Source organism: Diplotaxodon limnothrissa, linkage group LG14, assembly GCF_057381915.1.
Source record: "Diplotaxodon limnothrissa isolate DT_005_m linkage group LG14, D_limnothrissa_male_GT1.1, whole genome shotgun sequence".
NCBI classification, from domain to species: Eukaryota; Metazoa; Chordata; class Actinopteri; order Cichliformes; family Cichlidae; genus Diplotaxodon; species Diplotaxodon limnothrissa.
Window position 1 is genome coordinate 16,460,815 of NC_140609.1, and position 143,144 is coordinate 16,603,958.

At 42.5% G+C, this 143,144-nt stretch overlaps 5 protein-coding genes and 2 pseudogenes across 8 annotated transcripts; 4 read left to right on the plus strand and 3 right to left on the minus strand.

Moving 5' to 3' along the window:
* Nucleotides 1-12,615: 12,615 nt before the first annotated feature.
* Nucleotides 12,616-15,250, plus strand: tubd1 (tubulin, delta 1). Its single transcript, XM_085371367.1, has 8 exons — nucleotides 12,616-12,766; nucleotides 12,848-12,995; nucleotides 13,086-13,302; nucleotides 13,374-13,605; nucleotides 14,261-14,425; nucleotides 14,519-14,647; nucleotides 14,849-15,032; nucleotides 15,145-15,250. The coding sequence occupies exons 1-8, from the start codon at nucleotides 12,616-12,618 to the stop codon at nucleotides 15,248-15,250; spliced, it is 1,332 nt and encodes a 443-aa protein (XP_085227493.1).
* Nucleotides 15,251-16,921: 1,671 nt separating this feature from the next.
* On the minus strand, nucleotides 16,922-37,502 carry vmp1 (vacuole membrane protein 1). 4 transcript variants are annotated; one of them, XM_085370521.1, is made up of 12 exons: nucleotides 37,471-37,502; nucleotides 36,812-36,919; nucleotides 36,425-36,557; nucleotides 36,122-36,212; nucleotides 34,732-34,842; nucleotides 27,268-27,435; nucleotides 26,955-27,086; nucleotides 23,330-23,410; nucleotides 23,078-23,194; nucleotides 21,651-21,712; nucleotides 18,795-18,894; nucleotides 16,922-18,337 (listed from the first exon to the last, which is right to left on the minus strand). In XM_085370521.1, the coding sequence occupies exons 2-12, from the start codon at nucleotides 36,888-36,890 to the stop codon at nucleotides 18,194-18,196; spliced, it is 1,218 nt and encodes a 405-aa protein (XP_085226647.1). In that variant the 5' UTR covers nucleotides 36,891-36,919; nucleotides 37,471-37,502; the 3' UTR covers nucleotides 16,922-18,193. The 4 variants fall into 4 exon arrangements, with proteins under 4 accessions (XP_085226647.1, XP_085226646.1, XP_085226648.1 ...); XM_085370520.1 differs by having other exon boundaries at nucleotides 36,812-37,034; nucleotides 37,471-37,498; XM_085370522.1 differs by lacking the exon at nucleotides 37,471-37,502 and adding an exon at nucleotides 37,356-37,452.
* Nucleotides 37,503-38,673: 1,171 nt separating this feature from the next.
* npat (nuclear protein, ataxia-telangiectasia locus) lies at nucleotides 38,674-47,666 on the minus strand. Its single transcript, XM_085370716.1, has 17 exons — nucleotides 47,607-47,666; nucleotides 47,323-47,441; nucleotides 47,171-47,231; nucleotides 47,005-47,077; nucleotides 46,767-46,807; nucleotides 46,176-46,418; nucleotides 46,001-46,076; nucleotides 45,037-45,160; nucleotides 44,523-44,614; nucleotides 44,334-44,415; nucleotides 44,157-44,253; nucleotides 43,924-44,040; nucleotides 42,036-43,436; nucleotides 41,616-41,716; nucleotides 41,043-41,136; nucleotides 39,575-40,911; nucleotides 38,674-38,973 (listed from the first exon to the last, which is right to left on the minus strand). Exons 1-17 carry the CDS (start codon nucleotides 47,641-47,643, stop codon nucleotides 38,893-38,895), a joined length of 4,176 nt encoding a protein of 1,391 aa, XP_085226842.1. The 5' UTR covers nucleotides 47,644-47,666; the 3' UTR covers nucleotides 38,674-38,892.
* Nucleotides 47,667-48,161: 495 nt separating this feature from the next.
* On the plus strand, nucleotides 48,162-72,036 carry LOC146618641 (serine-protein kinase ATM-like). Its single transcript, XM_085370401.1, has 63 exons — nucleotides 48,162-48,261; nucleotides 48,473-48,566; nucleotides 49,368-49,486; nucleotides 49,733-49,878; nucleotides 50,061-50,225; nucleotides 50,317-50,482; nucleotides 50,583-50,821; nucleotides 51,730-51,899; nucleotides 52,039-52,217; nucleotides 52,411-52,782; nucleotides 52,870-53,073; nucleotides 53,322-53,423; nucleotides 53,590-53,824; nucleotides 53,910-54,041; nucleotides 54,168-54,293; nucleotides 54,391-54,480; nucleotides 54,586-54,772; nucleotides 54,871-55,064; nucleotides 55,143-55,222; nucleotides 55,331-55,486; nucleotides 55,680-55,755; nucleotides 55,892-56,034; nucleotides 56,126-56,243; nucleotides 56,360-56,530; nucleotides 56,840-57,015; nucleotides 57,140-57,383; nucleotides 57,536-57,651; nucleotides 57,769-57,895; nucleotides 58,003-58,202; nucleotides 58,732-58,906; nucleotides 59,454-59,612; nucleotides 59,728-59,860; nucleotides 59,943-60,038; nucleotides 60,132-60,303; nucleotides 60,394-60,535; nucleotides 60,632-60,808; nucleotides 60,961-61,138; nucleotides 61,257-61,362; nucleotides 61,456-61,614; nucleotides 61,703-61,811; nucleotides 62,043-62,131; nucleotides 62,233-62,335; nucleotides 62,438-62,586; nucleotides 62,675-62,779; nucleotides 62,861-62,980; nucleotides 63,087-63,321; nucleotides 63,420-63,593; nucleotides 63,706-63,825; nucleotides 64,465-64,682; nucleotides 64,792-64,999; nucleotides 65,080-65,205; nucleotides 65,310-65,450; nucleotides 65,698-65,836; nucleotides 66,305-66,387; nucleotides 66,555-66,695; nucleotides 69,622-69,738; nucleotides 69,839-69,988; nucleotides 70,089-70,254; nucleotides 70,606-70,692; nucleotides 70,804-70,918; nucleotides 71,399-71,462; nucleotides 71,556-71,698; nucleotides 71,784-72,036. The coding sequence occupies exons 2-63, from the start codon at nucleotides 48,495-48,497 to the stop codon at nucleotides 71,965-71,967; spliced, it is 9,288 nt and encodes a 3,095-aa protein (XP_085226527.1). The 5' UTR covers nucleotides 48,162-48,261; nucleotides 48,473-48,494; the 3' UTR covers nucleotides 71,968-72,036.
* Nucleotides 72,037-72,905: 869 nt separating this feature from the next.
* LOC146618642 (transmembrane protease serine 2-like) lies at nucleotides 72,906-79,040 on the plus strand (annotated as a pseudogene).
* Nucleotides 79,041-82,076: 3,036 nt separating this feature from the next.
* Nucleotides 82,077-95,110, minus strand: LOC146618643 (beta-secretase 2-like). The gene is made up of 9 exons (XM_085370053.1): nucleotides 94,566-95,110; nucleotides 90,371-90,459; nucleotides 90,023-90,239; nucleotides 88,187-88,318; nucleotides 86,931-87,065; nucleotides 86,517-86,618; nucleotides 84,787-84,936; nucleotides 84,520-84,688; nucleotides 82,077-83,230 (listed from the first exon to the last, which is right to left on the minus strand). The coding sequence occupies exons 1-9, from the start codon at nucleotides 94,857-94,859 to the stop codon at nucleotides 82,989-82,991; spliced, it is 1,530 nt and encodes a 509-aa protein (XP_085226179.1). The 5' UTR covers nucleotides 94,860-95,110; the 3' UTR covers nucleotides 82,077-82,988.
* Nucleotides 95,111-109,399: 14,289 nt separating this feature from the next.
* LOC146618644 (TOG array regulator of axonemal microtubules protein 1-like) lies at nucleotides 109,400-115,661 on the plus strand (annotated as a pseudogene).
* The last annotated feature ends 27,483 nt before the right edge of the window (nucleotides 115,662-143,144 follow it).

Sequence of the window (143,144 nt, forward strand, 5' to 3'; positions counted from 1 at the left end):
GTGATTGTGGCCTATATCTTGTCACTGAAACAATATTTCTGCTTCAAACTTGCTGCATGTCATTCTGAAGGGTCCTATGTGACACATTATATCTCAAACAGTCCCTTAGAACTGCTGGATAACCTGTAAAGGAACATTAACTTTGATAATATGCCATTTTCAGCCTGCCAAAAAGTGATTGTGGCCTATATCTTGTTAATGAAATACTATTTCTGCTTCAAACTTGCTGCATGTCATTCTGAAGGGTCCTATGTGACACATTATATCCCAAACAGTCCCTTAGAACTGCTGAATAACCATTAAGGGAACGATAAAACTGATAATATGCAATTTCCAACCTGTCAAAAAGTGATTGCCGCCTATATCTTGTCACTGAAACAATATTTCTGCTTCAAAATTGTTGGATATCCTCCAGAAGTGTTACATGTGATATATTATATCCCAAACAGTCTCCAAGAGCTGCTGAATAACTTTTAAAAGAACATTAATACCGATAATATGTCATTTTCAACCTGTGCATAAAACGTCAAATTTCAAAAATGTTGTAATTCAAAAATAATACAAAAAAAGGATAATGGCCAAATGGAAACAGGTGGGAGGAGATCTGCTTAAACACATTAGGAACACCAAGTAATAGGAAAGACAAAACAAACGGTAATAAAAATGTCATTCCAATACAGCACTTATTAATTGAAATGAAAACCAAAAACAAATAACAATTACATCCAATTAAAGAAGAAACCACCAGTTAAAATAAACTAACAAATAGACCAGAAACAGGGGGTATAGCGGAAGCTCAACACCAGTAAACCATGGAACAACATATATATTAATTCTTTGCATACAGTAACTATGCTAACATGTTAGGAAACACAAAATAATTGAATCATCCTACAAAAAAATTGCAATCAAAGCTGAACTTGTGAACAACACAGAAACACACACAGCAACACGAACATAAATTAATGAATTAATAAACAAATAAACAACCAATAAATATTATAGGAGAAAACGATACAAAACAAGAAACATTTCAAAAACATTGAAAAATTGACAGCGACCCTCTGACCAGCATGCTTCACAAACAAATGGGGGTTTTTTTGGTCTTGCGGGGCTGAGATATAATATATCACATGTAACCCTTCTGGAATATATCCAACCAGTTTGAAGCAGAAATATTGTTTCAGTGACAAGTTATAGTCCACAATCACTTTTTGGCAGCTTGAAAATCGCATATTATCAGTGTTATTGTTCTTGTACAAGTTATTCAGCAGTTCTAAGGGACTCTTTGAGATATAATATTTGACATATGACCCATCTGAATGACATGCAGCAAGTTTGAAGCAGAAATAGTATTTCAGTGACAAGATATAGGCGGCAATCACTTTTTGGCAGGCTGAAAATGGCATATTATCAATGTTAATGTTCCTTTAAAAGTTATTCAGCAGTTCTTGGAGAGTGTTTGGGATATAATATGTCACATGTAACCCTTCTGGATAATATCCAAAAATTTTGAAGCAGAAACATTGTTTCAGTGACAAGATATAGGTGGCAATCACTTTTTGGCAGGTTGAAAATTGCATATTGTCAGTTTTATTGTTCCCTTAATGGTAATTTAGCAGTTCTGAGGGACTGTTTGAGATGTAATATTTGACATATGACCCTTCTGAATGACATCCACCAAGTTTGAAGCAGAAATAGTATCTCAGTGACAAGTTATAGTCCACAATCACTTTTTGGCAGGTCGAAAATGACATATTATCGGTATTAATGTTATTTGAAAAGTTATTCAGCAGTTCTTGGAGACTGTTTGGGATATAATATATCACATGTAACACTTCTGGAGGATATCCAACAATTTTGAAGCAGAAATATTGTTTCAGTGACAAGATATAGGCGGCAATCACTTTTTGACAGGTTGGAAATTGCATATTATCAGTTTTATCGTTCCCTTAATGGTTATTCTGTCACGGCGGGGTGCGCCGGTGTGTAATGGAAACAGGACCCAAAAGCAGATGAGGATGAGGAGTTGAAGTTTGAACAGAAAAAGTGATCCTTTATTAGATGACGGCAGAAGTAAACCAGGAAACCAAAGTAAACTGACAAGACACTAAGAAACAAAATACTAAACGGTACTGAGACCAAAAACTGTAACTATGACTGAGGTGGAAATAAACAGGCTAAAACTATGACTAACGTGGAAATAACAGACAAAAACTAGACCTATGACTGAGGTGCGGTAACCAGACGACCCGACAATGGCATGCAGAAAACAAAGGGCTTAAATACATACATGAGGTGATCAGGGGAAGTGGAGACACATGGGGGAACAGCTGACTGACATAAACCTAATGACAGGACCAGGAGAGGAAAGCTAAATACAATGAACAAAGAACACATGACACTGTCAGAATAAAACAGGAAACACTAAAACTAGACATGACAATACAAACTTAACAAACCTAATGCGTGGTGAATAATACAAGAACCCAAAACATAGAAAACCAGAGGAACAATAAACAATAACAGCCCAAACTAAAGACAGATAGGAAAAGACACAAAACTAATCACACAAAAAAACGAGACAAATACAAACATAAACTCAGAGCGCTGGGTCAGAGACCCAGCCTGTGACATATTCAGCAGTTCTAAGGGACTGTTTGGGATATAATGTGTCACATAGGACCCTTCAGAATGACATGCAGCAAGTTTGAAGCAGAAATAGTATTTCATTAACAAGATATAGGCCACAATCACTTTTTGGCAGGCTGAAAATGGCATATTATCAAAGTTAATGTTCCTTTACAGGTTATCCAGCAGTTCTAAGGGACTGTTTGAGATATAATGTGTCACATAGGACCCTTCAGAATGACATGCAGCAAGTTTGAAGCAGAAATATTGTTTCAGTGACAAGATATAGGCCACAATCACTTTTTGGCAGCTTGAAAATGGCATATTATCAGTGTTATTGTTCCTGTACAAGTTATTCAGCAGTTCTTGGAGAGGTTTTGGGATACAATATATCACATGTAACCCTTCTGGAATATATCCAACAAGTTTGAAGCAGAAATATTGTTTCAGTGACAAGTTATAGGCCACAATCACTTTTTGGTAGCGCTAAAATGCCATGTTCTCAGTCGTTATTCTGCACAAACAAGAAAGAGTCATGGTGATACTGGCACAATAGGTCTTTATTGTTTTAACTACTATTCGACAGTCTTATAACAAACATGAACAACGAGAGTAGACATACTAAACCTGTAGGCATTAATTATTCCATCGTGATGCGTGTAGTCATTCGTGACTGCGCTACACACTGAAAGCAACCTTCTGATAGCGTCATAATTCGGTTACAAGAAACGTTAAAGCTCCATAAATGCATACCTTTGCCTAATAACAAAGGCATAAATGTGTTTGGGTTTTCCCCCCCACATTATATCAGTTGCACGGAAGTAGCTGGCAACGCAAGTAATCCGGGCGCTGCAGCTTTAAGCAGCAGAGAAGTTTAATTAATTCTAGTTTTATTCCAGACCCCAATATACTGAGGCTATGTATTTGCATAATGATCTTAACTGCTTTCATAGAGAAACATCTTATAAAAAGCCTTATAATTTGACTTATAACTTTCTTACAAGTGTGATGTGTATTGTCAACATAAGAATGTACCGCATTAGGATTTAACGCCACATTTGACCTCCGACCTTTTGTTCTGACTTGTCATACAGACTATAGTGAGGGTCAAAAAGATGATAATGTTATTTAGAGCTATGTTCCTTACGGCCATTGGCAACATTTAGGAGATTATATACCAATATATGTGGATTCTAATATCACATATCCTGTCATCCTGTATCTCTGTGAGGTCAGAGGTCAAATTTACAAATAAATACCTCTTATCTGTGACCTACTCCTACATAAAGTTTGTGTAATCAGAGTAAAACATCTGCCATATTTTAATAAAGTAGTTGCTACTAAAATGTTTGATTTTGAATAGAAGACAAACACACATGTTCAGTCTAGGCTGAAAATGTACACATTTGTGTGACAATGAAAACATGCAATATTCACAATATACTCTTTTTAGGACTTTATTAATGAATTAAAAAAAATCAATTTGGAATGCCCAATAAGATCGCAGGGCTCGCAAAATTGCCCGTCGGGCTATATGATAACCCGACGGGCGGGGCTGAGATAGATTTTGGTCGCCCGACCGGAGATATCGCTAGCTCCGAGACGTCGGGCTAGAGATTTTGCGAGCCCCGAGTTGTGTATTAGTTGATAAAAAATAAATAAAACCCCAATAATCTGACAATTCCCTCTGAGCAAGCACTCGGTGACAGTGGGGAGGAAAAACTTTCTTTTAAAAGCAAGAAACCTCCAGCAGAACCAGGCTCAGTGAGGGACGGCCATCTGCCTCGACCGGTCGTGGGATTTTTAAAGTGACTCATTGGATGTGAAATAAATTAGCTTGTTTGAATCGTTTGTTGTTAGCTGAGGTGGTTCGGGCATCTGACAAGGATGCCCCCTGGGCGCCTCCTGGGTGAGGTGTTCCAGGCATGTCCCACCGGGAGGAGGCCCCGGGGCAGACCCAGGACACGCTGGAGAGATTATATCTCTCGGCTGGCCTGGGAACGCCTTGGTATTCCCCCGGATAAGCTGGAGGAGGTGGCTGGTGAGAGGGAGGTCTGGGCCTCTTTGCTTAGGCTGCTGCCCCCGCGACCCGGCCCCGGATAAAGCGGATGAAGATGGATGGATGGATGGATGGATATTTAGAGCAATCCTGATGGATTGCTCTAAATATTCATTTTGTTTTCTTGGAAATATAATATCTTTAAATTCGTTCAAAAGTGTCTGGGAGATATTGTCAGTTTCTGGTAGCTGGTCTTCATCGTCCTATGTTTTTCCACACCATGCGAAAAACCTTGCAAGTCGGTTTTGCTTTTTTCGGAACAGGTGGTCTTTGAATATCGAAATCACCACTTGTTGGTACGGCGAAGCAACAGTCAACGTAATGGTAACAAGGTTAGGTGTAATACCCAGTTCCTTTGTAATGTCTTTGAAAATTGCCTTTTCAAGACTTTTGATCCTCTTTTTTTTTATATTTAGAGTTTCTTCTTTAAGTTGCGCCCACAGAGCTATGAAGAGACCCTGCTGAATCTCATCGGATGGCGACACATTTGCCTCTCTTGAGGCATGTGTGATTACTGCCTTTATGAGCTCTTTAACAAGCAACTGTTCCTCTGACAGTGGAGCTTCCACTGTCACATCATTACAAGGTGCAGAGGGCTCAGCCTCGCACACGTCACACTCCTTTGTGGAGTCCTTGGTGGGCTCAGGCACTGGTGCATCTTTTGGCCCCTCATGATTCAGTTGCTGGGTGCATGAATTGGGGCAACATGCACAGTGCTCCGATTTCTCCCCCAAGTTGACACTAGGCCCTTGGCCGAAACCACCCAGTACGTGCTGTTCCTTGAGCATTTTCTTGTTTTTGGATTTTAAGTTGTTATGAAGTTCCTCAAGCTTAGTGCTCTTTTTTAGGACTTCACTGTATTTGTAGTTTAAGTTCTTATTCTGTCCCTCGAGCTCTGAGTTCTTTCTCAGGATTTCATCATTTTTGGATTTTAAGTTGTTATTAAGTTCCTCAAGCTCAGTGTTCTTTTTTAGGACTTCACTGTATTTGTAGTTTAAGTTCTTATTCTGTCCCTCGAGCTCTGAGTTCTTTTTTAGGACTTCACTGTATTTGTAGTTTAAGTTCTTATTCTGTCCCTCGAGCTCTGAGTTCTTTCTCAGGATTTCATCATTTTTGGATTTTAAGTTGTTATTAAGTTCCTCAAGCTCAGTGCTCTTTTTTAGGACTTCACTGTATTTGTAGCTTAAGTTCTTATTCTGTCCGCTAAGCTTTGTGTTCTTTTTTAGGACTTCACTGTATTTGTAGTTTAAGTTCTTATTCTGTCCCTCGAGCTCTGTGTTCTTTTTTAGGATTTCACTGTATTTGTAGTTTACGTTCTTATTCTGTCCCCAGAGCTCTGTGTTCTTTTTTAAGATTTCACTGTATTTGTATTTTAATTTATTAAGTTCCTCAGTCTCCAGGTTCTTAAGCTCGAGTTTCCCATAGAGCTCCTGGTTAATAGCTTCTTTTTCTTTAAGCAGGTGGGACATTTGTCTTAATTCAGCACATTTGCTTTTGTTTTGTGTCATCAGGTTTAAAATCTTCTCCTGTGCTTGATTAAACATTATTTTCCAGCCCTCATTTATAATATCCACATTGGGCTGCCTTTTTTTGCTGTGTTTTCTCTGAGACATGTTGGAATCTTAATAAAACAACTGTGTAAATGATCCAACTGTTTCAAAATGTTTCTCAGGTTTAGGTTTGAATGCTGCGAACACGAGTGCTGTGAATAAACTGACTAAGTTTGCAATTCTCACCCCTATTTATGCCTTTCGAATGGATCAGACGCCTTTGATCTGCATGCACGATATATGATGTCATAGGGCTTTGGAGCGTGATGTCACGGGGGTGGGCGTGGAAAGGATTTTGGCCCGATTCGCCATTTTGGGGGTCTAAACAAAGCGTAGTGACGTATACTGAACACAGTAAATTATATAATGTAAACGACTACCTGAAAAACAGGTAGAACGATACTTTTGTATCGTTTATTGCATTTATGGAGGGAGTGATGTATGCTGGGTAATGGCACAGCTAGCGACTGGGTGACTTTATTCACCCGCTTCGGCTGTTATCAGTCCATACAATGGGCGTTATTAGCACAAATCAGTCCCACAGATATGGGCTATCTCCTGCTAGATTGTTCAGAAGGTTGTTCTCATCCATCCAGATGGAGGATCACTAACAGGAGCGTGGAAGACTCCAGAATCCACTCTGGCTGCAATCCGGTGGATATGCAGTGTGTACAGGTAAGACCATTTAAACGGACAGCATTTATAGAATGACTATTAAAAGTCAGCGTGTGTCAGTAATGTTAATGTGGTTATGTTAGTAATACACCGAGTGCTAATATAACAGCTTTAAGATGCATTTGTAGATATTATTACGTGTTTTACCATCTTTATGGTGCTAGCTTAAAGTTACGGTGTAAACGTTAGCTTATATTGTAGTAAGGCTGTTACTGTTTAAACGATGTTAGCACAGAAATATTAGCTTCTGTCATGACTGATGAAGTTACTAGTTAATAAAGTTTTCAGTAAAGTGTTTAATCGCAGCCACAGACTGACAGCAAATATCTCGATTAGCTTCAGTGCATCTGTAATAAATATGTGCAAGTTTCAGTGCTTCGTTTAAACTGTATGATACTTATACTGACCCAGGGTCAGTTTAAAATACAATCCTAGCCGTGTGAACAAAGCCTGGCTCCTTTAAGCCTGCATGACAAACCTCAGAATGCAGGTTATTATTACGCTTTCCTGCTGGCACACCTGTCACACCTGAGAGTCAGCTAGAAACTTACAGTGACGTGGACGTCATGCAAGGACTGCCAGACTCTGTAATACTGCAAATGATCAGTGACTCATGTTAACACTAAACTTTAAACGGTACCTCTGTGTCTCTGTGTGCTGAACATCTAGGATTGAGTCAGGCTGCATTGACTGTGGGACTTTAATGTGTTAAAAGCAGGTTGAAGACGGCTCAGAAACATTTGAAGATTACAATTTAGCATTATGGCTGCTGGTGGTTTGTAAAGCCTCTACTCAGCTGTATTTTTGTTACTAATTTATGTTCGTTGTTGTTTAACACAGATTTCAGAAGAGCAAATATGCTTAATAGTTTAACTAGATTTCATTTGTCAGTGTGGGACTGCTGAGTCACCTGAAGAACTCGTTTCATTCATTCTCCACATGATGTTCATTTACAGAAATGTTTCACAGGAACTGATTTCTCCCAAAGGGTGAACTAGTGTGTTTCCATAGATTACCTCTGTATGAATGTACTTCTTAAATGAAGGCAAGTGTTTGTCCTTTTTTGTTCCTCAGGTACAGTACGTGATATCAAGGGCAGGCGGTCAACACTGGGGGTAGACAAGAAGCAGACGTACTTCCAAGAGGGAGCTGCAGTGAGGTCAGAGGTCAGAATCTGAAACAGCTCAGGTTTATATTTTAGGTGTTATAAAAAATCAAAATGTATTTATAAAGAAACCTTTAAATAATAGTCATAATTATGATTATTATAAGAAATATCAAACATTTAAGTGGATTTTCTGTTACACATATTGTGTTAGCCCTGCAATAAACTGGCAGCCTGTCTTTGTCCTGTATCAGCTGGGATAGGCTTCATCCTCCCGCAACCCTGAATTGGATACATTGTATTCCAATTATGTAATCTGATCATTTACAAACTCAAGGTATCTAATCAAAATGTAAGTAATAATTATAAAATGGGAAAGCAGAAATAAGTGTGACGTAAATGTGTGAGCTGACATAGAGGACAGCTACATGTAGTCTGAAAAACCTTTGTTGTCAAGTTTGCAGGTCTATCAGCACGAGACATTCTTACATAGAAGAGACTGTTAAAGTCTCTAACTCAGCGAAGCATTATTGGTCCCGTCTGTTTGGATAAATATAGTAAGTTGATGTATGTCCATTTATTGACACATTTTCTTAAGTGCTTATCCAGTTCAGGATCACAGTGGAGCTGCAGCTGGATATGTTCACTAAATAAACCTTACAAAAGTTAACAATACAGGGAGTGCAGAATTATTAGGCAAATGAGTATTTTGTCCACATCATCCTCTTCATGCATGTTGTCTTACTCCAAGCTGTATAGGCTCCAAAGCCTACTACCAATTAAGCATATTAGGTGATGTGCATCTCTGTAATGAGAAGGGGTGTGGTCTAATGACATCAACACCCTATATCAGGTGTGCATAATTATTAGGCAACGTCCTTTCCTTTGGCAAAATGGGTCAAAAGAAGGACTTGACAGGCTCAGAAAAGTCATAAATAGTGAGATATCTTGCAGAGGGATGCAGCAGTCTCAAAATTGCAAAGCTTCTGAAGCGTGATCATCGACCAATCAAGCGTTTCATTCAAAATAGTCAACAGGGTCGCAAGAAGCGTGTGGAAAAACCAAGGCGCAAAATAACTGCCCATGAACTGAGAAAAGTCAAGCGTGCAGCTGCCAAGATGCCACTTGCCACCAGTTTGGCCATATTTCAGAGCTGCAACATCACTGGAGTGCCCAAAAGCACAAGGTGTGCAATACTCAGAGACATGGCCAAGGTAAGAAAGGCTGAAAGACGACCACCACTGAACAAGACACACAAGCTGAAACGTCAAGACTGGGCCAAGAAATATCGCAAGACTGATTTTTCTAAGGTTTTATGGACTGATGAAATGAGAGTGAGTCTTGATGGGCCAGATGGATGGGCCCGTGGCTGGATTGGTAAAGGGCAGAGAGCTCCAGTCCGACTCAGACGCCAGCAAGGTGGAGGTGGAGTACTGGTTTGGGCTGGTATCATCAAAGATGAGCTTGTGGGGCCTTTTCGGGTTGAGGATGGAGTCAAGCTCAACTCCCAGTCCTACTGCCAGTTTCTGGAAGACACCTTCTTCAAGCAGTGGTACAGGAAGAAGTCTGCATCCTTCAAGAAAAACATGATTTTCATGCAGGACAATGCTCCATCACACGCGTCCACGTACTCCACAGCGTGGCTGGCAAGAAAGGGTATAAAAGAAGAATTGAGATTGAGAACCTGTGGTCCATCATCAAATGTGAGATTTACAAGGAGGGAAAACAGTACACCTCTCTGAACAGTGTCTGGGAGGCCGTGGTTGCTGCTGCACGCAATGTTGATGGTGAACAGATCAAAACACTGACAGAATCCATGGATGGCAGGATGTGGAGATGTTATATTGGTTTCACTGGTAAAAATAAATAATTGAAATGGGTATATATTTGTTTTTTGTTAAGTTGCCTAATAATTATGCACAGTAATAGTCACCTGCACACACAGATATCCCCCTAAAATAGCTAAAACTAAAAACTACTTCCAAAAACATTGAGCTTTGATATTAATGGGTTTTTTGGGTTCATTGAAAACATGGTTGTTGTTCAATAATAAAATTATTCCTCAAAAATACAACTTGCCTAATAATTCTGCACTCCCTGTAAACTTGCATCCATGTACGTTGTTGTCCACAGGATGAGAAAATCAAACTGGAAGACTGTGGAACATGTTAATAAATGTTTGTGTGTTTATGCCTGTGTCTTTCACAGGAGGCGCTGGAAGGTTTCCCTAATAGTTCCTGGTGAATCAAAGCAGAACCATAAAGGTTGCTGGACTGCATGATGGCCTTACCCCTGAGCCGTCATCCTGTTAAAGGAGGAACCACTTAGAAACTGTTTTCAAAGTAGCTGAGCAGATTTCATCTCAAGTAAGCAATTAACTGTTTGTTCGTTTGTTCTGCCACTTAAAGAGCATTTAAGGACATCTTTTGATTGTCCAGTTGAATTAATTCTACTGGCTCTCATGGTCATTTGTTATTATAGACATATTTTTCATGTTCATCCAGCTATTTAGTAAATTCTATCTATTTAGTAATATCCGTCAGCTATAAAATGTAATATAAATATAAAAATATCTAAATATCTCCTGTCCTTTATATTTTAATGATGTAAGTCTGTTATCGTGTTACATTCGCATTCCTCACATATCAATGAGATGCTGTACAGTACAATCCTACTGACACAGCAGAGGGATAACGACGGCTATTCAACATCGTTACACGACACATTCGAGCTGCATGACGCAGACAAAGTGACTAAATCATCTTTTTGTGGTTTATGTCTTCAAACCAGCAGACAAAGCCGATTGCAGAAGATGTCAGAGAAGAACTTCAGGCCGTGTACTGAAAAGGTATTTTTTTCTTGTTATCAAAAGACATTTGGAGTGGCAGCTTCTACAACTGTTTGTGCTAAAGTAAAGCTTACAGTCTAAGAAATCACAGTGTTGATATTCAGCACAAAGAGAAAAGCACGCCAGAGACAGTGGTAATGTGGATGACTGTACAGTGTGTGATGTGCAGTATTTCTCCAATCCAGACAAACACACTGCTTTATTGTGTTTTTGAAGTGTGTCTAACACTGGTGACAACTCCTCAAACGTAGCAGAAGGAATCTTTCTTTTTGAAGGACGGCTTCTTCTGCCTTTCACCACAGACGGTCCGTTTATATTTTCATCAAGAGTCTTTTTTTGTGCTGCTGAAGATGTAAAGTCAATGTTATGGCCAACCACTGGCTGTATCTTGGTTGTGTTCCCCGGCAAAACCCAGTAGGCTGGTTCATCTGTGACTGTCTTTGTGCCACGGATCGTCACTGTTGCCTCCACTTTAAACAGAAGTGCAGCGACATGGGTGCAGATCTCAGCAACTCCGGCCATACAGGTGCAGTGTGCAGCTTCGACCTTCTTCGTGGTGCTTACAATTACCCATGGTCGTAATGCAGGTTCATTCAGTCTTTCGGAGTGCAGTACCTGAAACATACAAGGACAAGGTTGATGTAAAGACAATAAATGAAATGAGACAGGGAGGACACAAATTGGCGTTAATAATTTGCCCGATTATCAATGTGTTAATTTGCATCTACTTTACAATTATGGGCATATAATATGATAACGATATTTTAGCAGTTCAATGATAAATGTATAACATTAATTATGGTGGGGGTGGAAAATGGCTATTTCACTCGATGCAGTCCAGCTGACTTACCTTGGTATGAATGGCGACGTACTCAGAGTTTGGCTTCTTGAAAATAGCCAAATCTTGCACCCAGCCATTTGTAAATTGGATGTGCGCCTCCAGTGACTTGTAATTACGAAACTGGTTCGCTGTGTAAGCGCTTACTCCACAAACAAGATACGTGAAGATATCGGGGTAGGACAGTGGCGGTCTGGGTCGTTACTCCACTGCCGTATTTCATATGGGTCCAGATTTGCGATTTTTTTCAAGTACCGAAACAAAAGGGATGTTTTAGCTGACTTTGTTTATAGCATTTTTTTTTTTTTTTTACATGTAATGTGTTTATTTGAATGTGTGTAATAAGTGTTTAATAACGTTCAAAAACAATCTTTTTGGCAAAAAATTAAAATGTATGTGGATATACATGGTAGATGCTGACAAAGTAAATGGCAATTAGAGGTGGGTGAATCATCCAAATGTCAGTAGTGTCGGTACTGAATCTATACTAGTGCGTTAGAATCGATAGAATAGAATCGTTAGAATCGATACTTGGTATTGTTTCTATTCTCTTACGTTCAGTATGTACCCCACTGACTTGTGTTAAATAAATTATTTCTTTGGAAATAAAAATACACATGCACAAACCTTACACATGCACTATGAGAAAGGTCTGAACCTTTTTGTGTTGACTTTACAGAACAAGCTTTAGTTTGATTAAGTTTTATTTTGAAACTTTTGCCGGTTTCGACCGGAAATGCCCGTTCAACTTTTTGTGGCGGCTTCGCGAGCGCTGTAACACCAACGTACCAGAGAAGGTATAGATAGCCCCGAAGTTATGAAGCGTTGCTCCATCAGCTCGAGGTCGCGGGTGTGTCACAGCGTGGGTGCCATCGCTCTGTGACCGGTACTGAGTCATCTGGGTGGAACATGTCTGTAGTAACAGTTCAGCTCGGTCAGTGCGGTAACCAGGTGGGTCAGGAGCTGTTTGACATCATTTGTAGCGATGCTCAGGAGGGACAGAGGAAGACGTACAGCGCTGCCAGCTGCGAGCGGTTCTTTCACCAGACCGCACAGGGAGGTACGACGCCTCTCTAATAGTACTAAACAAAGTCCGAGTCCCGTCAACTCATGTTTCCTGCCGTGTTTTTTCCTACACCAGACCTCGTTGCCAGGGCGCTGTTGGTAGATATGGAGCCTAAAGTAATCAACCGGAGTATGAGCATGGCTGCAAAGTCTGGCAGGTGGAGCTATGGAGCGAGTTCTCACTTCAGCCAGAAGCAGGGCTCCGGAAACAACTGGGCTAATGGGTAAGGATGGGACAGTATGAGCCCACCTATTCTGGAATGCTGTCATTTGATAGCATTCACGCTGATCACCTGTTTCTTTTACTGATCTAGGTATTGTGTCCATGGTCCTTGTCACAGAGACGCAGTGGAGGAGCTGGTGAGGCGGGAGGTGGAGCGCTGTGACAGACTGGCTGGGCTTATAGCAATGATGAGTGTGGCAGGGGGGACGGGGTCAGGTGTCGGCACCTACGTTACTCAGTGTCTCCGTGATATTTATCCATCATCCTTTATCCTCAACCACCTTACCTGGCCGTACGGGACTGGAGAGGTGTGGACGCTGAACTATCTTTAACATGGTGTAAGAGAGAATCGTGCTACCTTCTGACTGTTTACTTTCAGGTGATCGTCCAGAACTATAACTCTGTGCTGACGCTGGCTCATCTCTACCAATTGTCAGACGCCATACTGGTGCACGAGAACGACACGGTGCACAGGATCTGCAGTCGGCTTCTTAATATCAAACACATCTCTTTCAGTGACGTCAACAGGGTCATCGCCCACCAGCTGGGCAGTATCCTGCAGCCCGCGCTCACCGCTGACTCCCATGGAGCATACAGTAGAAATCCTCTGGGTGAGAAAGGACAAACACTACTCACACCTGCAGTCGTGGACAGAAGTTTACACACTCATGGTGGGCTTGAATGTCATGGTAATTTTTTGAGCTGCTGTTTTTCCAGATGGAACCTTTGTACAGCATACATCTTTAATGATATTAAAAGACAAGAGTTTGGTGCACAAGTTTGAATTTATTTTGGATTTTCCGTATTCCACACAGGGTCAGAAGTATACATACAGGTTCAAATGTATACATACATTCATTTAAATATTTTAATAAGTGTTGCAGAAGGATCTGCAATGTCTTTTAACTTGCCGAGACCAATTCACTTCTTGTTAGTGGTCATGATTGAGTACATCTGGTAGTTTCTCTTTGGCAGCATGACAAGGATGTGTTTCATAGCCCTCAGTGGATTGACCAATACTCAGAACACTGGGAAAGTCCAATGAACTCAGCGAAGATCTAAGAACATCTGTAGATTTGCACAAGTTGGGAAAGTCTCTGAGAGCCATTTCTAAACAACTGCAAGTTCCAGGATCATCAGTTCAAACAATTGTTGGGTCATTAAAAATGTATGATCATATTCTCTGGGGAAAAAAAGCAGTTGAAACAAATGACTAAAGGTTCCCACAGAGTTTGCCTTTCTCACAATACAGCCTTTTTTTGTCAGGTGAATTGGTGAGTGCTCTTGCCTGTCATCCAGAGTACAAGCTACTGAGCTTGTGCACCATCCCACAGATGGCCAGTTCCTCCATAGCCTACAGTACGTTTAGCTGGCCGGGGCTGCTCAAACACCTGCGACAGATGCTCATCTCCAACACAAAGATGGAAGAAGGCAAGTGCACACTAACATAACCGTGTAGCCTGTTATGTCAATGAGATATTGTTGGAAGTGATAGTGAGAGGATCTTTGTTTGTCGTGTGACAGGTATAGACTGGCAGGTGCGTCCTCCTGCTGACCCTGGGCGGAGCAGGAGTCTCACAGGGGGCAGCTTTAACACCTCTCTGGCCAACCTTCTCATCCTGAGAGGGAAAGATGTCTACAGTGCAGAGACAGGTCAGATGGGTGGATGAAACATTGATTTAATTTAATTAAAAGGGGAAAAAGGCAGGTGATTGTGTGAGTTTACCAGATAAATTTATGAGTCATGTAGGGGATGATGTTTCCAAAAGATTGATTAGAGCAATTCTTTTGTAATAATGTAAGTCTGCAGATTGTACAGAGCAGGGGATGTGAATCATGTGCTTATGTGCTTAGGTGGCATTGATGATCCAGCCCTGTACACCTCCTGGCTCTCATCCAAAGAAGCTTTCAGCTTGTGGAAATCCCCTGTACCCTTTAATAAGTATGAGAAATCTGCCACGCTGGTCAGTAACAGCCAGGCTCTGCTCAGACCTTTGGATGACATGGTGGGAAAAGCCTGGAATATGTTTGCCTCCAGGTGGGTCAGTCCCTGTACATGCACAGTAAGGAAAAGCTGGTCCCAGAAGTATAACTGAGCAGACAGTTTCTCTTTTTAAAAATTATTTTCTTTCACTTTTCCTGTGTTACAGGGCGTACATCCATCAGTACATTAAATTTGGCATCTCAGAGGAGGACTTCCTAGACAGCTTCACATCTCTTGAACAGGTGATCTCCAGCTACAGTCAGCTGTGCTAGCACTGGGGACTACTGTGGCTTTCATGTAGATAAGAAAATAACACCTTATGTGTTTTGTATACATTTTTTATATTGCTGCTTTGATTTCACATAATTCTTTGAATTCCTGGACTCTGACATCTGCACTGGCGAGAACTGAGACACTGGATGTCTCTATTCAAGATATAATGCTGGAGCTACTTTATAATACTTGCATCTCAAGTAGTATAGTGTCAAGTTATAAGATGGGTAATAAAATGCTACATTAGTAAAAACTGTGTAGATCTATGCCAGACACTTGTTACCCCAAATTTGCAATCGCACCACCAGACCTACCTATCAGCTTCCTAGTAGATGCACCAATGGTATCAATTTGAAAATCCCAGTTTTGAGAAAATTTGACCTGTGACCTTAAGGTCAAGGTCACTGCGATTCAAACTGGTTTGACATTTTTAATAGATACACCAATGGTATTGATGTTTGTCACCTTGTTCTTGAGTTATTGCATTCACAAACCTGGGCGTCCACGCCACCTGTCTGACTGGGTGGCTACAAAGGCTGACGGGTAAAAAGTATATCAAAAGATCACCTTGTGAAATCCTCGCTGAGGGATTTGCACAGATCCTGGAGATCTGCCAGTCATTCAGTCAGCAGCAATGTAAATGGCACGTTGCTGGTGTTTGGTCGGGTCAGGAATCCACAAGGGTGGAAACCTCAATGGCTAGAATCTGGAAGCATTTGAGTCAGTGAGGGGCAGGTCACTGAACAAACTGCTCTCCATCAGGGACAATCCATGTTACCTGCTCCACTCCACACTACTGAGCTCATTCTGCTGCAGCCTCATTCAACCACGCTGCCATAAAGAACGCCTCAGGAACCAATTTCTCTTGTTCTCTAAGAAACTCTACCGTAGCTCTTCTTTTTATGACCGCTGAACACACCTGTCAGTTTCTTACATTTAATCTACATACTTTTTTTTTTTTTAAATTAATGCTATTCCCACTATTCTTTTGCAGAATGTCTTATGTTTCTTTAACTCCAATTTTTTCCATTTAATCAGTTGTACATTAACTTTTTGCACTACCTCACCTTATTAGGCTTTCACCTGGGCCTGCAGTACTTGTGCAGTTTTTATTGTAGATTTTACTCTTTTTATTCATAATCCTGCTGCTGTAACAAAGACATTTCCCTTGCAACAAAATAAAGTCATGTGTTACTTAATCAACCATAGCTACTGAAAACATAAGCGAGTGTGTATATTTCTTCTTCCCTTTTTAAGAATGCATCATGTTAAGTTTTTCTATGTTAATAAACTGTATTGGCTACAGCAGCTTAAATATGCAATAAGCAGTAAAATGTCCCAAGCTGAGATCAGCTTAAACGTTTACAGTTGAAATGCAATCGGTGATCATTTTGAAAGGCAGCACCGCACAAAGAAAAGTAGCAAAAGAATCACTTTTCATCTCTTTATTGTTTATGAGTTTTACACAGTAGAAGTGGAGTGACATAAAAGCAAAGAGTCTCTTTAGATAACAGCGTTGTCCGCACGCAGACCCACTAACGTGTAGCTGCAGTGCTCGAGACGAACCCAGAAATGCTGAAGACCAACAACTTCAGCCAGCTTACAGACCGCTGTTGCCAAGCACATCCAACAGCCAACACCAGTCTGATAAGCTAGCTGATGGTGTGGAAGAGTGGTGTGAAGGAATGCCAAACCACATGGTTGGAGAGTCTCAACCATGAGCTGAAGTCGGCCAGTATCTACAGAGTATGTTTAAGAGTCGGGAAGGCAGGCAAGCTGAGAAATAATCATCAAAAACCAAATTCTGGTCCTACCATGAAGGATGTCATGCGTCTGGTACTAAAAGCAGTCAAAATAAGTGTGTTAGGGCTGACGTGACACTTACCTTAAAGATGATCGTTTCAAAGAGACAATTACAAATCAAATCTTTTGTGTTGGGTCTTAAACCTAACAGTATTACACGGGGGGAGCCTCCATGGATGAACATTTCAGGAGAATCCAAACAAATGAGAGACTCAGTCTGGAGAAGAAGTGCCACGATTTCCATGTTTTATGTATGATCTGATCCCAGGTTCAAGTCAAATGTACAGAATAGAAATGGTACTAGTTAGCTGAGGGTACATCGTCACTTTACAAATGATATCGCCTTTTCTTGTGGGTTTTGGTTCAAATTGACTCATGTTCACACAGACCATAGAATAGAAATACATCTGAACATACCGTCAAAAAGATAGTAAGATATTTACACAATGTGCAAAACATCAATACCACATCATCTGACGTTGATATTGCTTTTTTCTCCCTCCTCCTCCTGCCATTTTTAAATGGACAATTCCAGAAACAAAAGACAAAATTGGTCTTACAGGACAAAAACCATGAAGTCAATGAAACCCTGAAAAGAAACACCATCCACAGCAGTTATCTTGGCAGCACACTGTACAGACAAATCAAGATCCATCCATACACAAAGGTTACAAAATTAAATAAAAATCAAGTCTATAAGTCAAGAGCTATATTCAAGGGAGGTCACGCCTTCCCGTCTTGCATAAGGCATAGCATCTGATGGGCACTGCCCTTACACAGCAGCAACCACCAAAGCGCTGCTTTACTTCTGAGGTCAATGAATGGGTTAATTTAAAGTAACTTGTTAAGATCAGCAGTAGAACCAATCGCGCTAGACACACCTAAAGAGTGAGATGAAGAAGAACTACAAAAACCTGAACGAGGAGACAGTAAACGGCACATACATCCTCAAAAAAAAAAAAAAGAAAAAAGCGCGCGTACGCACACACCGACAAATTATGCCTGGTTTCTTGATCGTTCAGCCTCTTTGAGAATGGATGAGGGTGAGGTTAAGTTGTGAGTGGCTGTGGCCGAAAGTGGAGCTCTCAGCGGCAGCACAAACACAGTCACTTGGATGTTTGTACCGCTTTATTTCGCCATCACTTGGTTTTCTCCTCCGAGTGCCTCAGCTGCTGCAGCCTCTTGGCGTAGCTCTGAGCCATGGAGTTCACGATGGAAATGACAAAGTAGCAGACCATGACCAGCACCACCTTCTCAAACACCCACGACAGCCAGTTCTCATCCTGAAAAACCCCAAATTAGGGTGGATATGCTTTATTTATTTTTTACCCTCGTACAAGCAAACAGTGAATATCAGCTAGACTGATAAAACCAGCCATTTACAACTGAAGGATATGCTAATAATTAAGAGACTGCTATGCACAGTTTGTCCACCAGAGGGCACTGACACATTTTATACAGTTATTAATTAATTACACTTATTGAGATCTATATATATCTATATCTCAATATCTGAATTTGCATCAACACTGCTTCCGAGTCTCTAGTGCATTGATTTAAAGGTAGTTAGGTAGATACTACAGCTTTTAATTTTACAGATTATATTAAACCTTGCCAAAAAAAAAAAAAAAAAAAAAACCATAAAAAAAATCTCATTCACTTAGTGGCTGCCCTTTAATAAATATACATATAAAGCTAATAGACCAAAAATAATGCATGGTAAAGTCTAAATCTTCTTACCGCTGGTGCACTTCCTCCAGCATGGTGCAGCTTGTTCCTTTGTGCTTCCAGGTACTGCCTGAAGGGCTTCTGGAGAGATGGCCCTAGTTTGGGCACCGACCTGACATGGCATACCCACAAAGCAGCAACAGATAAAAAGAACAAAGGAGGGAGAGAGAGAGAGAGAGAGAGAGAGAGAGAGAGAGAGAGAGAGAGAGAGAGAGAGAGAGAGAGAGGAGGAGGTGAAACATTTAGTTACTTACCCTTTAAGCAGCCTTCTTAGACATGGAAACCAAAACTTCAGATCCTGCACACTAAGCTATTCAAGTCTTCCCTTTCCCTGAACAATACTTTAGAGAAAAAAGAAAAAGAAAGAAGGTGGTCCTCGCTGATCCAGTCAAACAGCATTCAGGCCAGGCAACAACTGCTGAAGGCCCCATCCTACATGTGGGCCCTATCTTGGAGCTGCCACCTCCTCTAATTGTTACTGTGAGCAGGAGCAGGCAGCAGAGAGGAATGAAGCAGAAACTCCTCAACCCTCCTTTTATACCCTTTAGCTCTCTATAGGAGTCTGTGTCAGCCCCTTCACTGAGGAAGTGAGTCGACATGATGTCATCACCTTTACCAACATTGCTGCCTTCTGGATGGAAAGACATCTAATGAGGGCGTGCTAATGCCCTTATTAGGTAGTGAATTAGCTCACTGGGGGGGTGGGGGTGGTAGTCATTATTAATACAATTTTAACAATTCATGTCATAGACAGGTACTGGTACTGTAGTTTTACCACTGGGTCAGCAGCAGTACAGTTTGAAGAAGAATCGCTACATGACCTCAAACTTATCATTACCCTGAAAAGAAAAATATACTGCAGGCTGTACTCACAGCCTTCCCACCGCATGAATTCAATTCTGGCCCTGGACAGGACATAAACATGTTGTCTAGACCTGACTAGACTAAGCAAAAACATGAGCGATAACACACACACACACACACACACACACACACACACACACACACACACACACACACACACACACACACAAATGGGGACTGGGTAATTGCTGATGTCACTTAAACCTAACTAGTTTTGTGTGATTCATTCTTGTTATCGCTTTGACTTTACATGTAAGCACACATGAATTCACACAAACTGGAAAAGAAACATCCTGTATCAGCAAGGAAAAACTATCTGCACACATCATAGCGAGTCACTGAGAGTCATCTGTACAGCAGCAGCAACGTGGGAAAGAACCTTGAATTTCATTTTAAATCAGATAGTGTTTTTGGTAAAGTCAAAAAGAAGTTCCTATGAAGGAGGATACCGATTTTAAAACTAGCTAAAGGTGTGGGCCGCCTGCAGCCAACTTTGACCTTAGGTGGGCTGGAGCAGCGGGAAATCTTCTCTGTCAGTGTGAAGAAGTTAAATCACACATTTAATCGCTGAGATATCGTAATATAAGAAAAAAAAAAAAAAGTGCAATTTCAGCAGTATGTCTCAGTTTTTGTCTTTTTTTTTAATTGAATGGGTCTGGCCACGAAGCATACACCCGACCCATCTTTCAAATCTGGGGAAAAGGAGGACGCATTTGTTGGCTGCACTTGTCGGAGTCTTGTAATTTGGACAGCCTTCATCGCATCACTGTGACATAATCGACCTACAAATGCGGCCCCTGAATCTGGACACAGCTACGATACCGGAGACTGCTTCTTCTTCTTTGGCGTTTTACGGCAGCTGGCATCTTCCATTTCAGTCTGTTATTACATTCTTAAATCCTACAACTTATTCCTGCATCTTTCAGGATCTTACAAAGCTTCAAACAACAAATTTTAATTAGTTGTCGATGATTTTGATAGTCGACATAATCGTGACTAGTTGACTAATCATAGCAGCCCTATAATACATATGTACACACACGTATATAAATGTACTTCAATAGAACAAGCATTGGGGGCTTTCATAGGTACTTTCAGCAGCTCCCCTATTTCCCGAGGGGATCGACACAGTTGGATCCACATGTTGATTTAGTGCAGGTTTTATGCTTGATGCCGTTTCCTGACTGAGCTCTCCTCATTTTTAGGGACCAGCACTTTGAATGTGACCCATGAGACTGAATTCCTGTTTCCTCCTTATCTCAAACCAGATGCATTTTATTTGCAAGTGTTAACCACTACACCACAGACAGACTATTAGGGGGATTTTTTTTCTTTATTTCTTTGAATTTGTTTAAGATTTGAGACGTTTACATGACTGTGAGTCAATTTCCTTAAAAAAAAAAAAAAAGTGCTGAGTTTGTCTCTTCTGACATCCCGTGCCTGACAAATTCCCTCCACATTATTAAAAAACAAAACGAAATTAAATTTAAAACTCAGCATCTTCAAAGAAAACTGAAACAGATGAATCCAGAGCCATGACCTACCTACCTACATACATACATTTATTAAAGTCTTATTACTTTCAAAAAAGCTTCTTCTACAACCTCTAACCGCCTCTTCTCTCAGTCACAGCTCAACTCAGTGAGTCAGATGAGCATGTTTGGATGGGACCTCACACGCCTGACCACCAATGCTCTAGCAGAGATGGATTGCACGTGTGGGGGGGAAGAAATACCTTGGTGTGTGTGTGTGGTGGTGGGGGTGAATCAAAAAGAAAAGAAGGAAAATGCGTGCACATACGATACGCCCCCGCAGTGAGAGCATTTATTCATACAGGATCCCCAATCAGTGTTCATAACGCATCTGAAAAAGTTTACAAATGTGCTGCCAACCACAAAACCAACGAAAGACAATGACTCCACCAAGTTTCTAATTAAAGCAGGCTTTCTCACACACACGCACATCAGTACAGGACAAAAAAAAAACAATTGAAAAAAAACTTACCCGATGAGTGACACCATTTGCTCCACTATGTGCTTGCTAAAGGTGATGATAACGAAAAGTTTCTGAGGAACAAAAAACAGAAATAAAAACATTGATGACTTTGCTTTGAAATTCAGGACAGCTGATAAAACAGAATTATTTTTTTTTTATTCTCAACTTTATTCATAAAGTCTCCTAAAATGTGTAGCATTTTCAAAAAACATTTGTTCCTTAAAATGCACCTTTTTTTTTTATAAAAAAAAAAAAAAAAAAAAAAAAAAATTTGGCAGAAAGATGCGTTTAGATTCTTAATTTTAGTGACACAACTCTGAGAAATTGAGGCCACATCTGACATTGTTCACAGACACCCTAATTATGAAACTCAAACCTGGCGGTAACCTAAATTTTGGTCTGTGTGAGGGGTTTTGTGTGGTTTTCAAAGCACCCAAGTGGAGGGGTTCCAAAAAAAACAACAAAAAACCCACTTTTTTTCCCTTCTCCCCCTGGTCCTGAAACTGATCAGCTCTAAAACGGCATGACACATGGCCCCCTGGACAAAATCAGACAGGATATGGCATCCAACGTCCATGAGGTTCAAGGTACAGAATTGGGGGGGAGGGAAAAAAAAAGGACAAAAGACTCTCCCCCCTGTAGCCTCTTACAGTCTGCTCAATTTCCTTCTCTTCCCTCACATCCACTCTACATCCTTCATTACCCCCACTGCCTCAAGTCCTCTTTGTCTGAAAGGTCTCATAGTGAGATCATTGGCTGGTACCACCAAGAGATTGATAGGCTTTAGTTTGTTGAAACACTCAACAGTGTGCCTCAGACGCAGACAGCCCCTTGCAGTCTGAGCTTACATTAGTCACTAGTATGGTAGACTCAACAATACCCTCCGTAATTAAGTTGTGTTTTTTTTTTTTTTTTGATCTAGTGCATTTTTAAAAATCCAAACTCTTGTTAAATGCTTCTTAAAAGCTTCCCTCCTTTCATCTGGAGTAAGTTTATGTGGCGTGGCATGCATCTGAAAGCTCAAACCAGAATAAGGAATCCCCGAAGGAAAAAAAAAAAGAGCGCCATCAGAAACAGTTAACCAGAAGTGTCCAATTAGGACTTTCTCATAGTCGCCACCTCATGATTTAAACACTGAGGCTTGATCTTTCCCACACGTTTTAGGCTTGTGGGGATTGTTCAAAGGGTATCACTCAGCAGTGGATAACCGTTTTTTTCCTATGAGAGGATTTCTGAGATGCATTATTACACTGCGGACAGAGAAGCGCGACGACATGAAACAAAAGATGAATCATATTTGAAGGCAAGATGCTGCAAGTACGTGGGCCTGTGGGGCTTATGTTAAAAAAAGGAAAAAACATGCTGCTGTTTGAGGTAAACCGTCTCTCTGCAAGGTTTAAACCACCTCTGATCAATGCTTCCACTGTGCTGCTGACCTGTATGTGCATCTTGATGATGGCTTTCCCAATCAGAGTTGCTCCAAAGAAGGTCCAGAAAGGAACCAGGAAATGGCCGCAGGTTATTCCAGCCAGGTCGAAGAGAGGATTAGGAATCTGAAAATGGGCACATTAGATCGTAGTGATTCGTCGTCTGGGCACGAACATTAATTTGTTCGTAACAAACTCAGTTTAAAAGTTAAAAAAAGATAATAAAATAATTTTAAAAAGGCCTGAAAACTTCCTACTCACTGAGGCACAAGCCAAGATGCCAAAGAATCCCACTTTCTGCACCATGTGCTGCACTCCCAGTTTTGCTCTTGTAACAAAATCCTGCAAAACAACAACAACAACAACAACAACAACAACAACAAGTGAATAAAGTGATTGTAAGTGCATCAATGGCTGCCAGGCAGGGATTGTTATTTTAAGCTGCCGGGTTTTTAATTCTTGTTACACTTCCCTGCATCAAAGATTTCACATGTACACATACACATCTCTGAACACACAACCACTCTTGTTTTCTTAAAATAACCACTCTGTACTTTTTGCAAATGTGTGTACTTTTTTTTTTTTTTTAAACCAAACCAAATGTTTTAACAGTGCCGCCGTCTCCAGTGTTATTACAAGGAGCAATAGAGTACTGATACCTGCTATTTTAGAGCAATTTAAGACTTTCTCTGAGGTTTGGTGAATTTGGTACAAAAGTGCAGAGGACCTTTTGGTTTTTTTCTGAGAGGCTGAAACATCTGTGGCTATATTGTGAAGATCTGAGATAGAGGAAAAACATCAAAGGCACAGGAAGCCAGTGTAAAAAAACAAAACAAAACAAAAAAAAACTGGCACCATGTGTGTTTATTTTCAACAAAAAGTCAAATTTAAGTTTAGTTTTTAATCTTCTATAACTAAGAAAGCACCAAAGTACCGAGGTTGATAAAAACTAAGTCCTTTTTTCATGTTCGTTTCAGTGCAACCGTTCATAAAAACTGCATCCTGAGTCTTCAATGCTGTTACCCTTTATAAGGCTTATAATGCACCCACCGAAACAATTACCGTATTTTTCACACTTAAACTCGTAACTTTTCTGAAAAAAATCGACAGTGCATGCATTATGTATGAATTCTGGTTGTGCTTACTGACCTCAAACCGGTTTTACTTGGTACACGGCGCTCAAAAATCTGTCATAAAATGTTTTAGTATGATTTTGGTAAGCTATGAAGCCGCACTGCTTGATGGATTGTTGGAGCATTAGGGCTACCGTAGTCAGGAGCCTCACGGAGTAATCTGGGTCCAAAACTCCATCCGCTTCAGGTCCCAAAGTCACTACGACATCACTGAGAGTTAAAAACTGTCTAAATTCTTTCATCTTTAATAAAATGATCAGTGTTGCTGCTTTACCAGGTGTAACAATTAAGTTTAACATGCAGGCATCCATGAAAACAGGATTTATTAAATTTAATTGAGTTAGAAGTTAGCAGGAAGTTAGCTCGCTAGTTTCCACCTAAACATGATATAGCATGTTCTGACTGAGAGATTTCTGAAAAAATTAAAACGTACAGCTCTGCTATCACTTCCAACATAAATGAAGACAGAAACCTAACAGCAGTGACTTTTGTAGGGTTACTGAAATTGGACTAGTTAGTATATAATGATGTGCTATGTGATCGCTAGCGACACAGCTATGTTAGCATAATATAAACACAGTAAAGCTGGAGGATGAACGCCAACTTTTTCCCACTCGATAAAAGTTAACGTGAGGGTTCCCGATGGTTAGGGACAAATGCAATCGCATGGCAGGATGCTGTAAACGGACCAAACTTCAGTCAGGAGAACAACTGAGATAATCCATCCACAATACGAGGTTAGTCATTAATATACTGCTGCAACATGGGAATAGAGCAGCTGCGTGAGAATTCAACATTAATGAATTAATGGTACAGAAGTGGAGGAAGCAAGAAGAATGAGTTGAGTAAAGTTTAATGCGCCTTATAATCCGGTGCACCTTATGGTCAAAAATACGGTACTGGTGATATAATAAGACTTTTGGTAAAAACTTTTGTGTTCAGAACATCAGAAAAAAGGAAGCACCATGTTTCTCTAAAGGCTTAAACAGGTGCTCATCAGTAGGGTGAACACAAGCCTTATATAAATAAATAACGATGTAGATTTCCTGCTAATTCAGGCATAACGTGTATTGACTCCAAGTCTTCCTCATTGTTTTGGTCATTTTTATGTAAATCAATTCATCATATATGGTTCTTCTCCTGATATTGGATGAGCAACTCTAAAGCACTGCCTCCTGCGGTATGCACAGATCTGTAAACAAGCAAATTCTTCTCATCTTCAACCAACCTTTCACCACTTGCCTGGATGCAGCTCGAACATGTCTGCTCAGATTCAATTTGCTCACTGCAATACTACAACACTGCACACAAAGGCAGGTTTTACCACATTTAGGGACATGCGTTTCCATTTTTGTCACACTCAGTCTTTTTTCTTCTTCTTTGGTATCCATTCCAATTACTGTTTTATGTTAATGGGTCTTTGCAGTGCTTCTCAGAATGCCCCTGACACACACCTAAGTGTATATGTCCTGAACAAAACAACACCCTGTGAAGATGACCTTGTCAGCTGAGAGCCACTGAAGTGGGACTAGGTGATGGAGACAATGGACACCATTTCTCTAATTTCTGTTCTGCTTACTCAGCCTCTGATCTCAGCAGTCTCCAGTCATGTGAACTCAGTTCCTGACAGCGCTGCCTGTCATTCAAATTAGAGGCCGGTGAAAAGAGAGACGGAGGGAGGCAGCGAGAGAGCAAAGCCCGAGGGATGATTAAAGAGGGAGCTGTGCTCAGGGTGACTCACCCACGAACACACAGATTTACTGGAAGTGCAAGAAGGGCGGGGCTTCACTGAAGTCACGTGCCACTTTGAGACCAATCACTGGACAGTGGCTTTGTGGTCAGTTGCACATTATGAAATTAAACCATATTAAATAAGATCATATCGTATTGAGTCTGTGGACACCGTGTAAGCAGCTACATTAAAATAAATCCGAACAGATGTATAGATAGATAGTCCAATATTGAGTGTAACTGCTTTGCTCTTGCAGTACAAGGCAGGCTGGATGACTTTGGGCCCCTGTTCAAACCAAATATAACTTATTTGGAAAGAATTATAACTTTATTTGTACAGTGCTTTTTAAAACACACTGTTACAAAGTGCTTCACAGTTTGAATAAAACCGCACATTAAAAATAAGAATACATGTTCCAGCACGCAGACCTTCATGCCAACATGCACACTTCCATAAACACATTAGAAGTGAACAAAAGCCAAAAATAATGGGAGAAAGATTAAGAAAAAGCTAACCTACAAAACGGCAGTCATTTAAAACAAACCGCAGATTTAGCCGGCCTTAAGAGCTGCAACCTTAAAAGCGTGATCGCCTCTGGTTTTAAAAAAAGGAACATGGAACAGCTAAGCGAGCCCGATCAGATGATCTGAGAGGCCAGCTGCTGTTGTAAGGTCTCAGATGCCAGAGCCCGGCCATGTAGGGCTTGACCTGTCAATTTTTAAATGGATTCTGATTTTACTGGAAGCCCGTGAAATGAAGCAAGAATAGGGGTGATAAGGGAGCGCTGGCTAATTTTTGTGAGCGGGAAAGAAGCATTAAAAAAACAAAAACAAAAATGGAAGCCATACTCAATTAAATAATAAGTGATATAACTTAAATGTCGCCTTTTTAGGTTTCTCGAAATCACATTTATCGAAATGCATATCTGAGCATAATCCTTCTTTAATCTTTAAATATTCTTGATGTTCACACCAGTGCACATCCTAGGACCTAACACTTTACGAAAACAAGTGCTTCTGACCTGAGCACCCTCGGCCTGCTCCAACATCTCCTCAAATTCCTCGTAGTCCTCATCGTCTGGATCAGCTCCCGACTGACGAGCCGCTCTGGCCATGAAATAAGGAGGCAGCTCTCCGATGGCGGTGCCGGCACCCTAAACATAAACAGAACATTTTATGTTTGCGATAACTCAGTTATGCATCAAACTACTTGGTGAAAGATTAGATATACTTTGGATTTATGCACAAACGAGACCAACACAGCCCTGAAAAAGCATCTTTGGTGTGCGTCAGGGTGGATAACTCTAGTGTATCTTTATTCAAGCTAACACTCACCCACATACAGGCCTCCAGTCGGACCTTTGACATGATTGAGAAGAGGGAGATTGTGTCCTCCACTCCTCCATCTTCGGGACAAACAATCTGGTCTGGGTAGGGAGGCTCTGGGAAGTCTGTGGACCCACACTCGTATGCTGCCAGGGTTACTGAAGCTATATGAGGGCCCTGAGAGGAGCGAGACAGATGGAAAATAAGCCAAGTTACATCAACCCTTTACATCTTTGAAACCCTTGAAGCTCCTTTCTGAACTGAGTGGTTTCTGTCATATTGCAGCCATGCTTACAGAACAAAATGACTGAGTGTGTATCAGACGTTAGTGAGGGTGGTCTCTGTCCATGTGGCAACCCTTGGAAAAATCCATGATAGAGATCTTCACTGACTCATAACTCATTAAAAAGGACAGGGGAGGTCATCAACTGTCTTTATGATGAAAAATGCTCAAAAGAACATGAACGTAAGGTCATAGTGTGAGCAAAAGGCTACTCAAAAGACTCTCGAACAGCAAAGTTAAGGGCTAAAGATTGATTTTCTTTATATTTTAATTATTAGTCTGTGTCAACTTCAGCCTTTCAAACAGGAGCAGATATTTCATATTGCAGTCGTGCAATATATCTCTCTTCAACTAAAGTTGTCGTTGTTGTTCAAAGTCCTTCCAAAAGGTGTTGATTGTGATCTTTTTGTGGCCTGCAGTTTGCAGTAATGTTTGCAGTAATTTAAGCTGCTGTTGTATTGTTAAACACAGCTTGCGAGTGCTACATTGTAAGCAACAAACACAAAGCACCAGCAGCTGAGTCATGCCGCCACTCTGGCAGGTAGCTATGTCATCACTTATCACTGTCGAGGCGGTTAGGTTGAGCCACCTGGCCTCAGTAACAGTTGGGCAACCTGCAACCACAACATAGCTACTTCATTATGCTTCTTTGAGGTGAAACAGGCAACAGTGACAGTAGATGGACAGCGCACAATTAGTCTGTGCTGACTGCAAATGCTTCATCATGGTAACTCTCCACCCACTCAGAGTATGAGCACACAGGAGGCTTCTTTAGTTTACACAAGACACTCCCTTTTCATCCAAGCAGGACTTCATTTAACATTAGCCCTTTGTGAGACAACAAGACACTGTTACCAAGGAGGAAAACACACCTAAGCTCTTAACATTCAGACACGCTTGTTTGATAGGAGCTGTAGCAGCACCGGCACTGCTCTCTTTGTTCATTCGCATCAACAGAAGTCATTCAGGATCTATCAAACAGTTCTTTGCTTCATCACTGGTCTGCAGTGATGAAGGTCTCTGTTCCATGCACAGAGACCCTCTGTGCATGGAACAAACATACATGACATTATTTTCTGTTTAAACCACTAGTGGTATTCAGTGTGTAAAAGGTGGTTAGGAATATGATGCAGCAGGAAGGGCCATAGGTTACTTTTAACTCTGGCCTAGTAAACGAGTTCAACAAATTTCATTAAAAAGCAAAAAGTCCTACAGTGAAATGTTGACCTGATGGTAGCGGGTGTGGTCATGTTTAATCCTGAGGGATGATGAGCAACCACAATAACTTAAGGGGAAAGCCAAACATTCAAATATCCCTGTGTTTGGGTTCAATTATGTGAGATTCTGGTTGAAAGTGGAATGAATTCACCCAAAAATTGGGAAACAATCTCAGTTAATCATGAAAAATTCCTGAGAAGATTGCCAAAGGGGTGAACTGACAAAGCAGTGCATCGACGTAAATGAAAACCTTTTTCATTTAAATTATTGGTCTCCTAAAATTTAAATTCTCAATTCAGACATGTATAAGTACAGGCATCATGAGGATGAGTCATTTAAGCACAACATAAAGACTAGAACCCAGTGTTTGCTTGGCAACACATCCAAAAACATCATGATGAAGAGTAAGCTCATACTGGTGAGTTACTCCCCTCACCCGGTGGATCAGTGACCTCATGCTCTCTATGTGGCCATGTGTTAATGCTTCAGGCTTGAAGTAAATTCCGTGTAATTCTTCTGGTGGGAAATGTGGTTTTTCTTCAAAAACAATATTACACATTTTCCGTCTATGGTTGGTATTAACGTTGAACAGAGACGTGTGACAGAAGTTACTGCAATGTGAATGACTGAAATTAGTCAGATCTATCAACACGGCACACTCCGTTTCCATCTCGGGTCTAACATCGCAGCTACTTAAACCTATTTTGTGGTGCAGGGGTATTCCCTCGATCACCCACACTTCTTAAGAGCTTTACAACTGTGTCAGTCCCACACTCGGTGCTTGCTGACTGGCCAATTTTAAGTCTACTGCAGCGCTCACTGGAGTGAAACAGTTTCATGCCATGATGCCAGACAAATCAAACTGAACAGAGTGGACAGATTCAAAAGGTACAAGCACTCAGAGCATGAGCTAAACTTTAGCAAACTAAGAGACAGGAAATAATCTCCATATGAGCAGTGGGCTCACGTCAAGTGACAACAATGTAAAGAATGCTTCACCATTTCTGTGAAAAATTACAAAATATCAGAGGAATTTGGAGAATTAGGCACTCTCAATGAAGCCAATCAGGACAAACAATGAAAGCAACAAGGGGAGCGTGACAGTCAACAATAATTCCATGTGTCAATGGACAAGAATCCTTTCCAACCAAACAACCTGAACAAACAGACTTGATATAAGATATTACAAAGATGGCAGAGGACGAAAGCTCCAATAAGAGAGAATGATTCAATATATGAAGTGAAATAAGCTAAATAGATGCCTGGGCTGGAACGTGAGACACTGCTGACAGATTGCAGGAGATTCATACCAGCGTTTGATGGGTTACTCATTAGGATTGCCCCACAGCTATGGGGCAATTCTGTTGCAATTAACTTTATCTTGCATATTTGTATCATGCTTTCACAATACACTGTGTCATGCTCTGCAGAACAGAGTACTAGAACAGAGTTCATAAACAATCCATATGCAGCAGTTTCATACCTATGCAGAGAAAAAGACCAATACCCAGTCTGATGATGTGTTTAGTATATTATGAACAGGTACAGAAATAAAAATTACACCAATAAAGGGATCTGGTACGCAGCAAATTTCATTAATCACCGGTGTGCTCTGGTGGTGATAGAGAATTCACAGAATCTTAGATTCCCAGCTCTTGTTTTGCTTCCATTATTCCTGACCGCAAGAGATGGTATTCGATTACTTATCAACTTCATTGGTATGACTTCAATAAAACAAGGTCATGATGAATTTGCATTCACCACAGTGCAGTTGCGGAGTGAAGGACCAGAAGAAACTGTTGTACCCACAATGTGAATGGCAACATTAACTTTACAGAAGTGGGCGAAGGTACAACAGGAAGTCCAAGCAGCTGTGGTACAGATGTCAGTCAGTGGAACATCTTTCAAGGTAATGTAAAATGTCATGGGTAGAAGAGACATTTTACATTATGCCCCATTATGCTTGCCGCTTTAGTCGTATCAGACATAAACAGGGAAGTCCCCATTTATACTAGTGCTGATGGCATCAGTGCAGTATTCTCCTAAACAACAGGCGTCACCATTCAGGTAAAACCTCCACAGCAGCACTGGTAAACGTGTTGAATCAGTCAAAACCGGGAGCAAAGAAACGGCAGAGGTTTTGGCAAAGTTGTCTCCAAAAGTCTCATCTTTTCAAGAAAAACTCACGAGGTGAGGCTCATATCAGGAGCCCTTGAGCTTCCATGCAAGACAGGCTGGATCTGGTGCTTAGATAGTTGATACAATACATGGTCAACGTGTTATTGGACTGAGCACGGAAATGCCTGAGGGCCAAGTATACAACCCATAGCTCCAGCACACCGATGTGAAGCAGCCTCTGCTCCTACACACTGTCCTGTGCTTCCATACTGCCTTTGCTAACTAAGAGGAAGGCATCTGTAAACATCACCTCTTGACCTGGAGGGAAGGTGATCCCAAAAGAATACTACAACAGTGGAAAGCCCAGACTGCCACTGACCTGCTTTGGTACCTCTTTGGAATCGAAGTCCAAGGTGTTGATGAAATGAGGTGTAGTGGGATGACTGCAGCTGCCGCTGTAAGTTTCCCCAGCAACCAAAGGAAAACACTGAATTTGAGCCTTGAACTTCTTTGAAAACAAGAAAAAGGCTGAGAATGTAATCCACACTCTGGAGGAAACAAAATGAGGGCATTTGCCTCAGTACAAATGTGGGCAATTCCTTGAAAACAATCCGACACCGATGACAATCTGCTGACATGGTATCAAATAACACAAAGTTTACCGTGAGCCCTAACTGGGACATATGGACGAGAGAAGAGTTCTGTCCGAGACAGTGTTCATTTTGTTTACTGATATTTTTCTTTAACTGTTTTTTCCTGATAAAAACAAGACAATACTACATAAAAACAAATGCATGAGGACAAAAAACTGTGATGAAATATACCGACACTGTCATCGACAAATAAAAACCAGATGAAAATGTTCTGGAGAAAAGAGATGCAATCACAATTGATTAATTTGTTTAGCGAGGCAGGTCGAGTTTGGAGGTTATCCAATCAAAAGAAATCTCCTTGTGCAGCAAGGTTAGCGGGCACAATTTGATCTACCACCGAATAACAGGATGTGGTGGGGCCCTCCCATGTCCTCCGTTTCATATGAAAACGCGGCAAAACATGAAACGTCAACGGAAGAGAAAAGAAGATATCTGGACATATTTCACATTTGATATCAAAGAAAAGAAGATGCTTTGTTAACAAACTTCTCACACCCTACAAATTAGTAAACCAAATCAACTTCAGATTTGTTCTATGATAATCTTATGATATTTAGTTGCCTAAAACTTCAAAAAATAAAGAATTTAGATGCCTAAATTATAACTAAAACTAAATTTTATTTTTGTCAAAATAAAAAAAAACTATGACTAAGACCACCTGCTCCCAAGTTAAGGTGCATATATCAACCCACCATCCACAGATGGAAAAAATGCACGTGGCTTTGGCCTGCAGAGGGAAAGTGCACCTGGTTGTAAAGACACTGCATCTTTGTCATGTCGGCTTGCAAAAGAAGGCAAATCAGACAAGTGACTTCTCTCATCAGCTGTTTGGAGTCGTGGTTCTGAAGGAGTGGTGACAACAGCAGCAGAGAGTCTGCTGGACAGCAAGTTAAGGAGAAAAAGCCCTTAATCTAATAACCTATGGCAAACTATAAGGCCAGTGTTATAGAAGAGCTTAAGTGCAAACAGTTCCCAAACATAAAGGGATAAGGCCCCCTAATGAGTGAGTATGGATTGATGAGGAGTTCATGCTTCTCCCATTTCTAGTTAACGCCACTGTCAATCATACTCGACTAATGTAAAGCATCATCCACGTTGAGCAACACACAGTTGGGATTTTGGAGGTTGAATTGGATGAAAGCCCCTCTCTGTAGGTTCTCTGTAGGCAAATACCTCCACAAATAGACACAATCATAAACTATAAAATAAGCAGAAGAGCCTACAGAACCTCTTCGGCTGAAGGATCAGCAAACTTCTTGGTAGAGATAGGCTGTAGGTATGAAACCTCTGGAGGATGGAGAGTAGCTCCAAATGAGAGGATGGAAAGCTACCAGCAAAGACCGTAAGCAACCTATGCTATACTTAAAGACAAGAAAATTAAATTGCTGGGTGCCAGACCCTAATATCAGTTTGCTTGGATCACTGTGGGTCACACAGGTGACACATGTGACTGCATATGTAATCAACAGATATCCAGGTATTACATAGCATCTCTGGCGACCAGGAAGAAGGAAATAAAACCTGAAGTATGCCTTCTTTATAAAAGTGTCCTATATATACACAAGCAGACATGAGGTCCTGTGCTGCTGCCAGTGCCATGCAGGTAAATAATTTAGTGCCCAACAGTTTATGAAAATGAATGCAAGATGTTGACGGAAATAAGGGTGAACAATTATCCAAACAAAACAAATCCCTACTGTAATGTGATTAAAGAAAAAAGAAGTCAATCTCTTGAGGAACAAGTCAAACTCCTCTGCGGTGGAGTAATCTGAATTCCTTTTTTTTGGTCTAGACACAATGTTTCATGACTTGACTTTTGGTACATAAGGACAAGTTATTATGAAAACCAGAGCTGTTTAATATTCTCACTGCAAAAGAAAAGCACAATACACAACCCCACACAGAGTATATGGCACGAGCCACTGCTGCTACGTCATTATTGTTGCACACAGTATGTAAAGAAGCAGAGCACTAGACAGCTGTAAAGAATTAATGGAGGGAGTGTACACCATTTCTTTAAAAAAAAAGAAGAAGAAGAAAAAGGGGAAGGTCACAGTTACATCTTTTCCCATTATTTCATTATAATGGAAATGGCTGACTCAGCTGAACCACATCGGCACATGTTCTGCAGCACAGAAGCCACATCATCAGCCTGAAGCGGACTTTGGTGGAGAATTTCTTCCTCTCTTTCATTTTGCTAAATTCTCCTTTTAGCCACAACCAAAGACCAATGACGCATGTTCATGGTGACTCAGTGTGACAGTCACTCTGTGACTGCCTGTCAGGGGAAAATTACACTTCACTCACACAAAGCCTTCGACAGACGTGTGACAAACGTGTGACGTTAGAAGAAACACAGGGCTCATGGCTCGGTGTGGACTATGACGCCATCCTCTGGTGAGTACAGGAACAAACGGACAGCGATTTTGCAGAATTCTGCAAATGTAGCATTTTTGTAAGAAAATCGCTAACTGTTAAGGTAAATTATATTCTGACCCATGCTGAGCATAACCAACCAGATAATGTCGGTAATCAATTTCTCTTTACATTTTGTAGCCTTTAGTCAGGCCAATATTCAGTAAAACTCAGCTAACTCAATCTAGACCAGAAATGATTAACACAAGTGGAATTAAATTACATTTCTTCAAATTTGGAATATGGTTACATCTTTTCCCACAGTTTGGTGGTTTACACATTCACTTAGGTCACTGGTTCAATTCCAGCATGAAGAAGGGCATCTGGTGTAAAACTCAAATCAAACACGTAGCGCTACCTGCCATAGTGTGACAAAGGAGAAGCAGCTTTATTCTGAACTGTAAAATAACGACAGGGAGTAGGATCTGTACAGACAGGTAAAGCTGAATGACTCTCGCTTACAGGTATTCCCTGCTCCTTTTGCAAATGTTAAATTTATATTTTTCAATATATGTTTTTAAGCTTTTGCCAGTTTGCAAGTTACTCACAACTATCCCTGCTCTCAAAATTCCTACTATGACTACACTTTGTTCTTAATGGTGCGTAGCCACGCTTTGTTTCATATCAGTGAGTACTGTTTCACGCCTAAAACGGTCTGTTGTCTATGCATATAAAACCTGTTCAGTCTAAATATAAACCATGTCATTGTTATTGCCTCTGTTATCTACCTTTACTTCAGTAAAGGTATTTTGCATCTGCATTTCCATACGGCTGATGCTATCTTACCAGGTAGAGAAGGAAGGTGTGCAGACCAGTTCCAAGGCCCACTGAAGACAGGATCCCAAGGCCTACCCAGTAGGCACACCATAGGAACTTCTTTTCCAGATACTGAACATACTGCAAAGGAAAAAAAATTGAAGAAAATTAACTATATACATAAATCAGACAAGGGGAAGGGCAGGGTAGTCACCAGCGTCTAAAAGATCAGATGATGATCTTTCAAGGTAAAATCTAAAAAGTTGAGTGAAAATCTTCCCTTCAGGATTAGCTGAATATCTGTTATCACATAAGGTCTGCATGTGTTGTCTGGACACACAGGAAGTCACTGTTACTTAAGTGTAAAAGGCCTGAATCACAACTTCCTGTTTTCGCTTCCATTGAATTCTGAAAATTTGGACCATAACTGATGATTTATACGTCAGCTTTAAAAATAATCGAGTGAAGTTTATAAAGAGTGAAAACAAAAGTCAGTCACCATCAGTCATATCGCCGCTTCTCCTGATGCTGATGTGGAATGACTGATGGACAGAGTGGGTGGCTACTGTCTAAGGCCTGATTTTCAGAGTAGTTGCAGAGTGGTTTGAGGTTACATTGTGCGTATGCCATAAATGTCCGACTGATGCATAAACTCCCAGTAAGATGGTAAGGTTTACTTAAATGTGCCAAAGAGAAAGGCTCCACAATCATAAATGAGGCAAACATAAGAAAGAGAATCTTCATTTGGCTCTTGCAAAACATATACCTTGTATTTTGTATGAAGTGCCCAAATCAGATTGTACACAATTAAAAAGTGTCACATTGCTCACCTCTACAATAAATGATACAAAAAGTTAATCTTTTTTAGGCGTTTAATAACTACATTGGTTTATTTATTTAAAAAAGCATTAGACCAATATTCATTACACTCCGTTTACAGGGAAATTCTGTCTTAACAGTTATTGCTGCACAGTTACAATGAAAACAATATGTTTTTCGATCCCATTACCTTATTTTACATTAATATTTGTGATTTTGACATATTTAAATTTGCTTTATTCTTGGGTTATTTTTTCCCCCTGCTCATTTCCTATGTTTGACCTGCTGTTCTAGGTAAATGATTACGCCATTCTCAGTTGGTTCTAGGAAGCCCTGAAGGACTGTAGTGTTTTAACTGAACCGTGACAGACCGTTGCACAGATGAATTTGTAAACAGAACATTCAGACAGATGACTACATGATCAAGGGTTACCTGACAACAGTGCACACTGCATTATCTCACAATGCAAAGTTTATTCTTGGAAAAGTCTCGAGCAGGATAAAAAGTGACTCATCGTTAACCTTTAAACTTGCCGATGACAAAATAACTGATTAGCTGATTCTTAACGTCTCTAAGAAAGCAAAACAAGTCGAGGCTTACTTGCTGGTGTTCTCCCTCAGTTGAGTATGCGATGGAAAAGAGAGAGCATAACACCAAACACAGGAAAACTATGCCTCTCCGCTGCCAAAGCCTGAATCGGGAAGCAAGAAAACACAATCATATCCCCTTCCATTCTTTCCCCCCTTAAATTTAAGTGTCTCTGGTCTCAATAAAATGCACAAATCCACCTTCTGGGGCATAAGTACTTTTTTTTGATACAGCAGCTTAAATCACAGGGTATGTCCAACCAGGAGACAGCTTCATTTTAAGAAAAGAATCCAGGAAAAACCTTTAATGTCTTACTTAAACGTCCACTCCTTTAGCTTAAGGAGCGTCTCCAGGAGAAAGTAATGCAAAGTGGTAACAGGTCTCCTCCATAGCACCAGAGACAGGCGCTCTTCCTTATCCTTCTGTCTCCTCTCTCTTAATGACAAGTCTGGAGAATAAAACGAAAGAAAATCACTTTGACACTCTGTAATACTTACAGACACAACACTTATTGCCACTTCTTGAATTGGTAATGCTAAATGCATAATACATGTACTCTGTAATGTACTTGTTTGCACCTATGGAAAGTGAAAATAACCCATAGTGAATCAGTGTGAGTGTTTATAAAGCGTGAATGCCATAAGGTGATAGGTGCAGTTCTGTGTCAAAGGTTACACAACAGATACAACTGATAGAGTTTACCTGCGGATTTCCCATTCAGTTTGTCTTTAGCTCCTGCGCGTTTCTGAGGCTGCTCACAGCTTGCTCCATTAGCTGCCATGTCAATCACCGTCTGGCAGGTCAGGCAGTCTAGGACGAGAGAGGAGCACGACAAGTAGGAGTTGGAGTTTCCCGTGTCCCCGTTTCTGAACGGCTAAGAGATTACAGCAGGGATTGTGTAGAAACTGGAACTCCTTATCAGCAGCTGTCAACCAATAAACTATCAGTTAGTGCGAACCTTTCGTTCACACGCCGGTTAGCTGACATTCAAATTCAAAGACAGAGATATAGCACAGAAAGCAACGAGGCGACTGTGAAACTATTACAGACTGCTTTACGAGAGCGAAGGCTACAGCTGACGTGAGCTGTCGTCTTTCCGTAGGTCAGTCTGTAAGTAGATATGGTGCTAAATACGTGCATAACCCTCCACATGCTAACCGGCTAGCCAAAATACTAACGACCGAGCTAGTGACGTCTGTACCTCAAAATCAGGCGTTTAAACTCAATAACGAGTTCCCTTACTCACCGAGAAACGTCTAAAACAACTTGTTGCCGCTATACTGTTGTAGTAATGAGAAAAGACACACGTTACACAGGAGAGAAACAGGGGAATGTTTGTTAAAATTACATGACATCTGTACCTTGTTCCTGTCCTCTTTACCCGGAAACAAACGCAGGCACTGTCAAAGTAAAACCAGCACTACTGTGCACCACTGGGGGGAAAAGGCTGTAGAAAAAGTTTTTGTTTACATTATGTTGTAATTAATTAACTGAGTAAATGTGGGAGCGATTCATGGTGTAATGACAGTATTATAATAACTTACGATGAAATCACATGCTTCACTTCATAAGCGAATACTTTTATTGTGAAATAGATGTAAAAGTCCATTTCCGTTCCTTGTGAGGAGCAGTCCAATGGGAGGTTGCCAGATTTGCCGAAACAGGGGTTGGAGGTGGTAACTGTTATACTATCACTATAAACCTGCAGGTCTATATTAATGTTATCGCATATATGTGACACTTCTATGGTCTTGGAAAGTTTTAAGCACTGACAAAGCCTGAAAGGTCAATAGGTTAGCATGTACCTTGAGTCACGCGGTACACCTAAACGTCACTGGCACCAGTAGAATCTACAAATCAGTCTGGCTGCCTGAGGTTATGAACATCAGAGTTCAAATGTGACACAAGCATTCTTGAAGGATTTCCTCAACATTTTCAGCCATCAAAGGACAACACTGACAAACCTTATACTTTCTAGAGCTCCAGATTTCCTTATCATCCTGTGGTGTTGTCCCAGCCTTCACACAACATTCACACTGAACAAAAAAAACCACGTGTTCTTTTAGTCTTTATAGGGACTTAGTAAGAATGGCTTTAAATGTAGACAAAAGAACAAGCATGATTTTCTTTGTTTTATTAAAATGAAGCCAAGTATACAAATGTGAACAGCTTCAACAAAGCATCTGATTCTGAAAAAAGGTAATATACATGTTTATGCTACTAAAACGTACATTTACACTAGTTTTTTTATTTTTCAAATAACAAAATGTTTCTCAACTCAAAAACAGGAGCTATAATTCAGTGTTTTTAAAAATGTCTGCTAGAAACATATTCCAAAGTGTAATTTTAGATACAGACCTGTCAGGTGTCAAATAGGCCAGTATTTATCAAAGGAGTCAAATATTGACCAAGGCAATTCTTTGAGTCGACCATTAACAACACACACCCACTCTGCCAAAGTGCCCAAAATCAAAACTGTTCCACAACATAAGTCAGAGTGTAAATCAATGTCCTCGTGTTCATTACTGAGTAAAAAGTGTAAAAAATCGAAAGTGCAATGGTTGCTTTGCTACTGTTGCAACATGATCATGAGATATGTCACCTTCACTGGAGGGAAGGGGGTTTGCCAAAATTCCCACACTTTTTGAAAAATCCATTTCAACTTTAATGTCTCAGGCAAAGTTATTAACAGGAACCAGATGTACTGTGTTATCAGAGGGCTTGTTCTATTTCTGGATTGTAACACAAGTTACGACAGTCCTTTCCTGCTGGCGTGTCCGGTTTCATTCATCATAGTGAAGTGAAGACAGGAACTTATCCACATCCAAGTCTTCAGGGAAATAATCTATAATTTTCTTTCTTTCCTGCAAATAAAATGAAAGCAATAAATAAGAGTTTTATGACAGAACTAGGTATCAAACATCTGCCTTCGTGTGTATGTGTTTGTCTTTACTTGCTTTGCTTTTCTTAACAACTCAACATCTACTTTACACTTGGCAAGTTTAAGGCTGGATGATCCAAAGATGTGCAGTGTCAAGATTCTTTGAGTGGTCCTCATATTTGGCAAGAAACTTGTCACGCTTTCAAAACAGTCACATAGCTTACCAACAAGCAAGACCGGCAATCGCACAGGATGCCAGGGTGTTAGGACCCAGTTAACTGGCTGTGTATTTGCCCAAGCACCTCATTCCACCTTCATCATACTGCAAGTGTATATTGTACCAAATATGCATATTTTGAAGAGACTATGAAGTACTTGGGCATAATAACAAAGTGTACTTTATTTAGTAAATTAGATTAGGTTCCATAAATAAATAATAAACACGTAAAAAGGACTGATACGCAATGGAAGTTCATCTGGTGTCCACACACCTTTGATAATCACTACACAACAAAACACAAAAGAGTTGAATACAAAATAAAGAGGAAAAAAAGACTGGACAAAAACCATGCTGCTGTACTTACTCGGTCTTTCTTTTTGGTGGGAGATCGTTTTGATTCTTTCTTTGGAGGGGGGCTTGATGCTGAAATAGGTTGCTTGCGTTTCTTTGAGTTCTTCGAGCTAGTAGGCGAGTTTTCTCCTATCCCCTCCTGACGCAAACTGTCCTTCAGTGGACTGCCTGTCCTGGCGATGGCAGCACGTGAAAGAATCATAAGTGTGTGAGCAGCCATGTTAATGCTGCTTTCACTGCCGGCTTCACTGGCAGGGCTGCAGCCAGGTACATCTGGGGTGTTGGGAGGCATTAGATGCTTTGGAGTACCCTCTCCGTCTTTAACCTTTCCCTTCTGTCGAGGAGTCCTGGGACAATCAGCAGGTGCTTCCTGCTTACTGCCACTTCCAGGAAGGTCTGAACTGCTTGCACCAAGCCCTTTGACTGGATTCGCGGGAGATTTGAGCCCTTGAATGTCCTGAAGCATCTCAGCTGCCTGTTTAGCCAGAGAACTGGTTTTAGATGGTGTTTTTGTAACTTTGGACTGACTCTGAGATGCTGGCTGAGGGACAGCTGGAGGGCTCAAGTCTCTTGATGCTGAGGATGAAGGTTGTTGGTCTTGCATGCTACCCTTCATTTCATTCTCTTTGTTAGCTGTGACATTTGGCATTTCCTGAGAGGAAGTCTTCTTTTCTGTACGTCCCTCACGTGGTTTCAAAGGCACCTTCTCTGCAGATTCTTTCCTGCTGCTTTCCTCTTTGTCCTTCCTACTTCCTGATTTTAGTGCAGAATCAGACTCTGACTTGGAGTTATACGAATCCTTAGGTTTTGAGTTATCTTTATGTGCATCCTGACTGCATTTCCTCACAACAGATTTTGATCTTTTTTCTGATTCTGACTTTTTTCCAGCCTCAACCTTTGAAGCATCAGCACTGCTGGTACTGGCACTTTGAGACTCCTGCTTGTGGGTGTTATGATCCTGCTTGCGAGAGCTCTTTTTAGCAGAATCTTTCTGGTACTGTTGTAAAGAAAAGGGCTCCTTCACTAAGCTTACTCCAGCCTGCGGACTTGCTAAACATCTGACAGTTTCTACCCTCCTCTTGGGTTTGTTGCCACCCAGGATAGTAGGTCTTATTCGAACAACCGACTCTGTATTAGTTTTCTCAGTCTGCTGGATAGATGGTGATGGGGATGTAGTTGCAGTCATGGCTGTGCTGGTTGTAGTTGTTTTAGCAGTTTGTGGTTGAATGTCTGCAGAAGAGTCAAAACATAAAATTCTCCTGTGACTGGCACCTTTTTCTGCATCCTGCTGGTCTGTGTTTCCAGCTGATACAGGTTGAACCTCTTTACTGCCCAGATTTTTCTCAGTGCCTGGAATTTAGAAATGAGGCCGTGAAATTAAAACATTATGCTGAGCAAAGATGCATTCAAAAAAGGATACCATATAATTTTTAGCCAGTATACATCTTCACCATGGAGAAGCAGGTTAACCTTTAACTTACCAGCAGCTACAGGTTGTTTGCTTGCGACGGTGGGAGTTTTGGACGGGACAGTTTCTGTCTGCTCTACTGATACAGGATTCTGTATGGCAACAAGCTGTAAATGTAACAATGAATGGGTTAATGTGGTTTACATGTGAAGTGAACTGGGACTCCTTGTAGAAGCAGAATGTCTTACTTACAGAAAGTCTTGGATAAACAATAATCAAACAGATCTTCAATTCAAAATTGAACAGAAACTTGACTGGGTCAAAACTGACCCAAGCCATACTAGCATAGAATATGAACAGTATGTAAAGGTTAAAGAGTATGTTTATCCTTTGAAATACAATGTATAATACATTTTATTTACCAGTTTGCATTGCACACAAGATAAAGTTAACACATTGACCTGAGAGTGGCAAAGTTTGGACAGTTGGACAGTTTTGTTTACTTAGCAGCCAATTTGGTCTGAAAGTGTCTCATTTAATAAAGAAATAAAGCTTTTCTCACTCCATCATTCTGGTTAAAATGGTAAGAAAGGAAATGCTTTTAACTGCAAACCACATGCTCCGACTAACAATAAAATGATCTTACTTGATTGGACACCATCTGCACTTTCCCCACAGGATTCGGTCCTACAACAGAAACAGGAAGCATCATGGGCTTCACGGGTGATGGCAGGACGAGTGCTGACCCTTCAAACAGGAGCACAGATGTCATAGTTTGATAATTATGATACTGAGAAAGTTATTGAAAGTGAAGGAAAAAGATTAAACATGGGGACATGCCTTGTTGCCATTGATAACTCAAAAATAAATAAATAAATTGCTTAACGACAGTGTCCCTACAATCTTTTGCCAAAAGAACTTTACTTTCAATATTTTGGACTGTAATCAGTGCAATAATGTGGAAAAGTATGTTGTTATACACACTGCACATTGCTTACTACCTTACATTCACTTATAGATGTAATGTTTGTGGGATGACTCAGTTTTGCAGCCTTCTGTCTCTTACCAGTGGAGTAACTTGTAGAGCGAGTTGGTGTTGTCACCGCATATTGATTTGTGGGTAAAGACTGTCCGTTTGAGACACCAGCAGGCAGCACCACCTGTCTGCCTTCAGCTTCGGTAGATGGGGGCTCTGTTACAAGGAAATAGCTGGCTCCTTGGAGGGCAGGGTTAGTTGCATCCAGGGGTAGTTGAATTATATAGCTCTGCTGGGCCTGTGACGTTCCAGTTAGTGGAGATGCAGTTACTGCTCCAGCCTTGCTGCTCAGAGGACTAGCAAATGCCTCAGAACTTTGTAATCCACTAACTGCCTGCGCCACCTCATCCATGTTGGCCTTTGGAGTTTCAGGGCATCCCACCGGCTTAGCTGGGGAGGAAACGTAAATGGTGGGAATCTTGTCTCCAGAAATGCTGGAAATTGCCTGGTTTAAGGCTGTGTCGCTGGAAGAACCTTCATCCTGGTTATCACTTATGATTATTTTCAAAGACATGACATTACTGGAGTCTGTTGCAGCCGTGTTTGGGATGCTTGTGGTTAACAGATCAGCTGTTGTTGCAACTGAAGCTGCAGGAGGAGGGGCAACGGGGGCACAGGAGGAGGACGAGGATGCGGGTGAGGCATGTGCAGCTCTTGGACTTGCAGAGGTAGAAGCAGACGTTGGTGCGGCAGGTGTTGCCGTAGATGGGGCAGCAATAAAAGCAGATGAGGGTGAGGCTGCTGAAGCTGTAGTATCTGTAGAAGAGGATGTTTTTAAGACAGATTTTGATATTACTGAGAAAGTAGACACTGGTAGAGTATCTCCTCCACTGTTTGAGAGTAATATTTGAGGTAGGTCAGCGGCGGGCGCTGGAGTGATGTTCAGCTGAGCTTGTTCGGGAGGCAAAGATGATGCTCCGGGTGCACCAGGTTGATCTTTAAACTCTTGTGATTGTTTAGGTTCTTTTTGGTTGTTCATATTTGAGGCCGATGTTTCCTCTGGCTCAGGAAAAGCACAAGAGTCCACTGGCGAGGGATCTGTGGAAGATTCACCAAAGACAGGCGCGATAGAAGTGCTGTCCTTTGCGGGAGGCTCCTGAGTGGCCAAACTGTCCAAAGGAGGAGGGGGAGGTGTATTCAGTGGTTCATCAATATCCATTGGTGTTTCATTGACAGTGTTAGTGAAAAGTGCATCTTTTTCTTTTCTGTTTGAGTTTGTTGGAGCACTTGAGACACCTCGGGGATCCCCTTGACTCACTATCAGTCTGGCTGAACTGTTTTCAATCCTGGATGATCTGCCACTGGGACCAAGAACTGTTTTCTTTAACAGTGTTGGAGGAGCGGACTTTCTTGTCTTTCGCTCTTGCCCAGGTTTCGTCTTCACCGTCATTGGTGTTGTATCTGAAGCAGCTGAATCACTGTGTGTGGCACCTGAAAATAGAAACAGAGTTCAATTATTCATTTGTCTCTATTGTTAGCAGAAATGATAACCTGCTTGACCTCTCATAGAAAGTTATTTAAACTTGGAAAAATGTTTGGATTTTTATTATAATTTCACAACTGATGCTTCCAGGTTTTATGAAGTCCAAGTGGCAGGGATGTTCCTGTAACCAGCTGTCAACCACTCTCTTTTTCCCCACAGTTCTCAACACTACTGTGAACAACACCATGAATGTCTTGCAGGAGAGACTATCTGAAAGTGCACTCCACCTCTTCGTCATGGCTAGTATTTTCCTGCAGTTCATTTCAGTTCTTAAATTAGGAATAATTATAGGTACTTTTCAATTTTTGACTTTGTTTACAAAGTTTACCAACTGTTAGAAGCTCAAGAAGCTACAGCCTTACACCTCTAAGCCCCTTCCAGACTTTCTGTAGACATTTATGCTGCCTTTTCGACGTTTAGATTATGACAGACTACCTGTATCAATATTTTGAAGGAGTCTGATTGCAGATGTAGTTCCAGCAGTGTCGGTCTCTTCTGGACTACTGCTCGTATCGCCATCTCCTGCTTCTCCATCTGCAAATTTAGTTTTATCTGCAAACATCAATTTATAAAAAGTCTTACAAAAAGTTCTTTAGTTAAACTGTTACAGACATTTGCGAACCATTATTTAAAGGAAAACACATTAAAGTAAATGAGGTCATAGTTACTGCAGTCAAAGAGGTCAAAGAGAGCCTGAAAAGCTGGGTCGGACTCAGTTTGCTCCAAAATGTCATGGATGGCGTCGTCACTCATATGAATTTCCCCCTGTATACGTGAGTAAATAATAATAAATTACACAGAAAAAGTGAAAACATTACAAGCAAAATGTTAAGAAAACAAATCACCTGTAATCCTAGTATTTCATCTATAGACTGGTCTGTTTCCACTGTACTTGAAGAACCCTTTGATGTTTGGGGCATTGGCTCACTGATAGTAGTGATGAAACAGAGTAGGAAACAGCACAATCATTATCAAAAACTATGCACAATACATCCAAGTGCAAACAAAATGAAGAGTCCTATCGTGTTACTTACTTTGCAAGGATTTTGTTGATGTTTTCAGCAAGTTTCTCTTGTAAGGACCTGTCACCCAGTATCTTGTCACGTGCGTTTTGTATCACAAGCTGCTGTAAAGAGTGAGATGAAACAGAGAGTATGTAATTTCTGATGCAATAAAGTAATTTTTCTTTGTATCTAGAGACACAGACTGATATATGACCATTCAGCAGATCAACAAGGTTTTAAACAACAATGTCAGTGGATTTGTTAATATGTGATTGAAGTGTAGTCTTTAACTTTTCTCTGCGATTAGGAAACCTAGCATTACTGACATACTGGTGGTGGTCAGAGGGCCCGGTGGCGCCAGTGTCCGGCAGCCTCGCCTCTGTCAGTGCGCCCCAGGGCAGCTGTGGCTACAACATAGCTTGCCATCGCCAGTGTGTGAATGTGTGTGTGAATGGGTGGATGACTGAATGTAGTGTAAAGCGCTTTGGGGTCCTTAGGGACTGAGTAAAGCGCTGTACAAATACAGGCCAGGCCATTTACTTACAGGGAAGTTTTCATCAACAGCCTCTTCAGGTTGGGGTTCTGCACTGCTGCTGCCAGCAGCTGTAGCAGATCTGCTAGGGGCACTGGAGCCACTCGGAGCACCACTTCTCTTCCTGGGGGTGTCCCTGAAGACAACAGAAAAACATTTTAAACAAACCATGGGAATAACAATAACAGCACAATAAAGTCAAACAAAAATATCACATGCTGAAGATCAAATTAATCAATGAAGTTGGGGTGACCCAGCACAGACAATATTCCAGGCTGACTGTGCGTCACCAGCATGTTCTTTTCGTCGAAGTCCCTTGAAGTCGCCAAATATCACTTTCTATGGTTTCTGATTATGGCTATATCACTGAGGATTGCTTTCGGTGTGTGCGCAGATTAAGGAACAACATACTAATATTGAGTCATTTAGAATAAGCAGTGACACAGCCTTGTGACTGATTAATGTCATGTGAAATTAACTACAATCAGCATTTTATTTTTTTTAGCTCAACCAGCCAAAGGACCAATTAGCTTATGACATGGCATCTGATGTCCTCTCCATCCACAGTTCAGAAGGATCACTACTCCTAGATTGGTCAGAAATGAATCAAACTTGCTCACAATCCCTACCTGATGCATTTTTTTTCGTGCTCAAGATCACAACTGTCATTTTACAGTAAACACCCTGTGAAGTTTGACAAACCCTTAGCAAGAAAAGCTACTGAATCACTAACATTCTAGATTATGCAACACACCAAATACATGTTTGTTGTTTCTGCAATCATTAGTCACATTTTCTGCAATGCGAAAGGTTTATTCAGTGATACTGTAAAGTCATTGTAACAGCAATGTCCATGCACAATTTATGTACAACGAAAGCTAATTTTTCCATCCACTTTAGATTAGTCTGTCTTTAGCACTCTGGACAGATGTTTATGTAATAACACCTATAGTAAAGCATTAACAACTATTCATACCATTTCCTTCGACCAGGAGACATTGGGCCTGGATTTAGCCGATGCTCTGAAACAATGATCTGCATGGGTGAATCCCCTGTAACGAATAAGTTTGAATATTTATTATTAAAAAAGCTGTGATCTTAGCATTACTTTACTTTAGCATTTGTACTCAGTTGTGTGTTATATTACTGACTGGGTGTAGTCATTAATCGGCTGCTGTCATGAATATGCTGGATTGTGCCACTGCCAGAAGCTGGTCTGCTGTTCGGACCACTGTAGCACACTGGGGTGGAGTGGGCAAGCATGCTGTGGGAGGTGTGCGCTGGGCTGATGATGGTGCTTGTCTCAGAAACCGATGAACAGACAACAGCACCCGCAGAAGCCACGGCAAGGACCTGCTGTCTAGCCATGTTTGCCAATCCAACACGTGAACGTGCTGCAACACACAGAGGCTGATAAGTAAATAGGTTACATATAAAACCTGAATGCTGAGGCACTGTTTGACAACTGTAAGTAATCATGGTGCTAATTTCCCAATTTGATGTATAGACAATGTTTTTATTCAGAAGTTATTTGGGTAACATGCCAATTCCTGGGGTTTTAGGAACAGGCAACTATAATCACAATAAGCTCATGATTAGGGAAGTCCCTTTTCAAACAGTTTCTGTTCCTACGTTATAGGTATATTTCTACATAAATGCATCAATGCATTAAACCTGATGCTTTCAGCTACATCACCATGTATTAGCCCATTACATCAAAACAAACAACCTGACAAACTTACTTCTCTGACATGCTGATATAGCAGGGGAATTCTGCAATGACCTAAGGAAAGATGCAGAAAAATATTCACATATTGATTCACTTCACCAAGTTTTAGCATTCAGAAACACAGCAGCAGATGTTTATCTTTCGTCTCACAACAACATACCAATCAACAATAGAAAACAATAAGAAATCATTTTTCAAAATCAGCCCCATGCATCCTATGCTATCACACAATTATTAGTGAAGTTCATTACTTAATCTGGTTGAGTGTGAAATCCAGCTTTTTCCACAATGAAGTCATCATGACGGGAACCTCATGACAAGACTCTGTTGAAAATATGACTAATCATCAGCAACAAACCATGACATATGAACAATAATCGGTCATAAAACACTAAAGAGATCCTCTGAATGGCTTACCTTTTGTTTTAGCAGCTACATACTCATTTAAAATGGTTGTCAGGCTCTTCCCAAAGATGGACTGTGTGAGGAAAGATTAAACATAAATGCAGTCAGCTGTAATCATGACAGGCTGTGGAGGCGGCTTACAAGAGGGAGGAAGGCACACTTACAAAAACGCAAGCAGGAATAGTCCCATCTCCTGTGGTGTGCTCGGCATACTCTTTCAGGTTGGGGCTCTCGTGAATGAAAGCTTGGCTTGTAGCTGACAGTCCCTCTTCTTGGAGGTACCCTAGCGGAAGGACATTAGTAGCACCTCAGTCAGCAGTAACAGTTACCCTCCAACTGCAGCCCAATCAACCGTTAAGGCTGTGAGGCTAAAGCCACCCATTTACACTCGACTGTCATTGCTGGCTAACCCCACAGCTACTCGTCTGCTATGGACGACCAGACTTACCCAAAACAAGCCGAGCGACGTCAGACGGTAGCAACATGACCGACTAATTGTTGGTGAAAGCGGCCTCAAATGTGAACAGGTAACTCCATGTTCAGAAAAAGTCTCCGAGAAGCTCAAAAACTGACTGAAATGAAACCACGTCAGTGATATTATTGTGAAGGCGACGTCTTCACAATACTGCTTCTATACTCAAAAGGCGGGGAACTCAAGCACGTATAACCCGGAAGTACCAAGATCAAGCTATTGATTAGAATTGTGGTAGTTGTAGTCCAAATAGAAAAAATCAATCTGGATAACATTCTATAGTTTTTTACATATATATACTTGAATTTATAGGTTGAACGTGACTTCAGCAGATCGTATACCACTTCAATAACACCATACCTATTAAAAACATTAGGTTTATTTTCATGCTGATAGAAAAGTGAATGGACTCACTCAATACCTGGCATGAGAAGGAAGTGATGTGAGGGGCTGAGCCTTGCTGCTGGGGCGGGAATATTTTATGCGTGGGTTACGTGTGCGTGCGTGCGTGTGGCTCTACAAGATGGCAAAGTTGTTATGGCAGGTACAGTAGCGGTGTGCCTTACCTCAGCTAACATCTGCACCTGCGCGTGTGACAACTCCGTAACTGCAATCGCTGCAGTCATCTGAGGTCAGTGAACAGTGCAGGTGTTTGAATGGACGTTTGTGAATGAAGTTAAAAGCTTAATCTGCCAGTGTCATGTTGCTAAAGTAGTTTGCATGAACAGTGAAGCAGTGAATAAAGTGTGGGTCGAATAGTAGAAATCTACACTGTCTACTAAGTAATAATAGTGTAGGCATAAAGCAGATGAATAACTTTTGTCAACATCCTGTCCCTCCAGTGTGTACATACGGTGAGGCACAATGAGCCTGGCTCTTCATGATCTCCTGGCCTGCTGCAGAGCACTCGAGAATGACAAAGCTACAGAGAGGAAGGTGAAAAAGACGAACTACTGCCTATCAGTTGTCCAAATAAATGAATTCATAGGCGATTCAATGCACTTTAAATAGGTTAAACAACTCCCTATTTAGCATATTTTAAAATAACAGGATGCTAACTAACACTGTTGTCCAGTTATCATGGCAAAGCAGCCCAACACCAGTAACTACCACAGTTATCCTTTAATTCACTTCTTTTAGTTACTACCTTCAAATCACGGCTCTTCTTACCCTACAGTATTGAACTCAGTCAGAAGCTCAGATTGCACTGCGTATACATCTGCTGAGCATCAGCATCTGTCCTGCCCACTTGCAAATAAGATGCAATTTGCCTGTGGCTTGCACGACATCAATTTTGCACTTTATAAGTGTACAAAGGCAGTGCGATGAATAGCTGAAAGACTCTAAAATCAGTTATTTTTTAAAATAAAGGTTTATTTACTTTCCTGGCACAAGTAGCAACAAAAACAAAATAAGATCTGCCAGTCATCTTGGTATGTTGATAGTCTGTATAGCCCCTCAAGTTCTCAGTTGTGACACATTATATGTATTTATTGAACAGAATTTCAAATCCTGGTTCTTCCTGTTAAAATGGGGGTTTTTCTTATCGCTAAGTGCCTGCTCGTATTGGGTCGCTTGATTGTTGGGGTTTTCTCCAATACCGTTGGGTCTTTAACTTACAGTATAAAGAGCTTTGAAGTGAATTTTGTGGGGAATTATCCATAATTAACTAAACCTGAAATAGTTTTAATCAGTGCGGTGTAAATGCTTTTTATTTCATCTCGTTTTTATTATCAGAAAGAAGCTGAGCGCTTCAGACGGCTCCTCCGGTCTCCAGAGATTGTGCAGGAACTGGATCGTAACTCATCAGCTAAAGCAAAAGCCTCCAAGCAACTCACATGGGATGCTGTTTTCAGGTAACCTGCCTCAGAGTATTTGCAACCATATAAATACCAAATGTATATATCTATAAGGTGTTTCCAGAGAAGGTACTATTTTCTACCTTTTTGCATCTTTTGAAAAGTTCTTAAATAAGTATTTGTTCTTATTTCATATTCTGCAACATGCTCGTAACTCATAAATGATTTTAGCTAACATGTACCGGAACAAGTGGCTTCTATAAATGAACGCTCTTTATTCTGCTTGGCATTTTATTGCATCAGGTTTCTGCAGCGCTATGTCCAAAAGGAGACGGAAAGCATGCAATCAAGCAAATCCAACGTCACAGCAACCACGCTGGCCACGCGGCAGAAGAAGATGGCTGAAATATGCAGCCTGATCAAATACTTCATTCGCTGCGCTAACAAACGTAAGAGCAGGAGCAGGTTGCAATATGTTTCAGTTTTGGGTGAATGTATGTCGTAATAAATTAGGGAACATTCATATATCTTTATATTTATAAGTATCTTTCATTAATTCATCAGACACAGTAGAAAACATATTGAATGAACTGTGGGGACTGCAGTTAAGAGTGTCCTCTTCTTCCTCCAGGCGGGCCTCGTCTGAAGTGCAGTGAGCTGCTGAAACATGTGCTGGAGGTTCTGCAGAGTTCGTACTGCTGTTCAGCCTATGGAGAAGATTACAGCAGCCTCCTTGTAAAGGACATCCTCTCTGTCCGCAAGTACTGGTGTGACATCGCTCCACAGCAGTGGCAAAGTCAGTGGGCTATTTGGAGTTTTATTTTCTAAACATCAGGAAGCAGACAAGAGTAAGAACTGATGGATCTGTGTTTATTCTTGATCCTTAGATCTTTTGGACTTGTACTGTGGTTTGTTCAACTCCTCGTCCAGACCCATCAACCACGTTTTGGTGAGCAGAGTGATCCACACGGTGGTGCAGGGCTGCTGCATGCAGACCGATGGATTCAATGACACGCTGTTCAGCTTTTTCTCCAAAGCACTGCTTAATGTCAGGTGAAGACTTTTAACACTGTTTTAGATTTACGTTGAATAAATGTTCCGGTATTAGTCGCTAAATTTAAACACTATGCATTCTTTGTATCAATCGTATCAGGCAGGAGAAACACTTGGCTGTTTTGGAGCACCTCGTCTCAGCTCTGAACATCTTCTTGAGATCTGCAGCCATGAATTGTAGGATGAGGCTGTGTCGACTGGGAGAGGAGCTTCTGCCTTCCATACTGTACGTCTGGGCAGACATGAGGCCCAGTCCAGCTCTCAAAGAGGAGATTGTGGAGTTCTTCAACCTACAGATTTGTGTTCACCACCCCAAAGGAGCCAAGACACAGGATACAGGTTCTTCTTTTTAAAACTTCATTTTAAATGTTGGTTTCCAGCGTTTGTGGTTAATAGTGGTCGGAGGCCAGGCTTTATCGCGGGATCTACACTCACCAAACACTTTGTTAGGTACACCTTCCTTTCTGGTTCGTCTTCTGCTGCCGTAGCCCATCTGCTTTAAGGTTTGATGTCTTGCACATTTTGAGATGCTCTTCTTCACCTTGATTAAGACCATCCAACTACTTTGTTTTAAGAAGGGCATATTTGAGTTTCCTATCTCTTACAGCAATATAACCTTTCTCCTCTAATCTCTGACATCACAAAAGCATTTTCGCTTAGACCACTGTCGCTCGCTGGACATTTCCTCTTTTTTGGATCATTTTCTGTAAACTGCAGACATGGTTATGTAGGAAAATCCCAGCAGATCACCAGTTTCTGAAACACTCAGACCAGCATGTCTTGCAACAACAAGCATGGTACATTCAAAGTAATTAAATCAGCTTTCTTCCTCATTCTGATGCTCAGTTTGCATTTGGGGGGTTAAGGAGGTAGAGCGGACTGGAAGGTTGGTTGTTGGATCCCTGTCTGCTCCCACTTCCAACCTTCTTTCTGGGCAAGATACTGAATCTCGGGTTGTTCCCGATGCATTCCAGGCTGATGCATTCATTGGTGTGTGAGTGTGTGTGTGTGAATGTTAGATAGAAACCAGTAGGTAAGTAAAAAAGTTTAATTTAATTTGATCGCAGTGCATCTTTCAAATTTCACTGGTGAAAACATCAAAAATCTAAACTTTTGCAAAGCTGTGGCTGAACTCAAGGTTTGCATTCATTTGTTGGCAGTAATTATTTAAACGTCATGAACATAAATATTTGAATATCCTTAAATAAATAACCAATAACTGGTGGCTGCTCTCACTCATACTGCAGGTGCACATGCTGAGGACTGGTCCAAGTGGCGGAGTCTGCTGTACAACCTCTACAACGCGTTGGTCGGGGAGATTGGTCACATAGGCAGCAGAGGGAAGTACGTCACGGGGACCAGACACATAGCCGTCAAAGACAATCTCATTGAGCTTACGGCTGACATCTGTCACCAGGTAAGAAAGCTCGAACGTCATGTATGCACCAAGCGCATCAAGGTTCAGCTTCGCTCAAAAGTGCGGTGAGGAAGCTCATTAGAGGAGGGTGTCTGGACACATTTAATCCTTTAAACGCTCTTACGTTTCTTTGCTGTAGCTGTTTAATGATGACAGTGACACCCACATCGTGGATGTCACCCAGGCCTCCATCAGAGCCACACAGATGGGCAGTCCCACCCACGGAGCTGCCAGCAAGCGCCGGCGTATCGAAATGGGCTGGGAGGTCCTCCGTGAGCATCTGCAGCCTCAGCACAGTGACTTTGATGTCATACCGTGGTATGATAATCACAGCACAAATAATATAAACACATTTTCAATTTAAATAAAGATGATTACTGGGTAGAATGACTTTTAAATCAGTGTTATTGCTTTTTATTTTATGGGGCATCAACTCTGCCTTGAGACACGGAGGACTGCTGTGCTATCAGCGTCACATAAAGACATTCCCGTCTTTTATTTCCTCTCTCAGGCTGCAAATCACCACAGCGCTCACCTCTAAGTACCCATACATGGTGCCTGGACGGGAGCTGGTCTCACTGCTGTCAGTGTTGCACCAGCTCCTGGCAGAGCAGCGGAGGGGAGAGAGGGGTGTGTATGTGCTGCGCTGTCTGAGGGAGGTGGCCCGGTGCCAGGCTCGCTACCGAGAGAGAGCCCAGGTCTACAAGACGGAGCTGGGAAGGCTCTGGGTTAAGGTATGGGGCCTGGCAGTGCGTGGGGTCAGCTCGTCCCCGACAGAGTCCCTCAGCCTGGACCTGCTGGCCTCCATCATCCAGGGAGGACTGATTAATGTGGACAGAGACTTTTGGAAGCTTTTATCTGGATCTGTATGCAAACCGTCCAAGTGAGTTTCTCTCTTTTTTCATTGCAACAGTAGTACATTAGATTAGTACACAAAAGGTACTAATGTGATTCGATTCCTCGTACGCAGGAGTGCTGCACTCTGTCTTGCCCAGGCCCTGCTAAAGTGTCCGGTCCCAAAAAGTCTCATCTCAGCATCAGGCTGGGACTTTGCGGGGGCCACAGAAGGAGGCACATCACCTAATCTGAAGGAGAGCTTCATAGCTTGGATGCTGATGAGCGACCAGAGTGATGAGTTGGAGGACAGCTCCAGACCTCACCCCATCATTTGCAGGTTGGCAGGTTATACACTGATGTTAATATTTGTAGAAGGTGCTTTTATATTCAAAAGATAAGATGTTCCAGTTAAAAAAGTGTTGTTTATAGGATTCTTTTTTCTGTTTGCACAAACTCCAAAACTCAGAAAATTGAACCTTACTTCATATTTTTCCTTTGTTTCTGGATTTTTTCCTAGAATAAAGTTTATCTTGTATTATTGCATTTGTATTTAAGATAAAACCTAAACTTTTCTTTTAATTGCAGAGACTTTCCTCACAATCTTATAGCAAACATCTTGGTCTCTCTTACTCTGAAGGACGCCAGAGTCGGCCTAAAGTTTCTGCTGGGTACTCATGGCATAGAAAGGTGAGGGGAATTCTTTTATTTTTCAACCTCTTTTATTACTATATACAATTTCTAGCCATAACCTGTAATATACAGCCAGTTTCTGCACTGCATCTCTCTCTGCCCTCTCTTGCTTTGAGATTTGGGAATTAAACTAACCCTCTTTGCAACTCTTTTCTCTTCAAAGTGCCTTTTCTCAAGAGCAAATACCCTCTGATGCCAAAGACAACCTGGAACAGATCGAGAGACTGTACCAGCAGTTCAGCTTCAACACGTCGCCGTCAGAAGTCCGCAGATTTGACCAGTCGGCGAGGACGGCGTCGGCCGACAGCCGGTTTGCTGCTGTCCCCGGCCTCAGAAACAAGTTGGAGCAGTCCCTGCTCTGCGTGGCTGACAATTTACTCAACTGCTTCTCTCCTGAAGTGAGTCGAAGTCGGATGTGTGTGCGCGTATGAATGTTGTTTTGCATGGTAAACAATGACATCTATTGTTTTGGACCCTCGACAGTCTCAGTCCACTCCTCCAGAGTGTCTGGTGCGTTGTTTCAGTCAGCTGACCGCTGTTTTGGCAGCTTACGTCTCCACTGGGTTTCTGACTGAGGAGGAGGCCTGCCGATCGCAGCTCTTCGGTAAAGCAAAGGTAATCAGTTATCTAAAGTCATAAAATCTGATTCCAGCCTGGCTGAGAACCCTTGTTTGTCATATTGAAAGTTGAAATGAAATATCAGCCCCAGCTTTAAAGTTTTCGGGCTGTTCTTGCTCATAGGCCCTCGCCCAGGACTTCAGCGGGTTTGTTTCAGGGGTGAAAGTAAAAATGACAGAGGAAGGGACCATGGGCACCCTGAGGTCTGTTATGAAGCTTTGCACACAGTCTGCCAGCAGAAAAAACAAGGTGACAAAGCTTTTCTTCTAGAAAAACAATCATTACTCTTAAAGTCAAAGTCAGGCATTGACAGTGGATTTTAACTACTTTTGTGATCATTCTGCAGGAAAATATTTGTCCCACCTCCTCTGGTTTCTTTATAATGATTCTGCCAGCCAGCCTCCTCAGCGAGCTGGCGGAAATCTGCAAAATGTTGGTAAGCGACAGAAAGAGCATGTCACAGATTTAAAAGACACAAAAGGAAAAACCTTAATGTGAAAAGCAGGCTTGTGAAATCAAGCTCTCTTCTTTTTCCCTTTAGATAAGCACTGCTGCCAGGAGAGTCGCTGTCATGGATGAGGATGACCCCATGGATGATGAGTGGGAAATGACCAGAACTCAGCAAGGCCATGATGTTGACTTGTTTGATGATGGTGAAGAGCCCCAGAGCAGCACCAACGGGAACCACAGGCCCAAAGGAGACAACACCGACACTTCCTGCGGCCCAGGTATGTCGGGTCCTTTCCTGGTTTGTTCCTTTCTTAAAAACACAGACAGCTAAATAAAAAATTAGCACGTTTCATACACATTGCTCGCTACCTTGCAGGTGCGAAAAGCCTTCTATCAGAAGATCATCTGGCACAGCAGGACCTGGCTCTCCTCGCAGTGTTGGAGTTCCTGTGCGAGTGCGGCTCGGTCCAGCCCGTCCACGGCCTGCTTTTCAAACCCCAGGAAGTGCGGCGCAAGCTGCTGCTGCTGGTGGAGCAGATGGACTTCAGTAAAGCCCTGCACCTCAACATGGTAGGCAGCAGCAAATTTGGAGGATCACCGTGGCAACCCTTTAGCCAGAAACACTCATCTTATCTGGTTTTCTTGCAGTATCTCATCCTGCTGAAGAAGCTTCCTGCTGAGGACTCGCTCTCCCCGGAGGAATTTGACTCGCTGCTCCGTCCTCTGGCGTATGAGAACCTTTCTCTTACTCGTATTTGTTAGACACATTCAATCTGCACAATGTGAATTAATGTGTCTGTGGTAATAAATAGATGTATTTGTTGCTGTCTTCACAGGGACCTGTGCTCTCTGTATCGTCAGGACCAGGAGATCTGTGCTGCTGTACTGATGAGTTTGTTACCCTCCATAAAGAGCCTGGGGAAAACCCATCACATGCCAGAGGAGATGAGACATGTGCAGGGATCCTTGCTGAAAGTGGTGTCCGGATTCTGGTTAGAAGCATGTTTTTACACCATTAATAGATGAACTGGCGGCTCTTTAAAAAAGATTACATTTACATACACGATTTCAATTGTTGATAGAGAAGTCAAGTGTAAAATTACCTTATTTTGAAATTTGAAATTCTCTTAGAAATTCTATTGTAGTCAGAACTGTTACTAATGCTCCTATTGTACTGCGTTTCAGTTTCCTGAGCCATACAGGTAAATGCGTGGCATCTGTGCGAGCTGCTTTAGTGCAATGTCTGGTTGCTCTCCTGGAGGTAAAATCTACGATTAAGCAACAGTGTTGCTGTTTTTACTGCCTGTAAAAGTGTCCCATTACTGCAGCAGCTCTCGTTGTCACTGCTTTTGACTTTTCTTGTTCTTTTGCGTTTGCTGTCATTTCGGCTTGGTTAGGCCGACCCATGCTGTAAGTGGGCCGTCCTGAGCATCAGAACCTCTGACGGAGAGGAAGACCATCCCGTGTCTGCTGTCCTTCCATCTCACCTCGCAGACGCACACCACCAAGTCCGCATGCTGGTAGCCGTTTCAGTGGAGAGGTACGCTTCCTCCGTCTTTTACCACTAATAAACATAAAGCAAGACCAAGATCAGACAGATAAATATGTGCTCGCTGGTATTGTGTCTCCAGGCTGTTTCTGGACATGAGCTCAGAGCAACCAGATAAGAAGAAGATGCTGCCACTAAAACACCAGCAGAAAGCCTTTGAGAATGTTTACTTGAAGGCTCAGGAGGGGATGAAGCTTCCGGTAAGACCGAGCAGCATTACCACATGTCAGCAACTCTTTGCGATTGTACACACACACACACACACACACACACACACACACACCGACTAACGTATTGTTTGTGCAATCGCACACAGAGAGGCTGCTCTTCTGAGGACCGGGAGGACGAGATGTTCAACCGCAAGGCCACCCTGCTCAAGAGCTTGTCAGTCGTACTGTGCTGTAGCCCCGTGTGTGAAAAACAGTCCCTGTTTGCACTCTTTCAGTCTTATAAAGAAAACGATATTGAAGAGCAGCTCATTAAAAAGGTAACAAGCTACTTGAATGCAATTTTGCTTTTACAAGGTCTTGATGCATTGTAAAAGTGAGGTATCACGTGCTTTGGATAACTACTCTGACGCAGATTAATACTGCACCGTATGTCACTATGGGCCATTTTACTGCCAGTAAGAGGTGGGATTTTTCCGACTGACTCTATTGCATGTGGATTTATGGGAGTTCCTTTTTCAAGGCGCAGAATAGAGGGAGGAGAATATTTTAAGCATGCAAACTGATTTACTGTGGTTTAGTAATTGTCTAGGGTGACATGATTTGTCCTGTCCTCTTTTTCACCTCAGATGTTGTGCAGTGTCTCCAGAGCGCTGGGCTACAGGAGCGTAAAAACATTCGTCAGCTCTCACCTGAACTACCTGGTGGCCGAGTGGCTCGCACAGAGACAGTCTGACGACCGCTACACTCTTGGATCTTTCCCCTACAGTCTACTGGATCATGACACAATCCAAGAGTTCTATAAGTGAGAAAACAAGCTCATCTTTGCGTCACTGAGTCACATTTCCTTCTGCTATAGTTACATTAAGCTGGTGTTTTTTGAAATCAAGTGTATTAGGACTGAGCATCCTTTTCCAATACCCTTAAAGCTCTTCCTACCCAGTGCTGATCCCCCGCCTGGTCTTCCTGGATGACTTTGAGCAGGTGAAGTCTATCGGCAGGTCTCTTGACAAAGACTGGAGGGACTTACTGGCAGACTGTTTCCCAAAGATCATGGTCAACATTTTGCCATACTTTGCACTGCCGGGCCAGGACTCGCAGGTTGCACAGCAGAGAGAGAAGGCTAACATGGTGTATGACCTGCTCAAAGATGCCAGCTGTCTGGGTAAACAGGTAACACCAGCTTGTATCGACAGTACTCAAGACTTTTGCTTGTCAGTCCTAAGATCTGAGAAAATGTTATTAAGGTCAAACGCTTGGCTGAACAAGCCATAGTCAAATGATTTTATATACTCTAAAATTCACCTTCTCACATGTGTCCACAGCAAATCGACAGCCTGATCCACAGTAACCTGGCTGACATTGTAGTGGAACTGCTCATGACTCTGTATGAAGGAAGTGGAGCTGAAGAAGACAGAGGAGACCTGAAACGCTTTATTGGGTATTGGGATATTTGTCCTCTAGTAGTTGTTTTTTTTATTTCCTTTTACTGTTCATTCATCTAAATACTCAGTATGGTAACAAATGGACGTCAAAATCAGTGTTTAATATCTCTCAGAGAGCTAGACCCGGTACCAAATCCACCATACTTCAGCTCATATGTCATCAAAGCTACACTGGACTACCTCAGCAAGTGCCACGGTGCCAACCACAAGTCACTGGTAGCCATTCTGTCAAAAACCCCGGTATGATGTCTCATATATCGTCACCCAGTCAAACTTTTTTTGTTTTGATAATAGTCACAGTGTTCCGTTTTCTGTTCTATGTGCAATGATGTTACATCTGTCTGTAGATTTCTATCCAGAGGATTCTGCTGGCCGTGTGCGAAAGAACAGCGGAGACGACCAACAGCTACGAACGGCACCGCATCCTCCTCATGTACCATTTGTTCGTCAGCCTGCTGCTCAGGGAGGTGAAGGACGGTCTGGGTGGAGCCTGGGCCTTTGTTCTCAGAGATATAATCTACACGCTCATTCACCATATTAACAGCAGGTTGGTGCACTCGCAGGCAGACTTACACACTGGTGTGAATCCTGAGTAAGTCAATCAGATGATATTATATGAAATTAAAGTTAAAGGCCCACAGATGTGGAACACGTTACCACTAGAAATAAAAAACAATAAGTGATTTTAAAATTTGTAACGCCAAGATAAAATCATAACTTAAACCAAAGCAAGTCTGATCACTTGTAATCACTGAAATTGGTCCTTTCCCATTCTTAATGGCTGTTTTTAAGTGTTTATATGTATATATAGAAGTTGTTGTTATCCTTTTTCATATATATATATATTATAAAATAGCAAAAAATCAGTCATTTTTTATACTATTCCTGTTCTGCTATTATCATTATTATGATTGTTGTTGTTTTCTAGCATTACCCGGAATCTCGATACCGCTAAAAATTGAGCTAACTTAGCTACATTAGTAGCGCGGTTTTAGGCTAGGTTACAGAACAGTTTTTCTACATTTCACACATATTGTGCTGTACATACATAAACACTGTTTTCCTGCTGTCCACAGACCAGTTCCGTGTGATGAGGTTTCTACCCGCAGCCTCGCTCTGTGCTGTGACCTGCTGGCCTCCGTGTGTCACGTGTCCCTGCAGGTCTGTGATGATGCTCTGGGCTGCCACCTACAGGTCATCATTGGAACTCTAACTGCTCAGGTGACCAGCCGACCCTCCATCTCAGAGCAGGTAAGTGATTGCATGCCAAAGCGTGGTGTTCGTTGAATGTATTTAGTACACAGCATACAGTTCAAAACTTTTAGGCCGCCCATAATTTCTTAATATTTTGATAGGAAAATGGGAAAGACAGTTTTTAGGAATACCACTTCTTGTTTTTCAATTTGGTTTCAATTCAGTTTTATTTACACAAATCACAACAACGGTCGTTTTAAGGTGGTTTATATTGTAAGGTAGACCCTACAATAGTATATACAGAGAACAACCCAACAATTTTATGAACCCCTTTGAGTAAGCACTTTGGCAACAGTGGGAAGGAAAAACTCCTCTTTAACAGGAAGAAATCTCCGGCAGAACCAGGCTTGGGGAGGGGCTTCATCTGCCGAGAGCGGTTGGGGTTAGGGGAGGAAGACAATCTGGGTCTTTTTGTGCACAGACAGAAGGATGGACTGTTTGCTGATAACAAACTCTTCTTTATTTCATATCTTTGTCTTAGAATAACTGTGGCTCCTTTTCAGTGTGCATGATTTTGATTTTGAATCCTCTTTTTGCCCTGAAGGTGCTGAGTCTGCTGCAGTTTCTTGTCATAGAAAATCAGCAGACGTTAAAGGAAGCAATCAGAGGGTTGGAGCCTTTCCCTAATATCCCTGAATTCAGAGAGCTGCGGGCTGTACAGCACAAACTCAAATATAATGCTGGCACCTTCAGTCTGAGACAGGTAAAAGCAGCAAATACATGTGTAAATATAATTTCCTCACTTTAAAAGTCTATTTAGATCTTCTCTCATCATATTGATAAGGAGAGTAATGAATTTTTAATTATCCCCCCTGCAGGAGATCGCCCACTTCCTGTCAGTGACGTCCTGTGACTCCTTACCTCTGACTAGACTCGAGGGGTTAAAGGAGCTCACCAGACAGCTGCATGACAACAAAGGACAGATCAGAGAGCTTCTTAAAGAGTGCCACGGTATGATGCTAAAGGAGGAAGAGTGGTTTCTGCGTGAGAACGATTGCATGTAAATGTTTTCCATCCGTGTCGTCCTTTTTAGCCGACGCGAGCGACAGTGTGCTGGTGAAGTTGGTCCTCAATCTGCTGCAGCTCTGTAAACTAGCAGCCGGCCACCCTGGAGGAGCTGACATTCAGGGTAAAACAAATCAAAGCTGTGTTGTCTTCCATGTCAACAGTTTGATAAGATTCCGTTTGGCAGTGCTCTCATAGCTCAGTCCTTGTGCTGCAGAGGCGGCAGGCAGCTGTTTAGGAGAACTGGGCCCAGTAGACTTGTCCAACATCGCCCTTCTCCATGGCAGAGACCCCCTGTATGAAAAAGCCGTCTCCCTCTTCGAATCCACCGAGTCTCAGTGTCTGTACATCGTCCTCAACTGCACGAACGACGCGCTCACTCAACAGCAGTACGCTGACTCCTCAGATTCTGTAGCTATCAGGTTTTAACTCATGATGATGGAAAAGCTGATGTGCTCTGTGCTGTGGTTGTCTGCCAGAATCGAGGTGAGACAGGCAGCAGCTCAGTGCCTGAAGAACATCCTCGCAACTCAGTCAGGAGTCGACTTCTGGGAGCAACACAAAGGGAACAGAGACCCCATGCTGACTTACCTTAACCCATTCAGAACAGCCAAGAATAAGGTGGGTTTTAGATATTTGTGCGTGTGTCTGCAAGTTACCTCACGGGAGCTCACAGCAAGCTCATGCATCTGATTACTGGCTGCCATCCATGGTCAGGCGGTTGCTGTGGCTGCCAAGGAGAGCACAGAGGCCAGAGGAAACCTGAAGAGCCAGGAGTTCTGGATTCCCCAGGCGGGCAGCCATAAGAGCTGGCTGAAGGCTCTGTGCACAGCGCTGCTGGACAGCGGAGGGGTCAAGTGTGAGGCTCTGCTTTTGTCCCGACCACTCTGCCTGGTGAGTTATCCTAAGAGCTGTGTAGAAGTCGAATGGCTACATTACTTAATTTGTGTTTAATTAGTTAACATTTGTAGTCATATACTGAATGTCAGTGCAGCCTACTCCACCTTATTCCTTCTGTGTCGCTCCATTATTCTCTCCATGTTTAGGTGTGGGTGGACTGCTGTCAGAGGTTACTGCCTCTCATCATTCACTCCATTCTTCTGGATGACTCCGATGGGTCGTTTAGGGACTTGCTCTCCTCCCACATTCAGGACTTTTTCAGCTTTTGTTGCAGAAGCGCTCAGGCCTCGAGTCGCTCCGCCACTCCTCTCACGTCTGACTCTGGTCAGTTTGAATCTGTGACAAATATTATTGATCCTGTTCCTTATATTTTGACAGTGGACGATAGATCATATTTAGTGTTTGTTTGCTTTGAGATGAGGGTCTATGTTATTCTCTGCAGAGTCCGACACTGCGAGCCAGGGCGTGCATGATAAGACCTCTCTGCGTACCATGCTTGCAGTTATTGACTACCTCAGACACCAGCAGAGGCCACTGGAAGCTGACGGGTTTGTAGTCAGATATTATTCGATTGGACCTGCTCTTGTCTCTGCCCCAGTAAACCTGCTGTAGTATGAATGTAGAGCTTTGCCTTCTTGCAGTAAATCCTTTGGCACAGTGTGCGACTCAAACTTCTGGCTGGATCTGAACTACCTGGAGGTGGCCAAAGCCGCTCAGTCCTGCTCAGCTCACTTCACCGCCCTGCTGTACACCGAGATCTACGTGGACAAGATCAAAGCTAACATGGAAGAAAGTCGCAAGTATGCAGCGGCTTCATTTAAACAGTAACAGGAAAAATAACTTTATCCAGCTTTTCATTTTTGATCCATTCATTTCCTGTAACTGCAGAACCAACTCCAGAGCAACGCGGAAAATAAATTTCGAAGAGAACAGCCAGACCTTCACGATCTCCAGCCTGACCGAGAAGAGCATAGAAGACACCAATATCAGTCTGCAGGTTGGTTCTTCGTGCTGCACACATAGTTACACAGGCTGCTTTGTTTTCTAAATGACAACATCAGGTCAAAAAAATGGGAGGAAAAAAAAGACAGCCTCTTTTGGCAACCAGGAAATGCATTGCCATCGAAGCTGATCTTGCATTTTGTTGTATCATCATTATCACGCATCAGCTATTTTATCTGTTTTTAAAAGACTTTCTTGTTCTCCTCTCATTTTTGCATATTTATAGGAGCTGCTGATCGAGGTGTATCGCAGCATCGGGGAGCCGGATAGTCTGTATGGCTGTGGTGGCGAAACCATGACCAGCCCCCTGACAAGGTAGAAAATTTCAGTTAGATCTTTCACACGGTCACTTATTCCTCATTAGGCTTCAGTCATTATCAGATCTGCTGATGCCGTTTTGCCGCGTGAATTCACAGGATTCGCACCTACGAACATGAAGCTATGTGGGGAAGGGCCCTGACCTCCTACGACCTTCACTGTACCCTTCCCGAGGTCACTCGGCAAGTGGGCATCGTGGAGGTATGATTGAAATGATACTATGACGAACCACTTCCTCCAAAGAATGTTTTAGATTGAAATCTTTTAGCTTTTAGCACAGTTTCTTGAATCTTTTGGCGACAGGGTTTGCAGAACTTCGGTCTAAGCAGCATCCTGGCCACCTACATGAGGGGTCTCGAGAGCGAAGGGGTCGAGTGGGGAGCTGAGCTGCGAGATCTTCGCTTTCAAGCAGCCTGGAGGAACACCCAGTGGGATTTTGAGCTGTCAGAAAGGTGAGGGAAGCATCTGCTGCATGAAACGCAACTAGAATCTCACAGTTAGAAGCTAATTATTTTTTTCTCCAATGTCTTGCTGTTGCAGGAGTGAGAAATCCAATCCTGGCTTTCACGAATCTGTGTTTTGTGCCCTGCAAGCACTCAGGAATAAGGAGTTCTCCATATTTGATGAAACTCTGAAACAGGCCAGGTGCGGTGGACAAAATATGGAGTTTTACCCTCTGGTACGACACCTTTATTTCTGCTTTATAACGCGTATGCATTTCTTCAGGGGTGCCGAGGTGGAAGAGCTACGCAAAGGCAGTCTGGAGGCCGTGTCATCTCTGTATCCAGCCCTCAGGAACCTGCAGAGCGTCAGAGAGCTGGAGAGTGTTAAAGAGCTGTTCTCCAGGTGACTCAGGCAGAAGCATACCACACAGTCAGTAACACACGGGACGCCTCCTCTGGACTTATTCATGTTTAAACTCTTTTTTTTCTTTTTCTTTTTTTTACATCAGACCCTTCTCAGACCTCATCCTGAGAGAAGTTTACAGCCAGTGGCGGCACCACTCTCAGCTCCTCGTTGACAGTGACTTTGCTTTAGTAGAACCCATCCTAGCCGTCCGCTCTGTGGCCCAGCACACCCTGTTGTCCAGGGTGGGAGAGCCCGACAGCAGCCAGTACCTCAGCTCTGTTCTCACTGACCATCTCATGGACTTGTGCCGGTTAGCTCGCAAGGCCGGAAACACGCAGGTAACATCCACAGATCCACAGGTGAAGGTTTGAAGCACTGTTTTCCTTTCATTTACCACGTGAATATCATATGAAGGTTGCCTCTAACCTCTATCCAGCTGGCAGAGCGTGCAGTCTACCAGATGAAGCAGCATGCCGGCGGTGGAAGGACATTGGCGTCGCTACCTGTGTCGTCGTGGCAACTGGAGGAGGCCCAGGTTTTCTGGGCAAAGGGAGAGCAGGGTCTGGCTCTGGGCCTGCTGAGACAGATGATACACAGCCTAGAGAAAAAGGTCAGACGGACACATAACACTGTGTTGTAACTAATGCAAAACAGTAAGATTAGCTAAGTTCAATCCAAATACCAAGATGGGTTATTGAGCTGGTTTGATGTGTGTTGCACAGGTGGATTTAAATCCTGCGTTAGCACCAGTCTACACCGAGTGCCTCAGGCTGTGTGGTAACTGGCTGGCAGAAACCTGCCTGGAAAGTCCTGGAGTCATACTGGAGAAGTACCTGGAGAGGGTAGGAAGAAGCTTTTGGCATGAGCAGTCGAAGCTTTATTAAAAGATTAAAAGGGCAGAATTGTGGCTTGTTATCACCCATCTGAAGCGTTTTCACAAGTGTGGAGTGTCCATAGTTCCTGGAATTAACAAAGTGGCTCCGGTTAAGAGTTATTTTCTGGTATTTTCTTTTCGTGTGAAGAAGAGCGACCAAAACAGGAATCTTAAAGGTCTCAAACGCCCTAAAATCTACACACACAGCTGGGATCGCCTAGAGAAATGAATGGTTTATTACCCGTCGGCCTGGCAGCATGCGGGCCTTCATACGCACACACCCTCACATGAATAATTTATTTATGTCCAGACAAATTAGGAGCAGGCGAAGACATAAATATTAAACGTCTGCAAGTTTACACTTTATGTCCTTTGGCCAGATTCATATAGACAAAATTAAATAATTCATGTGTGTGTCTGTGTGTGTTTTATACGTCTGAATCGGGTCACAGTTTTGTAGTGACATTTTTTTGTGCATCTGGTTAAATCTTGTTTTACTTTTTTTTTAATGTTTGTGTTGATACCTGTAAATTTTGCCTGATTTTTGTTTCCTCATGTGAGAACAGCCCTGTACTGTTGAATTAATAAAGGTCTCATCTCTGCTCAGGCAGTGGAGGTGATAGAGGGGGAATCGGGACTTCAGGACTCCAGGCTCCAGAACCAGCGGACTGAGGCATTTTTATCTCTGGCCCGCTTCTCTGACGCTCAGTACCAGAGCATCGACAAATACATGAACTCGTCTGAGTTTGAGAACAAACAGGCCCTGCTGGAAAAGGCCAAGGAGGAAGTGGGCTTGATAAAGGAGCATAAAGTGACCTCCAACAGGTTGATTTGCACATTTACAGCTCGATGTATTGCATTTAAGCTGAGGTCCAGTTACAACCAAAGAAAAAGTGAAGGCCTGTTTCCAGCCTGTCTTTGTCCAACTTCACAGGTACACAATAAAAGTGCAAAGAGAGCTGGAGCTGGATGAAAAAGCCCTGTCCAACCTGCGGACGGACAGAAAGCGCTTTCTGTGTAAGGCTGTGGAGAATTACATCCAGTGTCTGGAGCAGGGTGAGGAGCACGACACCTGGGTCTTCCGGCTGGCTTCCCTCTGGCTGGAAAATGCTGACATTAAAGATGTGAATGAGATGATGAAGGTCAGTAAAACGTTCACATATCTGCACTGAATCTTACAAATATAATCATCTGACAAAGCTTTTTGTTTCTGTGTTAACAGAAAGGGGTGAAACAGATCCCGTCCTACAAGTTTCTGCCTCTCATGTATCAGCTGGCCGCCCGCATGGGAACCAAGATGGCAACTGGCGTCGCAGAGGATACGGGATTCCACGATGTCCTCAATGAGGTAACGCGGCTCTTTTATTCATTATTGTGAGCAGAAACCGCATTATATAAAAGGTTTGCTGCAGCCACGTCCAGTTTATTATTTGTACTCCTCCCTCCTCATAGCTGATATGCCGAGCATCTCTGCAGCACCCTCACCACACGCTCTTTATCATCTTCGCCCTGGTCAATGCCAACAAAGACGAAAACTTTTGCAGGTCCAGGCAGTCTAAGAGTGCTACGCGACAGCTCTCGCAGTTTGATCTGGTGAGTGTGATGTTTCCATCCGTTTTACACGATTCTCTCCATCATGCGGAGCTTAAATATGACACGTCGATTGTCACGGTGAAAAAAACTCATGTTTAACACATTTGCATTAAACGAGGACAGTGGCGTTGCGTTTTGAAACTTTGGGTGTGTTAAATTTTGTAACATGAGAAACAAAAGAAGCACCTGGTGTGTTTGTTTGTTTGTTTGTTTTTTTTAAACTGTTTACATGTTCTCCCTCATTCAGGAGCGTTCGGATGTCGCTCGGAAGATCATCGCCACCATCAGGAAGAAGCGAGCTGAGATGATCCGAGGGATCGAGCGCCTGTGCGATGCCTACATCACCCTGGCTTACATGGATGCCAGCAGACACAAAACAGAGAAGAGTGAGTTATGCTTTATTCACTCGCTGGCCACTTTATTAGGTGCACCATGTTAGGAGTGGGTTGAATCATCTTTTTGAATCAGAGCTGCTTTAATTCTTCGTGGCACAGATTCAGCAAGGCGCTGGAGAGATTTTGCTCCATGATGTGAATCTTTGGTTTCACCAAATGCCAAAGGTGTGAGTACAGTGAACTCATTGTCATGTTTAAGAAACCAGTTTGAGATGATTTGAGCTTTGTGCCATGGTGCCTTATCCTGCTGGGAGCAGCCGTTAGAGGATCAGTACACTGTGGTCATGAAGGGATGAAGACTTTTCTGCTCATAGTTGCTCAGGTCCACTCAGCTGTTTATTTGCTAGTAGACCTAACATTCTACAGTTATACACACTCAGAGGTCGTGAGTATATGTTATGGTTGTGTGCATTAAATGTCCGCTGCTTAGACATCCTTTGTGTCCTTGTTTGGTTTCAGAGGCCATCCCCATCCCCGCTGATCAGCCCATCATGCAAATTAGAGACCTTGAGGAGGTCACCATCCCCACAATGGAAATTAAGGTAAAATACAACTTAAAAACATACAGAGAGAGAGAACTTTGCTGCTTTCAGACTTTATATAAAGTTTTGTTATTTAAGTGTTACTGGGGTGATCCATGTTTAGTGTATGGTGTCATTTTTTGATTGGTTTGATTGAATTATTTGTCTCATATTTATCGTGTAAACAGGTGGATCCGTCCGGTGGTTATGAAAACCTGGTGACTGTCAGGTCCTTCATGCCACACTATCACCTGGCCGGAGGAGTCAACCTGCCCAAGATCATCGACTGCGTCGGCTCTGACGGCAAAAGCAGGAGACAGCTGGTCAAAGTAAGCGTTTGTGCGTTTGTGCGTGTCTTACGTGTGCTTTTGACGTCGGGGTTTTTTTTGTCTTTCAACAAATCTCTTCTCGTGTGCCATTATAGTCTGGCCAGCCCTGACGGGAAGGTGCTCACAATTTAAACTTGAGTTTTTTTCCATTTAGCTTTGGCCATTGCTAATGATTAATCCTGTTTTTGTACCAGGACAAACAGGCTTTCACTCCTTTATAATGAAAACATTCTTTAGCAGGCTGTGTGTTTGTGTGTGAGAGCATGCTTGTGTTTGCTGACACGTTTGACAGTCAATTGAAGGCTAATGATTTACCACTTTGGAGAGTCGTGGTGAAACTTAATAGTTTTGTATCTGTGTGCTTGTTTTGCATTAATATTAAACTCACAACAGTCAGCAGCATTATACGGCCTGGGAGTTTGACTTAGCAGCTGACAAAATAAGATGAAAGTGGAAAAAAAACCAGGAGAGTTGAAACTGTGTGTTTGATTTGGTGGTGAAAAGAAAGCTCTACAGCGCAGCATCGCTATGTTTTGCATGGTAGTGTTATATCGATTCAGGGCAAGCAAACACCTCAGTCACATGAGTAAAAATAGGTCAGCAGCCACTCGCCTAGCTTGGGAGTCAATGCACCTACTGCTCCGATTACCACGGGGACCACTGTTACCTTCACCCTCCACAACTTCTTGAGCTCTTCTCTGAGCCCTTGGTATTTCTCCAGCTTCTCGTGTTCCTTCTTCCTGATGTTGCTGTCATTCACTATACCTCCATCGATCACTACGGACATCTTCCTCTGCTTGTCCACCACCACTATGTCCGGTTGGTTAGCCACCACCATTTTTGCCCGTCTGTGTCTGGAAGTCTGACAGGATCTTAGCTCGGTCATTCTCCACCACCCTAGGGGGCGTCTCCCATTTTGACCTCAGGACTTCCAGGTTATACTCGGCACAGATGTTCCTGTACACTAAGCCGGCCACTTGGTTATGGCGTTCCATGTATGCCTTGCCTGCTAGCATCTTGCGCCCTGCTGTTATGTGCTGCATTGTCTCTGGGGCATCTTTACACAGCCTGCACCTGGGGTCTTGCCTGGTGTGATAGACCCCAGCCTCTATGGATCTTGTGGTCAGAGCTTGTTCTTGTGCTGCCATGATTAGTGCCTCTGTGCTGTCTTTCAGTTCAGCTTTGTCCACTGGTAGGATTTCTGGATGCTCTCCACTTCCTCTATCTGCTGGTGGTACATAGCATGCAGGGGCCTGTCCTTCCATGAGTGCTCCTCTTTCTTGTGTTTCTGCTGCCTGAGGTATTCAGTAGAGGTATTCACAGGTGTTGATAGCTTGGATCTTGTTCTTCCCACTCAGCTGACTCCTCAGGACTTGCCTTACTCTCTGGTTGCTGTTCCTGTTTGTTTCTGTTTGCCTTTAGGATTCCCAGGTACTTGTAGCTGTCCTCAATGTCAGCGATGTTGCCTTTTGGCAGTTCTGACTACTTTCCCTCTCTTCGTTACCATCCGACTACGCTTCTCCAATCCGAATGACATTCCAATGTCGTTGCTGTAAATCCTGGTTGTGTGGATCAGTGAATCAATGTCTCGTTCACTCCATGTAGAGGAGGTGGCTCACAATTCCTCCATTCCAGTTTCATTTGGTATCTATAGCCAGTCTATCTACATATACATATATAGAGAGGATATTGGATTGACTGCAGTCACTCTCAGAGAGCTCTTTGAAGGTTTGTAAATAGCTGCTGTCTAATATATAAATGCAGACAGATTGCCAACATGTTGCCATCAGTCTGAATGAGTCTTTGTCAATGACATCAACTCGAGGAGACGCGACCCAACTTGGCCACCAGCTGGTTGTATTGTGGTTATTTTCCTATAGGTTGCACATTTCTCGTAAATGTGAATTCTCTCTGTTTTCGATGGTTTTTCACAGTTATTTACTGTATTACCAAAAACAGATTGCATGTAATTGCCAACTTGACCCAATTCAGTCACAGACAGCAGCAGACTCTGACAGCAGGTTTCATTGGCAGGTTCCATATGTGTGAAAGTCTCATTTTGCAGCAAAAAAATTACTTTATCTTATTGAATTAAAGTTTTACTCTGAGGACATAATTTGTGGTTGAAAAGAGGTGATAACTTTCATATATCATGTGATATCATTGTGTTGTGAGTTGTGTGGTGATTCCCACTCAAAGAGATTTACAAAAATTCTCCTCCCCATGTACATTTCAGTACAATATTGTGTTTCCTTTAAAAACTCTTGAATTAGCTTACAGTACTTCTACACCTTTTCCCCATCATTCAGAAAATTCAAAATGCACAAATATTTTCTACTACTTTTTACCAGATATTTCCCACCTCACTAGATTCATGTCACATGTAGTCATTAAAGCACGGGTGTCGAACTCCAGGCCTCGAGTGTCGGTGTCCTGCATGTTTTAGATGTGTCCTTGATTCATCACGGCTGATTTAAATGGCTAAATGACCTCCTCAGCATGTCTTGAAGTTCTCCAGAGGCCTGGTAATGAACTGATCATTTGATTCAGGTGTGTTGACCCAGAGTGAGCTCTAAAACCTGCAGGACACCGGCCCTGGAGGCCTGGAGTTTGACACTCCTGCATTAAATTGCATTCAACTTCAAAGTAGTTCCTCCAAAGTTGTCTTGCCTGAAACTCAGAGGAACTATCAACTGAAGAATTCAGCCATTAACAAATGAATGACTGCAAACGTCATAAAACTCCCAGTGTCCTACAGAACTCAGTCTGTCTGTTCTTGTCTTGTTTCTATGGCTGTGAAGCAGTTTGAGCCCTCACACGTGATACTGGGCTGTACAAATACACTGAACTGCACTAAAATAAAGGATCGTTGTGATGATTTTGGTCACCTCACCTGTGAGTGATTTTAGTGTTTTAATGCAAACAGGGTCAGGACGACCTGCGACAGGACGCAGTGATGCAGCAGGTCTTCAGCATGTGCTCCATGCTGCTGCAGCGCAATACAGACACACGCAAGAGGAAGCTCAACATCAGACGATACAAGGTTCCCCGATAGACGCACATCTGTGGCACTGCTTCACATTTGCTTTCATCTCTTTTTCCCTTCGTTGCTTAAAAAAAATCTGTCATATACTTGATTCCAGGTGGTGCCTTTCTCACAGCGCAGTGGCGTGTTAGAGTGGTGCTCTGGGACGGTGCCCATCGGGGAGTTTCTGGTGGAGCCCAATAAAGGAGCTCACAAACGCTTCCGACCCCAAGATTGGGCCAGCCTAGCCTGCCGGAGGAAGATGTTGGTATGGCGGTGCTGACAGGAAAACACTTGCAACATGGCAACACATGCTTGCTATGGGTTCAGAACTCACAGCTGTAGTTTTTGTTGGGCTGTCACTGCAGGACGCTCAGAGACTTGCATTCGACGAGAAGCTGCAGGCCTACAACGAGGTGTGCACGAAGTTCAGGCCGGTCTTTAGGTATTTCTGCATGGAACGGTTCCTGGATCCCGCAGTGTGGATGGAGAAGCGGCTGGCTTACACTCGCAGTGTGGCCACCTCCTCTATAGGTACACCGTCTCACAGAGTAAAGCTCATTATGTACTGTAAATACAAGATGCCACAAACTGAAGGGCGACATATAATTGATGTGACTTGAAACTAAAGTGTTGGTGTTGATTATTATTAAGGTGATTCATGGATCCCGGTTTGCTTTGTACATAAAACACCACCTTTCACCTCAGCGTGTCAACATTTTGTTCTCAGTTGAAGTCCAGAGTTGAAAGAAAACATTTATCAGTCATGACACAGAATTAAAAAATATACATTAAATATACACACAACGAGATTTCATATTATCTCCAAACGACGATCCAGTAATTGTAAAAACAAACCTTCTGTTTTCTGTTTTGTGTCCACAGTTGGCTACATCGTGGGTCTGGGTGACAGACACATCCAGAACATACTGATCGACGAACAGACTGCAGAACTGGTGCACATCGATTTAGGTATTCTTACACCAAGAAGGTCACTCTTTGTTTCAGAAAATGTTTTTATTCCTCCAGTGTGGATGCCCCTTTTTCTTCACTGTGTGTGTTTTTGTTGTTGATGTTTTAAAGGTGTGGCCTTTGAGCAAGGCAAGATCCTCCCCACCCCTGAGACTGTCCCCTTCAGACTCTCCAGAGACATTGTGGACGGTATGGGCATCACTGGAGTGGAGGGAGTTTTCAGGAGGTTAGCTCACGATTATGCTCAGATGTTGCTCTTATTTGTCAGCAGTGGTCTGGGACCTTCAGGCCCTTTTATACTCATACATGGAAAACTGGAAGTAAAGACTCTGTGACAGAGCACGGCAGGCAACATGACAAATTTGAATCAGACATGAAAATATAAACTGAAGTGGAGGTGGGTTGCAAAGTGGCTTGCAGTAAAAATCGACCCCCTGTCAATTCTGAGGTTTTACAGGACATAATAAAAAAATGATCTGATCCTTTTATTGCATGAGTAGCTAATCACCATTGATTGATGAGTTTCCTTCACGATTAATAAAGTTTTATAATTTGAAATAGCATATTACATTGTGTCATTAAACAAACTTCCTCATTAATCTTTTCTCAGACCACAGATTAAGATTCATGTTGGGAAATCTGTTGCTATTTAGACATTTTAAACATTTAGCACTATAAATAATCTGAACCCTGCTTTCCCTTTCAGATGCTGTGAGAAGACGATGGAGGTGATGAGAAGTTCTCAAGAAGCTCTGTTGACTATTGTGGAGGTAAAATCATGCTCTAAATATTATGTTTTATTCCATAACTTCATATTAAGGAGTGCTTTTGTAAGTTTCTGTGTCTTTGTGCGTTTTAAATAGGTGCTGCTGTATGACCCTTTGTTTGACTGGACCATGAACCCCCTGAAAGCTTTTTACCTGCAGCATGACGAGCAGCAGGAGCTCAACGCAACGCTAAGCTCCACTATGGGGGGAGATGACATAGACAACAGCCGTAAATCCAGGTAATCAAGGAGAGAAGTGTCAGAATCGGAGCTGGCGAGGTTTTGTGTGTGTGTGTTCAGGCTCTTCCCCTCATATTCTTTCCAGCAGTGACAGTCAGAGCTTCAACAAGGTGGCGGAGCGGGTGCTGCTGCGGCTGCAGGAGAAGCTCAAGGGAGTGGAAGAGGGAACGGTGCTCAGCGTGGGAGGACAGGTCAACCTGCTCATCCAGCAAGCCATGGACCCCAAAAACCTTAGCAGACTTTTCCCAGGATGGCAGGCCTGGGTGTAGACTGGAAAAAAGTGATATCAGGGAAAAAGTGCAAAAAAAAAAAAAAGAAGTTTATTTTGGTTGAAAAAAAGAGAGGTGGGAATTTTCATTCCTTTTTGTACGACTCTAATAAAACTGACTCAACAGATCAACATTAGGAATCAAGCCAAATCACAAAAATTATTAAAAAAGACCAAATAAATGTGTGTGTGTGTGTGTGTGTGTGTGTGTGTGTGTGTGTGTGTGTGTGTGTTTGGAAGGCTGACATGTTTGCTGTGCATGTTTTATGTTTCACCCAGATGAATGTGAATGTTGCTAAGTGACTGTATGAATGTGAAGTACCATTTAAAGCCTTCTCCAGGCGTCATTTCATGTCTGTTCGTTATTATCAGGTAAAATGTTTTTGTTCTTTTCCTGTGCATTGAATATAAGGCTGCTTTGTCAAATGAGTACTGTATCATTAAATAAATAAAAAAGCAGTCAATCCAAAAGCATGCTGGCCTGATTAATGCATTTCATTTTCACTTTAAAATATCCTTTCCATATTTTCTTGTCGCTCAGCCACTGCATCACTGAAACACGCTGTGTCTACCTGCCTATACATCATGTTTTCAGTACCTTTCCACTGCACACTCGGCGTTACAGTACTCACTCACTGCTCTGACACTTAAGCAGATAACACCTGTGTCATGTTTAGACTCGCCAACTCGTCATTGTCTTTGCTGTGTGCTCAGGAGGGAAACAAACTGATGCTGTGTGAAGTGTAGGCGTGACAGTTTTCATACAAACTCTTTATTTGATCGCATCCATGTGAGAATGAGCAGAGCGGAGCCTGGGAGGAGATGCCGGAGGTGCTGGCAGTGATGTGGATGAGATTATCTGAGTGAAAGCTTGCTGCTGGAGTTATCACAGGGGGATTTTATTTCAATTTTTTCAAAATACAGATGATTAAACCGAAAATGACCACCAATCCGGTGAGTTTTAATCTGCATTTAATCAGCCTTGAGAAGAAGACCTGCTTTCAATTTATTTTAAGTATTGTAACTTTACAAAAACACTGTTGCTCTGCCAAAAGTATCTGGACGCTTGTCCTCACTTCATCCGTGAATATGAGAAGATGAAACTTCCTGCGCTCGCCGAATCAGATGTTCAACCCCAGTATGTTCACAATGTGGCGCTGAAGCCTCCGCCTGAGAGCAGTCCCTCCATCCCCAAGCACAAAGGTATTTGAGTGTCTTTTAATACAGTTTGAATACTTTACACGACTGTACAGATACCAGGCACGTCATTTGGACGCATGTAACAAAAAGTCTCATTAGAAACTGTTCTGTGTATAAAATGTAATCGTGAAGCTGGGTGTGAGTGGGTTTCCAGTCACGGTGAGTGCTCTTCTGTCAGATTTCAAACACAGGTGCATCAAGTTCACTGTTGCTGCTGTCATCTCCTTGCTGCTGCTGCTGCTGCTGCTGGTGGCTGGAGTCCTCCTTGCCTATTACTGTAAGTGAAGGATTTATTTAGTGAACTGAGTCAACATTAGTGAGATTGGAAGACTGATTTTTTTTTTCTGGTTCCTGTCTTCAATTCCAGTTTCTTCATCCTGTATTCATGGGATTAAATGTGGAGATGGGAACCGCAAGTGGGAGTCCCAGTGGTGTGATGGGGTTACAGACTGTCCCGCAGGGCAGGACGAAGCTAACTGTGGTAAGCAGCTTCATGGTGGGAAGAAAAAGCTTCTCTGTCCTCCACCTTTAGATTTGTTCAATAAAGCTGAATGAAACACACTGATAAGAACCTGGTTTCCAAAAAAGAAAAACTTGGAAAACAACAAATGAAATGTGGACTTTTTGGGGGGGAAGTTTAATGCTTTCCCATTCTCGCACTGACAAGATTTCATTTCGGAGCCTCTTTTGTTGCATTTTTTGTTTCATAGCGCACAAAATATTTGCAAAGGGGGACAGGTCTGGACTGCAAGTGGGTCCATTTTTCATCTGGACTACTGGCACCTTGCATTGTCTTGCAGAAATGAACAAAACTAAGGACATCTCTGGAAAAGACATCTTCTCCATGGAAGTGTTATGCTGCCCTAAAAGCTGAATATATTATTAAGCCCTAATGAGACCTTCACATATGTGTAAATTACCCACACTGTGTGCTCTAGTGCCCCATGCAATCATCCGTTCTGTTTATTAGCCAGCAGATGAAGTTTCTCTGGGATTTCCAAAAAAATGGAAATTCCCACAGAACAGATTTTTAGCTCACCTTAGCCAATCTTAACTGAGCTGGAGCCAAGAGAAGACAACAGCATGACTCGAGGTTTACCTTGGATCACACTTGTGTTTAGGATAACTGATCAATTGCAGGGATTTATATCACAGGATCATGCCTGCTTTTAAAGCAGTGCCACCTGGGGGTGTCAAACCCAGCTTTCAACTGTGTACCCTACAGAGACTTCTCTGAATTATGGTCAATAGATGATGAAATCCCCCCAAAATCCTCTAAAACCATACTTCTTCACAGAGTCGTGACGCTCTGTTTACGCCCAATGGTGCTGCTGACCTGTTCCCAGGTAGCCTCATTAGTTGTTATCTTGATGCACGCTCAATAAAAGAAGGTGAGAGAATCCCAGAAAGTTAACTCTGTTCATCTGGATTTCCAATCTTTGAAAACAAGGTCAGAGTTTATACAACGGAACAGTTTGATGCTTTTATAGGTTTGTTTTTTCTGGAATCATCCATATTCCTCATGATGAGATAATGAGATAATATGTAGACTGAAGCATTTATCTTTCCTTGTTAACTGCCAGTCCTTTGTGTGCTTCACTCTCAACTGGCTGCCTCTTCACCCACTTTCCACTTGTGACAAAATGCCAAGTCATCGCTTGTGTTTGCTGTTTGTGCTCAGTGAGGCTGCACGGCTCCAGTTTCCTGCTTCAGATCTACTCAACTCAGAGTAAAGCCTGAAAATCTGTTGGTTCTCATGGCTGGACCGAGGAGAAGGGCAGAGCGAGCTGCCAGAGCATCGGATACATCAGGTGAGATGCTCAGCTAGTTCAGTCCGAGATGAAACAAAAGCTGCTCTGTGAACGATTTTCAAGCGATGCTCTTTTTTTTTTTTACAATTTGTGCTTTGACAGGGGCACGTATTTTAAATCAGGCCAGCAAAGGGCTGATGCTAATGATGGATTCTTACTAGTGAAGTCTAACTTCAACCCTCAGGCATCCATACTGCAACAACTTGCCCTACAGTGAGTGAGCTGGTAATGATAAACCTGTGTCAAAATGCTAATATTGATATGATATTAACCTGATCTCATTCCAAATGTCTTTTTTCCTCCCATCCTTAGAAGTACATGTCCTAACAACATGGTGTTGACATTGCACTGTACTAGTATGTCTTTATACTTTCTTAGAAATGAACCAAATCACAACAACAATTACCTCAAGGTGCTTTATATTATAAGGTAAACCCCCTGGAAACAAACCACCAACCTTTCACCTGGCAAGTGAATTACAAACACATAAAGGTTTATTCCTGTTAAAAGGGAGGTTTTCCTTCCCACTGTCACCATGTGCTGGATCACAGAAAGCGGTGTGTTAGCTGAGGTTTCTTTCTAATAGTGTAGGGTCTCTACAATATCAAACCTCAGTGAGAGCGACAGTGGGAACGAAGAACTCACTGTTAGCAGGAAGAAACCTCTGGCAGAACAAGGCTCAGTTTGGGGATAAGGCGAAAGAGAAGAGAGCAGAGAGAGACAAGACAGGCAAAGTATAGTGAGAACCAAAAGTTGCTAATTACTAATGATTTAATGTAGTAGTGGAGTGCATCCAGCATATCAAAAAGAACATTTCAAGCCTAATATTAAAAGCAGGAGGTTGTCTGTCTCCTGAATCCAATCTGGGAGTTGTTTCCATAGTTGAGGATAGCTGAAGGCTCTTCCTTGCAATCACACTGGTTTTTTTCAGTGTGTTATTGAGTTTTGTCTCTCTGAAAGCCTGTAGCTGTAGAATGCTCTAACAGCAGCCTCCTTTTTCAGATTGTGGAAGCAGGGTGAACTCCAGCAAGGCTTCTGCAGGACAGCTGGCCTCCCTTGGGGCTGTGCCCTGGCAAGTCAGCCTCCAGGTTGCCGGCTCTCACCGCTGTGGAGGAGCCATCGTCTCCCCCTACTGGATAGTCACCGCCGCTCAGTGTGTGACCTGGTGAGTCCTCCACCTTCACCTTCACCACCCTTCAGTAACCGTGGTTTGATCCAGCTTTAATCAAATCTCTGCTGGTCACCCCCCACCTTTGCAGGGCCACCAGTCCTGCAGACTGGGCAGTATGCTGGGATAGTGGACCCATTAGGCCCTCTGTTTAACCCTGCTTACTCGGTGCGTCGCATTATAACTCATGAGAGCTACAACAGCCAGACCCTGAAAAATGACATTGCTCTTATGAGGCTCTCCCAACCTTTGGACATAACAGGTGCTTATGATGAGCCCCTTCATTACATTATTTTAATCACCTTTTAGTTAATTGAAGTTATTAATTATTATTTAATATGGACTGAGATGTGGTGACTGTGGAGATCATTTGAGTTCAGTGAACTCACTGCCATGTTCAAGAAACCAGTCTTTTATATTGCGGCCCACATACAGCCCACTTTCATCTTATCTGATTTCTGTAAGTTTAAAAATTTTACCTACACATTTAATAAATGAGAGACCCTAATATAGGACAAAAAAAAGGGTGATTTCAACATTATTTCTCAGTTTTTCTTACATGGTGAAGAAATGCTGCTTTAGTAAACTAAAACAATCTGTCAGCATGGGTTTAAATTGTAAGAATAAATGTATAAAGTTACAGAAATCAATTAGTTAATTACTTTGGTGTACTGTTTTTTATTAAAGCTGTAGAACTTGTGAAAATACAGTTAAAATTCCCACATTTATGTCCTCCTTTTCCCAACGCCATCCAGCAGGCCGGATTGAGGTCAATGCTGGACCAAATCTGGTCCCTGGGCCTCATGTTTAATACCCCTGGTTTAAAGGAAAATATCTGAACCTGCTATTTGAATGTTGGCTCACATCAGACCATGCAACATTTCTACTGCCTGATTTTGTTGAGCAGGTGCAAACTGTAGCCTCAGTTTCCTGTCAATAGCTGACCGTGTGACCCTCTGCTGCTGTAGCCCGTCTGCTTCAAGGTTCGATGTGCTGCACATTCAGAGATGCTCTTCTGCATAATTTGATTGTAACGAGTAATATGAGTTAACTCTCGTGTGCAAAGTCCCTTAAATCACCTATTAAATCCCCATTCTCCATTCAGTTCAAACTTCAGCACCCTGTCACGTTTGCATGCCTAAATGCATTGGGTTGCTGTCATATGACCCATATACATCACATGATTCAGATATTTGCTTTAAGAAGCAGCTGAAATGTGTACCTAATAAAGTGGCCAATGAGTCTGTTTAGCTTCTTTATAGTAGTTTTATCTTGATATCTCTGTTTTGCCAGATTGTATATTATGTTATTGTGCTTGTGTTTATATTCATTCTACTTTTAGGCTGTTTCTAATCTTGAGTTGCTGCATTCCCACTTTGGGATAAGTAAAGTATATCTTATCTTGTCTTATACAGATTTACAGCCACAGATTTACTGCATAAATCTAAGCTGGACTCAGCAAAGTTAATCCCATATTAACATGTTTTAATCAGTTGTCTTTCCCCCCCAGTTCCTTAATCTCAACCAGAAGTCTTAATAACCAGGCATTGTTAGCCAGTCATGGCACCATATATTTTAGGATAAGGCGTTTTTGTTAAAAGTGCATCCATAGAAGTTTTAAATAACTTTTGTTGAGACCTGTTGACATTTTGGAAGATGCACATCCTCAGTGGATGCATTTGGCACTGTTACTTCAGTAAGCGTTACATTTAGCAAACTAGCAAGCTGTCAGCTGAGTATAACCCTCTGTGTGAATAAGCTGTTCACACAGTGGCAGTCTGTGTACAGAGAGGCTGTAAGAGTGCACACATTGACACACATTGATGTTTACTCCTTGGTAGGCTTCAGGCACATCGGACCTGTGCCTCCCAAACGTGGGCCTGAAAGTCACTGCTCATCACAAGTGCTGGATAACACGATTTGGTCACAGAGCAAATGGTGAGGCAGCTGTAGTTAGTGAATCAGTATTGGTGCTCATTGCCGCCTACTACCACTAGATGGCATCAAAGTCCTGCACTCATTGTCAAGTGATTGAACGTAGAGGAGAGTGTGTGAGCGTTATTTTATATATTAATTTATGTTTTGTTTTTTTTTGACAGACTCTGTCTTTCCATACCTGATGGAGGCTCAGGTGTCTCTCATAGATGCTGCAGAGTGCAACAGTTTCATCGCCTACACGAACAGGATATCCCAGGATATGATAATCAGTTTAGCTGTGTAGTGTCCTTGAGTGTCAGAGGTCCACAGTGTGACCCACCTCGAGGTTACAATGCTTCAGTTTTAGTGGGAATGGAGTCTCTGAATGCAGACTCAGAACAATGCGCTCCAATAGTGTTTGCAGTTCAGCCAGTCCAAACAGACCGTCGCATAAAAGCAGTTTTTGTTCATCAAAGAATCCAAAACATTTTCATGCTCTTATGTAACTGCTTTTGCGGCGCTCTCAAACAAGTCCAGCACTATGTTCTGTGTGCAGCAACCGTTTTAAATAAACTGTTCGTTTTTGTGCCTGGTAACAATCCACTTATACAGTCAGCAGTGAATGTACAGTTAGAGCCCAGAGGAGGCAGCTGACTATTATATCCCCTTTTATTTGGATGATTTAGAGCTTTTTCACTGACCTCAGAAATCCATGAAAGACCTAAAACTGTCCTCAAAAGTCCTCATGTAGCCTCTCAAAGTCACTGTAAGTTAGTATTGCCCTTTGTTTGTTCCTGAACTGTGTCTCAGGCTGACGGCGGCGGCCCTCTGGTGTCCCTGATGGATGGAGTATGGTGGCTCATAGGTGACAGCATTTGGGGGGAACAGCACGCTGGGCAGGATGCACCGGGTGTTTACGGCAACGTCGCATACTTCCCGGACTGGATCCACCGTCAGATGAAGGTTCATTCGTTTTGAGATTTTGTAATGGCACTCATGAACAGGCAAAGTGTAAAATATAAAGAAAGATTAGACTTTGATTAAAAGTCAAATTTAACTTCGCTCTGTGTGATTTCATGCACTTTATGTACCTTTTGATTTAATCTCTTTGGAGGACCAGATGTTATAAGAAGGTTTACCCATCTGGTGCTCTGAGTTGTACAGCTTGACCTGGAGGCTGGATGTAATGATAAACACCGTATGTCTGAATCACAGCAGGGCCTTGACGCCAAGTTAGGATATTAATATGAGTGTTGTGTGTGATTAATCGTATTTGTTCGAGTGTTTGACAAGCCAAAAGGTTAATCCGTGCCCTGACATTATTATGTTTCATTGTCTTTGGTATCCTTCGCCTTTATCATCCGCAGAGGATTACAAAGCTTTTTTTTTTCTTGTAAAGAAGGAACAAAAATGCAAACAAAGTACTGTGCAAAAGTCTTGATCCTCTCCTCATTTCTTCATATTTTGCTTCCAAAGTGTGAGCATACTTTCTTGTCTTTCCTACTTTTTATAAAGTGGTCTTGATCAATAGTTCTCCAGGTCTTCTGAAGGTTTTTAAAGGTTTTTCTTTGGACATTGGCTGCTTTTTCACTCATTTAGACTCCATTACTTGTACTTGATCATTTTCAGAGCAATGTTTTTATTTTGTTAAGCCACTGAAGACTGAGTTGTGAATCATATAAGCTTAAAAACAGCACCTAGCTAAAAGAGACAAAAGAGTGGGGTGGTCGGATGGGTCACCCTGGGCGTCGATGGTGCTGCAGCCATGGGCTGTATGGGCCTGCGCCTCCCTGCCCTTGGTGGTCAGCGAGGAAGCTGGCTCCTCCCCCCTCCACACACGCAGGGGCTTGGGATGCAGGTGTGTCACTGAGGTGCAAGGGAGGCCCTCCTTCTCTCCCCCCTCATGGCTGCCTGTACCTTAGTTTTCCTCCACAGTTTAGACTCTCTCATTACTTTCATTCTCATGACACATACATATAGGGCCTTCGGGGTGGGCACACTGAACAGCGTCCAGAGTCTGTTCATTCAGCCTCACCTCTGGTGTCGGTGCCCACTTCTCAATTTTAAATTGCATGTAGACACCGAAGGTCTTGGGGAGGGTTACACAGTAAATATCTATGTTTCAGGTCAGGTCTTAGACTCCACCTCTCTCTCTCAGAACATGTCAGGCTCCCCCAGGTGTGGGGCCTATTTCCCAGCCAGTGGCTGGTGCCCCCACCCAATGGTGTATTGATGGTTCTCAGTATCTGGGGCTGGGTTCTTGGGTGTGTACTGGCTCATTTATCTGAATTTCACAGCCCTCAGTCTATAAACAACCCCACACACTTCCTTTTTTTCCACTTCATTCACCTCTCATTAGCACATCGGGATATGCCCAACCCGGAAGTCCCCTCTGAGGCCTTCCCCCAAACAGCAGCCTCAATTCATGCTCGTGCAATCTGCAATTATCTACTAGAAATACCAAACCTACATGAGGATGTGGTCTCAGCTAGTGAATGGGCTGGAGTAAAGCAACTAAATGACTGAACTTTAATCACCAAAAATCGCGAAGGCTCTTTAAAGCCACTTTCCGCCCCACAACCGTTTCAATAGCTATCAAAATTACCAAGCACACCTTGAGTCGTGAAACTTGTGTACTTTACTCTCAGAAACAGTCAGAGAGACTAAACTAGCAACAGGTCCCTCTGCAAATGATGAGCTCATATAGTGGCAACTAAAAGTTGTTCTAATCAATCATTTGTATCAGTGTACGTTTCAGCCGTATGCTTAGCAACACTGACATCAAGTAGCATTAAGCTACAGCTTTTTAAAATACCACAATGACACTGCTTCTTATTTTTTTCTTAAATAAAGGTAAAACAGCTGTAGCCAGTCACAGCTTTTTAGAAAATATAGTACAGCCTTTTGTTAAAGGTTTTATGCAGCAAGACATCCAAAAAAAAAGACCTAGTCTTCACTCGGTGTTAAAACCGGGTAAAGGTGGTGACATACATCATCTTTCAAGCTTGTTAGAATTGTACAAACTCTGTTTTTGCCTTATCTACTGTATTTCTACTTATGTTTACACGTGTTTTGGCAAATTAAGCAGAAATGAAGAGCGGCTCAAGGCTACACTGAGAGACATTTAACCATTAATCAAGATAATAACTGTTACAGCTCTAATATTGTGATGATTATGAAGTAATTATATTCATCTTGACCTTTTGTGTTAGCATAAAAATATTTGCTATTAGCAACTTACATGCAGATAATGTTCAAACACAACCAGATGAATTGTACTTCTGTTTACAGAGGTATCAACCCGACACGTATACAGAGAAAAACTTACATTGAATTATTGCCATTTCCTTTTTCATAATTTGTTACTTTTTGAAATTACTTTATCTATTATAAGCTACATTTAAGTACGTTTTATTTTGTTGTATTTCTCATCCAAAAAGAAATAAAAATGATTTAAAAACGATTATGTCTTTGATTTGTCACAAGTTGTTTTATTTACAACACAGTTTACAATTTTTGGCACAGAAAAAATACACTCATAAATAAGCGAGCAGTTTTAGATTCAAGTGTGCTTTCAGTGAAACAGTCTCACAAATTGACATTTTTTCCGACATGTTAGTGCAGCTTGGGTCAGATTACAGGAAGCTGAATGAGGCTGAACTGTGGCGCAGCATCTTCTGTGGACTGTGTTTGGACCTTATTTCACTGGTGCGAACAGACTGCAAAATGACATTCAATAAGTTGATTCTTTATCTCTTTTTTACTGCTAACAGGAATGTCTGCTTTGCTAGAACGTTAACTGAAGCTCACAAGTAACAAAGGAAATCAATGCTGAAGTGTTTCTGTATATGATTTGTATAAAATGTGCAGTATAAACACCCTTTGAATTCTAGTCTCAGAAAGCAAAGATCTGGAATAATTATAATTACAATAATAATAATAATAATAATAATAATAATAATAATAATGATGATGATACAATCACATCCAAAGAGACTTAAATATAAAGCTGAGGGTATACAGAATGGGTATAGCTACATTAAAATAATAAACTACATTACAGAAGGAGAAATATTGATCTTTCGTTTTATATAACACTTTGATCGACTTTGGAAGTGCAATTCAGCAGAGTAAGTCCCAAACTGCTGATACTGTTCTAGCAGAGAGCCGAGACCACAAAGGCACTACAGGCGCTGTAAACACAAGTCTAACTTTTCATATTCTTCCTATTACCAGTGAGCAGCTTTACTTTAATTAGTTTATTTTTTATGTAATATCTCTGGGTAATCATTTGACTCCACAGACGAGTGGAAAACTTCAAAATAGATCCAAGAAATAGATCCCGTTGTTGGCATTAGATTGAACCCCCCCCAAAAAACCAAAAACAAAGGCACTTTTGGTTTATAAGGCTTAGAAACCTAGAAAACACCTTTTGCATGGAGATGATATCAGTGTTATTATCCTTCCTTCTGGATGTGCTGTGATTGTCTGCACCGCTGAGCTGTTCTTTGCTGTGATGGTTAGTGTGTGTATACTTATTAACTGCTTTAATAATTTTAATCTTTAGTGTTATTGAAGTTCTAGATTTCTCAGAATACCTTTAGCAGTTTTAATTAGAACAAGCCCAGTTATGATTTGAGTGCCTCCACCAGCCTGTGTAGGTGGATTAAGGCAACGACCACAAAAAAACCAACAAGAAAATACAAATTCACCACCAACAGCTGTTTTTTTAAAGAATTGTTCTGGGGATTTTTCCCCTTCAGAGGCAGTTGATCTGTCTGTGCGACTGCCTCTGTGGGCCAAGCTGATGAGTCCAGTCTAAAAATCCTAAGTCGAGTGTCACTGGTCGGTGCAGCCTCTCGTGGAGGCGCTCTGCTCACTGTCCGACTGTCCCTTCCCCGGGTTTGCTCTACTTTGCCCTCTCAGTCATTTGATGCGGTGTCGTACCAGCGAGGACTCGTCCGTGATCTCACCGTTCCGGTTTCCGCATCTGCAGGGCAGGATGAGCATGAGCAGCAGGATGAGGAGGGCCAACGCGCAGACTGCCATCAGGGCGTAAGATATCATCCACACAAGAGGCTCCTTCAGTGGGCCGCCAGAGCAGTCGGCCGCCACGTCCGCTGCAGAGAAGGGTCCCTCGATCTCTGACAGAGCCACCCCATCGCTCACTGCAGTGACGTATGAGAGAGGTCTTATAACATGATCTCATAAAACCAAAAAAGCAGCATTAAGTTAGCATCACTCATACGCCCTCATTCAATACAAATTTAACAAGTGCCAAATAAAAAGAGTTAACCTGTGACTGTGAGCTAATGTTTGAGAAAAGCTGGAAAGACAGGTAAAGAGAACTTTTGCTGGACTGAGAGCTAGCTGAGGCTATCTTGACAATGAGCAAATGAACGTTTTAAACATTTAAACATTTAACTGAACAACTGTTGCTTTTAAAAGTGTGCAAAATCTATTTTTCATTCCTGTTTTTCCTCGTTTAAGGAACATTTAGAAATTGCTAAATATGGTCTCTTTGGCCGACCGGTCATGGCCGACGGCTGCCCTCCTGGTTCTGCTTGACATTTACTTCCTGTTAAAGGGGAGTTTTTCCTTGCCACTGTCACCAAGAGCTTGCTCAAATGGGGTCATCTGATTGCTGAGATTTTCGGTGTATTATTGTAGTCTTTACCTTACAATATAAAACGTTTTGAGGGTTCCTGTTGTTGTGATTTAGCCCATAAAAATAAAATTAAATTGAATTTGGTGGAACTGGAAGAAATTATTCATGCACAATTATTGCCTTGTTTACCTGCTTAGATAAATGCTCTCTTTCATGCCTCCAAATGACACAGACCATTAACACATTGCAGCAAGCGAGCTCACGTCACTCCTATTTTATAATCTTTACATTGGCTTCAGGATGTCTTGAAATTCTTGTTCTCACATACAGAGCATTAAACAGCCAGGCTCCAGACTTTATCCCAGCTTTTTAATCAAGCACACTGCTGCTCGTAGTCTTCGATGACGGGCTCAGGCATCATTTTTTTTTAAACAATGGCATTTAACTTTCTTATTTATTTTACCTGCCCTGCTTAGACATTAAATGCTGTCACAAGCCTCCAACCTTAAGCCTACAAAAGTGTTTGCTCAGTACACAACAAAAATGAACTTTGTACTTTAGTATTAGGGAGGGAGGCTTGGCCAAAGTTCATTTTTCCACAGAACTATGAGGAAGTGCCACTGAAGGCTTAACCGTTGACGTTTAGATCTCAGTGAACAGGACACTGTGTTGAGCTCTTGGTCAGGGAGCCTGAAAGTGGCTGACTTTAGGACTTTGCCTGTCAGTAAGTTATCATTAGCTGATGTCTGGTTTACTCTGTACTTTAGGATTTCTGCTGTAGTTTCTCATAAAAAGCGAAATATTTACAGACATGTAACTGCAGTAAGTGGCACCAGTATGAACCCTGACCTGCACAGCTGCTGAGTGCGAAGCCCAGTCTCCGCTGAGTGCGGTCAAACACTACGTAGAAGCCTTCCATAACAGTGGCGCCGATCACCATGCCATTTGTTGACGACGACACCCCGAAACGGAAGCAGTCCAGCGTGCCGTCAACGTCCGTGATTGGCTGGATGTAAAGCTGTGAGATGACAAGAAATGAGGATGAGATGAGTTTGTCTTTGTTTGATGGAAGCTCTAGAGAAGGAATGATTATATGATTATATATGTGCCTGGCACCTGAGGCAGAATGGTGACGCGGAACGACTCGCTGGTGTTCGTGGCCCTCAGGTAGATGGACAGCTTAGGGAAAAACCTCCAGGGGTTCTCTCCCTTCATCCAACATGCTAACTTGGTGCCTTCCCAGAACCCTGAAGAAAACTCCTCGATCTGAATTAAAAACAAAAACAAAAAAAAAACAAAAAAACACAGGAGGAAAGAGAAAAAGAAAATAAGACAGTCACAGTAAGAAATTGACAGAGACAGAAAAGAGACAGTGCGAAGGATAAAAAGGATAAAGACAGAAAAAGAAGGTCAACATAGCACCAAAACAAGTTTTGATGTTCTGCTTTCATTTTCCTACTTTGTATTCATCTGGACGAAAACCGCATTGTTCCTCCTGTATCCGAGGTTCGACTAACAGACGAACTCTCCTTTCCAGCACCCTGGCATAGACTTTCCCAGGGAGGCTGAGGAGTGTGATCCCCCTGTAGTTGGAACACACCCTCCGGTCCCCTTTCTTAAAGATGGGGACCACCACCCCGGTCTGCCAGTCCACAGGTACTGCCCCTGATCTCCACGCAACATTGCAGAGGCGTGTCAACCAGGACAGCCCTACAACGTCCAGAGCCTTCAGGAACTCGGGGCGGACCTCATCAACACCAGGGGCTCTGCCACCAAGGAGTTGTTTAACTGCCTCATGCACTTTATGTACCTTTATGTACCGGCTGACACACACAAACAAAAAAACAAAGAAAGAAACAAAAAAAGCAACATTTTACAACTTCAACCTAAAGCGCTCCATCTATGCACGATAGCATGGGAGGTGTTGCGGGAATATGGGGTGTCTGGCCCATTGCTACGGGCCATTCGATCCCTATACAACCGTTGCAAGAGCTTGGTTCGCATTGCCGGCAATAAGTCGGACTCGTTCCTGGTGGGTGATGGGCTCCGCCAGGGCTGCCCTTTGTCTCCGGTTCTGTTCATAATTTTTATGGACAGGATTTCTAGGCGCAGCCAAGTGGCGGAGGGCTTTCGCTTTGGTGGCCTCAGAATCTCATCTCTGATTTTTGCAGATGATGTGGTTCTGTTGGCTTCATCGGGTGAGGGCCTCCAGCTCGCACTGGAACGGTTCGCAGCCGAGTGTGAAGCAGCGGGAATGAGGATCAGCACCTCCAAATCTGAGGCCATGGTTCTCAGCCGGAAAAGGGTGCAGACCCAGGACACGCTGGAGAGATTATATCTCTCAGCTGGCCTGGGAGCGCCTTGGTATTCCCCCGGATAAGCTGGAGGAGGTGGCTGGGGAGAGGGAGGTCTGGGCCTCTTTGCTTAGGCTGCTGCCCCCGCGACCCGGCCCCGGATAAAGCGGATGAAGATGGATGGATGGATGGATGGATGGATGTATTCATCTGCAAGGATGTGGCTGCTTTAATTGAAAATGTTGCCTCCAAGTTCAAATTAACCTTGGGAACTGTTTGTGTGCAGTTCCAAAAAGGTGAGAAATGTGCAAAGCCTAATGGTAAATAAACAAAGGCATGGAGCGCGCACACACACACACACACACACACACACACACACACACACACACACACACACACACACACACACATTTTTATAACAGGAAAAAAAACCCTCGATCCCTCCACTTAAAGCTACTACGTCCTTGAACAGTGAGTGTGTGCTATTCTCCCCTGCATATCTTTGCTCTGACAACATGTTTCATCATTGTCTGTGGAGCGGAGGCAGCATACCAGAGAGCTGCGTATGATGGCTTCTACCAATGCATTGAAGACGTTGACAGGAAGTCGCAGCAGAGTCGTCCCACTGTCGACTATAGCTTTATCCATGTTATACTGAAAGAAAGAGAGAAAGAGTGACGTGCGGTAGGGTTTGTTCTCGCTGCAACGGACTCCTATGGAGGACCTTGAGCAAACAAAAGAATATAAAATGAGGAAGTTCTTTCACAAGCAGACAAACTGGATTACACTGCTCTGCAGCACTCCTACTCAGCTTCTCTTACATTTCAGTGTTTTAACCTTGACACAGCAAGTTAATCAAGTGCTGTGAGTCAACTTCCAAGTCAAAGTTACAGTTCACTTTGAAATAGTGCAGTGTGGAGTTAGGATCAGACAGTGAGAGAAGCGATTCAGACCGTGAAGTTTTACCTCTCTGCAGTCCAGATTCAGATTCTGGTCTCCCACCTCCAGCTTCAACACCTCCACCTGGTAGTACCACTCTTCTATTATAGGGGTGTACCACACTGAGCCTCGATACAGACTTGGTTCAGCCCCACCCATTATCTAAGAGAAGAAGATAACCAGAATTACTGCCTTTTATTTTTTTTGCCTCAGTAAATCAGCTAAGTTGCAGTTTACATATCTGTTTAGCTTCACCACTTCAGTATCTAACTAAACTTAAAATTAGAGCCTGATAGGAATAGGATTCTTAAGACAGATAAATACCGATACTTAGTGATCTAATTCTGACATATCGGCCAATTGTTTTTTTTCCCAAACACTCAAAACACAAACAACAGATTTCCATAACATTTGTTATGTGTACTTATTTGTGCATTATGATAGTTATTATGTACTCATTCACGCTCTGCTCGGCTTTTGTTTGTGGCATTCCAAACATGTTGCTAACAGAGGGAGTGGCAGAGAGCCATGTGGTGGAAAAACTATGGTGTTTCCACCGTCTCCCTTTTTACCTTTTTTAAATCAGCTGTTACAAATATCGATACAGTTAGATCTACTTAATATCCTAATCAATATTAGTCAGAAGTGCTTCACAGAACGTTGTGATATCCCTGTGACCTTTGACCTCTTTGATATATAATGTTGTTGCTTCATCGTTGTATCTGACTTGTGTGAGAATCTCTAATTTTTAGCATATGACTTGTGGCCTAAAACATTCTTAGTGGATGTTCGGGCAGAAACTTTCACCACTGTGAAGGAATAAAACCACACAATCATCACCAGGTCAAGTGTGCCACATTAAATATCCAACAAGAATACACTCTAGCAAATGTTTATCCCCGTGCCCACACTCTGACAGACCACAGTCAATAAACACACATACACGCACAAGCACCCTGCCATCTTATCCATCTGTCTGCACCAGCGGGTCACATGATGGAGATGCGGTGAGCGAGGCACCAAGGTCGAAAGTATTACGGCGACAGACTTGCTCTCAGCAGGATGCTATCTTAGCTTAATTAGCTCCAGTCAAAGTAGAAAGGCCTTCCAATGTGGAAACACAGTGACATGAAGGACATCAGCTATGACGTTTATAAAAAGGTGCTGGTCACACACACAAGCTATCAAAATCTCAGACAGAGATCCAAAATATAAAGACTGTTTAAAACCAATGTTTTTATCTAATCAAACTCCTCCTTGGGGTGTTACTTCTGACTACTCACAAGACTGCCGCCCGTAGTGTCTGTTTCGCTGCCGGCTGACAGTCCAGCACCACACATCTGGAGGGAAAAGACGTCAGGAATTCCCAGCTGTCTCACCACGGAGTTGAAGAAGGGCTCCACGGACGAGTCAGGCTGGTGGAGACACACGAGACGGTGTTAAATAATGTTGATCGAGTGAAACCTTTACACTTGCGTTTCATACCTTTAGCTTGTGTAACTACACAGATTGTAAAAGCTTCACACACAACATCGTAGAAAATCAATCACCTCAAACATCAGCTCTATTGAATGGAAATGCTGAAATGTGTTTTTATGTGACAGCGGTGTATCATCAGTTTGGACTGTGATATGTTCACTCCTGTTTTCCTCCACAGTGTCACCATGTCATGCATGACAAACAGCCTGGAAGAAAGTTCAACCTCAGCACTCAGGAGTCGCCAATAGCACAAAGTGGTCAGTGTAAGCGTATCGGCTCCACAATCACTGACATTTGATTCCAAAGGTTGTTGCAGTCAGCGCAGAATGAAGGTACGTATTGTGCAGTTTGCGCTGACGTCTTTAACGCTCCATTAAGACGAGATTAATCTGTTAAAAAAAGCTGACACTGGGTAAAGCACCTTGATTTAGCTCTTCTTTTGAAAAAAGAAAACTGATTAATTCACATCTATGGTATAAGGGGAGATGGAAGTAAGAGATGACAAAATACAGCAACAACATAACCTCACCCCATCATTTTATAAGAAAAACACACACTCCTGTAATTATATCACAAACAAGTTTTCTTCTTTCATGTGAAAAGTGGATGACGACATTCAGATAAGATTAGACCGCAAAGTTATTCAGTGGTTTAACAGAAATGGAGGCGAGCAGGAAGCCATGCAATGCTGTCACATTGTGAAACCTGCATGTTCACATTTTCTCAGGTTTTGCTTCCTCCTTCTGCTCTCATCCTTAGGTTTGTGTTTAATTCCACATACATGGAAAACAGCACTTTAATTAGCCAAATCATTTTGCAACGATTCATACAGAAACAGAATTCAACCAGAGTATGGTGTTTGTGCTCCAAAAATGACATTCTGCAAATATGACACACCAAGAAATTGACGAGTAAGGAGCAAATATCCCACGGAGAACACAGGTGGATGCTGGGGCTGTTCCAGGGGTTAAAACAGCAGTGACTCAGGGCAGCAGTCAGAGGATTTGCAGCTTAAGTAGACTGCTAAATTGGAAGGGTGTTTGATATGTGATGTGAGGAGTGGGAGGCATGTAAGTGAGAATGACGTTGCCTGTCCGGACAAGCTCTGAGGATTCACTCAATATAATTAGTTATGTTATTTTAGTAATCAATGCTTTTATAGTCACTTCGGTGGTGCTTTTGGTAGCACTGTTGCCTCACAGCAAGAAGGTCCTGGGTTCAAATCCACCAGCTGGTACTTTGTTTTGTTTTCCCCACTGTCCAAAGATATACATGTTAGGTTAGCTGGCGATTTTTATATGGCTGTAGACCTGAATGTGTCTCTCTGTTAATCCTCTGATAGACTGGCAATCTGTCTAGTATACCACGCCTTTCACCCTATGACAGTGGCTCCAGGCCCCCACAACCCTGAATTGGACAAGTGTAAGAAAACGGTTGAACAGAACACAAATGAAATAAATCAAATCCCCATTTTTTTCACAATTCACATATGAGTGCGCCAAAACGTCTGTCCTTTGAGTGTCGTCTTTGTTTTCATTAGAGTGTAAAACAGCTTCTTACTAGTTAATGTCACACTGGGCAGAAATCAATGACTTTGCTTAATAACTTTACGCAAACTTGTAAATGAGTATCTCCCGTACCCGTGCCAGCACAGGATAGGCCAATCCCAGGATGCCTTGCCAGTTGATCCCAGGGAGGAAGAAGCCATCAGAAGACAGGATGGCGGCGATGTTGATGTTGATGGTCCCGTTTGGGCCTCTGGGAATAGAGACGCTGTCTATTCCCAGCTCACCTTCCCAGTTGCCTTGGGTGTACCTTACAGCTACAGTGCGACCGGTTGAACGGTAGGTACTGGAACTAAAAGCAGGAGAAAAGAAGACAGAATATGTAAACAGTTACAAAGCTATATATAACAAAAACTGAATGTATTTACTATGTTATACTACAGTTATTACAAAATGCAAGCAGGCAGTATTCCAGCCACTCACAGTGCAGTGTTGAAGTAATGAGTAATAAATTGGTGTGGAGCTGCAGCCACGGCAAAGTTACTGCTACCCGTATCCACCAGGATGTTCAGCTGGAAAACAGAAGGCACAGTTTGTTTTAACAATCACTCCAGCTATCTGTTACCCCCCCTCCCCCCACTTACATGGCCCCAGAATCACATGGTAAAAAAGAAAAAAAGAAAAGAATGACAGCTAAGCACAGTGGGATGCATTCACAAGCCTTTAAGCTTTAAAAAGACATTAAAGTTTGTTTGCAGATATGATTAGAGGAGAAGGGAGAAAGATAGATGTGAGAAATTTCTCCACAGCATGAAAACACAAAAGGTAAATTACACAACAGTTCTCAAGGAAACAATGAGAGGGAAATGGGCCATAAAAATAGCCGAACATAAAGAAGGTTATATCTCTTTTAGGGGCGTTTCGTGCCCATCTGAAAGATTCATATAGAACCGTAAATGGACATTTTCTCTGGAGGAAGAAAACGCAGCTTGGTTGCAGCTAAAATTAATTACACATTTTTGATAACGTCTGTAAACATTATTTTAGCAGCACACATGAGAGGAAATGATACACATGAAGTTGCAACGGCACTACTTTTGGTTCAGTTCTAGTGTTGGACAAACTGGTGTGAAAGGTCTTCGTCATTAACAATGCACCTCGGACGTAAGTGTTCACTGAATGTGTGATCTGAGAGTCAAACACGACAGCCTCAAGCTGCTTTCATGACTGTATGACCTAACCAGTTGTTTGGTATGTGTCATGTGAACAGTGGGGACGAGTTAACAGCACTTGAGATCAAGTTGTCTTCCAGGCATCGAGTCAATGAACAGGAACAAATAAACAGCAGACTTCTGTCACCTTCATGTTTCAGCTGTGGCCATGTTAACACTCGCTGGCAAGCATTCGCCACCGAGGCGGGGGTCATAAACCTAATGCCCCGACGCCACCTGATGAATCAGCAACAAAGACTCGTGGCAATCTATGAAAACTGAGCAGCTCATTAGACATGTTCAAATGTAAACAGCGGTTTCAACAACTGATCGACTGTCGCCTCGTTGCGTTTGCCTTTACATTAAGGCGCACCACAACAGCGGGCAATAGTTTACTTAAATTACATTTCAGATAAACGCTTGTTGACCATTGTTGACCATTACGCTACACTGTTTGCTTATGAGCGCAAACTTTCATAATTAATCATTTCCTTGTAGCCGACATCCCACCGGCATGCTCAGGTTCATTTGGCCTTTATGAAAGCAGGTCTGTAATTATCAACCACATGTTATCGACTGGTTCACTCAGCCATGGGAAACCCCTGTTGAGCCGGGCTTATCAGTTCCTCCTCATTGCGCTGGCTCCTGTCCCACCACTGTCACTGTGCCATCCAAAACTCCTCTGCCACCTTAGCAGATGGCAGCAGGCCACTCACACAAGGCCTGAACCAGTCAAACAGGCCTGACTGGAAAATTCTGATATCCTGTGGTGAAGGAGAATAGCGAGAAGGGAAAGCAAGGGCAGCTCCTTATCCCCACACCACCTATCTTTTTACTAGTCACACTATCCTCCCTTTGTCAAGCTTCAGAGCTTCAGGCAAGTCTCTTCCCCTGCTGAGGCAGTCTGCAGTTGAGCGTTCGCTGTCTAATTGGCGGTAGCTCCATGGAGGCAGCGTGCATCTGCTACCTGTTTGTACCAATTAGCAGATGTGAGGCTCTCCAGCCAACACTCAGCCTGTGTGTGCCACATGCTAACAGACGCCGCAATTAGTGGCTGATTTGAATAGTGCCTCATTGAACACCGCGGCCCTGTAATCACATCATCATCTAGTTAGAATAATATTGAGAGTATAACTCAATAGTATCGAGTTACACGACATTTTGCCACCGCATAAACAATCTGAACCAAAGCAGATGGCTCTCTGCTGGCAAGGTTTCACTAAAAGACTAGAAGATCAAGAGGTGAAGCTTCCTCTATCTTTACTGTGCATCATAAACCAATTAAAGAAGTCTGAGCCTACAATTATGTTCACACATCCGTAATATTAACATCCTGGAAATTGTGCAAGAACGACTTTAAACGCGAACAAATAATAAAAATGGCTGTTTAGCAGGTATCTGTATCAAGTTCAGCTTTCAGGTGGTTTTAATGCTTGATGCAGCAATATGGATCCACTCTGCTAAACAAGCGAGCTAGCCTTAAAAAAAAACACTCCATAATCTCACCCAAATGTGAACAATTCAACAAAAAACAAAGAAACAAAAAACTAAATGGCAATAGCCAAACCCCTAAACGTGTCATTAACTTTTTGTGAATGTTCTCTGCACAGAAAGTTTTCTGACAAAGTAGGAAACACACAGCTGTAATAAAAAAACACCATAAAGACTGCGCCCTTTCTGATTTAATGTTTTCTAAAGGTGAGCCACCACTGACACATACATACTCCTCCCAATAGAGAAACATGTTTAAAATACCAATATGCTGAATATAACTGAATAGTAATCTTAGTTCCAGTGCTAATGCATTGATGACATTTGCTTAACTGACTGACTTTTATGATTGATAATCTGTTGTTATACATTTACCTGTTGAATAATGATAAGTAATAAGGGTAAAGGGGAATTTTCTTCTTTGGGGAACACTATAAAGTGTTCTTTTCTATTAGGACAAAAGTCATTAAGCATACAACGCTGTGACTTGATAATAAGGAAGTGTGGGAAGTGTACTCTGGCAAGTGCTGCAATGTTATCCTCAGCGACATGGCAGGTAGCGCAGATAAGCCTCTGTGAGCCTGAGAAACTGAGATGTGCTGCCCAAGAGTCTTAAAAGCTCTGATCTGTTTAACTCAAGATGCCCCGGGGCAACAGGTCAACTTACTAATGAGATAATTCACCTTTGCTTTAAGCTCCAATTCAAAGACAACTACTTTACAACACAAAGGCAAATCGCTGCCACCCTTAAAGCCTCATGTATTTTTAATAGTGACGGGAGCTCCAGCTCACCCAGATTTAGTCCTCCTCAATTATTAATATGATCTTGTTAGGCGCTTTACATAACAAGCAGTATAAAAATGACGTTCTAATAAATTACAGGTACGCATTTCCAAGTTCTGCAACCAAAAGAATAGCAGCCAACGAATATCCCTGCTGTAGAGCAAGTGCTATTTTGTACAACTCTCGGGGTGCTCTCTGCTGCCTGGGATCCTGGTAATCCCTGTCAGCTGCCTGCTAAGAAACACTGGTCCTCGCAGGCAGCATCATGTGAGTGCATGTGAGCCAGAGAAAGAGTGTTGGTGTTGGTGGTGGGGGTTTAGTCTACAGACCCCTAGGCTATAATAAGGCTGAAGCACCCTCACAGCTATATTATCCTTCCTCCGTGGTCCCAGGCGAGCCTAAATGTAAGAATGTACTAGACATACTTATCTTCCCATGACCCTCTGCTGCAGGGGTAAATTTAAACCTCATATTTTGAAGTATAGACTTAATAGCTTGAAAAAAAAAATATGGCTGTTAAACGAGTCAGTGATTGAACATTGGTGGTGGCTTACGACACCAGCTATCATCCACCTACGATGAAGGCTTCATCTCCACTCACACCTTGCATCAGGTGACCTCAACAGGTCACAAGATGTGGTGGGGTGAAGTCTCACAGTAGTTTCACCCTTCCCACCTTGACTCATGTGACGACTCACATGACCAAGTGGATCAGGGACCCTGAGGACCACTTCCAAAGGGGGCAACCCTCCACTGGGGATTAGATACCTGACTTCTTTCTTTCTTTTCTTTTTTTTTAAGAAATGAAGGAGCCTCTTGGGTAATAGAGATCTAGTCTGTTGCCTTATTTTTTCAAACGTTCAAGATGACCTACACAGACATTTAAAAGCATATTTAAATACACAGTGCTGTATAGATGGGTATCCATGGCCCTGAGTCAAAACAAACACACCCAGCCCACCTTCTGACCACTGGATCACATGGTGGATGGACCAGCCCCTATTCACACATACACAGTAAACACACTACAAATGCATCCAGGAAAAAACAAATAAACACAAAAACACAAAACACACACAACACAGCGCAAATACAGTGATTAAAGTGGAAAGCTGACACAAGTGGTGCGTTTAAGTCTAAATGAGAAACGTAAAAAAGAGTTAAAACAGACAGCAGCTCAGGAGCTACATTACCTTTTGACCAGGAGTACCGATTGACATTTCTATGTAGTAGCCTCTCCCAGAGTCTCCTTGCAAATTATTCACCATGTCCAGAAAGTTCACGGTACCGGTGGGATCAGAGGCCAGAGAGAGACCGCTTCCATCAGACTTTAACGCTACTCTCCGAAGAGACGTCAAATTCACATCCGATGAGACGTTGTACTTCCCTGGGTATATTTTCAGCGGTATGGAAAAGTAACAATAGGACACTCCGAAGTACAAACTCAAAGCAAATGCCCCAAACGAAACGAAAGTTGAGTATGCCATGTTAGTTTTTTGTTGTTTTGTTTTTTATCACGCCAGTAACAACAGAGAAAGTCTCAGAAAAAGACTCCTGTTCCGTGCTCAAACTTTTCTCCTCAAGTTTTCACACTGGCCCGTACTGCGGTCGCCATCATGGAAACGATCCCGCTTCACCGTCAAAAAGACACCGTACATGGTGACATGCTTCCGCGGTGTGAGTGACACTGAACTGTCCGCTGTCGATCGATTTCCAGCGAGAAATTTCACCTCCATCTACTCTTACGACGGCGCCAAGCGAGCCCAAACAGAAGACTCAACTTCCGGCAGTTGCTTTCAAGTTAAAGCACACGTAACTGTTGTAACGGCCACACAAAACAGGCGTTTAACACGCTAGGTAAAGTTAGATAAATTATGAATGGGATTTATGCAATTTTTGCATTTCTAAAAGCTACTTTCAGTCGCTCCCTTATTCGCAGTGTTTGATTTGCCAGATTTGTATTTTACACCAGATAAGACAACTCCAAAAGGTTTTCTGTCTCTCTTAATTCATAGCGACTCTAATAGGGGTTTATTATTAGACAGATGTAAAGACATTTGTGTCTCATCTAATTCAAAGCCAGTCGAATAGTGGTTTATTTTGAAGGCGCAGTTGCCGAGCTGTAGGTTTTTACCACATCCTTTACTCCTGGTATCAGGCTGAGTGATGTGATTCCACGATGCATGACTTCCTTCCACAACTTGGACTGCTGTAAACCGGACTGATAGCACTGGGGGGCATGTGCCCATTTTTAAAAGACTGTAATTAGATTTCCCCACACTGCTCCAAAGATTTTGCTTCACTTATGTGATCAGAACAAATTGTTTTTTCTGTCATCTACCCGAAACCTTTTGTTGTCTTTTTGTGGTAATCTATCTATCTATCTATCTATCTATCTATCTATCTATCTATCTATCTATCTATCTATCTATCTATCTATCTACTTTTAAAATGTTATTGTGCAAATCAGTTTAACTAATGCAATAGTTATCCGCTTCTTCTAATTCAGGAGAATAATGCAAACTAAAACTACATAATAATTCACAATCTTTAACTAGGGGTATAACATGGCATAAAATAATATTATAATTTAACAGGTGTCTTTTTTCCCATTTTAAACACCCTTTAAATCCTGTTATTGGGATTGCTGTGCAGCTCCACATTTATGTAGTGACTAGTATTAGTTAACACAGCCTCAGTTCTGATTCCTCCCCTAACCAACTTCCTCATCATGGCCAGAGTATAAAACACCTGTGCCCTGTATCTTGGCTCCTGGTGTCCAGTTATGTAATTAAATGTGTCTTAACAAAGGTTAACTTTACATATTAGTTCAACGTAGTGTATGTGGGTTAGCTTCTTGTTATGTGTTTGTCCCTGTCACCTGGGGCCTGTACTACGACCTGGTTCACTTACCCTAATGTTACACCATTGTGGTTATCACCTGGATGAGAAACTGTAAGCTTTCCCAAGCATGAATACGAGCCATTCAGCCGTGTAATACAGCAGTGTAATACAGTATTTAAGCTTTCCTTTGGTAATCAACACTTTATGAATGTGTTTAACTGGAACAGTGCTCTAAGTATTAGTCCATTTAAACCCAACTATTTGCTAAAGCATAGCACTCGCCTTAGTCTGGTGAGTAAGACTAAGGCCTAAGAAGAATTACAGGTTTATGTTCTTTTAAATTGTGTTTTTTTTTCTCATGGCATGCAAGCTACATAGTTTCAGCTGCAACATCAGCTGTGTTAAACTGTTTAGTGGTGAGTAAGGAGGTGGCTTATAAGGATATTGCTTTCAAAGGAGGAGAAAAATGCAAGAAATAAAAATCTCCTTTCCTCACCGCGCTCCATCAGGGACACACTAACTTTAGATTCTAACAACTGGACCCTTATGGTGTCTGCACACTGATATCTGAGGGATCTCCCAGGAGGTATAATACCGTTCTCTGAAAAACTGGCCTGTAGGTGGTTTCATGCATGTTTCTCGTGACTCAAACATGACCTACATGAAGCAGCTGGATCTGCAGAATAAGTCATTATGGTAATGAAACAATAAAGTGTAACCCTCATAACACTGGGAATCAGGGCTAAAATAAATCCTTTGTGTTACAGACCTCTGAGAAGGTGTGAAGGGTCACAAGATGCTTACAATTTTCAGTAATCTTTGTGGTGAATCCTAATGCACGTTTGTATTAGACTCCACTGCTTTCCTGGATTTCAAAACAAACTCTCGTCTCTCTCCCCCCATGCAGATACTGCTATGTTATGAGTTGGTGCCTGAGTAACCCATGGAGTTACAAAGGTAACTTCCCCTTGGTAGGGTCTCCCAAGGTAAATGGGTTATAGGTAGGGAGCAACAGAGACCCAGTTACCTTACCAGGGATGGGATACTGGAGCACCACCCTGGAGCCAGGCCTAGTGGAGGTGATGTCGGTGAGTTCCTGGTGGTCGGACCTTCACCCATTAGACACAACTGTGGCTCACTGCCTGCTCGGGGAGCAATAGGCGCATTTAGGCCAAAGACTGAAGCCTTGTTTTTGAATATGGATTGAGTTTTTGATATGTTGGTCATTGCGAGTTTTAAGGTCTTATGTGTTCAAATTAATTGTGTAAGACACTATTCTTGTTTCCTCCCAGCAGCTTGAGCCTCTGCCTAGTTATGGAAAGGTTTATTATAAAATGTCTTGTCGGTAATGTCTGAATTTACAGCATCATTTTTATATCTTCGTTTATTGCTTGCTATTTGTGAAGATATTCTACAAAGATGACTCGGTTCAAGTTATACCAGTATTGAGGACGCTGAAACTAGGCTTTCACTAGAAGTCTTAATTCCATTGTTTAACTTATGTGTATATCTGAAAGTCTACAATAAAAATACCTGTAAGTACTCAGCCTTGTGCATTGGAAAACCCATGTCCAGTATCTTTTATTAGCACACCACACTCCAAGTATGCTATGTGTATAATCTTGTTCTGAGTGTAACCAGTGGTTTGCACCATGCAAACTCTCTGTATTTACGTTCACGAGGGCATCTCTTGGTTGGTTGAGACGCCTGCCTCTTCAAGTCCTATTGGTTAGATGTTTTCTTAAGCATTGAAATAATCCTATCATTCACTTTATTTTTCTTCTGTGGTCTTTCAGGCCTTGTAGTGTTGCTGAGCTACTCAATGCATTCGTTCTTTTTAAGAATGAACCTTACTGTTGATTTGGCCAATCCTGAAGTTCTTCCTATCTCTCTTAGGTTTTAGGGTTTGTTTGTTTTTTTGCAGGCTAATGATGGCTTCCCATATTTTAAATTACAATTAAAAGCTATGAAACACAAATCCAACACTTGAATCATGTTCAGATGCACTATATTACAAAAGTGTTTCATCTTCTACCTTCACACATATATGAAATTGAGCCACATCCCATTCTTCATCCATAGCATTTAATATAATGTCAGCGTACCATTTGCAGCTATAATGGCTTTGAAACTCTTCCACACCAAGCTCTCTCATCCATGTTAGATGACTACCGTTCTCCTGGCAATGGCTAAACCCATGCTTGTCCGTCAGATTGCCAGTGTCTACTGATCTGAGTCCAGTGGTGGGGTGCTCTACACTGTTGCATTCCACACTTTGCATTGGACTTAATGATGTAAGACTCGAATGCAGCTCCTTGACCATGAAAATCCATTCCATCAAGCTCTCTATGCACTGTTCTTGATTTATTCTAAAGAACACAAGTTTAAATGTCTGTAGTGATTGACTCTGCAGAAACGTCTGTGTACTATGCACCTCAGCATCTGCTGACCCCACCCTCTGATTTTATGTGGCCTATTACTTTCGCTTTTAGTGGTTAAAATACCACCAATAGTTGACTGTGGAATATTTAGTACTGAGGAAATTTCACAACTGGACTTGATGCACAGGTGGCATCCAATCACGGTACCGCGCTGGAAGCTGTCTGCATGCCTAAGTGCTTGATTTTGCACACCTGTGGCCATGGAAGTGATTGGAACACCTGAACTGAATGATTTGGATGGGTGAGTGAATACTTTGGGTAAACATGGAGCATTATGTCTACTTCATTTGTCATGAAATAACGAGGGAACAGGCCTCAATTGGCAATGAAACTGCCCGTCGATCAAATGTCCAATTGTGTTTGTCCCCATTACAATGGGGGAAAGTGTATAAAAACTGCTGAAAAAAAAAAACAACTTTTAAATAAAGCTGAAAGTCTGCCCTCGCAAAGACTTAATATTGGTTTAAAACCCATGATGGTGGCGTACACAGGGAAAACTACAGAAACTGTCTTTGTCAAACAAGTTATAATTTGATATATATCCACCCACCAACTTGTGAACTGTTCACTACAGTATTAGGGAACAAAACTTTTGTGTATGCATTTCAACTTTGCATGACTTCATTCCCCAAGTTAGAAAGCTTTACGTGCATGTTTCAGCTGAGACGGCTTCGGTTCGGCACTGACAGCGTATGGGGAGAAAGAGTAAGAAAGGAAGGCAAGATCGCTGTCACAGGTCTTCTCCATGCTGCCTGTTTCCACACACAGACAACCAGTGTCTCACACTGAATACCTCATGAGTGCACAGTAGTGTCACATGTTAGGCTCTTTTCCCTGTCCCCCACCCATGCTTGTCTCACACCCTCATTGAAGTTAATCGCTATAGTTATATTAGCCTTAATAATGTGGGAAACTACTGTGACCACAAAAATTTATCTTTCCGGTGGACTGCTTGTCATGCACTGGGTCTTGTGAATGACCCATTTAAGCACAATTCCTATTTCTTCTTCCCTGGACCTTGGGGTATTTCCTTACCCTGAGAGTTTTAAAAACAGGACGAAGCTTTAATGCATCATTTGTCTGGTAGCCTACTAACCCCTTAATGCAGAAAATCAGGAGGTATGTTATATATCCTTTGACTGAAGAGTTTAACAACTTTTTAGGGCTCTCTACCTGGTTTTGTTTATGAAGTCTTCTAATGAGAAGTGGAGCTTTATGTCATTTAAAGCCACCATATACTTGTAAATTTGTAAACACGTTAAAAAGTGTACCAATTACAAATTAAAAGTTTTAGCTAAAGAGTTGTAATGATGATCAGATCAAACAGATCTAATGGAAAAGACTCCTTTTATTTAATCTTCGGTTTCGTAGAGATCAGGTTCCATCAGATAAAGACTCATTGGTAAAAAAGACCAAAAGTGATTCATCAAAGAATGTAAATTATGACAAAATACCCATTCATGACTTTTATAAAGTGTATTTTTAATAATGTGCCTGTCTTATATCCAATTCAATGTTTCTAATCTGGTCCTAAAGCCTCTCCCTGCAGTTCCACCTTTGCCCACAGCAAGGCGCTCAACACCCTTTTTGTGCCTTTAATCCAATCTAAGAGAGCTGTAGCATCTGGTGGATGAGCAAATTAGACAGCTTAGGGGAGCCAGTGGTCCTACATTTGGCATTGCAAAGCTCCTTTACTGGGACATCGGTACTTAATCCTCACAGCTCTGATCATTACAGCTGATGAGAGGAGGAGACTGCTCCACATTGTCTCAAATGCAAGCCCTCCTCCTCAGCCTCAACAACAAACATCGACGTCTAAGCACAGATGCACATCTAAATGTAACATTATGCCAACTAATTACCACGATGAATTTAATATATATTTATTAAATTCTCATATTTTTGTTCTCTAAAGTAAATTATATTGTAACAAATTATGTTTTTCTTATTGATTAATCTGCTTTAAACTCACTGGGGTTTTTTTTCTTTTCTTTTTTTACAGCCAGTCAAACTTTCCTCGAGCCTGACATCAGATATGTAAATGTCTGATTTTACCTGACCAGCAGGTGAAAATATATTTAGTGCACAGTCATCTAAAAAGAAAGTAAGTAGATGGTAACCATGTGGAATTAAAAAAGTGCTTTCTGTTTTTACAGGGTTTCAAAATTGTACATGTTTGATTTAATAATTAACTTGGGATTTTGGCAATTTTGACATAAGTGAGTGTGAATGAGTGAGTTCTCCTTTTGTTAAGAAATCAATGCAGCATAAAACGTGTTTAGAAGCTTAAATGAAACTATTTGAAGATCAAATAAATGACTATTTCTAAAGATTACTGGCTATCGGCTGCCACAGTGTAAGAAAGTATAGGATGTTGTAAAAATGTTAACACTGCACAAAATATCATCTGAACACTTGTTCTTACTCTTACCAGTCTAATTTGACACAGTGCATTATTTTAAAGCATAAGCAGGTCTATCAAACAGGTTGATCATAGAAATAAATATTGTGCTGTGAAGTCCCGAATTAGCTCTGCTGCTTTCTCGGTGACCCCAGCTCTCATCCTTTTTATTTTTTTTAAAGCATCACGCAGGGCTATAATAATCAGGCCTGCAGACAGCCCAATCACTGTAAGTGTATAATGCTGCTCAGAGGTTTGCTGAATCTGCTAGCATTTTGAATGCAGTGTAATTACAGCACAGATATGATTGAGCTGGATGAGCGGTAAATGGGGATCACAGTGGGGCAGATCATCATAATCAGGCTGTCCACATGTTTCTCAGACAAATCTCATTTTTTGGTATCTAATCAGCAGTGCAGTGTATTAGCAAAAAAAAATGGCTGGGGTCAATTAGCTTTTAGTTTAGTGGACTCAAATATTTAAATAAATACAACGTAGCTTGCTTTAAGAATGAATTTAGGCTGAGATTAAAAGGATTTTTTTGCACATCTTTGTTTTTGTTTCTTCTCTGCACGGCAGAGATTGACATATAGTTAGCCTGTTCTTCATAACAAGCTACTTCCCCGTCTCTCCTTCTGCCAGAACTGTCAACCGCCTAACAAGGTGCACATATTCACAGCTGCTGCTGCAGGAGATGAGCCCAAATGAGGAGAGTCTACATAAGATGAGAGGGACGTGCCAGACAACAGGTGCATGGATACATCACGGCTCATCCACTGGCACCACACTGTATGATTCCAGCCATATAAAAGACAGCTGGTTTTGATCTGTTTCATTTTTTTTTAGATCGATTACTTGTAACTGTACAGCAACTCTAGCTCCTCAGACAGGCGGGAGTATGACTAAGGGTGTCTCATCCTAGTCTCACAGGCTACTCACACTTACTCTTCCCCCTGTGGTGATAGCGATGCCTCTCCGCAGTGTATCTGTTTGTTCATTCATAGGAAAAGCATTAGTGACACGTAGATGAGTCATAGAGGCTTGCGTCTAAACAGTCTACGGCGTGTCAGAAACCCTGCCACCCTTCTGCTCCTCGCCTCAAGGCACTACTCATACCCTCACCAGTCTCCCTAGTTACTCTAACTCGTACATATGCATACATATGCCTCCTGTGTTTTTTCAAACAGAGCGGATCCCACCTGATGTGTTGGGTGCCACAGAGCAGATGTTGCTGTAGTTGTGGGCCGGACTGCAGTGGGAGGCTGTGGACATCCTCATTACTGAGATGCTGTTGGGGTTCTCCTCTCTAGTGGGATCTCTTTAATGAAGTGGTTCTTCTTATAATCATTCACTCTATTCACCACACACTGTAAATACAGGAAATTCTGCGCAGTAGTGAGCAGTCTTGGTGAATACAGCTGAATCCCATAAATACTGATACCTCAGAGAAACAAGAAAGGTAGTGTGCAATCTGAACTATGTAGATTTTTCAGCTCAAATCAGAAATGAGAGGCCTGCCAGCACTCGCAGGAATGTGGATGTTTACAACGTTAATTGTGTTGTGGTGGTTGTTTCAGTTATGAGAGCACAAATGATTGGTCACATCCATCCACATACCCAGAGTTCATCTTCAGGGTGGCTGTCAAAATGTTGTATAAAGCAGGATTATGACTGTGCAGTTAAAGACAATGGGAATTGCTCACCTTATGTCATAATTTAGAAAGGGAATACAATAATTCAGTGTGAACGAGGACACACAGGGAACCTCAGCGGTTGTTACCATGTTTTTAATGTTGCAGTTATTCAATGCTTCACTATATTTTACAGTCATATACTGTTTATGGAGATTAGAGGAAGAACACTAAATTAAAAAAAGAAATGGCAATCGCACAGCTGACGGTATCATACTGCACAGCTTATATATTGTATACAGTTTCATGCTAGCAGATCTAGCTCCAGCACTTCACTGTAATTTAACAGGGAATTTTATCATAGTGCATGAAATCTGTAACCATCCATTCCAATCTGCCCATAGATGCCATCGCTTTCAGGTGAGACATGAGCATAAAGGTTTGCTTGTGCCCCCCCCGAAAAAAAAATAAAAATAAAAACAAAGAACAATTACTTCGATGGTCTGCCTCCATAGCCGAATAAAAAAGACCTTCCCCTTGTCCGTTTTAAGTTTGCTGCGGGAATTTCGACATATTCCGGCCTGGCTGCGTTAATTGTAAAGCCAGCAGATGGAGCAGATGTGTGTGTTTATACAGTATGTGTCACACTCCCTCTGTGACTTTCAGAGGTGATGTCAGGTGCAACACCTGGAGTTTGTCTCCTAATTAGGATGGGCGTCTCCAAGGCGATACCCAATTAGAAAAGCTGAACCCGGCTCTCGGGGCTCACGAGCGGATAGAGATCAGATGCATCTCATCTCTCACTGGCAAATTGCTTTCATCAATAAACTATATTTGTGGTGCTGATACTGTATTTCTGTTCCCACTAAACACATTTTCTCACACTCTTCCACACTTATATCACACTCTTGTTTCCCCCCCACTGCAGGCTGAAGAGAAAATCCACTCTGAAAGAATATTATTATGAAGGCTGGTGCACCGACTCACCTTGCAGTGCGGTATTCAGTCTCCTTTGCGCTTGACTGTGTCCCTCTGTTCTTACAGCTATCTATCAGTTTCATAGCATGCAATCTGCATCCTTCCAGCCTCCCACTTCACGCCCACCAGCGTTGTATCTGTTGTGTTCTGCATGCATGTAGTGTGCACAGAAACAAGCGCATTGTGTTTTTGTGAAGGCTCAAGTGTTTTCATGTTCCTCACCCCCCCTTTCTGTATAAAAAGAGACAGGAGCTCCTGGGCAGAGAATACCCACCGCAGAGCTGCCCGGCAGGGTTAGGGGGAGTGTAGAGGATGCTCGGCCCCTGGCTACTTGCTACTCGTAAAAGAGGGGAGATAAGAGCTCTGAGGTTGTTGTGTGGTTATAGGAAGGACTAAGCGAAGGCTGGCGGGGAGGAGGTTGAAGGCGTGAGGGGGGGCTTCTTCATACATTTTTATGACCACGTAGATAAGGTCAGTAGTGTGCCATCGTTACTAGGCAACACTGCGACCCTGAGTTGGATTGAGTTGTGAATGTGAGAAGTCAGATATTCTTATTACAACAGCCCAGCTTCGGTTCTGCTGTGTGCATTTGTTAACAAGCAGCCTGTCTCCGTGTGCCATTCTCTGCGCGAGTCGAGGCTGAAGGACTGCTTTAACTGGACAATTAACTGTGGCACTGAAATAATTAGAAGGCCATTGATTGGGTTATTAAATTGTTACAACCATGTTGGTGATATACTGGTATCTGTGCGCTCTTCAGATACGTGATGATGGTAATGGTGATGAAAAATGACGAGCGGGCGTTTGATTATATATTTTTAATGATCCAGTTCATGTGGGGATACACTAGACTGTGGGTGTATTGATTTTTCCAGTTTTGAAGCAGAGAATGGAGGAGATGGAGACCAGGCACATATGCAGCCGGAGTACAAATCACCAAAAAAAAAAATCATCCACCCTATTCTCTCCCTCCCTTTACTCACACTCTCCACCTTCACTCCCTTCCCTCTCCACTGCTCCTTTCTCCGTCCCCCTCTTTGCCATAACCCTCTCAGCTCTCCATCCTCACTTCCTTATTTCTGCCACTCCTCCAGCAGGTTTTCATTAGGTTCCCCCTTCCACTCCTCTCCCCTCCCCTCCCCTCGCTTACTCTCCTGCTCTCTCCTCCCATTTCTGTCCCCTTCAGCGTCCTAGTTTAGCACGTCAAGGTTGGCTACAGATATGCTCCTCTGTGTCTTGGGGCTAACCAATGGAAAACTGTCTGGGGTTGCTGTAGCAGGCTGGGGTGTTGGTATTACGAATTGAGGAGGAGACGGGAAAAGGTTGCTGTGTGTGCTGTGGTCCGTTTTGCAGAGTCGAAGCGAAGTCTTAAGCACGTGACCCTGAAACGCTTGCAGGGTTAACAGTCGATATCTGAAAAATGTGGTCTGAAAAAAAAAAAGCAGCTCATTTTCTCACAGCACAGTTGAACAGACGACTTCATTAACTTTATTATTCACCACAGCAACAACAAATGCTTCCAAGCGTGTACGTCACTTTTTAGTGTCCCCTGGAAACATGTCTGTCTGAATTTCATTGTGTTTTCTCACATTGAAGCATGTTTTTTCCCTAATTGCTCTGTGTGTATTATCAAATTAGTAAAGGTGTTTTCTCACTTTGCGTGTGTTTTGTCGACTTGTCTGTGCTTTCATACGCTGCAGCGCACTCAGCTGTCAGTTGCAGCACACTTAGGTTAAAACGCATAATTTGGGGAATTTGGCTCATTATTACTGCCTCTGAAATCCTGTAACATCTGCTGCGTGTGACTGAAGTTAGGGCCTAAATCTGAATTAGCAATTAAGAAAAACGAATAAAAGAATAGTCAGGTTTTTGAGAGTTTGCAGTAGGAAGGGAACAAAGGCATCGAGCATGCAGACGCTGAGTGGAAATATGGGCCAAGGGATAGCCTCTGCTCTCAGATAACAAACTACACTTAAAGCACATGTAGAGTTCACAGGTGAATACATACAATCATACAATCCAATCCACAGTTTGAGTAATCTGTTTAAAGACTGCGCTTTAAAAGTGCTGATAAAATTATTTTGTAAATTAACAGTAGTAGGTTAGCTATATCCCCTGTTTCATGGTTTCATATGGTATTTATAGATCTTGTCCTACTTTAGAAGAAAATTAATCCTCCAAAAAAGAAATATCTGTCAATCAAATTCATAAACTAAATACTTGACTATAAATTGATATAGCAATAGGTTATTGGTAGTAATAGGGGGTTAAAAATGTTCAGGTTAGCATGTGAAGGACCACTAAGATCTGCTGTAGCCACTCACAAGCAGACAGTATGGTGGCAAAAGGAAATCAGAAAGCTGATGAAGCCGCAAAGGAAGCAGCGGGCTACAAAGGACAGAGACAAATGGTGCAGGTAACCCCAGAAGAGGAGGTTAGCACTAACAGCATGGAAGAAGTTAGACAGGCGCAGGAGGAGACATCCCAAGAGGAAAAGGGGGTGTGGGAAAACAAAGGAGCCTGGCAAGATGGTGGTTTGTGGAGGGGGCCAGATGGGCGTCCCGCTTTAACGGCCAAAATGGCGGAACAAAAGGTGAATGAGGCTCACGGGCTTGGTCACGTGGGAGTGAAACAGATGGAGAGAAATTTGTGCCGATGGTGGCATCCTGATTTGAGAAGGATGATACTAGAAAAGGCCAGAACGTGCCTAATTTGTGGGGCACACAACCCAAAGCCAGCAGTAAAACCTGAAGCTGGTAAGTTTCTCATGCCAGAAAGGCCAGGAGAAGAGGTCGTGATTGATTATACCGACATGATTGATACAGGCCCAGGTGGGGTGAGGTATTTGTTGGTGTGTGTGGATGTTCTGACTGGATGGCCCGAAGCATGGGCGACCAAACGTGAAGACGCGAAAAGCGTGATTAAGTGCTTAATCAATCATTACATTCCAAGGCATGGGTTTCCCAAGAGAATTAGATCAGACAATGGTACTCACTTCAAGAACAAAGATTTGCAAGAGGTAGAGAGGATGTTGGGAGTGCAACATAAGTTCGGGACGGTCTATCATCCTCAATCTCAAGGAAAGGTAGAGAGGATGAACCTAAATTTGAAAAACAAGTTGGCTAAAATCTGTGCGCAGACAGGGCTAAATTGGGTCGCAGCCCTGCCCATTGCTTTGATGACCATAAGATGTTCTGTTAACCAATCCACAGGTTTCACCCCTTACGAGCTGCTGACTGGGAGACAGTTTCCAGCACCCTGGACAGTGGTCCCGGTGGAGCAGCCCAGGACAAGCAACAGGTCTCATGCAGAATATTTTAATGAGTTGAAAGCTCTTGTGTCCAGCTTTACAAAACAGGTCACTTGTGAGAGACCCACGGGGAACGGAGAGGTCCCGGACGCAAAGGCAGTGTGGCTAAAGGTCATTAAGCGAAAGTGGAAGGAGCCCCGCTGGACTGGTCCGTATGAGGTGACCGCCCGGACGGCTACAGCAGTCCAGCTGAAAGGGAAAGGCGACACCTGGTACCACTGGTCGCAGTGTGCACCCGCACACGAGAGCTTGGTGGAGGAAAATTCGTCTTCAAAGAACGCAAGTGTCAAGGAACAGAGGCAGAATAAACCTCTTCACCTGTGCAACGGGCCGACCAGTAGTCCACCTGGAAGGCCGAAGAAAGAAGAGCAGCCTAGGAGGAAATCGCCGCGTCTACAGAAAGGAGTGGTAACAAACTGAGAGTTTGAAAAGGGGTGGTTTAAATAAAAAGAGTAAAAGGGAAAGAGGAAAACAGAAACAAAGTTTTAAAATTTATGCTAAGTACAAATATACATAACACAATGCCATCCCGCGAACCGGAGACTCGTGAGGAGAGAGGACTGATTAAAATGTTGCTTGTGATTGTTAGTTTGATGACTGTAATGATATTGATAATGGCCCTATGTTTGCTTGTTTATATTTTGCAGGGAGGGCCCCGCGAATTGTCTGAACACAGGGGCCAGTTGAATCCAGCACCAAAAGAGAAACCGTTTATTGAAACAGGGCTAAAAAGGAGATCAAAACGCGAGGTTTCGGGTAAAAGGGATGAGTGCCTCAGTACATATGGTGGTTTAGAGTTGAACTATGTTAATGGGTCCACAACTTCATTCACCTTTGATTTATGCGATGTTTTAAACTGTGAAGGAGCAGATAGTAGTTGGAGAGGATATAATGTGTGGGTTTGTTGGGATTATGCAGTAAGTACACATTGTGAAAGAGGGAGTAGGCCCTTTGCAAACTGGTGTCGGAACTGGAATCAGGTAAAGGGTTACACTGGGGAAAATGGGGAAACGTCAGGACAAGGGTCAGAGAACGTGTTAAGACTCCAAAGAGATTATAGTCCATCTAAGAATCCTTTGACTGTGTCACTGGGCAACTGGCGGCGTAAAAACTCTTTGTATTTAGTCTTGGGTGTGGAGACTGTGGGAACTGACCCGAAGGGGTTAATTAAAATTAACTTTCTTGAAAAGGCCAATCCCGTAAATCCCGTAGAGCCAGTTAGAGAAGAAAAGGAAATACACATGATTAACAACCCAATAAACGCTGTTGTAAATTCTACAGGAAAAAGGGGAAATGGGTCGTCATATGTGGTACCAGAGGAACAGGAACTAAAGGATAGACGAGTCCTGGCGGTGGACTACACTAGACTGAAGCCTCAGGATTTAATTGAGCGCGCCACTGGGTTCAGTGACAGTAATCTCTGGCTGGACTGGATAGCTCTAAATGCTAGGGAACAAGAGGTATCCAATTGTGTTGCTTGTGCCTCGGCTAGACCACGGTTGTTCACAGAGCCCGCTCCACTCCATCCGGAGGACAAGTGGGGTTATGATTGCATGTTGCGAATGACTAGAGGAGCGGTGAGTACTGGAGACTGTACTGTGTTATCCAGTTTGTTTCCTCCAGTTGATAAGCGGACAAAGGCAGGACCATTTTTGCCGAAAAAAGGTAATTATACGTGTTTTAAGTTCTCCACAGATAAAGTAATATATAACGTGGGGGAAATCGACCCAAGTTGGTGCGCTGTTACCCAGACGGGAAGAACCACAAACAATGTAAGTGATCCCAACACTTTAATTGGGACTTGGGCTAGAAGTGGACTTTATTATTATTGTGGGCACAAGACTCTTTTGGAAGTGTGGGGACGTGCGCGATGGTGAGACTAGGAGCACCTCTTATGCTAATTGGAAATCAGGTAAAAAGCATTCTACAGCACGACACACGCACATTGGCAGCTAGGCGGAAAAGACATATCCTGTCCAAAAGCGGGATTGAGGGAACACACGCTTATGACCCTAGGCTGAACTCGCCAACCTGGATTGACTCAATAGGGGTCCCCAGAGGAGTTCCGAATGAATATAAACTCGTAGACCAAATAGCTGCGGGTTTTGAGAATCTTCCAATAATTTCTGCTCTTTTTCCAGTGACCCCGAACAAAAATGTAGACAGAATCAATTATGTTCACTATAATTTGCTGAGGCTCTCTAACCTTACCAGAGACGGGATGGAAGGGTTAGCGGAGCAGATGGGTCCGACCTCATTAGTAGGGGTCCAAAATAGAATGGCCCTTGATATGTTGTTGGCGGAAAAAGGGGGTGTATGCTCGATGTTCGGAGATCAGTGTTGTACTTATATCCCGAATAACACAGCTCCAGATGGCTCAGTGACGCGAGCTTTGGAGGGGCTAAAGAGTCTCTCTAGAACCATGCATGACCACTCGGGAATTGACAACTCGCTGGAGAGCTGGATGACCTCAGTGTTCGGACGGTGGAAGGGGCTTGCTCTGTCAATTATGTTTTCTCTATCTGTATTGGTGGGTATTTTGGTGACTTGTGGTTGTTGTCTCATTCCTTGTGCCCGAAGGTTGGTAGAGAAGGTGATTGTAAAGGCAGTGGACCCTGGGGAGGTGGCCCCTATGTCCATGATGCCAATGATGGATATGGAAGCAGTTGAGTGGACTGAGGAGTGAACGACAACATATGTATCGACCTCTGGTGTGCCAGAGGTCGAAAGGGGGATTGTGGGGATGAACAAAAAGTATTTTACCAGCATAATATAATCTGCAGTATGATCATTGCTTTAACAATGTAACAGATAGCTTTAAGATGGCCTTAAGATGTTTATGCATACAAGTTATTATATTAATTTTGTATTCCAGGTGCAGTTATAACTATTTTATACATATTGCATATCTGTGCTTATTTGAGTTGATGTTCAGGTTCTTTAAAGGTCTTAAGCTTCACTGACGTGACTGTTCAGGTGATACATGCTGAGGGAAAACTAGAACATAGAAGGAATTGCAATACATGCTTACAAAACACTTATATCAGGTCATTTTATATTAAGGTTTTAGTGGAGGTTCTTGGTTAAAACATTTATTTAGCAGATGACATATACATAGTCTCAGTGAGCCTCTGGTCTGGTAAAAGGTCAGAAGTGCGAGAGGTGACATCGAGGCTGAGTGAGGTCGTGACACACACACACACACATGAGTTAGATTTATTTAGAGGAGAGAGAGATTAGTCATGTCTCGGTAAAAGAGGAACCGTTTCTTGGTGTCTCGGCAAGAAAGAGGAGTAGGACAAGAACTGAAAGGTACACAGGAAGTGCCAGCCATGAAAATAGAAGATGATGTTCTGTGTAAAAGGTCATTGTGGTGTTGATTTGACGTATGTATAAAATGTATCTGTGACGCATGAAGGGGCGTCAGTAAACAAACCCTGATGTTATAAAATAATTGTTTGTGCTTTAGTAAGTCGAAGATCAATTGCTGTTTCCAGTGATCTTCCCACGTGTGAATTAAAATCTTCGTTTGACTTCACCCGGCCGGACCAGTGTGGTTATTTTTCGATCACCTCTTGTACCCTTCCTCAATTTTTGAACCTTAACAATACTCAAAGTAGTCTTAAAATAAAACCCACAAAACAGTTCAAGATGACATACTTTTTATTTGCTTGTTTAATGCCAGTTGCCCTCTTTCTCTGTATGTCACTCATTCGCTTATACTCAGGCAAAAAGTACCAATTTGTATGCTGATGAGTCTTGTGTATTTTTTTCCTCTGTCTCTCTATGACAGAGAAATATATATATGCTCAATATTGCTGTTCAAACTGATGCTCAAATTTCCAAGCACCACCTGAACGCCTCATCGGTCTTTAAACAATTACTGCACCAACTGTCGTCATTCTGCTTTGCTCTCTGCCGTGGTAGGTACAAAACACTCAGTATGCACTGTTTTATTTTTATGACATAAAAATACATGTTTGACATTTAAACTCACAAATCAAATTCAACAGAGTTCAAAGAATAAAGAAAGCAAAAAAAGAATAACCTTCGCTATCATTTATATAGGTTTATGACGTTTTGCTGTTAGCAGCAGTGCTAACGCTAGCTTCAATGCTAATGCTAGCAACAATGCTAACGCTAGCCTTAGCAGTTGTTAACTGAAAAAAAAAGAATATTCCTGTGATATTTATTGGCGGTCAGTGAGACAAAAGTAACAAATGAGCTTTATTATTGCCACCTTATTTTTATAAATAAAAAGTATGTCATCATTTCTAATTTACATTTAAAACATTTTCAGCTATTTTCCAACTTCTGTGTGGATATCAGCTTTTAGCACTTCAGCACTTTTGTTTTCAGGCGAAAATTTCTGTATTTTTCATCTCATTCAAAATTTTTAACTTAAATTCAGCAATTAATTCATTTCAGTGCATACATTCAGATTCAAGCATTCACACTGCAGTTTCTTCAGAAAATGCACTTTCTAGTTATAGAGTGAAATCCAGAGGCAAAAAAGTAACCGGTAAGATGTGCTTATTAAGTGATCTTTTATATTAAATGTAACAGGAAGGTGTTTGTTTATTAATAAAGATGACCTTATGTTGGGATATGGGATATGTTGCCTGTTGTGTTTAATCATGTTGACAGTTTTAAGAAGCTCTGACTTTGTAGTCTTTAGGTGTTCTCTGATGATGTGTTGAATGGTAGGCAGTTTCTCATGATCACTTCTCACTTGTCACAACTGTCACCAGCCCTGGAAACTCTGCCTCTGCAGGAATGAAACCTCACATTGCAAGAGTGCCTTCTGCAAAACCGAGGTCTTCTGTGTCCTCGGACTTCAGCAGCCTTCAAGGTAGAAAAGGAGAGAAAGGTTTTTCCCAGTTGTTGCATTGCCGTGTGTCTTTTTTATTTTATTTTATTTATTTACATTTTTGTTTTCTGTTTTTTCCCAAGTGTTGTCCCAGGGAGATGAATTCTCATCTGAGGTGGGTGTGGTTGGGCAGAGAGTTACGTACTCCAATGGCATAATCAAAACTGACGAAGAGAAAACGGTACCATCCCCTCCATTGGTCGGACCAGCTTTTCATGAATCTTTAAAAGCTCAGAAGCATCCCAAAGGTCAGCTAGCATCGATGAGAACAGAGTGCTATATTGGATATACCTTCTAATAGCATTTTGTGTGCTTAAATAATTAAATCTCATTATTTATCTCTTTTGATGTTCAGGATCCCATAGTCACAGCAGCAGTAGGAAATCACCAGGCACGGACATGTCTGAAGGAGTAGTTGGCAGAGGTAAGTTTCAGATCTGTAAAGGATACAAGTTATCATTTGATTGTCCAGGCTTTTGCTGTGTTACTAAGCTGATGTAGCTCAGTGCTGCTCTTGGTTTGTTTTTTAAATAAAGGACTCAACAACATATCTTTTATTTCTCCCATCCATTTTTTTAAACTACACATTTTCAACTAGCTATAAATTACAGCTGCTTTCTGGATGTATTTTTAAATAAAGCTTATAAATATAAATTTGCTGGTTCCTGCATGATCACAGTTAAACCGCTAAAAGATTAGTCATCTTATTCCCTCATGCTTATTAGGCATGCTTGGCACTGCAGTGTCCTCCAGCCATCCAGGAGTTCTCTTACCACATGAGCAGGGTTTTTTATCGTTCAAACCCCCCACTGATCCCTCAGTGGGCATCCACAGCAACGCTGTGTCTGGCAGTCACCAAGACAGTGATATCATCCCACGTCCAGAAGAGGTTAAGGTTAGTCACACTCTGTTCAGCGGTGGATGAAGAGTGTTGCTATATATTACTCTGATGTTTAATGCAGTGGTGAGGAAATGTATGGCTCAACATCTGGCTAATTTGGTTGAGAAGGTTGGTGCTGCACGTCTCCTTTCTTGGGCTAAAGATCTCACTGACAGAATTTTACCTGCCGTGGTCAAACTCGCACAAGACTCCTCACAAGAAGTTAGGTATGTAAAAACAAACAAACAAAAAAAAACTTTCATATTAATTCATTTAATTTTTGTGTTTTAACTTCTTTACAACTTATTCATATTTGCTTGAATGGTGAGATTATATTTTTATGCATTGCCAATAAAAAGCATTCAGCAATAACAGATAACAGTGGGAGGAAAATGTCAAATTTGAGACATTTTAAAAGTCTTTAGACCATAGGTACCAAATTTGGCCCGCAGCCTAATTACATTTGGCCCGCGAAGCCATACCAAATTACTATCAGAGCTGGCCTACTGGTATTATACAGCTAATATATATATTGTTTAGTATTATGCTTTGCTTGTTCCATATTCAGTTTTTCAGCAAAACTTGTTTGAGTCCATAAGAAAAGATTCATTCTTATATCTGAAGGAATAAATATATTTCAATAAATATTAACGTTAGCCCGCAACTTTGTTCCAGTTTTGAATTTTGCCCACTGTGTATTTGAGTTTGACACCCCTGCTTTAGACCATCAAAAGGATATAGTACAATCCAAATCTACTTTTGGTTTTGCTGGAATTGATTTTGTTATTGTTGACACTATTTGTTTTGGTGTCACTGTACTGTAATTACCTTGCATTTCATTAAAATATGTTTAGAAATGCTTTTCCGTTGCTTTTGGACTGCAAACCCAAAGTGCCACTTTAACAAATGAGATAATATTACACCTTCTCCCCTCAAAGGTACTTTTGTCATGGTCCTACGGCCATGACTCAGTGACTTTGTGTTTGTGTTCTTTATTGTTATTACTTTCATGATTATTCGTGGCTGTTTTGGGATGGTTTGTGTTTGGGATTTTAGATACTGGGTTCTGGGTTTGTGCTCCCTCTATTGGTCCCTGGTGTTAGTGTTCCCCTGTCTCGTCAGGTTAATCAGGTCCAGCTGTTTCCCCCACCTGTGTGTGATTCCCAGTGTCTCTCTGTGTACTTATAGTGTGTGTTTTCCTCTGCTCCTCGTCGCGTCGTCTGTGTTCATACCCGGTGAATCCCCTGCGTGCTCTCCCTGCTGTTCTCCCTTCATGTTCAGGTTTGCCACTCCCTTTGTGTAGTTTCTCCCAGTTTAGTTCGTCCTTAGTTCTGTTTGCCATCTCCACTTTATGTTCAGTATTGTCAATAAATCACCTTCACATCTAAGGAAGCGCTGCGTTTGAGTCCTCCTTTCCACTCTTCACACGGCCGCTGCCCCGAGCCGTGACAACTTTGGCCGTCGAATGCTGCTGTCCCTGTCTTCCCACCCAGAATTTGAAAAGATCCTGGAGAAATACATCCCTACGAAAGACCTGCAGACTGTCAGAGACACCGTCTTCACTCTAAAAACAAAGGTACGGTACCTTTGTCTTTATGTTTACAGGAAAATTGGTGTTTTGGCTGGAAGTTAAATATAGGCATCTAACTCTGAGATTGTTGGGGGGGGGTTAGGGTCTTGGCAAGATGCCTCAAGATACTCAGGCAGACATTCCCTCCCGGGCAAGCGGTACAGTCAGAGCCTCATCGCTCAACAGAGAGCCACTCAACCAGACCAACAGGTGGGTGTGGATATCAACCAATGCTCCAGAGTGGCCCATTAAGGCAAATTTATTTTTCACAAATGTGTAATACATATGGAAAACACGTGAATTGTGATGCATTTTATATACAGGGAGTCTCACAGCCATTACAGCTGTAGATCTCAGACACAGAGTTTTGCAGACAAGACTGAGTACATCAAGCAGATCTCGGATCTGCTGGCTTCAAAGGACTTCAGAGAGAGGATCAAAGGCATCGACCAGCTAGTGGCTGACTGCCAAAACAACCCAAACATGGTTATCAACAGTATATTCCCGGTTAATGTTTTCATTTTTCTTTCTCCAAATCCATTTAGTATGTCTTTATGTACATTGTGGTCTTTTCATTATAATGACAAAGTGTTTATCCTTCACTTTCTGATCTCCCTAATTCTAGGTGTTTGATGCCTTCAGAGCCAGGCTGCAGGAGTCCAACAGCAAGGTCAACTTGTATGCCCTGGAGTCTTTACAGAAAATCATCCACTTGTTAAAGGACAAGCTGTCCTAAGTGGTCAACATCCTGGTCCCAGCAATCGTGGACAATCACCTCAACTCAAAGAGCAATGCTATCTGCTCTGCTGCTATTGGAGCTATTAATGCACTCATCTTAAATATAGGTACTTACTTTGAGCATTAAAATAGAGGAGAAAGTTTTGGTTAAAAAAATTGCTTTAATTTGACTTTCATTTTTTTGCCTGCTACAGACAACATACTTCTCCTTCAGCCTTTTTGCGCCAAGGCTCAGTTTTTAAGCGGGAAGGCAAAGGTGAACCTTATCGAAAAGGTCGCAGGTATGTCTGGTGTCCTAGTTTCGGCACTGTAATCAGCTTCTGCTTTGATGTATCTAAATGCAGTGTATTGCTTCTCATCTTCTATATTTAGATCTTGTGACAGAGCTCTACCCTCGTAAGCCCCAGATGGTAAAGCAGAAAGTGCTGCCCTTGCTCTGGCACCTCTTGGGCACCTCTACCCACAGCGGCACCATTCATGGCCGGGGCGGCAGCGTAAGGGGTGCTACCGCCAACCTGTGCCAAGCCCTTTATGCCCAGATGGGGCCAAGCCTGAGCAAGTGTGCCGCCTCCCAGCCTGCCAATGTCCATAAAAGTCTAAATGATATCCTGAGGACCTTGTCGTAAGGTAAAGCAGGCTCCAAACAGAACCAAATGTCGAAAGAGGGACAGCATTAAAACTGATCTTACTTGAAGATGTTTCATTATCATTTCTTATAGTGCCTGCACTTTTATATAAACACAGAGAAAGTCCTTAAGAAGTTGGAGCTCTTATTCTTATCTCAGTGAGATTCCGTCTGGTACAGAAGCATGGATGGCTGTAACATAATGGCATCAGGTCTTTCACATGTCCAACCTGTTCTCTTTGCACTTTGAAAGTAGCTCATTGTCGTTGCTTTGTTTTTGTTTTTCCATAAACTCTACATGTACTGTAGACCAGCGGTCTCCAACCTGTTTTGCACCACGGACCGGTTTATGCCTGACAATATTTTCACGGACCGGCCTTTAAGGTGTCGCGGATAAATACAACAAAATAAAACTAGTACCGGTACCGAAAAAAAGAAGATTTATTCATAACACACGTGAAAAGACCCAGGAAAACCGAGTTAACGATTAAAACGATAACAAAATAACGCTGAAAACCGATAAAAACCCTGAAATGCTTGAAAAGCATTCACAGTATTGTTCTTTGAATCTTTATTATTATTTTTCCGTACGTTTTTTGGACGCTAACTCCTTCAAAACTGTTCAACTTAGAAAAACCATTCAAACACCGTTAGATTCCTCTTCTTTTGGACAAGTGTGCTTCTACTTTTCTCATTTTTAACATTTATATTTTTAAAAGACAAGACATTCAACTATTCAACTTGTATTTATCTTTTCAATATCTATTATACTTTTTCTTCAGTTCCAGTTTAAGTTTCATGATGTTTTTTCACCCGTTTCAGAGTTTATAATGGGTGTGTATGGGACGGAATGTTGGGGCTAGAGTGAGACAGCTCAACTGCTAGAGTGAGAGGAGCAAAAAAATTAATCTTAAAATCTTTTTTAAAACTGCTGCTGTGTCCACAGTGTTTGCTCTACAGGCATGATTTTACCCTCAAAACGTAGCCATCGCTGTCCTCTTTCATCCAATGTGTTTACTATTGTACTAGGTGTTATGGTTCTTCCATAAATGTCACCAATGCACAGCCTCCTCCCTCCAACTCTTCCATAGACTCCAATGTTAAAATGTCTGTTAAAATGTCTCAGAAGGTTCGTTTGAAAATCAGAAGTACAGGGTGTCTTTCACTGTCACCACGTCCATATAATTAACTCCACAGGCATGAAAACTGAGAATTTGGTAGACTGGCTCAGCAAAATGAGCTCAGTCATTTTTTTATTTTCCATAGGAAAATATTTCTTTATGCTTTTGGACTGGATTGACTCGCATACAATCCTCTTTACAGGGACTTACGACCTGAATTGTCCCCAGGTAGCTTTTTCCTCAGCCAATTGTAATCTGGAAAGCCGCCTTATATTTGCTCTTCCCGAGAATTTTCAGCGCCGTTATTCACTGTTGCAGGCCTGCTTAAAACAGAAATAAAAAAAAATAGAGCTGATTGTTAGCTCATAAAAACAAAACAAAATCACCTGACAGGTTTTCTTTAAGTGCACTGTTACAAAATAATGGGCCCAATTTTTAGACATGTCCATGTTTCCTAAAACTCCCTCTATTAAAAACAAAAACAACAACCCAAACCTAACTGACAGAATCAACCCATCACCACAACAACCTCAACAACCTTAAACACACAAGTCTTGCCACCACATAATTTCACCTCCTCAATACACCGAAAGTCTCATTATAACCACACAATTTGCACACAAAAATCACCCCCTTATGCTCTGTAACATACTTACATTCAGCATAAAACCCCCTTACAACAACATATCACTAAACTATAAATTTCCTACCCAAATCTGCACTTCTCTTGTCTGCCATGCTTCCTCTTCTGAAAGTCACTTCCTCAGTCACACAAAGCTGAAAATTTAAATAGTTAAAAGTTGAAATGTGAATAGTTGGTTTTTGTATTATATGATTTATTTATTACATTTTATGTGGAGTGAATAAATAAAAGTATATTTATGGTGGCCCGTAGAGACGAAGCACATATAAACTTCAAATCACGTACGAACTCTGAAGCATGTACAAACTCCAAAACACGTAAAAACACGTACAAACTCCAAAACACGTAAAAACTCATAAGCACGTAAAAACTTAGAAGCATATAAAAACTCAAAACACGTACAAAAGACAACAGAAGTGCTCCAGGATGCTGGGCGCACTGTTGAGCTTTTGTTATCTTGTGGCTACACAAGCCAGCAAGTACCAACGACCGGATTTGATGTGTGGTAGTAACAGGTAAATGAACTTTTTTTTAAATTATTTGAATATATATGAGTGCTTGTGTATGAATACACAAACAATACATACATGCTTTCAATTGTGTAATTTAAGTGATCTAGTAGCTTTGCTTTGGAAGTTCAGTTCATGCTAGAAATGTGTTTTGGAGTTTGTACGTGTTTTGTCTCTAGGTGTCACCGCATATATTTATATATAAACATATATAAATAAAACCACTTTTTTTACGTTAGTAATTCCTTTTGTGCATAATTTTATATTATTGTTAATAATAAATTAATTAAAGCAACAAAACAATCTGAAGAGCCGGTTCGGAGCCGAAAGAGCCGGCTCTTTTTAGTGAGCCGAACCGAAAGAGCCGGATCTCTAAAAAGAGCCGGAAATCCCATCACTATTAAATTCAGCAATTAATTCATTTCAGTGCATACATTCAGATTCAAGCATTCACACTGCAGTTTCTTCAGAAAATGCACTTTCTAGTTAATTGAAGCGTCCTCGCAAAAGTTCATGCTTGGACTTATGCATGCTTTCAAACTAATGTGTGTGCGCATGTGGTGGCCACACTGATCCATCAAAAACTGAAGGAGGATATTTCTCACTGTTGGTTGGAATTTTTAAATTAGCTTAACGTGACGATGCACTTGCAGAGACACTTGCTCATCTCGCCTCCTTAACTTTCTCTTTCTTTTTGACAGTTATACATGCCACAGTGCGTGGGGACAACACGATGAAAAGTGAGATAAGTGATCTAATTTGCAGACATAAAACCAGACTGGACAAGATAATAAAACCATAGGGTCTATATTTGTTTGGTTTATTTAAAGCCAGCATATGTTATGAATTACAGAGCTAAAATTACTGCTGTTTATGTGAATCTGTAAATGTCAAAAAGGGATATATGCACATATTTGTTGTTGGGTCTGTGAAAGTTATTCTCGTTAACGACAAAAACAAGACGAACATCTTTTACTTGCTAGCAAGGGAGGCCCCAGCCGGTGTCTCAGAAAGCACTCCTGAATCCTACCGCAATGACCCCAATGACGGCCTCCGCTTGCTGCCTTTTATTGGGAAAACAGTTCACACAATACACATCACAGCGAAGCAACGCCCACCATAAAACCCCCCAAATGGTTCTAAGACAAGGCACTATGTGTGTGTATGTGTAAACATCTGTATGCATCTGCTGTTTCTAACAACATCCTGGTCATAAAGAGGGTAACCTCCCCCACACCCAATGTATGGTTCACCATGCATAACACAGTGAAGCCATACAAAGGGCAGGAAGCTTACCAAACATCAAACAGAATCTTTGCAAGGGATGTGTAATAATCCTCCCCCAGCACAGAGTGGCTGGAGAGGTGGTCAGGGACAAAGGAATGTCTTGATCCTATAGATTGAACTAAGACCTTACAAATTTAAGAAGCATAATGACAAACATTCAACAATTAGACTTAACATTTATGTTCAGCGGTCAGTAAGCTACAGTATATATTCAGTATACACATTTAATATAAATCCAAAAAAAGAGTCATTCAAAAGCATTTTAAAGCCTTTCGTCTCTGTTATATGAAGTGAATTAACTGTATTTTTTTGTCGAAGAAGGAACCATTCATCAGGTAAATCACATGATGCAATCAAATTTCCTGTGGACCGTTTAATTGACCTTGTTTTTCTCAGCTGCTGCATTCAAGAAGTCAGGAATGACCTTTCAGACTCAAATGCACATGGAGTATGTCATATCACCAAATTCACGCTGAACTGGGGAAAATGGGGTTAAATGCTGGGCCATTCAAACTCTATAAATAAAATCCATATTTTGTCAGAGCATTTAAAGGTCACGTGTATGTGTTTGTAATCTCAGTGCAAGAAGCTGTTTAAATAAGGATTTTTAAAGGTTAATTGTTCCTATAATGATGGTTTAATGTGCTGGTGTATTATCAGAGATATGTGTAAATAAACTGTACCTCTTTAGGTTACACCTTAATAACAGGGGTACTCACGTTAACACAGAATTTAGCTGTATGGTTTAAATAAGTAAAAAATTGACTGTTTCCTGTAGTAAAGCGTAACTTCACTGAAACACATTTTCGAAACCTTTCAAATGAAGACGGTGAAACACATTCGGGATTGATTTAATGAGTTTGATCCCTCCCCTGTCTGCTGTTTATCTCTGATGATCTCTCTCACGTCGCTCTCTTCCTCCATCTCAGTAACTTAAATCTGTTTTCTTTTGCTTTGTACTGCTTTCTTCGTCTTTGCCCGCCCAAATCCCCTTTGTTCCAGGCCCCATCACTCTGCTTCTCTGTCCCCATTTCAGTCTCCATTTCTATTTATTTCTCTCACTCTTTTCGTCACCCTCTCGCCTCTCCCTCAGAGAGCAGACTTTAGGGAGTAATCCAGCCTCCCAGACAGCTGCACATCACCAGCTGTCTGAGAAAGCTGCACCCGCGCTCTCTCTCTCTCTCTCCTCTTCCTCTGTCTGCTTCTCTTCCTCCTTCCTTGCCTGCCCCCCTCTGCCTCTCCTGGCTCATCTGAGTGTACAGATTGGGCACGGCCAGATGCAGCCCGTCACCGATGTCAGATTGTGACACAAATTACCTCTATTTGATCGGTAATGGAAGCCATTTAGTGTCAACGAATGCTTCAGTACTACACATGAAGAGGAGGATTTTACTTCAGTCTAAACTATCATCTCGTAGAGAGAAAATATGTGATTTAATATACATTATATGGCATTCAGAATATTTTTTAATGCATAAATGGAATTGGTAATGTATGGAGGACAGTGGTAGGTTTGTAGCTTGAACCTATTCGCTGGAACGTTGAAGACAATATAATTACACAGCAAGCAAGACACGAAGTAGGCAAAGTTCTTCATGTTTCTCGTGCACGGGAGAGACCGGACAAACGCCGTTCCTTCGCTTGACCCCAGTTGCTCTCGTCCGTTCTCCCGTACCACTGTTCTTTTATTGAGGTTACATGAATATGCATAGGTTCATTAACATATGACGTCTACCTTGCCTGTGTGTGTGTGTGTGTGTGTGTGTGTGTGTGTGTGTGTGTGTGTGTGTGAGATCAAGATGTGACCCTGTGAAGACTCCCCAAAGCTGGTGCCAGGCGTCTAGCAGATCTATCAAAACAAAAGGCTCTTATACTTAAAGAGATATACGTGTGTTTGCTAAACCATATATCAGCAAGAGAAGATACGACCTCTCCTAGGAGGTGTGTGATCCACGCCAGAACACTCTGTAGAGGAGTGAACGCACTCCCCTCTTCATGCTACACAGAGTTGTTACAGACCTCCTAGGATGAGACATTCTTTCAATCTACAAATGATTATACACCTCTAAGCATATATGGTTAAATATTTCTAAGCATAAATGACAATCAACAATACAAAACCTAACAGACAGCAGGTCCAAGAGAGTGTATCATCAGGTTGTAACAACATGAGATAAATCTTTATTTTACAGGTATATGACAGGATTGTAGGCAAACACTAACCACAATTGTATTAGTTAGCAACTACATAAAAACCTCATCACAAGTAACACATTCATAATTTATCATCTTGGCTGCAGACTAAACTGTACATTTTGTGTTTTATGTTTTATGTACAGGTCCACACCTTTCATTCAACTCTAATTTAAATATGTGGGAAGAACATATAACAGAACTACTAAACTGTATTACATTATCAGATCATTATATTTACAGTACAGCTATTATTCAAAACTTTTCCTGTCTCAAAATGGGCCTTCGGATGGTGGCTACACACTACACTGAACGTGATTGGCCTGATGGCAATCGACGATGGACTCTGTGTTACTGTACAGAGGAGTATGCATTTCTATTGTTATTTCAACTCATTTCATAAATTTAAAAAAGTGTATTACATGACTGACTATGTGAACTCCCACCGCCAAAAAGGAAAACAAAAAAAGTTCAAAGAAATATGTTTGGTGATTTTCCATTAGGTTTTTAAGATTCAGGATCATGTTACTGTATTTATGGATTTGGAGACTGCACAATGAAATAAGAGCTGTAGCACTTTGTGCCACCAAAGGATGAATCTGGTAAAAAGGAAAGACGGTGCTCCAAAATCTGGTGGTAGAGCAGTGAGCCACTTCCCAGATAGCAGCAGGCTGTGGGACTGGGGTTTAATAACCACTTGATCACTGATTTTTACTTTCCACAATAATTAGTTAACACAACAAAACACACCTTTCAGCTTTTCATGAATTTGGAACCTGGGTTTGCTTGGATCCATTTAAATATGCCTGTCTCTAAAGGGTCAACTTCTGTTGTTTAAATGAACTATAAATGAAACAGACATGACAGTCAACACAAAAAGGTTCAGACATTTTGCATAGTGCATGTTTGAGGTGTATTTTTTTTATTTCTAAAAAGTAATTTATTTGACATAATTAACTGGACTACATACTGAACTTAGAGGACAGAAACAAAGGATCGATCCGATACCAATGCAGGCTTTGGTAATACATAGGACAGTTTTCACAACATTAACATGCACAGTGAGTGTTTTTCAGTCAAAGTGTGTTTTCATTGTTTTAATCAATAATGAAGTCACACTGCAGGAACGATATTCAGTCATGTTCATGTTTACTCTTCCAACCACCATGCTGCACTTCCTGGTTTGGGCCAACTGAGAAATTTTATAGCAAAGTAAAGGCTGACTGGTTTCTGCTGTTGGCTGATTTGCTTTATGCCGCAGTTTTGCTTTTTTCTTCTTCTTCTTTTTTTCTTTGTTTGTTTGTTTGGTCAGTTTACCTTTTGTGAAGAGTTAAATCAATGTGCAACACCTCGAGTTATGTGTTTAGAAATGCATACAGCAGGCCTTTTAAATAACATAGAGATACAGTCACTGTCGTAACTGTTATTTCTGTTTTGATTTGAATATTCCCATCACTGTCTTTACTGAGATTTGGGTAAAATGAGGTTAGTCAGCTTTCTCTGTGTCTCTGGTGCAAAAACTGCTGACCCCCTAAAGTGTTTTGTACTGGCTTCGGTCGTTGCTGTGCTTTTTGGAAGTCGAATTTCCCAGAGGAACCCACCCGAGGGATTAATAAAGTTCTATCTTATCTTATCTTATCTTAATGCTTCATTTAATGTTTGGGATCATCTGGGTTATGAGTGAACAATGGACAGTTGTTTCATGGGAAGGGATTACAGGGGACCACATGTCCACCAAAACAATAACCTCAACAAATGATCATGAAAATCTCTCCAATAGTGCACAGCATGTGTTGCACATTAAAGCCCTTTACATGGCATACTTTAGTCCCATGTAAACAGGATGAGCAAAATGTAATCTGGAATAATTACCTTGGTGTCTTCTATAGTTTTTTCTTTCAGATTCCTTAACTTTCGCATATATATAATAATTTCAATAATTTAACACATAGTCAGATAAGTCACAGGGCTATAATATAAAAGAAAATGTACACAGAAGACCTTTCAGTTCACATTATCCTTGCATAACTGTCCGGCAGGCCTGTGCACCGTGTCCGTCAATATCACATAGTTTATGCATTTCCCACATGAGTGCAGAGTGGACAGAGGAATGGGAAGGGGGCTGATGAAGTAAGAGTTGTGGCTCACAAGCAAGACAGAAATCTTGGTGCACAGTAAAGACTCCAAATCACACTACAAAAATCTTGGCTTGAATTTCAGTGATGGAGTCGATGGGACACAGTGGATGGGAATGATTAGAGAAATCCAGTTCCACACAAGCTCACAATTTTTTTATTGTACTTAAGAAACATTGCATTACTTAAAGATTGGTTGCTAAAGTAGCTGAAAGCACAGTTGCACTAAGGATAAAAGTTCAGCGCAGCAGAAAAACAGTTCAACTACATTATAAAACAAAATCAAATTTGTGATCAGCAGCATCACAGAAGGTTCAGTTTATTTGCTTTTCTTTCATATTAAGGAATAAAACTGCCTCAGACGCACAGGCCTACAGACCGGCCAGCAGCTCCCAGTAACCACTACGGAAAAATGTTACATTTTAATGGGGGCTGTGCGAGAAAATAAAATGAAATAAAAAAGAAAACACAGTTACAGTCAATTATTCCTATAATTAATTTGTACTGAAATCAAATCAGATTAATATTTTTCTATTGCAAACAATAAATCAGAATTACATTTAAGTTTTATTTTGGGATTTAACACAAACCTAACAATAATCTATAAGAATTATCACTCAGCTCTGGATGTCTGTTTAGATTCATGGAACATTTTGACCTTTTTTTGCCATTTTCTGCAGAAATCTTGTTCGGTGCAAGCGTGCTGCCACACGTACACAACAACAAAGTTAGCAACTTTTGAAGCATTAAGCAAGTGAAGTGCAGCATTGAGCAGCACTAGATTACTGCTTTAAGAATCCCTTTAAGGAATGCATTGATTAAAGTGTCAATATGACCATGCAGTTTAAGAGGAAGTGCAGCACACAAGTACATTAGTAGGAAATGTATAACCACAGGCTGAAACTTGATTCGGCTGTGTTTTGATAGCACAGTGTTAATTTGTATTGATGACATTATACTATCCTGAAACATTTACTTACAGTATCTTGAGAGATAGAACAAGATAGAAAACGATACATGGTTAGTTTACTTGCCAGTGATGCTGAAAAGTTGCTGAAGTTGATCATCTCTGTACAGGCTGTCAGTGCTGATTAGTCAAATATGATGTAACTCTGATGTTTTCTCCCAAATCTAAGCTGGTTCATTCTCATATTGTCCCCCTCTCTCATTCTCGGTCTCTCTCACACACACACATACACACACACAGCGGGGATTAGTCACTTCTCAGTGGAAACTTAAACAGACAGTCAACCACTTAACCTGCCTAATAGGAGTGATTTCCAGTGTAAGATTTCATTTAGCAACTGATGACAAGCTTTGCATTACTCCTCCCAACAGAAATAAGGAAGATAGAGACATTGTTGCCACAGAAACCTGGAACGAGACACTCCAGCATTTGCATAGAGCTTAATTTGATCTACTTGAGATTGCAACCTCCTTCCACTTGATGTAATTAAACCGAGAGATGTGACTAATTAAGTTGACGGTGAGAAACGAGAACACGGCAAAGGCGGCTGATGTACCGGCAGACGATAGTAAATATTGACAAGGGACGTTGATTGGGAGCGAACAGTATTACTGGGTGAGGACTGTAGCAATGTCAGGATAGTCATCATACACACAGATAATGTGAATGTCGTGTTGTGCACCGTCCACGTTTGTGTAAATGCCGCGTGCGTGAGCAAATTATTACTAAAAACAGAATGCGATGATTTGCAAATCTCATAAACCCATAAAAACTCATTTTGAATTTGATGACAGCAGCAGGTCTCAAAAAAAGTTGGGACTGAGCAGCGAAAGGCTGGAAAAGTAAATGGTACTAAAAGAAACAGCTGGAGATGCATAATGCAACTAATTAGGTTAAAAGACTACAGATCTGTAACATGATGGGTGTAAAGAACATCTTAGAGAGGCAGAGCTTCACAGAGGTAAAGATGAGCAGAGGTTCACCACAGAGTAAAAACTTTAAATATCTCATCAGCTGCAGTGCATCATATCATCAAAAGATTCAGATAATCTGGAGAAATCTCTGTGTGCAAAGGACAAGGCTGAAAATCAATACCAGATGCTGATGATTATGTGATGGAAATCATTGCATGGTTTCAGGAATGCTTCCAGAATTCGCTGTCTGAACACAGTTCAAAATGAAATCCATAAATACAGGTTAAAGTTCTGAAATTGGCAGCTTGAACATGTGGAAAGGCACCATCGCTGTAGAAAGGTAAATACAGGTTTTATATACAGGTATTAGAGCAACATGTGCTCCGATCCAAATTACAATTTTCAAGGAAGGCCTTGCATATTTACAAAAGCATGACTTCATAGGAGAAGAGTTCGGATGCTGAATTGGCTTGCCTGCGGTCCAGACCTTTCACCATTTAAAATCCTGTATCAGACAAGAGTGAGACAACATTCCTCTCCCCAAAATCTAACAGCTGGTCTCCTCAGTTCCCAGATGTTTATGGACTGCCTCTAAAAGAAGAGGGAATCACATATCACATCACATATTCAACAATCATTGGATATGTGAGACTGGCAGTGAAGCTGAGGAAATCTATGCAAATCTTTGGAGCAAGTATAGGCAAATTTGCGGTGCTGATCAACAGCATTTTGTAAGTCCTGACATATGAAGCCACAGTAAAGACTGGAAATCACACTACACTATGATTGTGTGTTATCTAACATTCACCTCATAAAACCCAAATCTGCTATTATGTAAACGGCTCCAACAAAGAACGAGGGCTCACAACGAGGCCGAATCTGCTAAATCACACTAGGACATGCATGTAGCTCGAAGATGCTGTTATGACTGACTGAAAGGCTCCTGGCTGGGCGGTTTGTTAGTTTAGGGTTGCAGTTATCTCCCCCTAACAAGTGCAGCACAGAAATAAGATGGGAACAGCTCCATACCATGGTTAAATGTGACACATTCTGATTGATGTCACTGATTGAACCTGCTAGAGCAGGGACGTCATATTCATTTTACACCACAGGCCACATATAGGCCATTTTGATTTAAATTCTCCTTTCTTTCAGTTTAAAGAAGTTTAACTAGACATTTAGTCCCTGAGAGATTTTAATAAAGGATAATAAGTGCAATTTCAATAACACATCTCTGTAGTAAATAAAATAAATCTATCAACACGACTCTCTGGGCTTAAATTGTATGAAATAAATGTGTAAAGTTACAGAAAATGTTCTGCTAGCACATTGGCCAGACTGTCCTGTAATTATAAGACAAAATGTTTTTGTTAATTTCTCTGAAAATGTCCTTTTATTTAGAAAAAAAAAACGCAGGACAGAACTTTTATATCATTTAATGGTATCTCTTGGTTAATAACCATGGTGAAAGGTCACACACCCCGCGTTAGAGGATCCTCAAAAGTCACACATGCACACGTGTAATCAAAGCGCATGTATATCTCATTGACAAGAATAAGCATGCGTTGTACTTTTGCATGCCTTACATTTGGTCTCATATGAGCACACTGTATGCCTTTAAATGAGAGCCTCTGAACCTGTTGCACACACTCATATGCCCGTACGAGCGGCCTGCTTATTACTGTAACATTTGGCAGATGTGTTTTCCCAGATGAAATTCTTGGGCCAATCTGTGCAGAGCCCAGAGGCCTCGTTCACTTCATTTAGAGCTTTTATGATGCTGCAGCAGACGGAGAGACTTTAAAAGTACATAAAAGAACAGATGTTAATATGAGCGTTGCTGGTCTGCTCCAACACGTTCTCCCTATCTGGCTGTATCTATTTGTTTATCAACCTTCATGTGACGTCGATCGCATTTGTGTACAGCGATGTTTTCCGGAGATTCAAAAAAAACCAAAACACCCTCACACATTTATTTTAATACTGCCTCTTTCAAATGAATTCAAGTGCATTATACACATGTACATTAGATATAATCGCTGAATGTGATTCATTGAGTGTCACGATCCTGGGTCTTAGGACCCAGTGTTTTGAGTTTTAGTTCATTTTGATGTTTATAGTATGTTTAGCTCATTAGGCCTCCTATGTTGATTTGCTTATTAGTTCCCCCTTGTGTTTCAACCCATGTTAAGTCTCCCCTGCCCTTCATGTCTCTCTGTGCCCCCTCTGTTCTGTTTATGGTGTGTCTTTGCATGTTTGAGTTTCTTGTTTTCTGTCACCCTGCATTGTGCATTATGTTCTCATGGTTGGTCTTTTGTTACTCCCTCTAGTCTAGTCTCTTGTGTTCAAAGCTGAGTATTTCCCTCTGTGTATTTTGGTTCTTAGACCTCTGCCTTATGGTTTGTCTCTGTTTCTTAGTTGCTGTCTCCACTGTGTCTAGTTCGCGTCTCTGTGTGATACTTCCTGTTTTACTTTGAAGGTCCATGCCTCATGTGAGTGTTTCTAGTTTTGCGTCTCTGTCTCGTCCAGTCCTGATTTCTCCCAGCTGTGCCCTCCTTCTGTGTCTCATTCCCTCGTTATCCCTCTGTGTATTTAAGCCCTGTGTTTCTCTTTGTCAGTGTCGTAGTCTCCATCATAGCTGTGTGATTTTTCCCTGTGGCGCCTTGTGCTTTAGTTTTTCCAGTTTAGTTTATTTTGTATTGTTTTTCGTGTCCCACTCCACGCCAGCAATAAAGCTGTGTTTTTTGAGTTTACCTTTTGTCTCTGTGAGTTTGCGTTTGGGTCCTCTCCTGCCTGCCACACAGCCGAATCATGACATTGAGCTTCAATGGAGCCACTCAGCAAAGCAGAGCAGGCAGCACCCACGCACACTTTTACCTTTAATTGAATTTTAATCTGTGTTTGCGGTCACAAATCATGCAGCGCGGGGTAATTATCTATTAACGATAATGTTATTGGATTTACATGGAAATGCCAAGCCAGCAAACTGAACTTGTGGTGTGGTCATGAGCAGACAGTGTAATCAGCAGATGCTGCTGGCTGGGCAGTGGCTTTTGTTTCTGGAACGGTAGCTGACAGAGAGGGTTTCTCGTGTGCAGCGAGCAGATACAAGACAATGGCAACCCTGCCTCCATGCTGCCCATCTTCCTGTGATACATGTCTGTTTTTCTCTGTGTCTGCATCTCTCTGCCACCCCCTTGCTGCTCTCTCCCTCTCCGTGTCCTCCAGTGGTCTCATTAGGGCGGGACTGTGAAGGGAAGGTGAGATGGTTACTGTGACAACAGCTGGGCTGTCCACCAGCGTGTCCTCTGTTGTTGACTTGGCTGTCTCTGACCACTACTGTGTGTTTTTTAACATCACCGGTTTTATTCAGCGGAAGACCTCGGTGCGAACTGTGAGGAGGCGCTATCTGACCTCTGAAGTGGCTGCAAATTTTACCAGGGTTTTAGTCAAATGCCCCCCTGTGATTTTACCTGCACCCTGCGATTTGATTTTTAGTTATTTTAACAGCAAACTGAAGAAAAGCCTTGACTCCGTTGCTCCACTCACCACCAAAAAGATTAACGTAAAACATGCATCACCCTGGAGAAACGAAGAAGTCAAAAAACTCAAAAGAAATTGCAGGGCAGCAGAAAGGAGATGGAGGAAAAATAAAAATAATATCAACCATCAAATATTTTCCGAGCAACTTAAAATGTACAATAATACATTAAGGAAGTCAAGAAATTCATACTTCGCCAAAATAATCAGTATTAACAAAAATAATCCCAAGGTCCTCTTTTCCACCATAGATCATTTATTTAACCCTGATTTTAACAGCTCCAAAAGAACCCCCACAGACTCGCTCTGTGAGCAGTTTGCAGACCACTTCAGGGGAAAGATCAGCGCCATCAGATCTGATATTTTATCTAATCGCGATATGATTGTAAACACATCTGAGGGCTCGATTGTACCTGAGGAGACACTGGACAGCTTTGTCCTGGTTAATGCTGAGAACTTTCAGAAGGTTTTCTCCACAGTGAGACCCACCACATGTCTTTTAGATCCAATCCCCTCTTCACTCTTTAAAACACTTTATGGATTTTTTGAGGCTGAGCTTTTATACATGATGAATTGCTCTCTTCAGTTGGGTGTCTTCCCTGCTGCCTTTAAAACGGCAGTGGTGAGGCCCCTTCTGAAGAAGAGCAATTTGGATTGTAATGATTTTAATAACTACAGACCTGTATCCAACTTACCATTTTAAGTAAAGTCTTAGAAAAACTTGTTTTTACTCAGATTACTGATTTTCTCAATGATAGACAGATCCTGGAGATATTCCAGTCTGGATTTAGGGTGAACCACAGCACAGAGACTGCTCTCCTAAAGGTTTTAAATGATCTTAGATGTAACTGGGACGCCCAAAAGCTCTCAGTCCTGGTGCTACTGGATCTAAGCGCAGCCTTTGATACAGTAGACCACGCTGTTCTTTTAAACAGACTAAAACACATGGTGGGCCTCTCTGGTGCTGTACACAACTGGTTCACTTCCTATCTCTCTGACAGATCTTTTATGGTGAGTATGGATACATGCTCCTCTAAGATCCATAAAATGACATGTGGTGTGCCTCAAGGGTCGGTTCTAGGCCCTGTACTTTTTAATTTGTATATGTTGCCTCTCGGCAGTGTCATCAGGAGGCATGGAGTGAACTTCCACAGTTACGCTGATGACACGCAGCTGTACATCTCCGTGTCTCCTGATGACACCAGACCAATGGATGCCCTTTTTAACTGTATCTTGGATATAAGATCTTGGATGGCAGAAAACTTTTTACAGCTTAACCAGGACAAAACTGAAGTTTTAATTGTCGGTCCTGAGGCTCAGAGAGAGAAACTCTTGTCTAAATTAGAGGCATTTTCACTATGTCCTTCGCTACAAGTGAAAAACCTGGGCGTTATTTTTGACTCTGAGCTTGGTTTTATCCCACATGTTAAACATGTGACCAAAATTGGATTTTATCATCTAAAAAATATAGCCAGAGTCCGCCCTATTCTCTCTCGGGCCAACACGGAGATGCTGATGCATGCTTGTTACGCCCCTAGTCTAGGCGGGTAGGGACGCACATAAGGTTGGAGGAGAGAGAGACAAATCCCCGCCCTGGTTCCCAAGCCAAACATCCAAACCAGTTGTGAGTAAAAAAAGTGATTTTATTTAAGGACAAGAAGCATAGCTCCAGGGTGAGCCCAGGCCAAAATAATAAACAAAACCAACTAAGTCCCACCAGAAAAGACTAACTAAACCCTAAGAAAGAAAAAAGAACAAACAAATGACAGAGCTATCTCTCGCTCCCTGACCAAGAAAACAGGAGAAAACGATTCCAAAAGAAAAGGCAGCTCACCCCTTCCGCTTCAGCCCACGAGTGCCTAAGCTCTCAGCTAATGCACTGGGAGCGGCTTTTACAATTCACACTCCCACAAATACACAAGATAAACACAGGCTGGGAAAACCAGGGTCAGGACTGCGACGGCTGTCAGGCTACTCGCTCGTTCCACACTCTCTCTCTCTCTCTCTCTCTGTCAGAGCGGCTTTTTGAATGTGGTCACCTGTTCCATGGTCCAATCAGCTGCTCACTACTCTTCATTAGGGGAGGGACCTGTAAAGAGTCTTAAACACAGTAAAGAGACACAGAACAAACAGCCCACACAGTGTTCTTATGGCCACAGCCGTAACACCCCCCTTCCCAAAATCAAAGACATCTCCTTTGTAGATGTTTTGGACAGTCATGTTTAAGGGAAAACACGGGATAGGGCATCCGCTAACACATTCTCTGTGCCCTTTTTATGACGGATTTCCAAATTGAAGTCCTGCACCAGGAGGGACCACCTCATCAGCCTTTGGTTCGAGTTCCGCATCCGCATTAGGAATACCAAGGGATTGTGGTCGGTATAAACAATCACAGGCGAGGGACTGCCACCGACATACACCTCGAAATGCTGCAATGCAAACAGCAGAGAGAGGGCCTCTTTCTCAATCGTGCTGTACCCTCGCTGATGGACATTGAATTTCTTTGAGAAATAGCCGATTGGGTGATCCACACCATGATGGTCTTCCTGCAGCAATACGGCACCTGCCCCGTTTGCACTGGCGTCCACTTCCAACTTAAAAGGGCGTGCAAAATCAGGGGCGGCCAGCACTGGCGCACTGCACAGGAGAGTCTTAACAGCCCGGAACGCACTCTGACACGCAGAGGTCCACACAAAAGGTCTCAACACACTAGTGAGGCTAGTGAGAGGTGCGACCACGTCCGCGAAGTTTTGACAGAAACTCCGGTAGTAGCCCACCATGCCGAGGAAACGGCGAAGCTCACGCCTAGTCTGAGGGGCAGGAAAATCCAGTATGGCCTGGATTTTGGCCGAGATAGGGCGCACTTGCCCCTGACCCACCTGCTTTCCTAAGTACGTTACCATGGCTTTACCAAAATCACACTTGGCGAGGTTGAGGGTGAGGGATGCCCTTTCCAAGCGATGGAACACATCAGTGAGTGTCTCCATATGCTCTGACCAGGTGTCTGAATAGACGACAATGTCATCCAAATACACTTCACACTTGCAGACGCCGCCCAGCACGATATTCATGAGCCGTTGAAATGTGGCGGGAGCGTTGCGCAACCCGAAAGGCATGACAGTGTACTGGAGAAAATGGTCAGGAGTAACAAAAGCAGAGATTTCGGCCGCACGTGATGTTAGGGGAACTTGCCAATAGCCCTTTAACAAGTCCAGCTTGGTAACGAAGGTCGCAGAACCGACCCTATCAACACAATCCTCCATTCTGGGCAGAGGATAGGAGTCAGGCTTGGTCACACTGTTCACCTTCCGAAAATCTGTACAAAACCGTGGGGTCTTATCCGCTTTAGGCACTAGGAGACATGGGGAACTCCACGCACTAGAGCTAGGGACAGCAAGACAATTCTCCAACAGATAAGAGACTTCTGTCTGGAAAAGAGCACGCTTAGTGGGATTCACCCGGTAGGCATGCTGTTTGATTGGAGGATGGTCCCCCACATCGATATCATGCTCCAACACGGTGGTACAGGATGGAGTGTCCGAGAAAAGATTAGGATGATTTTCAATCAACCGACACACGTCATTTCGGACATCATCGTCTACCCCAGTTAAATGTGACCTTAAATCACGTAGGATTTCAGAATTCCTAAGTCGTGCGCAGCCCACAGCACAACCGAAAACCAAATCGTCACCTACTGGGTCATACCGAGTTTCGGAAACCAGCACCCCCACAGTCGCAACTGTTGACACACCACCAGCAAAGTAGGGCTTCATCATATTAATATGACACACACGGCACTTTTTCCTTCGCTCTGGGGTGTCGATGACATAATCCGTGTCACTCAATTTCGCCTGCACTGTATATGGACCACTGAACTTGGCCTGGAGGGAAGATCCAGGGACCGGTAAAAGTGTTAAAACTTTATCACCAACCTCAAATTTTCGCTGCACAGCCTTCACATCAAACTTCCTCTTCATCCTACCTTGTGTTGCACTGAGAGCATCCCGTGCAATTGCGCACGCTTTATGCAAACGCTCTCTGAAAGAGCTCACATAGTCTAACACATTTTCCTTAGGGGCAACAGTGTCGGACAGGAAGTTCTCCTTAAGCAATCGCAAGGGGCCACGCACTGTGTGACCGAACACCAGCTCAGCAGGGCTAAATCCTAACGACTCCTGCACACTTTCTCTCACTGCTAAAAGAAGCAGCGGCAACCCCTCATCCCACTCCTTTTGAGACTCAAGGCAAAATTTCCGCATCATCGATTTCAATGTCTGATGAAACCGCTCGAGCGCACCTTGCGACTCCGGATGATAGGCACTAGATTTCCGATGTTTAATGCCAAGTGACTGCAAAACCTGAGCAAAAATCCTAGACATGAAATTAGAGCCTTGGTCAGTTTGAACAGCTTTTGGTAAACCAAAAATAGAGAAAAAGTTCACCAATGCCTTAACAACTGGTTTAACCTTAAGGGTGCGCAACGGAATTGCCTCGGGAAAACGGGTAGCAACACACATCAGAGTCAAGAGGTACTGGTGACCCGATTTTGTTTTAGGGAGCGGACCAACGCAGTCGATGAGGATGTGTTCAAAAGGTTCCCCTAAAACTGGAATAGGGTGTAATGGAGCGGGTGGAATGACTTGGTTAGGCTTACCACTAATCTGACAGGTGTGACAAGAACGACAATACTGAGCAACGTCATTCTTCAATCCTGGCCAAAAGAAATGACGCAGAATGCGGTGATAGGTTTTCCTAATACCTAAATGTCCAGAAAAACTGTCATGGGCAAGACCAAGAACTTTGGGTCGGTACTGTTGAGGCACCAGAACCTGTTTAAACACATTCCAACCCAAATCACCAGCTGTAGGCGGATACCAAGTACGCATCAACACGTCATCCTCGACACTATAAACACGAGGGTACTGGTCGCTAGAGTTGGCAGCGGAAAAACAACTCACAAGAGTTGGGTCACTCTGCTGTGCCGAAACCAACTCCTTTTTGTTGATTTCCAAAGACAGTTGAGGTGTCACTGATGGGCTAATAGGCAGCATCGCCTCAGAGTCGCCCGTCAGTGGAACACGGGTTTCAGATTCAGACTCCGGCCCACCACCAGCACAGAGAAAAGAATCAGATAAATCCACGTCACCGTACTTGCGCCTATGCGCACGAGTTACCGCGCAAGCAGGAAAAACAGAGGAGGAATGCTCCTCAGCGACAGGGTTAGGTAATGAAATATCAGGCACCGGTATCTCAACCACTCTCGGGGTAGAAAACACTTTTCCGTTAGCCAAATCATTCCCCAGAATCATCGCAACTCCGGGCACTGGCAACTGGTCGCGCACGCCAACCGGTACCGAACCCGAAACGAGCGGCGATTGAAGAAACACATTGTGCAGTGGCACACGCAGTACATCCATTTTTACACCCCAGACAAGAGCATCCGAACCACAAAAAGAGTCATCAGAAAAAGGTAGAATACCCTTCAAAATAAGAGTCTGCGCGGCCCCAGTGTCACGCAGAATCATGATCGGCACCCGATCCTCCTCTTTTTCATTCAACGAAACAAACCCCTCCGACACAAAAGGGCGGTAGCTCTCATCAAAGCCTTCACTTCCCACTCCATTGCTAGGTGAAGTGGAAGCTGACATAGAACGAACGAAACCCACACTTTTCGGCTTCCTCACCGTGTTGGCCTGCTCCCTGCGCTGTAGTGATGGGCAAGCAGCAACGAGGTGCCCGATTTCATGACAATAAAAACATTTGCGATCTGACATAGGAATAGCAGCAGAACGTGTCTGGCGCTTAGGGGAAACCCTATAACTTCTGACAGGACGAGGTGAGGAAGTGTACTCACGGCGCTCTGTCGAAAGTGCAGCACGATGAGTTAACACAAACTCGTCGGCAAAGACCGCGGCTTTAGACAGTAACCCCACCTTCTGCTCATTAAGATACACGACAATGTTTTCAGGGAGACATGTCTTGAACTCTTCCAGCAGGATCAACTCCTTTAGCTGAGTAAAGTCCTCCGCGTGACTGGCAGCCACCCACTTGTCAAATAAGACAGTTTTCTCACGTGCAAATTCCACAAACGTTTGACTATCAAACTTGCGACAGGCACGAAACTTCTGTCGATACGCCTCTGGGACAAGTTCATAAGCCCGCAAAATAGTGGATTTGACAACCTCATAATCCAAGCTGTCCGCAATAGAAAGACTCGCACAGACCTCCTGCGCTCTTCCTATTAATTTGCATTGCAGCAACAGACTCCAGACGTCCTTTGGCCATTTTAAAGTGGTTGCGATGCGCTCAAAAGCAGTGAAATATGAGTCAACCTCTCCTTCCCTAAAAGGAGGTACCAAAACAATCTGTTTGCTAGCGTTAAACTGGTCTATGGTGGGAGTGTCGGGGAGTGTACTTACAGGAACGGGAGCAGCGTCACTCGCTCGAGAACGATCAAGCTCCATAGCTCGAATGCGGAGATGCATGAGCTCGACTTCCTTAGCCTTAGCCGCCAACTCCACCTCCTTCAAGCGAAGGGCAAGCCTGAGATCCTCCGTCACCAAACCCGCCCCAACCTGGCCAGCCGGGTCAAATACAGGAGACTGAATGGCGACAGGAGCTTCCGCCCCCGACGGCATCCGCCCCTTGGAAGGCTTCGGGACGGCCCCAGCAGCTTCCGCCCCCACTGCCGTCTCCAAACTCCCAGACCCACTCGGCGAGGTTTTCTGCCCCCCAAACACTCCCCTGTCCACCAGTCTCTCCACCAAACAGTGTTTAATTTCCGCCTTCTTAGCATTCAACGGAACATCCACCCTGAATAAGTTAGCCACTACCAACAGATCTGCTTTTGTGCACCGCTCCAACTTTTCAATGGAGGGACGTTGCGCAAAATCATCCATGTCAAACGACATCACGAGCAAAGCGAAAAAGGAAAACACAACTCCGCAGACACCCAACCGCATCCGCGCACTCCAGAGCCGCAAAACTCGCGCACGACGTTTCCCCCCCACCACAAACGCAAAAAGGAAACGAACCAATCACACGAACGAAAAGGGACGAGCCCCCATTTATGTTACGCCCCTAGTCTAGGCGGGTAGGGACGCACATAAGGTTGGAGGAGAGAGAGACAAATCCCCGCCCTGGTTCCCAAGCCAAACATCCAAACCAGTTGTGAGTAAAAAAAGTGATTTTATTTAAGGACAAGAAGCATAGCTCCAGGGTGAGCCCAGGCCAAAATAATAAACAAAACCAACTAAGTCCCACCAGAAAAGACTAACTAAACCCTAAGAAAGAAAAAAGAACAAACAAATGACAGAGCTATCCCTCGCTCCCTGACCAAGAAAACAGGAGAAAACGATTCCAAAAGAAAAGGCAGCTCACCCCTTCCGCTTCAGCCCACGAGTGCCTAAGCTCTCAGCTAATGCACTGGGAGCGGCTTTTACAATTCACACTCCCACAAATACACAAGATAAACACAGGCTGGGAAAACCAGGGTCAGGACTGCGACGGCTGTCAGGCTACTCGCTCGTTCCACACTCTCTCTCTCTCTCTCTGTCAGAGCGGCTTTTTGAATGTGGTCACCTGTTCCATGGTCCAATCAGCTGCTCACTACTCTTCATTAGGGGAGGGACCTGTAAAGAGTCTTACTCTCTCTCTGTCAGAGCGGCTTTTTGAATGTGGTCACCTGTTCCATGGTCCAATCAGCTGCTCACTACTCTTCATTAGGGGAGGGACCTGTAAAGAGTCTTAAACACAGTAAAGAGACACAGAACAAACAGCCCACACAGTGTTCTTATGGCCACAGCCGTAACAATGCTTTTATTACCAGTCGCATTGATTACTGTAATGCCCTGCTCTCTGGTCTTCCTAAGAAGAATATTTCAACTTTACAACTCTTGCAAAACTCGGCAGCTCGTGTGCTGACGAAGACCAGAGGGCGGGCCCACATTACACCGGTTTTAGAATCGCTGCACTGGCTCCCTGTGTGTTTCAGGATCGATTTTAAAGTTCTTTTATTGGTTTTTAAATGTCTTAATGGTCTTGGGCCTTCTTATCTCTCAGATCTGCTTTTACCATACGAACCCTCGTGGACCCTGAGGTCCTCTGGCACTGGCCTTTTGATTGTCCCTAAAGTCAGGACACATACTCACGGAGAGGCAGCTTTTCAGTGGTATGGTCCTCGTCTGTGGAACAGCCTGCCGGAGGAGCTCAGGGCAGCAGAGAACGTACATGTTTTTAAGAACAGGCTCAAGACCCACCTTTTTAATTTAGCTTTCACCTAACGTTTATTTATTTTATGCTTATTTATTCTATCCTGTTATTTTATTATTAATTCAGGTTTTACCTAATATTTATTGATTTTATTCTTATCCATTTTTTAATCTTCCTACTCTATTTATATTTATATTGTAACCCGTTCTTATTTATTTTATCATTTTACCCTGTATATAACCTATTGTGGCATATCTCCAGTGTTTCCTCGGAGGGGGCTCTCTGCACCGGGGCTGTTATTGACCGTGACTGCTGGGTCTCTGGGGTCCTCTCAGCCTGGTTGGGGGGCTCCTTTGCCTCCCTCCGGCTGTGTGCCCAGCCCGGAGGCTGCGGTCTGTGACCGGCTCCCGGTGCAGACGGCTCTCTGTTATAATGTTTCCTCACTTGGCTCATGCGAGCCCAGCCCAATTTTTACTCTTTAAGTGTGCGCGTGTGTGTATGTGTATGTGGGTGGGGGGATATATGTGTATTGAGAGTGTGGGGAGTGAGTTGGAGGGTGGGGTGGGCTGCTTTTAACTATGTAAAGCACTTTGTGCTACATTTTTTCTGTATGAAAAGTGCTTTATAAATAAAGATTGATTGATTGATTGAACAGCAGAGAATGACGGGCAGAGTGGCAGAGAGCACCGCGCGTGTGTGCAGACGTGTATGTGTGTGTTTACAAGAAGCCTTTCAACAGTATCCATTACCATTTTAATACGTGCATTGTGCAGCATATGCCTTGCAAGCTGGTCTAGCTCAGTGGTGAAAGTTATTTATTTGGCCTAAGAGAAAAAGAAAGAAGAAAAGAGAAGGGTGCGGTATTGCCACCAAAAGTAAACAACAAAACACCATTGCATAATTGAGTAGGCCATCCATTAAAATCCTTATCTATTTCAGGGGAATTAGAATCTGCTCACTGCTCCACAGTGCCAGGAAATGATGGGCAGCACTGAGGGGCAGAGCTAAGATTAGACTGGAGTGATTGACAGGTTGATAGAGCCAACTGGAAGCCTGCCATTCCACCTTTAAGATAGTCTCCTTACAGTAATGAAGCAGAGTGAGCCAGCTCAACATGAGGGCATAAGCAGCCAAGGAGATAATGAGGAAGTTGAGGACATTTTGTGCAATCCTTCAATCTTATGTCTGTCTCACTTGGTCTAGGTCGCAGGAATTGCAATAAACAAGAGGAATGTCATTGGAGCCTCGAGACTGTGATGTCGACCTCTGACCTCAGCCTCGAGTTTCTTCGCTTGTGTGGAAAAATGAACACGCGACACACAGAAAGAAAAAAACCCAATAAAACCAAAGAAAGATGGTCTTCGCCATCTTCAGAAGTTGAAGAGACAGAGAAAACAACACAGTGGGGGGTGCGAAGTGTATCCATGTCTGCTGCCTCCTGTGGTGTGGGTGACCTTTCCGAGACCACATAGCTCTGCAAGACTCTGATAAGACCAGCTGGGAGGTGACAAAATGCCCTTGTGGTAGAAACAATACCCACGAACACCGGGGTAAAACACACACAGGGGCAACCAGCTGTCCCAGAAGTATAGTTTGACTGAGGTCACCGGTTCTCTTTCCTTTTCTGCAGAGTCTGTTTAAGATCAAACATGGCAGCGGAGATAGAGCTGCCACTGGATACTTTATGTCTTAAAACAATGCTAAGATGCTATGCAGACAGGTACTGACTTCTTTCCTCTCATAATGATGCATTACTAATTGCTGAAACCTGGGTTAAAGGTTTCCACAAATAAAAACAGAAAGCATGCGCAGTCATCAATCAAGATGTTCACTTTGTCCAAATAAATATCATCTGCTCCAAGACACAATGTATAATTTCTGCCATTAAACTGTGTATAATACAGTGAAAAGGTATTTGTCCCTCTCCTGATGTCTTTCTGTTCTTTTTTAATATTTCTCACACTTATATATGACAAACAAATTTTAATAGTAGACAAAGATAAGCTGAGTAAATCCAAAATGCAGTTTAGAAATCATCATTTCATTCATTAAGCGGAATAAGCTATCCAAACCTACCTGGTCCTGTGTAAAGAAAAAATAAACCTCCCAGTAAATTAATCATAAATTATCTGTGATTAACCACATTTTATTTTTGGACAGCTGAATTCAATTTCATGAGCCACACCTAGGCCGAGGCTAAAAGATCTCAAAAAGCAACACATCATGCCCTGATGTAAAGAAACAGCTGAGCAACAAAGCCATTGACCTCTGTCAGTCTGTAAAGCCATTTTAAAGGCTTTGGGATTCAATGAACCACCTTCCCAAAAGTGGCCGACCTACAAAAATTACTCCAAGAGCAGATGGATGACCCGTCCAAGAGGTTAGGCCAGTTATGATCAGAGTTGATGATTCAACAATAAGAAAGAGACAAAAATGGGAGAGTTCCAAGGAGAAAACCACTGCTGACCAAAAACAGTACAAAGGCTTTTCTCACATTTAACAAAAAACATTTTGATGATCCCTAAGATGTCCAAGAAAATATTTGTGGACTGATGAGACAAAAGCTGAACTTTTTAGATGGTTTGAGTCCGGTTTTGCATAAAACTAACACAGCATTTCATAAAAAGAACATCATACCAGCAGTCAGATATGGTGGTTGTAGTATGATGGTCTGGGAGCTGATTTTGCTGCTTTAGGACCAGAAATGTCCCACAATCAGTTCATCCCCTGTAGCACACTTGAGTTGAGCAGCAGGACAACGATCCAAAACACACCAGCAAGTCTGCCCCTGAATTGCTCACAAAACAGATATTTTAGGTTTTGGAGTGGGAGAGTTAAATTCTAGACTTAAATCAGATTCAGATTCTTTGGCATGACCTTAAATGGACTGTTTACGGACTAAAACCCTTGAATATTGCTGAATTAAAACAATTCTGTGAAGAACAGTGGGCCAAAATTCATCCAGTGAGGTGAAAGACTCATTGCCGGTTATCAAACGCTTGATTACAGTTCTTGTTGCCAAGGGTTGTGCAACCAGTTATTAGGTTTAGGAGGCAATAGCTTTTTCACATAGGGCCAGGTAGGTTTGGATAGCTTTTTTCCCATTAATGATCAAAATCATCATTTATAAACTGCATTGAGCAATTACTCGGTTTATCTTTGTCTAATATTTAAATTCGTTTGACGACCTGAAACATCCAAGTGTGAGAAATGTGCAAACATTTAAGAAATCAGGAAGGGGGCAAATACTTTTTCACAGCACTGTGTTGGTGAATACACACACACTGAACTCAGCAGTAAAAATTAAAAGGGCAGAAAATTTTAAATTAATTCCTGAGAAATGAGAATCTGGTGTGATAAGATGGCCCCAAGTAAAAGCCAAAAAGCATCTGGAGGACTTTGCTAAAAGAAATGTCCTTTTCAACATTAATTAGCTTTAGAGAATCCAACAAGAGTCAGAGAGAATGAGAGGAGGAATGTGGAAAATGAAAGATGAAAGGGAAAGATGAGAAGGCTGGTGTGTCTGCAATAAATGGAGCAGAATATGTAAAAGCACAGCTTGTGTGACACACTGACATGCTACGCTTCCTTTTAAGCTCTTCTGGTTTAGATACCTTCTGAACCAGGTGCACCCAAAAATGTAGCACATATGTGAACACTTTAACACACACGTGCGAGCACTGACCTTGTCTCTAGACTCTCTGAAGTCCAGAGAAGGTAACAGACTCAAATTGAATGAATGTATCCTGGCCACACATGCTGTCAGACCTACCGCTGTTGCCTCAAGAGATGGGTCTGGCCCAAATGACCAGACACACATAAAGCAACCCAAATTGAAGCAGTAGTAATCTGATTATGTAGCAGCTGTCGCAGAGTGCCATGATTTCTGTAACACACATGCACGCTTCACTACACACAGTTACGCTGGTAGGACCCACGTACAGTGCAAGCATATAAGCATGTGTCCAAATAAATACTGTACACCCACATGGACAAATACAACTGCTCTCTTAAAATTTACAGTAGCTACAGGACCACATGTATCAACAGTTCTGATGCCTGTGATTACAGAGTTAAGACAACCAAATTCAAGACAGAGTAAAACAATAGACGGCATTTAAGGCATCAAATGGAAATAGTTTGTTACTCAGATCTTCCACTGAATGCAAGTTACTGAAATAAAGCATGTAGATGGTAACTGCAGGTCAGACAAACTGAAAACTAACAAGCTGCACAAGAATAACTAAGACTAACTAAAGCAAAGAAAAAATAAAAAATGAAATGTGATCAGCGACTTGTTCCAAATCCTTTCTACACTGATTGGACTTTATAGGAAAATGCAGCAGAACTTTGTCAATAAGGATGAAACAGACTGCAGGGCTGGTCTCTTCTATTTGAATAAACAGGCACACACACTCAGAAGCAGAGCCACCAGTCTATTTCTTCCCAGGCTCTTTTATCTCATCACTTCTTCAAATTTCTTCCCATATCTGAGTTAATGGGAAAAAATGGAAATGTGCTTGTCAGTCAGTGTCAGGATGAGGTCGTGGACGAAAGAAGGAGGACCCAAACGCTGGACTCACAGGTAGGTGAAGATTGGTGTTTTATTGTCAACGGAGTGAACAACCAGAACAGAAGTAGGAAACGGCTGGCCGGCTGGACGACTGACTGACAACTGACCGGCTGACCTGACGGAACTGAACAGAGGACAACCTAACAGCGGCGAGAACAACATCACAATAACATCAATGACACGACATTGGACTGGTTGAACTGAGGGACATAAATACACAGGCTGAGTGATGAGAGATTAGAACCTGGTGAGTACACAGCTGAACATAATGAACTAATGATAAACGGGAAGAGGACGGAACATAATGCACATGGACCAAAGCTAACACAATAAAACAGGAGGTGAAGCAGACAGAATATAAACAGTGAACATGAACTAAGAATACTGGGTCAACGACCCAGAAACCCTGACAGTACCCCCCCCCCCGCAAAGGCCGGCACCCGACAGCCAAAAGAACGAAAAACCAGAACAGGGCGGGCGGAGGGGGCCCAGGACGGAGGGACGGAGTCCACACAGAGACAGTTCAGGAGGCCGACCGTGCGGAAGGCAACGGCGACGATGACAGCGCTGGTCCGGGGGCCGACCGTGCGGAAGGCAACGGCAACGATGACAGCGCTGGTCCGGGGGCCGACCGTGCGGAAGGCAACGGCGGCGACGTGGACGCAGTTCGGGGGGCCGACCGTGCGGGAGGCAATGGCGGCCACTCAGGCGAAGAGGGTCCGGGGGCCGGCCGTGCGGAAGGCGACGGCGGCCACTCAAGAGAAGAGGGTCCGGGGGCCGGCCGTGCAGAAGGCGACGGCGGCCACTCAGGCGAAGGCGGTCCGGGGGCCGGCCGTGCGGAAGGTGACGGCGGCCACTCAGGAGAAGAGGGTCCGGGGGCCGGCCGTGCGGAAGGCGACGGCGGCCACTCAAGAGAAGAGGGTCCGGGGGCCGGCCGCGCAGAAGGCGACGGCGGCCACTCAGGCGAAGGCGGTCCGGGGGCCGGCCGTGCGGAAGGTGACGGCGGCCACTCAGGAGAAGAGGGTCCGGGGGCCGGCCGTGCGGAAGGCGACGGCGGCCACTCAGGAGAAGGCGGTCCGGGGGCCGGCCGTGCGGAAGGCGACGGCGGCCACTCAGGCGAAGGCGGTCCGGGGGCCGGCCGTGCGGAAGGCGACGGCGGCCACTCAGGCGAAGAGGGTCCGTGGGCCGCCCACGACGGCGATGGCGCCCGGCCAGTGGCCTAGCCAGCGGTCTAGAAAACGGCCGTTTAGCTCCAGACCCAAACGAGGCTGGGCCAGGCGAGGCTGAAGGCACGGAGGCTGGGCCAGGCGAGGCTGAAGGCACGGAGGCTGGGCCAGGCGAGGCTGAAGGCTCTGAGGCTGAAGGCTCTGAGACTGAAGGCTCTGAGGCTG

Excerpts from the sequence above, each read along its gene's own strand:
- vmp1 (XM_085370521.1), bottom strand. The coding sequence starts at position 36,890 with ATGGCAGCTAATGGAGCAAGCTGTGAGCAGCCTCAGAAACGCGCAGGA. Across the intron at positions 36,558-36,811 it reads ACTGAATGGGAAATCCGCAG|ACTTGTCATTAAGAGAGAGG; the intron begins GTAAACTCTATC and ends TTTATTCTCCAG. Across the intron at positions 21,713-23,077 it reads TCATCAAGATGCACATACAG|AAACTTTTCGTTATCATCAC; the intron begins GTCAGCAGCACA and ends TTTGTTCCTCAG.
- LOC146618641 (XM_085370401.1), top strand. The coding sequence starts at position 48,495 with ATGAGCCTGGCTCTTCATGATCTCCTGGCCTGCTGCAGAGCACTCGAG. Across the intron at positions 48,567-49,367 it reads ACAAAGCTACAGAGAGGAAG|AAAGAAGCTGAGCGCTTCAG; the intron begins GTGAAAAAGACG and ends TTTTATTATCAG. Across the intron at positions 69,739-69,838 it reads TCAACATCAGACGATACAAG|GTGGTGCCTTTCTCACAGCG; the intron begins GTTCCCCGATAG and ends ACTTGATTCCAG.
- tubd1 (XM_085371367.1), top strand. The coding sequence starts at position 12,616 with ATGTCTGTAGTAACAGTTCAGCTCGGTCAGTGCGGTAACCAGGTGGGT. Across the intron at positions 13,606-14,260 it reads ATACAGTAGAAATCCTCTGG|GTGAATTGGTGAGTGCTCTT; the intron begins GTGAGAAAGGAC and ends TTTTTTTGTCAG. Across the intron at positions 14,648-14,848 it reads TGTCTACAGTGCAGAGACAG|GTGGCATTGATGATCCAGCC; the intron begins GTCAGATGGGTG and ends TTATGTGCTTAG.
- LOC146618643 (XM_085370053.1), bottom strand. The coding sequence starts at position 94,859 with ATGGCATACTCAACTTTCGTTTCGTTTGGGGCATTTGCTTTGAGTTTG. Across the intron at positions 86,619-86,930 it reads TGAATCTGGACTGCAGAGAG|TATAACATGGATAAAGCTAT; the intron begins GTAAAACTTCAC and ends TCTTTCTTTCAG. Across the intron at positions 84,937-86,516 it reads CCATCATACGCAGCTCTCTG|ATCGAGGAGTTTTCTTCAGG; the intron begins GTATGCTGCCTC and ends TTTTTAATTCAG.
- npat (XM_085370716.1), bottom strand. The coding sequence starts at position 47,643 with ATGTTGCTACCGTCTGACGTCGCTCGGCTTGTTTTGG. Across the intron at positions 44,254-44,333 it reads ATGAAATACTAGGATTACAG|GGGGAAATTCATATGAGTGA; the intron begins GTGATTTGTTTT and ends TCACGTATACAG. Across the intron at positions 38,974-39,574 it reads CCACCAAAAAGAAAGACCGA|GAAAGAAAGAAAATTATAGA; the intron begins GTAAGTACAGCA and ends TTTTATTTGCAG.